At 44.9% G+C, this 144179-nt stretch overlaps 2 protein-coding genes and 1 non-coding gene across 3 annotated transcripts; 2 read left to right on the top strand and 1 right to left on the bottom strand.

Annotated features, from left to right (window-relative positions):
- The first annotated feature begins 24316 nt into the window (after positions 1-24316).
- On the top strand, positions 24317-105729 carry zfhx4 (zinc finger homeobox 4). The gene is made up of 12 exons (XM_041961202.1): positions 24317-24576; positions 45063-47595; positions 48101-48313; positions 48794-49088; positions 50718-51259; positions 66621-66855; positions 86707-86805; positions 93097-93230; positions 94509-94709; positions 95177-95297; positions 95506-100893; positions 101406-105729. The coding sequence occupies exons 2-12, from the start codon at positions 45109-45111 to the stop codon at positions 102950-102952; spliced, it is 11262 nt and encodes a 3753-aa protein (XP_041817136.1). The 5' UTR covers positions 24317-24576; positions 45063-45108; the 3' UTR covers positions 102953-105729.
- A 15565-nt stretch (positions 105730-121294) lies between these two features.
- On the bottom strand, positions 121295-128857 carry pex2 (peroxisomal biogenesis factor 2). The gene is made up of 2 exons (XM_041961642.1): positions 128817-128857; positions 121295-122912 (listed from the first exon to the last, which is right to left on the bottom strand). Exons 1-2 carry the CDS (start codon positions 128818-128820, stop codon positions 121933-121935), a joined length of 984 nt encoding a protein of 327 aa, XP_041817576.1. The 5' UTR covers positions 128821-128857; the 3' UTR covers positions 121295-121932.
- A 759-nt stretch (positions 128858-129616) lies between these two features.
- Positions 129617-129698, top strand: trnal-uag. Its single transcript has one exon. It is a non-coding gene; the product is annotated as a tRNA-Leu (tRNA).
- The last annotated feature ends 14481 nt before the right edge of the window (positions 129699-144179 follow it).

Genomic DNA, 144179 nt, shown 5'->3' with positions numbered 1-144179 from the left:
TATGGCCCTTGTGCATGTGGAGTAGGACTGAGGCAGGCTATTTCTTAAAGTGTCCTCTCTCCCCCCGTCACTCTCTGTCTCCCTGCCCGTCTCTCCCTCGCTTCCTCCCTTTGTCTCCCAAATCACTTTTCTCTCTCCATCTTTCCATCTCTCCATTTGAATGTGTTGATCACCTGGGGAGATGCTGCATTAATGCTGACGCCCAGCGAAAAGCAGAATCTCCTCTTTATTTATCTGCACTAAAATTCCTCCCAATCTTTCCAGCACATTTCACTCAATCACGCAACTCAGGCCATTCCATTAGCCACACAGGGGCGTTTTACCTCATTGAGCACAACACGCCCCGCACTTCTATGAATATAGATTCCCCTAAATTATGTATAATGGGAGTGCTCAGATTTTAGCATTTTTACTAAGAGGGTTTGAGGGAGTATGAGTTGTTTCTGCTGCTTTTTGAGTGCATCTTGAAGTCCACGGCGTGTGCAAGGGACCGGGGACGGTGTATTCGCTTCCTTTGAGTTTGTACATTGTAAATGGCGTAATGCTGATGTGTACGATCACCTCATGTTGTCGCTAGGTCAGAGCAGAGTTCACTTAGTGTGTGTTTGTGTGTGATGGATGAAAGGTTAAACAGAAATTGTCCAAACAATTCCTTTCATAGAGCTAATGGAGGTGCGGCTGCATCTTTTACTGTTGCTTTACATCTCAGTAGCCCAAGCCGGACCCCCCTCGTACGATACAGCAAGGTCTTAGTCCAGGAAGTCTGAATTTGATCTCTTGTTGCGCCGAATATTTTCCGATCCGAGTGTGAGCGGTGTGACTAATTGGATGGTAAGTAATTTTAATTCGCATGTTGGCAGTTGGTGTCCATGTAGCTCAGCAGGAGGGAGGGACACAGCTGAGCAATATCAACAAACAGGCCAGCAATTCTATAATCAGAACAAAATCAACATCCTCATTACTGACTCCAAGCTGCTGCCGACATCAAAAAGGGCCTCGAAACTCTTTCCCCTTGTTTTCAGCCAGTGATTATGTTTAGTGTCAGGCCAGACACATCAACTTTTTTTTTTTGTTGTTGCACGGAGACATGCTCACCAGAATGCTAACAACCTATCAGGGGGATAAAGTTAGAGATATTTTAATCTGTTTCATATTTTGGCTGTTTATTTCTATGTAGCGCTGTAATAATGTGGCAACATCGCGCTGAAGTTGAAATCTTTTTTTTTTTTTTCCGTGAGTAAAACCGTACCAATTAAAATGTGTGGTAATTGTTTCATGGTATGAGATGTGAAAGTGTAAACACATAATGCAGGATTTTTAAACAGCTCTGACATGTTTTGCCTCCATGCTCATGAGCATGGCTGCGCGGTTTATCGCCGCGTTCAAATGTGTGGGGGGTTTTTTTCTGAGCACGCCTGCACTCTTTTCATCAGCTGTTTGTCAGTCGCTTTGTTGCACCTCCTCCGAAGGGAGTGATGGAGGTTTTGGACGCGCGGGCACTTTTGGATGACTAGCTTGAAAAAAAAAAAAAGAAAAGATCCCGTCTTAGCCGTCACTGTGTTAGATGGAGGGAAACAGTAGTTTGGACTAATCAGCATGCGCTTTCCATGTGAGTAACATTAACCCCAGTCACATTCTACAGTTTTAAACAGATCCTTCAGAAACAGCCGGAGCAATAATTACTTTTCCATTGTTTAGCTTTAGACTTTCTGTTACTTGGCAAACTGCGGTTACATAGCTGAGTAACAATAGCAATTATGTAGTGTTCTCTGTGCCCTTTGACCTCTTGCTGTCTGTGTTACCACTGAGCTGCACTGCACTTGGAACCTTGTACCTATGGGCTGTGCTGCAGCAGGGCATCTTTAACAGCTACACCAGCTGCCTTTTAACTCATTTGTTTTTTGGCCCCTTTACACAGTGAAATATAAACAGTGCAGAAGTGTGTAAATGTGTTGCTTGCTGGATTAAAAATGCATATTGGAACTACATTTTTGCTCTGAAACAATCATCTGTAAAAAAAATGCACTAATTATAATCCCATAAATTGTTGATCATATACTTATTTTTCTTTATATGTATTCATTGCATTCAGTATGTTTAAAATGCAAAGCTTTGGAATTATGTGTAGTCCAGCAGCAATATAAAGCATTTATGTATGAGCCATTCTGGTCCAAGTCTTCCCCCACCGCCGCAAATGTAACCATGCAGCCAGATGCATTGATTAGCCCGAGTGCCTATCAGATCTGACCAGCAGAGATGGATCAGAGCCGGACCTCATACTGCTTGGCCGCACTGGCAGCCCTCACTCAGCTGTCCTATCTGATCACAGCCTATACGCTCTATAATATATTCTATAATATCACATGACTGTGCATTTTATTTGCCTGCGGCTAAGCTTGGCAGCAACGAGCCGAAAAGTAAAGGTCAATAGGTTGAAGGTTTCCAGGGCCTTCTGCATGTTTCATGAACATTGCACCCATGACACCTATTGAAATTATGCTGTGGAAATCCGAGCATGTGTTGAAAATCTTTTTGGAAACGATTCCCGGCGATGCAGGAGCGGCGACGGCGTGCGGACGACTGCCAGAGAGGCTGTTGTAGGCTGAACCGGGCCTCTGACGGCAGCTGTCCCCGTTGTTAGAGCGTAATGGACGTGTCACCCGTGAGGAAAGGCTGCTGGCTGCTTGGGTCGCCATGCCCTTCAGCACATGACACACACGTCACCGATGTGACAGGAACATGCAAAAAGCATACAGACACCATGGCAACGGAGTCCGTCTGTGTGTGCGTGCACGTGCGTGTGCGTGTATCGATCCGACTTGTTTTCTAAACTGTATTATTGACCTAAATGTTGCTTCTAACATCTAATCTGCTCTAGTCGAGGTGTAATTTTATGAAGAATTTAGAGACACTTGTTAGTTTCGCTTAAGAAATTGTAGGCTGATGGAAATTTATTGCCGCGATTCAGATGGATTGCTTTCATAAAACCTGATGTTGCATTGAGGGAGCCAAATATAGTAAGTGTTCCAGTAGCTGTATGATGCCTCAGCACACACATATGCACACCCACACCCACACCCACCCACCCACACGCACACACACATAAACATACGACAAACACTTTCACATATACAGACGCACACGCACCAACACTTGTTATCGATCTACAGCTTAGCTCATGCCAGCAGGTAGTCCAACTCACCGGTTATTCTGAGGAATTGCTCTCAGTAGCTCTATCCACACACATGCACGCACACGTACACACAAACACACACACACACACACAAACACTACATGATTGTTTCCAGTGGTTAAATCTACACAATTTGTACACAACCAACTCTTAAGACACCATCACCTCCTCTTCACAGATCAAGGGCTGAGTTTGTCAATACCACACACACACATGCACACACACACACACTCACACACACACACACACACACACACTCGCAGCCGTATAACTGAACCATGTTTAATACCATGAGAGTATAAAGTTGAATACTGTTGCATAGTTAGAACAAAATCCTTTATCCTGTCCTCTCATCCCTCCCCTTCCTCCTCTAAATATTGCTTTTCCTCCTTCTCTGTCATAGTCATGCTTTTTGAATTCTCTTTACAGCCGATAACACAGTTTGGAGTGTCAAGGATAAGGGATTAAAGCATTGTGTGCGAGTACGTATGAATGGCTCGGGCGTGCTGGCGTGCATGCGCGTGTCGTGTTTGTTGTGATCCCAAACGGCCGGGGCCCTGCCTCTTGCCGCCGTGTCCCTTTTTTGAATCTAATTTGAAAACAAGTAAAGAGGAACACAAAGTTCAGTTTGTAAAAGCGACGCTCGGTACAATGGAATGTTTCTCATTAAAGTCAATCAGCCAGTAGACAACAAAAGAACCTTTCATTGAAGAATATGAAGTGAAAATAAAAAACAGGGCACCGCTTTAGCTGGCACCGCTCTCCTTGTAATATGTTATGTGTGCAGCCTCCTCCTCCTCTCCCAAAATCGGCCTCTCTTGTTTGAAACGGATCGAATTAAGATGTTCAAGGATTTTTTTTTTTTTTTTTTTTTGCTCCTTCCCGCTCTTCTGAAAGGTCATAAGTCTAATGTAATTATAGCACATAACTGCGGTAAGGGAAACACATGCCAGGAGATGATATGAACATACAAGCTGTAAACTGCAACTTTCTCTTCGCTAAGCAGAATGTTGCTTTTTTATGACTGAATCAATATCTTTAACTAAGGCTTGTAAAGCAGCCCAGTTAGAGACTTTATTTAGGCTTACCTCTGCCTGACCTCCTCAAACTCCGCCTTGACTTTTCCCTGCATGAGAACAGCAGGAAACCTTGCATAAGAACCAGGACGCATTACGTACTGTACGTATGAAATTGCCCCAATGTGGTGGATTTTCAAATGGACATTTATTAAGTTTATCATGATGTATATGCTGTTTCTTGATGTGATTACGCTCCAGACTGGGCTAAATGGTTTCTCTTTTCCACTTTCACATTTTAAAACTAGTCAAAGTGTGTGTGATGTGTCATTTGAAATATTAAAACCAAGTCAGGCATTTGAGATTTACTAAATGCGAAACGGAAAAATAATATAAAACTGATTAAAATTAATTTTGCACACAAAAGTTTCATCATGAGTAATGTGATGGTTTGTTAGGCAGTTTGATGTTATATGCCTTTTAAAACATTCTTGAGTAAATAGGAAGTTAGAAAAAGGTAAATGCAGAATAAAAATGGAGGGAAGAGGGAAGAAGGGAAAGCGAGAGCCCGCAGTAGGTTGTGGGATAACGTTCTCACCCTACAGAATTAAATTATTTTCAAATATAGCTTATGCATTTCACATGGCCTGAATCAGAGCCAACTCTGCCTCTCTGTGGGAGACTCTTGATGGAATCTCAATGGCCGAGGTTGGATTACCAGAGAGCTAATGTGCAGGCATGTTTGCTACCAGCTGACCCTTATTGACCATCTAAAATATGCTGTGATTTTATATGGTTGAGTTTGGCGATGTTGTTTTGTGAGTTTTTATTTTTTAAAACGTTACAGTCATATAGCCGAACTCTGGGAATTAATTTCTATTGCAGGGATCCTTAAATGTATTTTTCATAACCCAATTAACTAAAAGTTCATTCGTTTCCATGAATATTCATAGTACATAATATATTTTATGGAGGTTGGAGGTTGGCTTGTTGCAAGTTTTCAGTTTGTTTCTCTCATAACTTTAATCTGCGTTTTTATATTTAAAAGTAATTTGTTTTACTCGTTTTTCTGCAGGATTCATCACTTTCTTCTGCAGCACACTCAGACGAGCTAGTGAGGCTTCCACAAACCGGCCTGCAGATACCTTCTGCCCGCTCTGTTGTCATGTGACCCTTGCCCTGCAGGTCATAGCGGCCCGTCTAGAGTCCGAAGCTCTACCCATGCGGAAGAGCTCGACAGTGTCGGCGAGGTTGACAGACCGCCATGTATGTGCTGAAAGTTAACTCCAGCTCTCTGCTCTTCTTTCTCTCTCCCTCAGCTTTCCCTCTGCACCTCTACCCTCGCCCGCCACCCCGTTCAGCTGACAGACGCCGCATCGCGCTCTCTCCAGAAATGTGCCAAATTTGACTTCATTTCGAATCAGGTAACGTCTTTCATCAAAAACACACATAAGCATTTTATACAAACACCCCTTCATTTTTCCACCTCTTGGCTTCGGTGTCAAGTGTCTGAGTAATTTCACGTCTTGAGATCCCGTTCTGGTCTTTTTCTGCCCGGTGAGGTCGGCTGTGATTCCATCTCCCAGCCGAGACAAAAATAAAGGAAAAAAAAAAAAAACAACAAAGCAAAACTTAGAATGATTATAATAATCAGCACATTGACTAACCAACAAAGAAACAGGTGTGTGTGTGCGTCTGTGTGTGTGTGTGTAGGAGGATGGAGGTGGCAGCGTGAGCATGCTCGCTCTGCTATTTGCTCGACTGGTAATCAGCCAAACACGCTACAAGTCTCCTGCTATGATTTGCCCCCCGGTGTGCCTCCAGTCTGAACGCCTGTGAGTAAGTTAGTGTTTCTCTATGCCGACGTGTGCATGTATTTATGTAGCATACGTACAGTATATATGTCTGCTCCTGTCGGTGTGTGTGCATGGGACTTTGTCTGAGTGTACTGTGAGTCCGTATGTGTTTGTGCATCTCAGGATTTATATTTGTTTCCTGTGCCGTCCCCCTGCTGAGGGGTATACCCTGACTGAGGTTTACAGCTTGTGTGCGCGCACATGTGTGTGTGTGTGTATACGCAGTCTTCGGTGTTCGCAGATGTGTGTATTTGCCGGATGGGAATACAACTCCTAGGACATTTAATCTAGGGAGAATTTCACGCTAGTTACTGCTTGTCATCAAACGTTTCTAGCGTAAAATACTGCAGCGATCTTTTATTGGCGGATGTTCGGGACGGATTCTGTGGCGGTTGGTATTGTCTGTGCTGTTATTTTGAAGGTCCATTTCCTGTGTTCTGTTTTGTGGGCTGTAACTTTACGTTTTGTTTTCCTGAGGCTCCCCTCCCCCCCGATGCGTCGAGGAGTGTTTGGGCACACCTGAGTTCACTTCAGGAGATTAGGACGCCTATTTAACCTCTGCGGAGTGACTCCTCGACGCCAGAGTATACTTCCGCGTACCGTGGTATCAGTTGGTCTCAGTCTCCTGTGGTATAGTACGTTTTGATAGCTTGCTGAACTTTTTTGATTAATTGTTTGTCTCTTCTCTTTTTGTTCCAGTGCCTCCCTTGCCCACACAGGCCAGCACTCTCTGGACCTCTCTGAGTTCGTGTTTTGTTTGGACCTCACGCTGCCAGCGATTGTTTCAGTTATTGCCTGTTGTTGCAAAATAAACTGTTGTTAACCTTCTCCGTTTCCGCTCCTGGGTCTCTCTCTGCACCCGCCGTCACAGAATACTCTGGCCAATCATGGACCCAGCGGATTCGGACCCCTTTCGAGCGGCGCTCGCCCATCAAGGACTACGTCTCGGCCAGCACGAGGACATGCTGCGGGGAGTAATGGAGGCAGTACAAGGTCTCAGCGTCCAAGTCCGTGACCTCACCGCTTACCTCAGCCGCACGGACACCCGTGGCTCTCCTTCCTCCCCAAGTCCCACACCAGCGCCACCCCCACCGGCAACCGCTGCAGCCCAATCTACCTCTCTGTCTGTCTCTCAGCGTGAGCCGTATGTGCCGGCCCCCGAACCCTTTTCAGGTGAAGTTGGTAATGCTGGGGGGTTTATCTTGCGCTGTTCACTAGTTTTTGATCAACAACCCCTTAGTTATCCTTCTGATAGAGCTAAGATAGCTTATACAGTTAATTTGTTACGGGGCAGGGCAGCGCAGTGGGCTACAGCGTTATGGGAACAGCACTCCCCCATTCTCTCGTCTTTCGACAGTTTCTCGAGGGAACTTAGTCGTATTTTTGATCATTCACGACAGGGGCAGGAAACTGCTAAACGCCTATTCTCCTTGGCGCAGGGAGCGAGATCAGTGGCAGATTACTCTATTGACTTCCGTATCGCAGCTTCAGAGAGCGGGTGGGGGGAGTTAGAGCTACGAGGTGTTTTCTTACGGAGTCTTTCTAGTGAGTTAAAGGACGAATTAGCTTCCAGAGATGAACCCGATTCCTTAGAGTCATTAATCTCCCTCGCCATACGCATAGATAACCGCTTGAGAGAAAGACAGAGAGAGAAAGCCCAGACTCGCCTCTCTCATGTTCACGAGCCAGCTTCCCTCGCTCCCCCTTCAGCCAGTGGCGGATCCTCCGGCCACTCCGCTGCTCCCTCCACGTCCTCCTCTCACCCTTCGGAGCCCATGCAGTTGGGTCGGACCCGTCTCCACCCCAGCGAGCGGCAGCGACGTTTCAGCCAGCGGCTCTGTATCTACTGTGGCCAGGGAGGTCATTTTCTCGCTAACTGCCCTCAGACGCCAAAAGGGCAGGCTCACCCGTGACGGAGAGCGCACTGGTGAGTCAGACATCCCCTAATCCCAGCTCTCCCTCCCGTATTACCGTGCCCTCCTGTCTGCTTTGGGGTCGTGAGTCGCTTCCCATGAGGGTTCTGATTGACTCAGGGGCAGACGAGAGCTTCATCCACACCGAACTAGCCACCCAGCTTAAGCTCCCCCTTGAATCCCTCCCGGTGCCCAGAAATGTAACCGCCTTAGACGGCCGACGTATAGCTCAGGTCACTCAACGTACGGTCCCGGTCACGCTCATAATCTCTGGGAATCATAGAGAAGACATCCAATTCTTCGTCATTCCTTCCCCTCAGATTCCCCTGGTGTTGGGCCTCCCCTGGTTGCTTAAACATAACCCCCAGATAGACTGGACTACAGCTAGTATCTCCACCTGGAGCCCATTCTGTCATGCCCACTGTCTTCGTTCGGCCAACCCCTTTTCTTCCCGTGTTTCTCCACCACCTCCCACGCCCCCTGTCCTTACCTCCGTGCCTCCCGAGTACCATGACCTAGCCCCTGTGTTCAGTAAAGAGTTAGCCCTGTCCCTGCCTCCTCATCGCCCCTACGATTGCTCCATAGACCTCCTCCCTGGTGCTCCTCTCCCTTCTAGTCGGCTGTATAACCTGTCACGCCCCGAGAGGGAAGCCATGGAGACATACATCCAGGATTCTCTAGCCTCTGGACTCATCCGCCCCTCATCCTCTCCGTTAGGGGCTGGCTTCTTTTTTGTTAAGAAGAAGGACGCCTCCCTTCGCCCCTGCATCGACTTCCGTGGACTTAACGACATCACCGTTAAGAACAGGTACGCTCTCCCTCTCATCGACCCCTCCTTCGAACCACTCTGCTCCGCCACCATCTTCTCCAAGCTTGATCTGCGTAACGCTTATCACCTCGTCCGGATAAAGGAGGGTGATGAGTGGAAGACAGCTTTCAACACACCGTTAGGTCATTTCGAATATTTAGTCATGCCTTTTGGTCTCACCAACGCCCCCGCTGTCTTCCAGGCTCTCATTAACGATGTCCTCAGAGACATGTTAAACCGGTTTGTTTTCGTTTATTTAGATGACATATTGATTTTCTCTCGAGATCTAGAGGAACATAGACAGCATGTAAGACTAGTGCTTCAGAGACTTCTTGAGAATAAATTGTTTGTTAAAGCGGAGAAGTGCGAGTTTCACTCTGACTCAGTGGGTTTCCTCGGCTATATCATCGCCAAGGGTCAGCTAAGACCCGATCCTGCCAAGATCCAAGCTGTCACGGATTGGCCCGTTCCCACCACCCGGAAGGAGTTGCAGAGGTTTCTCGGCTTCGCTAACTTCTACCGCAGATTTATCCGTGACTACAGTAAGGTAGCTCTTCCCCTCACTAGACTTACTTCTGTGAAAATCCCCTTCCAGTGGTCTCCCGATTCCCAACAGGCTTTCGCCCAGCTTAAAGCACTGTTTACCTCTGCCCCGGTGCTCAAACACCCCGATCCCACTCGTCAGTTCGTGGTCGAGGTGGACGCTTCCGACTCCGGTGCTGGTGCCATCCTCTCCCAGAGAGACCCTCAGACTCACAAACTGCATCCCTGTGCTTTCTTTTCCCGCCGCTTATCCCAGGCCGAGCGGAATTACGACGTCGGGAATAGAGAGTTGCTGGCTGTGGTTTGGGCGCTTCAAGAATGGAGGCACTGGCTGGAGGGCGCTACGGTTCCCTTTTTGATCTGGACTGATCATAAAAACCTCGCCTACTTACGCACCGCGAAGAGGCTTAATCCCCGCCAAGCCAGATGGGCTCTGTTTTTGAGCCGGTTCAATTTCACCCTCTCCTATCGCCCCGGCTCCCGTAACACTAAGCCCGACGCCCTGTCCCGTCTCTATGCCCCTCCCCTGGACTCGGAACATCAGGATGTCATCCTCCCGCCGGCTTGCATCGTGGGTATGGCTACATGGGAGATCGAATCCCTCGTGCTCCAGGCGCAGAAGCAACAACCGGACCCTGGTTCCGGTCCCCCCGATCGCAAGTTTGTCCCGGATTCGGTCCGGTCGCAAGTTCTCCAGTGGGCTCACTCCTCTAGACTTACCTGTCACCCTGGTTTCCACCGCACCCTCCAGTTCCTCCGTCAGAGCTTCTGGTGGCCGAGGATGTACCGCGACACCCGTGCATTTATTGCCGCTTGCTCTGTCTGTGCCAGGGGAAAAGCTTCTCATCATCCCCCTGCGGGGTTACTGCACCCCTTGCCCGTCCCAAGCCGCCCATGGTCTCACATCGCCGTGGACTTTGTTACTGGTCTTCCTCCATCTGAAGGTAACACTGTCATCTTAACTATTATTGATCGCTTTTCCAAGTCTGTGCATTATGTTCCTCTGCCTAAACTGCCTTCTGCCCTCGAGACTGCTAGTCTACTCGTGACTCATGTGTTCAAGCTTCACGGAATTCCCCTCGACGTGGTCTCGGACCGGGGTCCACAGTTCGCTTCCCAGGTGTGGCAGGAGTTCTGTAAGGCGGTGGGGGCCACGGCAAGTCTGTCCTCTGGTTACCATCCCCAGAGTAACGGCCAGACAGAGCGAGCTAACCAACATCTGGAGTCCGCTCTTCGCTGCGTGGCTGCTCATCATCCCGTCTCTTGGAGTACACACCTGCCTTGGATAGAATATGCCCACAACTCCCTCTCCTGTTCGGCCACAGGTATGTCACCGTTTCAGTGCTGTTTGGGTTATCAACCTCCCTTGTTTCCCGAGCAGGAGACTGCGGTATCCGTCCCTTCTGTGAAGGAGCACCTCCGGAGGATTAAGGAGGTATGGCAGTCTGCCAGAGCTGCTCTCACCCGCTCCACGGAGAGGAACCGACGGCTGGCCGACGCTCGCCGCGTCTCCGCCCCCGAGTACCGACCGGGTCAGCAGGTGTGGTTGTCGTCACGGGATCTTCCGTTGGATGTCGAGTCACGTAAGCTCTCTCCCCGTTTTGTCGGTCCTTTCGAGGTGTTGAAGATCATTAATCCGTCTGCCGTCAGGCTCAAGCTACCAGACTCTATGAAGGTCCACCCCACCTTCCATGTTTCCCTGTTGAAGCCGGTGCATTCCAGCGAGCTCAGCCCGCCGGCCGCCGCCCCACCTCCCCCCCGCCTCATTGATGGTCATCCCGCCTACACGGTGTCACGGATCTTGGATGTCCGTCCACGCGGCCGTGGTTTCCAGTTCTTGGTGGATTGGGAGGGTTACGGTCCAGAGGAGCGTTCCTGGGTCTCCAGGGGACTCATTCTGGATGACTCTCTCCTTCGGGACTTTTATGCCGCTCACCCGGACAAGCCGGGTAGAACGCCTGGAGGCGTTCGTTGAGGGGGGGGTACTGTGGCGGTTGGTATTGTCTGTGCTGTTATTTTGAAGGTCCATTTCCTGTGTTCTGTTTTGTGGGCTGTAACTTTACGTTTTGTTTTCCTGAGGCTCCCCTCCCCCCCGATGCGTCGAGGAGTGTTTGGGCACACCTGAGTTCACTTCAGGAGATTAGGACGCCTATTTAACCTCTGCGGAGTGACTCCTCGACGCCAGAGTATACTTCCGCGTACCGTGGTATCAGTTGGTCTCAGTCTCCTGTGGTATAGTACGTTTTGATAGCTTGCTGAACTTTTTTGATTAATTGTTTGTCTCTTCTCTTTTTGTTCCAGTGCCTCCCTTGCCCACACAGGCCAGCACTCTCTGGACCTCTCTGAGTTCGTGTTTTGTTTGGACCTCACGCTGCCAGCGATTGTTTCAGTTATTGCCTGTTGTTGCAAAATAAACTGTTGTTAACCTTCTCCGTTTCCGCTCCTGGGTCTCTCTCTGCACCCGCCGTCACAGGATTCACTGTCAGACCCCTGAGTGCCCCGCTGCCCTCCAGATAGACTGAAAGTGTGTGTGTGTGTTTAAGTGTATGTGTGTGTAAGAGAGAGAGAGGAAGAGAGAAAGACCAGGACAATTTTGATGCTTTTCAGTCGAGACAAATAAATCAGTATCTTGAGTGTTTACATGTGTTTGTAAGAGTTTAAAGTGCAAATTCAAACTTCATAACGCAGAGACACAGAGACATGAAAGCCTCTTTTCGGCGGCACACGCACACACACACACACGCACGCACACACAGATCCAATCCCAAGCTTAGGGGAAGACCGATCCAGTATATCTACAGTCGTATGTGTTCACTTAGCAAGCCACAGCTGCTAGCACCATTACTATGATTTCCTGTGTGTGCATGTCTATCTGCCCCCTCAACGCACACACACATCTAAGGGTCCTGTCCAAATGGGTTTTAACAGGACACATATTTTACACCCGCTTGAGTCGCTCTGATGTTCAGGTGCTTCGCTGTAAAATGTGACCCAGGTTGTCTTCTAATGCATATCACAGCCTGAAAAAAAAAAAGCAAAAAGAAAAGACATTTTCCCTCCACCCCTTCTAAAAAACAAAGGAAGGAACTCATAACCTTAACTTTAAACGTCTGAGTAATAGCTTTTTTGTGTCTCTTTATTAAAAGCTTTCAGTATTTAAGCGGGCAGTGAAAAACAAAGCACACATTTGTTTAATAGAATAATCCTTCCTGTGTTTAAGACGACTCCAAAGCTTTCAAATTTGAGCCTTAATGTTTCGACAAGCTGTTCAATCAGTTGTTTTTTGAGGACATCGCAAATGGCAGGCTGCCTCTGAAATACGTTTGCTTGTTTTACCTGACCCACTTTTCCTTCGCTGTGTGTTTATGTGTGTGTGTGTGTGTGTGTGCGCGCGCTGTCCCTCTTTGCTCAGAAGGTTGTAAATGTAATCTTAGACACATGTTACTCCGGCTGATGTTTTTCAGATTGATGTCAGTTGCGATTAGCATATCTCCTGCCAAGACACAGGAGTGCTCTTTAGAGCCTGGCCTCATACACTCACACACACACACACACACATGTGCACAAACCGTTGGGTAAACATAGCTCAGCTGCCATTTTGAATGATTGCACGATGATTATTTGATGCAGTGATTTATTTTGAACGCAGCCTGTAAGTAAACTGAGGCAGGAAAGGATGAGAAATCTGACTGACAAGCTCCAAAACAAAATTCTACCCCAAGACAGTCTCCTGACACCCCTTTCCCAGCAACATATTATTACATCCTGGCCCCCAAAAAACGCATTTTAACACTCCCTGGCCTCCAACTTTAATGTCACCCTGTCTGTTTCTTGAAATTCCGTCTGCGGAGTGCGGCCATGTAAATGCAGCTGTGACCAACACACTCCACGGCGAAACTGTTTCATTTACATTCGTCGTGTGCTCGGGAATGGAGAATTCCTCCTCCAATGTAAGACAGCGGGGGAACTGTGCAAAACGAATTTCTCGCCATCTCTGGAGAGCGAACGATATAGGGATTCAGAACACACCCTTCAGACAATGGAAGGGGGGGGGTCTTATTTTCTTCTCTCTCCCCTCTTTCCCCTGTCTCTCTCCACACCTCCCTGACCCTGCTTCCCCTCAACCTGCCCAGCAGAGTGAGAGAGTACGTGTAGCACCAACAGGGGGTGGGAGGTGGGGAGGGGGTGGAGAGAGACAGAAAGAAAGTCAGATAAAAGTAGTTAAAAGAAGGCGGTTGGAGGGGGGAAGAAACAACAGGAGAGTGACTGACCAAATATACCCAGCGGCAGAGCGAGAGAGGAAGACGGACGCGGGGGGTGGGATGGGGTGGGGGGAGAAGATGAGAATATATATGCGGTGGCCAGTGTTGTGAGACAAGGCAGGTTGCTGTCACTTTAAAAATGACTGTAATAAAAGTGACCGTCGGAAGATGGATCTGGTGATTTTGGCTTGCTAATCAGTCATCTGTGAAGAGGACCACAGCCCAGATTCAGCGGCCGCCTGACACCTCTTGATTGATGCCTGTGCCCGATAAAAAAGGCCCATTAACTGTCCTCCTATTAAACTGGGTGAAATGGCAAAAAATGCTCCTCTCTCCCACTCTGCTCCTCTAATCTCTCTTTCATTTAAACCCTATATCCTTTTATATTTTCTGCCCCCCCCTCCCCCTTTTTTTTCTTTTTTTTTTCTTCTTCTTATCAGCTCTCTCTGTGCTGTTAAGGTGGTCTGTTCTTCTCACAGTTATTATTGAGATAGTGGGAGAGATGCTAATCGGCGAGGCCTGCTCGTGGGTGCACTTGTTCACGTTTGCGCCGGGTGTCACATACTGTACTTGAGCGCGGCCCTCGCGCTCGGATCGATAGATCAATAGGTGGCCAAAACACCAGACTAGTCGCCGCCTTGGCTGGTACCTGCTGCCACGAATCCTTGTTAAGTATGCAAATGAGCCTGCATAATGAGCGGTGTCGAGAAGTGTATGACTCCGATCCTTCTTTTAGCCTCGTGACATGCGTCAGAAAATATAATGACCCGGCAGCTGAATCTCATATCTCCTCATCTCTCCTTCTCTCTCTTAGACACACACACACACACAAACACACACACACACACACACACACACAGATTGCCTGCAATAATAATAACCCCACAGACGACAGCGTCAGCCCCCTCCCTCCCATCCCCTCATCCCCCCCCCCCCACATACAATCAAACAAAGCCTCTCTCTTACCTTGCGCATGACCAATCCTTCCATCTCTCCCTCTTTTTTTTTCCTCCAACATCCTATCTATGCATGCTCTTCCCTTTCTTGAAACCCAACCACACCTAACAGCAACACCTTGCACTCTCCCGGCCATCCCACAGCCTACAGCGCGGCACTCACACCCCCAATAAATACAGCCCTGGTCTGCCGTTTTCCCATCTATCCCTTTTTCTCTGCCCCAGTCTCTTTCCCCTCTCTCTCCCTCTCTCTCTCTCTCTCCCTCTGTCTTTCCCTCTCCCCTCACTCCTGGCTGGTGCTGGTGAAATATCAGGGCAAACGGATTCCAGCTTTTTTCTCTGGCTCAGAGGGGTTGTTCTGTGCGATTTGGCCCTGGGGTGCATTTCAGCGCTTCTGATGTGAGAGAGGGGGCGCGAGAGGGAGAGAGAGAGGGAGAGAGGGCAATGGAGAGAAAGAGAAAGGAAGCATGAGCGAGAGAGAGAAGGCACTGCCAGGGTTTATCCTTTCTTTCGAAGGGGCAGTCAGTGGTTTTAAAACGGCAGGCTTTTGGACCGGCGTTGAACCAGCAACTCGAGGTGTGCATGCCCTCCGTAGCTTACAGAGGCCTTGAGGTGATCTCCATGCATAATCAGGGCAATCCACCTCCATGACAGGTGCGCGGCCATCTTGGAATCTCTCTGAGCCAGTGGACTTGAGCAGAGTGTCCGTGCGCTGGTGCACATAAAGAAAAGATGAACGGCTGCGGCGCAGCTCTGTTATTGTTCGAAATAAATTGAGGAGTGTTTGAGGAAAATGTATATTTTTTCCATTTTACGCTCTATATTTTTGTGTCCGGTATTTTGAATTAAATTTGATTTTTGCACAGACCTGCTACAGGACACCTGTACAAAGATGTGCTTAAAAAAATTACCTGCATTATTCATTTAAGTTTCTGAAATAAAGAATTCATTATTACCTTTGGTTGGAGCACAAAAAATGCATATTCATCAGAACAGCCTGGATGGAATATCTCAGTGTCCTTTAAGTCATATTCAAGTCAATATTTATCCACTTGAACAATGAAGTAAAAATGTGTATTTTCACCTTTCAGGACAGTCAAGTCTTCAAAATACATTTTTTAAAGCACATAATTTTGCAGTCAGCTCTATTTTGGAATTTCCACAGCTGATTGTGTTTTACCTTCTCTTTTGTGTGTCCATGCGTGTGTGTAGTTTGTACAACTTCATGCACAAATTTGTGTGTGTGTGTGTGTGTGTTTATGTTTCCTAATCTCACATCTCACCGTGGGGCGTTCTAAAAGGATTTGTCATTCTCAGCTCAGTTGGGCTGATTGTGAATTAAATGTATTTTTAGGCACCTTTTTTCCGTCCCTTTGTGAACCCAGTTAGAATTGAGGTCAGGACACACAAACAGACATGTATGTACACACACACACACGCACACACACAGAGATGCACACACCATCTCAGAGAAAGACACATAGCTTTCAGAACAAATCACTGTTGAACTACCCTGTGTGGAATGATTCTGACATTTTGTTTGGGAGAAATAGCATTTAATTGAAGGGAGGGGCGATACGGATGGCAGTTATGCAACCAAGGGAAAATGTCTACATTTCAACCCAAATTGAAAACATAACAGAGTTTGTGTTTGTGTGTGCCTTTGTGTGTATATGTGTGTGTTGAGGGGTTGCTTGCACCATTTCACTGTTATCCACTGTTTGCTTGCTTGTTTGATTATGAATTAGTTCAAGTTATGAGGTTTATTCCATAAGAACAATATTGACTTTGCATTATAATACAAAGTAAAGTCTCTCTCTCTCTCTCTCTTGCTCTCTCTGTCTCTCTAAAATCTATTTATCTGTCTATCTTTGCTGCGTTAAATTTGCAGGTATGAAATTTACACGTGTGACGAGAAAGTGCAAAGCTCTCACATTAGCATACATTCACTGTGCTGTTTAATTTTTAATCATTTCATTTTGTACTAATTATTTTTTTACGAAACATAATGAGCAGTTAATGATGGAAATTAGAGGTAAATTCATTTAATTTTTAATTTAATAGGCAAGAACAGAAAAGATAACATTCTTTTACTCATTAACTGAAGTTCTGCAAGCGTCTAAAATAATTATTGGCCTCTGCTGTTTCATTATTTTTTCTTTCCTGCAATAAAAAAAATTGTATTGTGAGACCATGTTGATCTCCGCAGGGAAAATCTTCCATCTTTCGCCCCCAACAGAGTGAGGTCAGAGGTCAGACTCACCCTCAGAACAGGCATATGGAGCTGGAAGTGTTTTGCTCAGTGGCACTTCGGCATTGGCAGTTGCTTGCAGAAATGGCTGCTTGAACCCCCGGTCAGCCGGTTTAATGATGGTCACGGGGAAAGGGGGCTGAAGAGCCCTCATAAGGACTCCTCTAATGCAGTGAAGAAGCCAACAAGCATCTTTCAGGGTCACCGCACACCTCAAAAAAATGACGCCTCTCTCTCCCTCCCTCTCTTTCTTTCTTTATTCTCCCTTTCGCTCCAAGCGTCGCCAATTTGTCTCAGCCGCATCCGCTAATCCGTGCGCATTTACGCATTGGTCATTGCGCCTCCGGTTGACTTGGTTGGCTTGATAGATGATGGCGTCCAGGCAGGAGACTGACCGACCGACTGTACAAGCTCACAGCTGACAACAGTGTTGGGTGGTAGCTCTGCTTTGAAATGTGCTGCAACAAATATGAACGATTAATAGAAAATATGCATCTTTTTTTGTCCAAATGTGAAAATTACTTTTTTGGACAATAAGTCAGACATTTTTTTACTACACTAATGATGATTAATTCATTCAAAATGATGTCATAGTCTCATTTTAAGTGCAAGATTTGTTAGAAATAGGCATCAGAATAAGGTGAAATTATTCAAATATCCTAATCACATGCAAAGGCCTGCTGCAAGGAGTGGCTGCTCCAGTAACATTACTTTTAAACCATGGGTAACATTACTTTTTGAGAAACAAACCCAGCCCTGGCTATGAGACGCCATATCTGTTGCCATAGAACTGACTTCTCTGTACTGACCGGGTTATAGCCGTGTTGGGATGCCCCACTGAGTGTCAGGGGAAGGCGGGGTGCGGGCGGGGAGGGGGGAGGCATGGACCGAGGATGGGGGTGGGAAGGTGGAGGGGTGACCGTCCCCAAGAGAGAGGGAGAGTGGGGGGCTCCTGGGGAGGACCTCTCAGACCACTAAATTGACATGTTCAGGCCCCTGGGTTGTCATGAAGAAAGCACTTTAATAAGACATGTGACAACAGACAGTATAGCGGTCTTACTTTCATGAGGCCATTAAATAGCAGGCCTCCTGTTAGATTTCAAATTACATTTTTATTGCTTTAATTCGACTTACATTATATTATCACTTGTTTTTTTCAGTGTTTACTATTATTATTATTGTAATTATTGCTGTTATTTATTCCACACAATTTACATTTTTTTCATAATATAATAATATAATAGAATACATTATCAGTGCTGCATATTTAATTTGTTTTTCATTTATATCTGCTGTTAATATGCTAATTGTAGGTTAAGTTTCTACTTGAGGGTCATTCAAGTTATTTTCAGTATTTTTGATGCTGTCAATTCATGTCCTTTTCTTTACGGAGCATACAGGTGCCATTTTTCCCATCCGTGGCAGCTTTACAGGTCTATAAGTGTGTGTGGATCTGAGTGATAATCAATAGAATTTGGCGCTGAACGGGCCTGGAGGCGGGTAGATGCATGTTGTGTGCTGGGGCATCACGAAGGAGGCCGTTCTTGGCGGGGGGGGGGCTTTTTATCCCCTCTGTCCATATATGGAGGACACTCACTGGACGCGTGTCTATTAAAGAGGGATCAACAATGAAAAAGATCGGAGGACCAAAGGGCCAAGTGGGAGGAGGGCGGCAGGGCGAGGTGAGGCTGAATGGGAACAGCAGTGGTGTTGGGTGGTGCGAGGGAGATGCACATGGGGAGTGGGGAGGGTGCGCGCGCGCGTGTGTGTGTATGTGTATGTGTGTGTGCGTGAGTGTGAGTGTGCACTTCTCCAGCGTTCATTTCCTCTCTCCAGCGACCGAAATGCGGGCGACGACGTCTGCCAAGTCACCCTTCTCCTCTTTCTCCTGCTGTCTTGCGCCTGCTCTTCCTCTGGCCCTGCTCCTCCTCCTCCTCCTCCTCCTCCTCGCTTGCCACAACACTTGTTCTTTCCTCGGGAGCAGCATCACGGCGGCCCCCGCCCCGCCTGCGTCTGGGTAAAGACTTTACAGTCAGGGGCCATCGATTGCTCTTATCAAATAAACAGAGTGGCACCAGCGGCTGCACGGACCCACCACCCTGCACCTCCACCCCGTCCCCCTTCCCCTGTCTCCTAATCTCAAGCCCCCCCACCAACCCCCCAATTCCACCCCACTTCTTCCCCTGCTCGAGAGCCCTAGCAGCTGTGGTCCCATGTAAATTTTACATGATTGGCACCTCCTTATTTTACCCCCCTCCACCTGCCCTGACCCCCCTTGTTTCTTACCCCCCACCCTTCCTATCATGTTGCTTATTAATGCACAGTTTATGCCATAGCTCATCTGACAGTGCGCACCGGCTATCATGTCCATGCCTTTCCCAGGGAATTTGCATACCTGATTATAGAGCCTGAAGTGCTTGATTGTTGCTCTGGTGGCCTATGTGATGCTGAAATATGATATTCAACGTGGAGACGGAGGGGGGGTTGGTCCGGGGGTGCTGAAACGGTCCCCCTTGACCCTTGAAATGCAACGTAATCCCGCGTGGCCCCGTTTGATTAGGGCATTTTTCTGTCTAATTGTTGTCATCAGGACTCGCACTATCATCGTGCATCTGGAAGCACTTTGGCATCCACGTCTCAAACGTGGGGTTCAGGAATCCTGAAAAGGGCCGCGAAGGCCGCGCAGGAGTCCCCCAGCCCCCCCACTCAACCTCCCACAAAACAAAGGATTGTTTAATTTCGCTGTGATTTCATTAACCTGAAATTATTCCAATTAGAGAGCATGTGTCTGAACAGAGCTTTCACTTGTGTCACCATTAGTGTCACACTTGCAGCAGGTTTACAATGCAGTTCTAAATCAATAACAACCAAAAAAAAAAAAAAAAAAGACAAAAAAGAACAATATTGGGGGTCCCAGGGACAAAATCCAATTAAATGGGGACCCGTGGCATAAGGTGTGTCCATTTGGGGGTCCTTGACATGAAAATGTTGAAGAAGCCCTGATCTAAGTGACTGAGGCAAAGGGCTGCATTGACAGTCTTTGTTTCTTTTTTATCTTCTCTGCTTTTTTCCTCTCCCCCCTCACTCCCTCTCTCTCTCTCCCTCCCTCTCTCTCTCTGTCTCTCTCTCTTTAAAAGGGAGCGGAAGAGTGGGCTGATACCGGTCTCATGTTGCGTATGGATTTTCGTTTATATAATCGATCGAAATGTCCCAATACATTGATTTTGGGTTCAGTGTTTTACAAACAAGCGTTTATGGGTCTCGATTTTATGTTAGGGATGATTCCAGTGTGACACAGATGCGCAAAGAAGTCGCAGTTGTTGATTTCTAAATAAATGATCTAGATACAAACAAATAAATATCTATTGTTTCATGCATTAAAAAAAATATAGAAAAACAGAAAAAGTCGGGATGGGGGAAGGCAAAGAAGAAGGGAAACGGGGTGAAAAAGACACAATATTGTGCTGCCTCTCTCCTTAATCAAATAAAGTGATGTAAAAAAAAACCACACACATACACACACACACACGCACGCACACACAAAAGCATTTCCTTCCCTCTGAATTTCTCCTTGAATTATATGCCATCACTAGTGTGTGTGATTGCGGAATATTAAATTAAAGTGGGATAAGTCCGCACCGAGGCGGGCTGCGTCCAATCCGCAACTCATTTCCCCTGTTGTAGCACCGCATCACTGCGCTCCTCTCTTTTCAATGACAATGTGCCAAATCTGGGCATTTTGAAAACACTTTCCATATGCTATTATCGGATCGCTACTGAGCAAGAGAAAGACAGAAAAGAAGAAAAACGGAATGTTTTATACCAAAGGTACCGAGAGTCTACATTTTTATTTATCTTCTCTTTCTATGGCTTATTATACTTTATGCCTTTTGGGGATTTAAAAGAGGTAAGAGGAGGTAAATTTGAAGTTTTTATAACGATTGCATATTTATGGACCGCTGTTGGATGGCTTTAGGGCTGAGTGTGAAAACGTCGAGATAGTTTATGTTGATCATATATGGCTAAAAACTTCATTTTGTGTCACTGCTTTTCCTGCGTTTTCCTCCTTCATTGCTGAAGGGTCGATTGTTTTTTGCCCACTTCTCTGCTGAGCGTTTTGTCTGCAAACAAGTTGGAGGAACATTTTTTTTTCTTTTCTCAGACGTTAATTTCGCTGAAATCACAGAAATAATTCTGTCTTTTTTCATGCGTTTGCGATGAATTTATTTTTGCAGCTCTGCGCCTTGATTTAACACAGATGACAACTTGCTAGTGAGGATTTCTGTGTGTCACATTTTTGTTTGATTGTGGTCAAAATGCGGTTTGAATTATTGCACATATTTTTGAACGACAGATTTTAAGTGCATTTGAATTTTGGCTTAATTATTCTGGAGCGAGTGGCGACGTCTTGTGTCGGTGTCATGTGTTGGAAGAAGAGTTGCACTTAACTTCTTATTGTCTGTTTTATGGGCCTTTATTGAGCTTGTTTGTGCGTGTGTTTGCTGCACGAGAGTTGGCCAGTGGGTCACTGTGGCAGGCTGCGGGTCAGAGCTGTGGGCTTTGGCGTGTTTTTTTTTTTTTTTTTCGTGCGTCCTGACGAGGCAGAGGGGTCAGCCAGGCAACCCCATGAGGGCGCCGACGCACAGGACAAACAAGGTGCGAGCCTGCGTGCACATCCAGAAAACACTGACCAGGCGACCGCGTGGAGAAAACATCACCACAGAGTTAGCAAAAAATATTTCCAAAAGAATTCTAACAGATAACATCAATCCGGTTTTCAGCTTGACTTCAGAGAATATATTGATGGAGCAGAAACGCTCCCATCCCATGGCATCTCCCAGTGTGTCAAGCCTTTATGTTAATATCAACGGACGATTCAAAGTTATTGATCTACTGGAGATCACTATGAGTGTTCAATACTACTTGTCACACGTCATGCGGGAGCATTCGGAAATAAAACAAACACGGCGCCTTTAATGTTTGATAAATGCACTATAATTAAAGGAGTTTAATTTCAGTCATCCTGGTCTATGTTTCTGGTGGTGCCACGCAGACATTTCTTAGTAATTTATTTACTTTAGGACGCAAAAATACTAACAAACTCGCGCGCACACGCACACATACAAACACCCCCCTACACACACACACAGTGAGAGAGAGAGGGAGAGAGAGAGACATGCAGGCGCACACAGACACCAGACCGGAGTTTACAGATAAAAATCTATAATTAATTGAGGATGCTGCTGATATGGAAATGGGCCGAAATATTAGTTAACGCGGTCTATTGTCAAGCGGTCCTCCGGAGAAAGAGCATCGTCTGCGGGGAGAGAGGGAGGGTGGAGACCGGGGGGATTTACAAAACGCAGGAGGTTAAGATAAGCGGTAGCCTGTATCACTTCTCTAAATCCGCTTTGTAGCCTACTTTCGCTTTTTTTCTCATTTAAAACAAATAAAATAACGAGCGCAACTCCGCTGGAAATGTCAGCGGCGCGCACAAATTTGATCACTAGAAAGTGGACAATAAGTACATCCTTTCTCAGAGGAGAAGACGCTCGCGTGAAAAAAGAAAAATCACGGTGGTTTATGTGTACAAAAGTCCTCCGTGTAGGCGCGTGAAGTCGCAAATGAGAAATAGGTCCTCTCCGTGCAGCTTTGGGAAGCTCGACGCGCGGCGCCGGTGGACTTTTTGCGCGTCCGCTGCAGCAGCGGGTGGACTCGGTTCTCCCAGCCGTCTGTGAGCGACGCCTCCCAAGGCTGACAGGCTAGAAAACCCCCCTGGAGGACAGGCAGGCAGCTGCAGCAGTAGCGGCAGCAGCAGGAGCCTTGGACCCGGGTGAAAAGTGACGCCTCTGTTCCTCACCTCGACCCACCCACCCCCTTTGTCAGAGACCTCTCTAAACCCAGAATAAACAGCCTCGGGTCGGGTCGGGCTCGGATCTCTTGGCTTCTTAAGGATCCAGTTGGTATGGGTGCAGTCCAGTCAATGTGGCTGCAAAGTAGACCAAGTAGTTCACTTGCCAGCAGCAGCCTTATCATCACATCCCAAGCCCCGGCTCATGCAGTTCAATTCACCCCCAGCTTCGATTTTTTCCATGAAGGCGAACAAGATCTCTTGATTTTCTCCCCGATTGAGACTGTGTAAAGTCTTCCTCCTGCCCAAAAGCCACTATTAAGAAACCGGGGGGAAAACACACAGTAAACGGTTTGCATTGAGAGGATATAGGGCCAACAGACCGATACACTTAGTAAGGACACTAAATAAAAACGCCAGTGAATGGAGCTTTGAATAGAGAGGGGGATTTTTGTGTGACCCAGTATTGGATTTTGCAGTTTGGCTCTATTGAACCCACACGGGGCCTCAGCGGTCCCGAAAGGGCAGTGATGACTTTCCAACATGTGGTGGATTACTGTGATGCATCGTGGCTTTGATTTTAAAGCCTGAATGTTTATATGTACCATATTTGCAACAGATCAGACACGGTCTCCTCACTCCAAGAAAAAAAACGAGAATATTATTAGAGAATACGATAAAAGAAGGCAAAAACTGTGCATCCATGTGAAGCGCAAATTACTCACATGTGTGTGACTGCGTTTTGTGCTTTTGCACATAAATGATGTTGCCTGCAAAAATGCATTCTTCACTATGTGCAGGCCCGTTTTGATGCGCGGCACAAGACGGCTGTGTGGTTTTAACTCTGCCCCTCAGGTGTTTTTTTCTTTCTGTTTTTATGCACATTATTGATAAAAAAAAAACACAAACCTTCATTCATTTTCTTTAATTGTTCCAAACCTCGTACACACTCACGCAAGTGTTTCTGACATTTCCCGGAATCCGCAAAGGCTGTTAATCCTGCGCATCTTAGAAAAAGTAATTCACCTGTAGTGTCGTGATTTGATTGATTGTGACATAAATCAGCAGCACTGGCAGAACACCGTGATCTTAGATTTGTTCAGTCCGAAATAAAGGAAGAGCGTGTCGGAGCGCTCTGCGCGCTCGGCACAGAAATATTCATCTGCAAAACTTGTTTTTGTAGACAAAGATCACTTCTAAGTGCTTGGAAGTAATTCAGAGTCCAGCCTGTTTGGTGTGCAGGAAGCGGTTGTCCATTGTTCTACATGTGATTTGGCCCTTGGAGAGAAACCATACAAAAGGATTTTTTCTGCGCGCATGGACCTATGCGGCCGCCAGGGCTCCGTGTGCGCGTCATTTGCAATGTGGAGACTGTTGATCAACTCACTAATTACACTTCTCTCCTCTCTCTCCCTCCCTCTCCGTCTCTCTTTTGCTCCCTCCCTCTCTCTCTCTCTCTCCCTCTCTCTCTCTCTCTCTCTCTCTCATTCGCCCTCTCTCTCTCTCTGTCTCTCTACCCATTCCCAGAGTGCATATCGGGAAATAGACACACAAAGACATGCGCACTCAACTTAATCAGCCATTTTTTTAAACAGGGCTAAAACGATAATAATTAGCAGAATAAAGACATATCGGATTTTCATTTCCTTTCCTCCGTTTCCCGACCCCCGTCCACAAGAGAAACTGCGAGGCAGCCCGTCGACACGTCGTTTCGCCGCCACCGGAACCAAAATAAGGGATAGCTCTCTAAACGCTTGACATTTGTGGTTTTACCCCCTTTTCCCAATATAAAGTTGGAGGATTATTGTAATTTTCCCTGTTTTTCCACGTTTTGATTGTCCAATTACGCAAGCCGCTGGATGTGACTGTTTTCTAAACCCAAGAGCAAAGAGAGAAGCGGAGGTGACGGCTTTGGAGGGGGAAGAAAGTAAGTTTTTTTCTTTTCCACCTCTCCCTTTAACTTTTATTGAGTAGTTTGGGGTGTGTGTTAAATTTAGGGGTCGGGTATCGATTATCTATCTCGCTGGTGGATCTTTGACATCGGGGCTGTTTGGATAACAGGTGCTGGGTGTTTTTTAGTCCAGAATAAAGGCGGATATCGTGATGTTAGAGCAACTCCGGCGCTTTGGCTATGATAAAGCGAGCGGCTGACAGGGTCGGAGGCGTTCTTACGCATGTGTCCGCGTTATTACAGTAGGATATCACGTCCAGACTTGCCTTTTTGCAAAGTTTATGCGATTGTTACGGAGATTGTGCGGTGGACAGATTCACTGAACACTCCGCGGCAAAGAGAACGAGGCGAGCCGAGCGTTTCTCCCCCTGTTGTGGCTTTGCAGTGCGGATGTGGTGTTGCCTTTCAGGAGTCCGATCCCTCGGACATGTCCGCTCTCGGCTTGTTTCGAGTCTAAGGGTCCGGCTTGATGTTTTCTCCGATTTCCCAACCCATTATTTCAGTCCCCAGCCGTCAGATATTTCATCTGAAGGGGATCGTTTGGATGCACCGCGGCGCTCAGAGCCAGTTTTTAACACATCGGGTTTCGTGCACCTTCCAGGCATTCGCGGCTGAAGTGACACGATCGGTCTCCCGACACGATCCCCTTTCGTGTGCACAAGTCAATATGTTTGAAATAGTCGAAATAACACTTGCTTGTTGCAGTTCTCCTTACAAAACGTGCGTTTGCTGGTTCACAGTCCACACATCTGTACCTGCTGCGCTTTAAAAGTAGTCTCACTTTACCGAGGCGTGGGTGGCTGCGTCGCCCAGGAGGGAGACCGATCGTTGGGCTACTGATAACACGGCGAGTCCCTCTAGAGCCAGCCAACTCCAGGGTCCCCCTTTTTTCTTTAGCACCGGCATCTGAAAGACCAGAATGTGTCCAAAACTCATACTCTTATTGTTACGTGTATATGAACACATTTTAAAATTCTGCCTTCCATCCATGAGATCCATTTCCACCTCCCGTCCCCATCCGCGTCGGTGGGTTTATAATTTCCTCATATAAATTGCCCCTCTCTTAATTCCCAGGGATGCGGGTTGCAACATCTTCTTTAAGTTGTCGATTGGCGATGTTGTGTATTAATTTGGAGGAGGCAAAGCGCAGAGGTAGGGGCTCGCAGGTATTTTTGCGCCCTGGTAGCTGTTTTTTTCAGGTAGGTAGATAGACTTGGCTCGGATTGGGACGCGACAGTGACAGGGGGGACATCGATCGCACGGGAGGGGAAAAAAAAAAACATCAGGGCCAAGGGGCCAGTCAGTCTCCAACCCGGGTATGTAGCGGTGTAGTGAGTGTGTGTGAGTGTGTGTGCGTGGAGAGGCTGTATGCGCTCCAACGGTGTGCAGGGTAGGCGACCTTTTTGCAGGGCTGTCTCTATTTATACACGGCTTTTCTGGCTTTTTCATATGGATTTCAGATCGTATTTATCCCCGAAAATAGAGGCTTTTAAAGCAGTTTTTCCAAATATGTCATACTTTCAGTTTTGTTTGGATTAGTGAACGCGTACAAGTTTCCAGCCTATTTTTTAAGCAAAATGCGAGATTTTCTGTAGAATCGTACACAGCAAAATAAGGGCCGTTATCTCTGCTTTAAAAACAAGAATTTAATGATTAATTATTATTGTTGTTGTTATTATTATTATTATCCTCATTATTATTATTGTCATTATTATCACAATATGTGAAGATGTAGGCTGATATTTAAATGTGAAAAAAACTAAATTTGGATAAAAAAGATTTCAGTTTTCTAGCAATTAAATGTTAACTTAAATCAGATCAATTTTATAGACTGATAAACTGTTAGCACTGGTGCTTTTTGGACGGGATGGAGCTTCTCTCCTGTCAGACCATTTAATTGCAAGAGCAGAAAATCCAACATTTCATAATGCAAATACAGCCTAGGCCCAGTGATAACAAAAAATAAATAAAATAAAAAAACGTGAAATTACGAGAGGAGATGCTCCTGTCTAATTGCAGTGAATTTCATCAGTTAATGATGGTATTGTCTCACCCTATAATAACAGAATCTGTGCATTATTTTTCTTGTCTTGCAAATGAGAGAATTTTGGAGATTTATGTTTGCAGGAGCCCCGGCCACTTGTTTTTGTTTTTCGGTGGCTCAGTGCTATCAAAGGCTGTGTGTGTATATCTCTGCGTGTTAGTTAAGCAGCTTGCAATGTTCATTTTTACCCGTGGCAGAAGAGGGGAGGGATAAAAAAAAAAAACATATAGTGTGAGAGATGGGCAGACAGCCCTGGGAGGACAATAGCTGTTGGCTTGGAAATGCTTCTTGATTATTAAAATCTAATGCATTTTCAGCATTGCAGCCTTCATTAAGGGTGCGGATGGGGGGGTGGGGGGTGAGAGGGATGAGAGGGTACTGGGAGGAGGAGAGGATGGGAGAGGGAGAGAGAGACAGGGGCTGAGTCTGTCCTATAACTCCTGGGCCCAAGACACATGCAGCTAGAAGATTGGCTCGGGCCTCTCCTAGGGGTCGACAATGTGTCATTTCCACCCGGCTAGATTGCCCTCTGCCTATCTGATATTAATGTGCAAATCAATATTTCAGGGATTAAATTTCCCTTCTTCATTTTTTATGGTTTCTACCTCAATAAGTCTCCCGTCTAATAGAGGAGGCTGGATGATTTAGAAGCCTTTGCTGCAGAAAGAGAGAGAGGGAGAGAGAGAAAGAAATAGAGAGGAGCTTTGCAACAAGGCTATCGCTGCATTTTAATGTTCTTCGTCGTGGATCCCCCATAGGCCCTCAGTAAGGACGGCTATATCGCTGCTTTACAGTGTAAAGACAGCCAATTTGGCTAAAAAGGCAGAAAGGGAAAATATGAGTCCGGTTGAATACTTAAGACGCTGTGGTAATCCGAGTAGCAGGTATTAGCGAAGGGGAGCCCCCCCCCGCCCCTCGTCTCAAAGACACACACATACACACACTCACACAGAGCTACATCCAAACCTGCATTACCAGCCGTCATGCTTGAGTGAACAGTATAGCTTACTACACGCCGGACTGCTATAACAATATATTTTTTTCCTCTTCTCTTTCTCCTCCACTTTTCAACCCCCCCCCCACCCCCCCACCCCTTTTTTTTTTTTTGCATATGAGCACATCGACATCCATCGGAGAGATTTACGCTCCTGCGTAATAACATCTGGCGTATGTGTGTGATAGAAATGAATCACTCTGACACAATGACCTGTGTATGATTATTGGGGAAGGGAGGAGCGTATTACCATAGTCATAATGCTGCATCTCATTGAGAGTCAACTAAATGAGCTTGGACCCTTTGACTCCCCATAGACATTCATTAAGGGACAGTGCACACAGAGGCGTCTGTCTGCCAATAGGTGTGTGTCTGTGCATGTGTGTTTATTTAATCCTCCTTCCTGTACCATCTGGTGCGTGTGTACGTGCGTGTCCAGCAGCAGCAGCCCAGTGTGAATTTCCCCCCCACTCAGCCCCCCAATCCCCCCCCCACCACCACCACCACCACCATTCAGCCTTAGCAGCAGAGCAGAGTAGACTGTTTTAACATACCCTTGATAGGGAGAGTGTCAGCGAGTGAAAACACGAAAAGAGAGGGAGAAAGAGACAGAGGAAGAGGCACAAAAGAGCTCTAATTGTAGCACGACCGCTTGGCTTCCTCCCTGATTCACGGCCATTACGATGTGAAAAGCACAACCGCCTGTCCTCCATTATCAAAACGGCAGGCCTACACACACTCTCACATCCATACACGCATACTCACTGGGGGGAATCATGTAGATTTTTTTTGTCTCTTATCTACGGCTCGAATAACTGCTATCATTCTGGTCGCCAGCTTTGAGGAGATTCAATATTGAACATATCCAGCGTTCTCCTCACGCGAGTGATGGGTGGTTGAATTTACAAAGACCAAAAAAAAAAAAAAATTCTTCGTTTTAAGGTTGCCAGGCTGGAACAGTGCAATCCCAGCCAGAGACATATCCACAAAAGCAGCATTTTGCACCAGTCGTATTTGACTCTGATGGGTCAAGTTGTCTTTTTCAGATTCTCTCTTACACACTTCTTCCTTAGGTTTTTCATAGATAGTGTTTTATGCAACATGTATTATGCAACTGTTCAAAGCATGTAGTTTTTGATGCAAAGAGCTATCTAACAGCTGAATGTTTTAGACAGATCAAGGTGTGATATTCTCTTAGGTTATGCAGTGTGTGTGTGTGAGAGAGAGAGAGAGACACAGGGGTGATGGTCTGCAGTAGTAGTGTCAGGGTCTCTTGGCTAAGCGAGGCCTGTAGGGGGAGAAGCTAAGAAGTCCGCAGCAGCTCAGCATTATGTCTCAGAGAGGGGGGCTTCCTTTGTCAGCCCTGGGGCACCACCGCTAACACACACTTTCTCTCTATCACACACACTGAGCGAGAGGCGGAGGAGGGTTAAAGACTTGGAACGAGATCAAGCCCCTCCGTAGCTCCCGGGGAGGGTGCTTGTGAATATGCGAGTTTTAGTGTAATTAGCACTTAATTATATTAACATATGCAAATTGTCAGGCGGAGAGCTTGTACCGCCGGTGGGTATCGGCTGAGATACAAGTGACTCCATTGTACCACCACGGCAGAAAAGAGAATAATGGGTGTGTGTAAGGCAACCAGCCAGCAGCCAGCCAGCCAGCCAGCCAGCCCCCCGTGCTAGCACATAACCAGCTAGCTCATTTAAGTCTCTGGCCGGCCGCTTTGCCAAATTTCATTAGTCGCCATGACGACCCGGCTAATTGTGCTGACTAATGTCGTCTGATCTGTCGTCAGTTGGGATGGGTGTACATCCTTCTCCCCCCAAAACATGAGAGGGGTAGAGTGAGAGGCCCGACTGTCCAGATTAAACCGGCGCACAATGACTCCTATTTACACACGTTCCGCTTGTACCGGCATTTGCATATTCAAAAATACTCTGCCGTCCTTCCTCGTCTGCTCAGTGCGCGCGTTTGCATGTGCGCCCGTGCACCGGCAAGGCTGCGCGCATGTGGCGGCAATGTGTCGGAGGGGACGACAACAGCTCGGCTGTGTGTCGTGTGCGTGTGTCGGACGGCGTGCGTCACATGTGTAACACACTGCCGTCTGTGAGGCGAGACTGGGACTGCGAGACCGGTATATGGCCGTGTGTAGCGACATAGCTGAATTTGTTTTTGATTATTGTACAAGACCGAGACTCTGGCAAAGAAAAGCTCGGGCCTAAATAACAGGGACGAGGAGTTCTGCCTTTGAAACTTTCAGCCCTTCTTTTCATTCCGTCCAAATATCTAATTACAACACATCTTTATAGCTACCCCCAACCAAGCAGCAGGACTTTCTTTTTTAAGGGGGAGGGTGGACAAACATTTAATTTTCTGTGCTTCCCGCTAGCCAAAGGTGGATAGAGATTGGGCCTAGTTGGTGCTAGTAGTACTTGCATGCTAATCCTGTTTTTTGACAGGAACGTAAACTGATATAATTGCTTTTCAGAGGCAGGAACGGCGGTTTATACAAGTGTGAAAGCACGGGAAAGGGGATTAGCATTATTTTGCATAATGCTGGGCAGGCGCTGAATGGGGCATTGAACGCTTGACTGGGTGACAGAGATGAAAGAGAGATGAAATGCTCTACCCCTCTTCTCTCTCTCTCTCTCCCTCCCTCTCGTCCCTCTCTCCCCCTCCAGTCCCTCTGTCTCTGGCCGCTGTTGCCGGTAGAGGACTGTGTTTGCTGGAGAGGACCCCGGAAACACCAGGCTGGTGTTTTTGGCTGTTTGTTCGGATGCCAGCAGATGGAAGCTGTCATGTGAGGCAATATGTATGATAATAGAGTAACTGTGGAGACTGGTAACTCCAGGCACCCTAAGCCTCCATGTATATACTAAACTGCATCCCTAAAGCACTGGAGTGTGCAATTATGTACTGGATGGATGTGGCTCAGGTAGCATTTACATGGAAGGAAGGGAGCGGCTTTCATGGATCAAATCAAGCTACACTGTTCTTACATTTTCCTTTATTGAGATGTTTGCTAAGGATTTGGTCGGATATCGTCTGGGTAGAGGGAACTGTGGAATTGCAAGGCAGGTGTGTTTTATATGAATGCCTGCGTGAGTGTGTGTGTGTGTGAGCCCTGCTGCCGGCAGTAGGAGGGGGGCACAAGGGTGGTGACGCAGCTTAAAATTGCCACCGTGACTTCCATATGACCCGACTCGACTTTGTGAGTAATTTATGATCAACCGTCATCATTGCTACTGCATCTGGCGTATGGAAATGATCCAGGGTCGAGGGAGGGGCGTGAGGTTGGGCAGCGAGGAACACGAACGCCACAAAGGCCGGTGTGGCCTGTTTTTGTTGTCTCTCATTGGACAGGATCCTCTTTCTTTGACCTTTTGCACGCCTTCCCTCGCCTTTCATATGCTAATGCCGGCCAGACCCGAGGAGGAAACGTGCTGGAGCTGAGCGGAGGAGGACAAAGACTCCCTCTCTCTCTTTCTCTGCCTCCTTTCCACGCTGTATCTCCTCTTTTCTTGCCTCTTCCCCTCTCAACAACTTGACAGACTTTGGCATGAAAGGAAGTGAGTGCTTAGCGGATGGGAAAGGTGGGGATGGTGTTCTCGCTGTGACCTGCACCACCTGTGAGGATCAAGTGCGCTGCAGCGATCCTTGGTTATGTGTATGTGGAGTGTTATTTTGAGTGGCCCTTGTAGTGTGTATTGCACATCGGTAATCGTTTGAGCCGTGCTACCGGTGGTGTTGTAACTCAGGCCGAGTTGGTTGAGGAGTGATTTGTTGCTGTTCCAGTGAAGCTCGTCGAGTTGTCATACAGGGTCCGTATTTCTCCCTGTCTCTCTCAGCTCTGCCAACTCTATCTCCTTACAACCAGAAAAGTACTGTCTCTGGCGGGGTAAAAGGATACTAATATAGTTACTACAACCCTCCCCTAACATAATACTCCAGCGCACCACTGTTGAGCATGACGTGGTTTCGGGGCTCTTTTGGCTCTGTTATGGGAAGGGGGCATGTTATCTGTAGGAAATGTAATTTTTGTCCTCATTGAAATCGTTCATTATTGAGCGCGGTTATCTAAATGTTTTTGTTGCTGTTGGTCCTGCGCCAGTCAGGATTGCGTTACCCCCTCTCTCTCTCTCTCTCTCTCATTTCTCTATGTCTATCTCTCTCTCTCTCTCTCCCTCTCATCTCGCCAGGCCTTCATCAGTCTCTTAAGGGAAAATAGAAAGAGGGGGATTTTTCTCTTCCCTCTGTGCTCCGTCCCGTTCTCAGGCTCTCCTGCCTATTTTGCATCAGCCATCTCGTACAGGATATTAGCCATGGAAAAACATGGGTCTGGGTATTTCATTTAGAATAATATGTTTATTCTTTTCATTTCAAAGTGGAAGTGGGGGGATTTCGCAGGGTGGGGAAAGAACAATCGGGGCCGTGTGTTCGAGGGCTCTTTCTGTCTGATCTGAGGTCCTGTGGGCCCCGGGGGTGGCTAAGATTCTCGGGTTTAGGTGAAATAAAATGGGCTGCTCACTCTTTGCCTCATATTGTCTCACTGATTTGCTTTCTCCGCCGATCTCTGTTGTGTGTCTCTGTCTCATGTTCTCTGTTGCTTTCTGTCTCGTCTTTCATTTGCATCTGCGGATGTTCTTTTTTTCTGTGGCATGGCAGTCAGGTAGGGAGGGGAGAGCGGCGATTGGGCAATTCCAATGCAAAGAGAAACTCCCCCTGTACTTAAACTTTTACTTTACTGCTGCACACATGTAACTGTACTCATTTTATTCCTGCACATCGGTAGACTTGAAGCTGCAGTTACCTGCCCTGCCAGACTGTGACATTGCTCGTCCTCTATACTCCTTGATGCAGTCACTATGAAGGACACTTGCTCAGCCCTTCAGGTCCATGTGAGTGCCTCAAAGTCCTCATCTTATATTTTCAACAAAGCATTCAGCAGGCGTTTGTTTTAGAAAGGTTTGTCCCTCTTCTACTTACCAACAAAATAATGCACAGTACAAAAGGTCATATGCCGCATTTCATCGATTGCTCTAAGAAGTATTTTCATAGCAGCAAAAGCTGGCACGGTAAAATCAAAACCAGAAAGAAAAAATATGCACGACCACCTCATCCAAAGAGAAGTTAAAAAGACAAGCTCTGAGTTAAGAGGGGAAAAAAAAGTTGATGAGTGACTAAGTTTCTCCAGGTTCGAGAAAAGATACACCACAATAGCACAAGACGTCTCGTGACAAATGATGCATTCTCTTCCTCGTTGGCCAAATACAAAGGCGGGGATTGAAAAGGCAGAGAGCCCAGTCACAGGACATAAGCTCATTAATAGACCTGAAGGAAAAATGTGGAAATGAGGGTGACGCTGCGTATGCGTGAAAATTAAACCAACAAGAAAAAAAAAAATCTTTCTGAGCTCGGATTTGTTTCAGGATGTCTGTATCGAATCACCCTCGAATTCTCTTCGGCTCGTGCGTGTTATTTATTTGTATGTCTGTCAGCATCGTGCCTGTATGCATGCATATCTCACATGCGACATTACTGGCATTCGGTATTCCTGAAGGCAATAACATGTGGATATCAAGGCCATTGGCAGAGCTCGTCAGGGAATAAGTGGCTAATCAATTATGCATGACTTGTGGTCTTAAACAAACAGTGTAATGAGAGATGAGATGAATTTACCAAAGAATTAAGCCAGAGTTGCATGGAGACCTCCTCAATTATTATTTTTCTTATTATGATTATTAAAACTCACAATTCTTTGACTCAGTTAACAGCATGAGAACTTATATGGAATTTCAAACGTTTTTAAAAATACCCACCCACCTGGTCGCGCTAAATATGAATATTTCTTTGGACCGTTTTGTAACTACAGGGACATATGAACAGCATTAAAAAAAAAAACAGAGTCCTTTCCTTTTCCAATGTAGGTCTCAGGCTGATCTAATACAGGCCAGCAAGCATGTGTCTCCACAGCTCCCCTGAGGAGACTCCAGCCAACACTATCCCTCTCAAACCCTGCCTCTTTTTTTCTGGCCTGGCACCAGCTCTGGAATAATCTTTAATTATTTGCTTTTAAAAGGAAAAAAAACACAAGACTCCTTTTTTCTGTGACAGTAAAGAAGAAGAGCAGAGCAGGCGTAGGAATGCTCTTGTATATGAAATTGTAGGTATTAACAGGGCCGGTTTTGTCAGCGGTTTCACTGATGTATCAGCTCTCTGCCCCTAGACTAAATAAAGAGGGGAGTTTTGCCGTGTTTCATCCCAGCTTAGATGAGCAGATATAGGAGGGCTTTGGAGGAACTGTTAAAAAAGCAAAGTATGGCCGAAGAATGGACCTCTTCCTTAACACAATACCTAAACAAGTGTCGAGACGTGCTGATGGATGGTCCGGTGTTCTGTTTGGCTTGTCAGACACTTATACCTTTTTTTAATAATGTAAAAGTGACAGCAGAGATTTTCCTAAAAAGACCAGAGCACAGAGCGATTGCTTACCCTTTTTCAGGATATATGTTGCGTATTTTAAAAAATAAGATGCGTCCTACATCTGTTTGAGCGCGGCTTTGCTTTGCCTGTACGCATGATCTGCGGGTGCATGTGTGCGTTTGAGAGGGAGAGGAGAAGAAAAAAGGAGAGAGATATTGCTGACTCTGGTCTTCAGCTGCCTTGTCATTGACCTCCACGGTCCCCCGGTTGTCACATTAAGGGCAATGCAACACACATGCACACGCATCCGGAGGAGAAAAGAGTAAAAAAGCACATAAGACATAGACCATTTCATTTTGATCATTTAACAGCAGGTACACAGTGTTTTTTTTTTTTTTTCTTATCTTACATGTTAGATTTTAATATGTAACTGTGTCACTTATATCTAATGGCGGTTATTTCCTGCAGCGAACGGTACGGTAATGGGTCCATTTCATCTCGGTTCCCTCTCAGCGGGCTGGCCCTGGATTTGCGTGACACGGTGTTTATTTGATAAAGGAATATTGTGGTGCTAATCTAAAACCACGCTAATTACATCTGACAGTTGTTTGTTTGTAGTGAAATCCAATTAAAATGTACACTTTTCAACTCCATTGCTCATCCCCCCGTTCTCTTTCTTCCCTCCCACGGTAACCAGAAAAAGAGCCTATGATGGCATAAATAACAACTGTGCTTTCCTTGTGGTTTTTGTGAGAAGAGGGCAAACTCACAACAGCTGTCAGAAAAAGGGGGTTTGTTTAAAAAGCAAATGGCCTTGGTCTAAAGTTCATTTGGAGACTTCTCTAATTAAATAGAGAGCCAAAAGCTTAAGTTAATTAGTAATTCCCTGGGTCCAGAAATTAGACCTGTCACGAGCATTCGAGCTCTTGGAAAGCCAAAAGGTATGTGTGCACTTGTGTTTTTGTGTGTTTTTCCAGCCCTCATGCCTGCTCCCATCCCCGTACACAAGCGCGCGTGAAAGCGCGTTCGTCTGCGCTCTCTCTTCCGCGAGGCCAGCGCATTTTTCTCGGCGAAGAGCTCGAGACATTAATGGTATTTTTGTGGCGTGTCAGAGGAGTGCTCGGGAGATGTTTAAGTGAGGGGCACATAGCTCGTGGCGTCAGTCAGGATACCTGCCCTATGATTATGTTTATGAAGATAATAACAGGGCTAGGGTCCCGCCGAGTACCGTCTTTACAGAACAGCGGGGGGGTTGAACTTTAAACTTTATTGTTACCCCTTGAGAAGAACTGGAAGATTTGCTCGCCATGTCCAAGAAATGTCTGCACAATTAGCAAGGTGTCTCTCTGGCCTTACTGTTGACTGTAAAAGCAGATGTTCTCTCCTTCCCCTCTCTTCTCTTCTGACCTCCTCTCTTGCATTTGACAGTGTAATTGGCCAGATAAGCACAGGTTAAGCAAACACAAATCAGCTGACTTAAACACAATGGAGAGACAAGATGTTCCTACCTATTCAGACCATAAAAAAGCAGCAAGTCAGCCGGCAACCACACAGCTGTGGTACAATGAATTGACTAATATGTACCATCCTATTGCCAGCTGTACAGCCGGCATGTTTTTTGGTCACTTGATGCTGATGGACATCTTTCTCCAAATAGGGAAACATTTGTGAAAAATGTTTCCCCTTTCCTAAAAAGGAATAAACTTTCGGCAACAAGTAGCCGGAGTTGCTACATTAGTTTTAATAATAGGTCCCAGAATATCAGCAGGACTTACTGCTGCAGCAGCGCTGGAAAAGTACTTCGTGTTTTTAATTTCAGACCGCTGTGCCTGCGATGAGGCAAGCATTTTAAGAATGCATCGTGCTATTTTTGCGTCGTTAAAAAAGAAAAAAATGTTACACGTACAAGTTGTCTCACACTTATCAGAGCTTAAAATACGCGGAGAATCTGAGGCTCACGGTAGTTGATACAGTATAACCAGCCGTTTATATTTGCCAGGTGGATGTGAAATGCCTGCGTCAGAGACTGCTCTCTGTGTCTGTCTGTGAGTGTGTGCTATCCTTGACTGACGTGGACAGTGTTTGCTTAACCTCTTCTGCGCTGCACTACCACGGCCTTGTCAATTTAAGTGTGTGTGTGTGTGTGTGTGTGTGTGTGAGAGAGAGAGAGAGAGAGAGTCCAGCAATGGTAGCTTTCATTTTTCATGTTCCCAGCAGTATTTTTTCTAAACAAACCTGCTGAGAAGCAGAGTGAGAGAAAGAGAGAGGGGTCTGAATCAACACAAATGAGTGATATTTGTTATTCTTTTCCTGGGGTGGCATATAACTGTGTGCATCTACACACCCCAATAGAAAATACACATTTAAGAGACCGCTGCATTTTTGTTTTTTTTTTCAGGCTTTGTATTTAGCAGGATTATTAATTTCACTTGGCAAATAATCCCACCCTGCCACCCCCTTCAACTCCCTATGTTATTGCAAAAAGGAGGTGTGTGTGTGTGTGTGTGCGTGCGTGTGTGTATGGTCTCATGCTTTCGCCTCATCCAAAGGATAAGGCTGTGATTTATGTAACATCTAAGCCCCTTCATATTGTGTATGTTGTACCTTACAAGAGCATGATGAGCAGGCTAGATTAATATTTATTTAGCCCAGGCAAATCAAGGATTAAGCAGTCATCATTTTAGCACTAATCCATGTCTCTGGTGAGATGCAGAGACAAAGAGAGGCAGATTACTAAACACATAACGCCGCAAAACCACAATTAGTTGGTGACTTGCTTTCTGTGTAGAAAAAGACATGGACAGCAGATGTGGACACACACGCACACACACACACACTAAGTTTTTCTTTTGCTAAACCGTCCCTTGCTGACTTACCTATTGTTGTCACTGTTTGCCTGCCTCTCCCTGTCTTTCAGCTGCTCATTCTCACCCTCCTTCTGTCTTCAAAGCAACCCCTCATTGAAATTAGCAGTGGTTTGTCTGATTCACTCATCTGACGTAAATGCGTCTCATGATCTTTCCACTGTCCGAACACACACACACACACACACACACACACACACACACACACACAGACTGACACACATGCAAGAGCGATGAATACTTCTTTCTTAGCCCCAACCACGTGGGAGAGGGACAGTTTGCTTATACTGTGCGAGTCTTTGGGTGTGTGTGTGTGTGTGTGTGTGTGTTACGAGTGTACTTGGGAGTCTGTAAATAAAATTACATTCTTTACTAATTGAGTTAAACTGCTTTGCTGGAGATGTGGCAAAAAAAGATGAAAGCTCCCTGTGTATGTTTTGCATTTGTATGTTGTGTGTGTGCGTGAATTTGAGTGTGTAGGGTGGTAATCTGGTTAGCTCTTAGCACTCTCAGGTAGTAGCCAACAGGGATATTGTGTGTGTGTGTGTGTGTGTGTGTATCACTGTTTGTTAGTTCTGTCCTCAAGCGTCAGGGTATGCAAAGTGTCAGACTTAGCCTTGCAAAACAGATAATCAAGCATGTGTGTGTGTGTGTGTGAGCGCATTTGTGTGTGTGTGTGTGTCTAGTCTGTAGGAGGGCGCCCCGCACATAGAGGGCAACAACCAGGAACAGCAAAAGGGCCAAAAAGCAGCATTGGAGAGCTGTTGCGAGGGGTGATTTTGAGGGCGGGGGTGGGTGGGTGTTTTGGGGGGGGTGCAAACCAGATGTGAGGGTGATTGAGAGAAAATGAAAAGAAGAGAGATAAATAAAAAGAATGAACAGACAAGTCGTGCTGCGATAGAGAAAGACAGGGAGAAGCACAGAGTGAGAGAATGCCATCCTCAGTTCCCCTTTGCCCTCCTTCCTCTCTCTCACCCGGCTACTGAATGTTAATGGCTTTTCTGCCTCACCCCCCCCCCACACGCACACACATATACCCACACACACCAACACCCTCACTCACCAAACCCCCCCCCTCCGCTCTCCAATCCCTCCCCATGGACACTGGTGCATTGTTTGTGGCAGTGCTTCTATTCTTTCAAACTTAATTACCTTCTTGCCTTTTGTGGCGTCGGGGGCTGGAAGTTTTGCTCTGTGGCAGTGGAGGTCGTCACACATTCTTTGGCGGTGCATTCCCTTAATCTGGGGGGGTGAAGGGGGGAGGCGGGGGTAAAGGGAGCGAGGGGCTGAGTCCTGAGTGGAGCTCCTACCAGCATGCGCTTCTGAGGTGGTTGTAGTATCCCCCTGCGCACGTGTACGCACGCGTGCACGGTCATAATAGTCAGGGCATAGGCTGCCCTTTGTTTGTGTGGTTCATTTCCAATCAACCCTAATTAACTAGAGAGTGTTTCCAGATTGCCGGCAAAAGAAAAATCCCCCATTTTTTTTTCACTCCCCTCGGTCTTTGCTGTTTTCGAGGTTCGAGGAAGGGGAGTAAAAAAAAAATGGAAGCATTAGCTATGTAGATTGGCTTTGCCTTTGATGCTGGAAAAATCTTTAGCAAGGGCAGTAAGTGGTGACTGCGACCCAGCAGTGTCTGACTGTTTATTTTCATGTTTCAGTTCGAGTTTAGTTTGAAATATTGCCTCTTCAAAGGCCTGAGACTTGTGCATATATTTAGACTGGACTGTGTAAGTCCATTGGTAAAAATGTTGAATCCTGTCAAAGTTGTCTTTAATCCATTAAACTTTGCCTCTGTGAGACTGTAAAAGCAGCACTGACAGTGACCTAAGATACACATCCAAAGTATCCTAATGAAAAGCTACTTCACAGAAATACATTTAGCTGCCGTCTAAACTCAACAGGATATCCCAGCGTCCGAGAGCTGGCCGCCTCTCAGCAGTGACTGGAGGACATGATAGATGTTTTCACCTCTTCCTGATTGAAGTTGGGATAGGGGCTGGTGTAATCTGATCCTAAATCAGATTTTAGGACCCATCTGTGGCTTGAGTGAACTGATTCTTTTGTTGCTCCGAGACAGGAAAAAAAAAAAAAAAAAGACAAACATGGCCCCTGGGTTCCCTGTTTGTTCTCGACTGGTCAACAAGTTAGTTTTTGCATACATGAGTGTGTTTGTTTCCCGTGACGCTCACATCTCTCTTATTATTTCCAATGTTAACCAGGTATTTTTTCCTCTTAACAATGAAATATCAGGTAAGGACCTGAGGGCAGTTGGGTGTATGTTACCTGAGTAACCAATGAGACCAATTTACTTGTCATCAACCTGAGGGATAGAACCTGCATACCTACTCTAGCAAAAGAAAAAAAAAAAAAAAGGCCACTTCCGTCCTCTACATTTATCCTCATTATCCTGGCTCCCCTCCTCTTCTAAACCTGTCAACCATTCCGTTGACTTCTTCTTCAATCTGAGATCATTGCTCGCGTAGGCGTTATTCTGATTTTGATTTGCTGAAAGGCATTTTTGCGGAGTAGGTCATTTGTCGAACAAGATTCCTGTGCTAAATGGAGTGGCGCTTGCTTTAGGTGTCTGGGCCGCGCCTTTCCGTAATGATAAGGTGTCTTTTGGTAATGAAGGCCTTTGCTCGCGAGGGAGACACAGGGAAGAGGACAGGCGGACAGAAAAGGGCGTGGGGGGCATAGGGGAGATCTGCTGCATCCAGTGTCTAATATTACACCTCCAGGCAACAAACAAGGGCTGCATGAAAACCCTTTGTGAGGTTAAGAAGTAAAGAAGACAAAAAAAAACACTCGGTCACGCAGAAATCCCTCCCCCCTCTCATCCTTTCGCAATTTTCTCCCTCCGTCCTTTCTTTTAAGACTTTAAACAGAGAGCATTAGTCCCTTCTGTGATTGTGTGCATGTGTGCATATGCGCCTGTGCACGCATGCATCAGTGCTCTTTGATGGCAGCCGGAGCTCCTCTCGCGTTGTGAGGAAGGAGATAATTCCCCTCCTCCTCCATCCACTTCGTTTTTCATCCCTCCGTTTCTGCATGGCAACAAATAAACAGGTCTAATTAGACCAGAGTAGGCCTATTCATGGCACTGACAGTGGGAGATGGATGCAGGGGCTTTCACGGAGCCCTTCGCCTTTGTCTTTGGCTAATGCTTGGTGACATTTTGATAGAAGATTTGGTGTTAGACTGAGGGGCCACATGCCGAGAGAGGGATGACCTTCGAGGAGACCTCAAGGAATGGACACATAGCTGCAGTCTCACGCTGTCTTCTGACTTTGTTGTTTGACTTTGCTAGGTCGCCTTAAAGATCTGGACTTAATCTCAGCAGTTATTAGCTGTGCTCACATATGTACCCAAACTGTTTGACCAGCAGAGGGAAAATAACCATTTCAGAACTCAGATGACCACATTCTAAAGCCCGGATCGGCCTAATTCCAGTGTTTACAGAACTTCTAAATATTCACAGCGCTATTAACAGCACTGTCCGCCCTTGCATTATAATATCAGACGGTTAGCGATGAAGAATTTGAACACAACAGGTCCCAGTGTAAACAAAGACGACGGCGTGGCGACACTGCAATTACAGGTTTGGCAGGCCGCATCTGTGGCTGATGCGTGATAGTCTGACAGGAGGACAAAGGCAGGAGGAGACTCTGAGATCACCTGGAGCTCAGTGCTTCAGGCCTGCACTGCGGACATGTTGTTGTAGCGCGTCATGTGTTACCAGCACATTTATTACAACTGCTTATAAGTGGCAAAATGCAGTTTTGCTCATGTGGCAGCTCTCATGCGGCACTATTTGAAGAACAGTCTCTGATGATGATCGCGTCCACTCTCTGACTTCTGTAAGTTCCAAGTTCTGTCCAAGCCGGAAGCGCTTTAAGAATAACCCGAGTTTGAGAGAAAGGAGAAAAGTTGGGAAAAATGGAAAAAAAGTGGAGAAATCCCCCTCTTTAGACTGCCTCTCTGTCTCTCAGGGAGCAACTGAAAAGCAGACGGAGGGATAGAGGGGAGTGAGAGAGAGAGAGAGGAGGGGGGAGAAAAACAATAGGCCAAGGAGTCTCTTAGCCCCCTTCTCCCATCAGAACTAGCGGTGTCCAAACCAGGCATTCCTGGGCTATTATTTGCCTCTCACTGGATCTGATCTGCCACTTTAATTACCTTAGTGTATATGTGTGTGTTTCTGTGTGTATGTGTCAGTGTGCATGCGTGTGAAAGCAAGGGGACATGCTTAATTAAAAAACAGAGGTTGGAGCAGCTCAGGCCATCGCTTTTGTTCTTCTGTTAAAAGAGGGGAACTGTTTCTGCAGTGTGGAAAAACCTGGGCTTCATTGTCAGTCTCTCTCTCTCTCTCTCTCTCTCTCTCTCTATGTGTCTGTCTATCTATCGCTCTCTCTCAAATGAAAGTAGTCTGCTTGGTTAGCAGAGCGAAGGAAGCCGGTGGGGGAGAGAGCGAGGACGGTTTCTGAGCTCGCAGTAACATGATCTGCTTTAAAAGAAGCAGCAGTGGGCACGACCGCTGTGAAAGGTGCAAAGAATGGAGCAAAACAAAAAGACGCCAGGCAGATAACTTTTCCATCTGTTTATTCTCGAGACAAAATGTCAGATAATCGGCTTTCGTAGAGCTTCCGTGTTTTATATATTCTTTCATATTGATCTTTGCGTGAGCCCGGCGTCCAAAAAGTTGCTTTGAGCTCAGAAAGGTAGAACAGGAAAATATGCTCATTTGATAGCCGGAGCAGACATCTCATTACTGCTCTGCCCAACTACGTTGAATTAACACATGCTGAATGGATCAGGATGACTTCAAACACCTACACCAGGCTGCATTGCACCACATTGCTCTTTCATAAGAGAGGATGGACTAAGTTAAGAGCTAAGACTTATTTTACTTCAGATCTGGCATCCGGTCTTCAGAAGGCAGAAGACAGCTCTACTTTTGAGTCGGCACATAAGGGTCAATTATATACAGACACTTATATTCAGTGCACTCGCAGACACACTGTTCTCATACAATGCATTGTATGTATATATATTTATCCCACCATGCTAGGAGTAAACAAGCAATTTGTGCTTATGGCCGCTGTACTTGTATTTTGTGTTTATCTGGCTCTTTCCCACTATGGTGTGCGTATTTTCCACTCGTAGGTCTGAAAAGAAATACAAAAAAAGGTGCATCAATATCAAACATCAAGTGTTAGTCACATGGTGTTACTTTGTTTGTCAGTGCTCTGCTGGTGGCGCAGTTAATGGGTTCAACAAGAACCAGAGATAACAAAATAATGGACAGTTAAGTTATTGTTGGCAGGCAGCACACGTGTAAACAGCTGCTAACCTGTTAGCATAAGGGGTGATATGTCAGTGCCAAGTGCTTAACACATTGGCTTATCCATAAGACATAATTCCATACTTAAAGTGTTAGGAGATGCATAATTCATAAACCGCAGTGTTTTATGTCCGAGCTACAATTCAAAGGGGTTGCTCCCCAATGAAATAAGCAATGAAATGACACCACTGACAAGTAGTAAATCCTGTCGTATGTGTCGCATTAGCTCTCAAACCCACTGCTTCTGAGCAGCTTTACCCTCAATCACATTTAACAAAAGCCTTGGTAAGAGGGACCCTGGTGGAAAAATGAAATATGTATATGTTTGATGGCAGGAACAAGCCCAGTGTGTTGTTTTGGCACTAGGTGAGTGCAACTGATGATTTGTGTTAAAAAAAAAAAAAAGAAAAGAAAAAAAAAAAAGGTGAAGGAACAGTAATTTAAGTGCATGTGGGAAAGCCTTCATTTTATCAAAATTTTTTGCCCTCAGCTCAGCTATATCTGAAATTAAGATCCGAGCATGTGGTGGAACAGGCTTAGAGTTTGTGCGTTAATGCCATGCGTTCTTGTGGCGTGACAAATATTTAGCCCGTTTCAACTCCCTGCTTGTTTAGCGTGCAGAGCTAATTGCTGCTAATGTATTTGCAATTACAAGTGTGGGTTAACATGCAGACAGGTGTGTTTGAGTTGTTCGTGTGTCGCGGTGTGCGCATGAAGAAAACCAAGGTTGTAATCTTCAGGATCTTTACCTTGGGCTAAAAATCACTTACAACGTACAATGTGCATACCTACACATATGCTTAGGAGGCGATTTTGTCAAGTACATGTCACACAGCTACCTCTCGCCTTTTTGCCACATCCATGCTGAACAGATAAGCACTAAAATTCATTTTCTGCTCCTTGTGAATTTTTCTTTAATCTCCCAAATAGAGAGGCAGAAACTGAGTGAAACACACACAGAGAGAAAACATAATTTCTCTTTTAATCTATCACTAGTCCCCATGGAATCATCTCCGGGATATGTCAGATTAGACCTGATTATAGCGCGTGCACACACATGCACCCACAAACATACTCACACACATGTTTGATTTCATTCCTCACGCTTTTACTGTCCCTCCCACTGGCTTTGTTTAGCCCTGGATTGTTGCGGATTAATCCTCTAATTGCTTTGTAGCTTTGTTGTGAGAGAGAGGGAGTGTAGAAAAAGAGAGGGAGAATTAAGCAGCAGGTGGATTGGGTTAAAGGTTAACATGGCTCTTTAAAGCTTTCTTTTAATGCCAGCTCATTTACACGCAAGCATCTGAAAGGCGCTGGTAGTGTATCAAGTGCAAAAACACTGGCATGCACATCTAGCTCTCATTTCTTGCATTTAGCTGAGCAAGAAAGTAGTTTCTTTTAAGTAGCAATGAAGCTTCAGTTCTCAAGCTTTTAGTCTTTTTTTTTCTCCCCTTATGGCTTTTACTCAGTTGTTTTTTTTCTTGTTCTCCTCAGGTGATGGGAAATTATGCCTATGATTACAGAATGAAATGAGTGTGGGATGCTGTGTGTGTTTGTGGACTTAGGAGGCTTTTTGCATTGTGTGCATGAGCTTGTGTGTGCCTTTGCATTTGTACCTTGTTGTGAAAAGCCTAGAGATTGAAGTAGCGAGGGGTTGAGAGATGGGCAGCCGCCCAGGATTGATAGCATCTCACTGGTATTCCAAACATCATTCCTCATGGAAGCTTGTTCTCTCTCTCCCTTTCTCCCTGTCTTTTCTACATTGCTCCTGCATGAAAAGACATTTGAAATACTGTGAATGTAAAAAAAAACAGCCTTGAATATCCTGATTTATTCCTGCATCTGCACCCTCATCTAGAAAATGTGCCCACAGACGGTGTTCTACCTTTCCACATGTTCAAGTGCAGTCACACACAGCTGCATGACAATATACAGTTTCTTACTCTCCTTGTCCACACACAGTCTAAGTCATTCCTTCAGGGCACTAATAGGTTAATAGGTGCTGCCTAATTAGCAACTCCTGACTGGTAACAACATGCCAAGACTGATTTGGCCAATGATTGAAGACTCTTCTAACTCTACTCCACTTTTCCTGTTAAAGGAAGATAACATTTTTTTCTGCATACAAGTTATTTTGCACTTTTGAGAGTATGCAAAGCAAGCTGGTACTCGCCTGACGTCATTTAACGCAGCATTAGCACACACAGGACACAACAGAGGTAGAACTGTTTCCAGCTTCCAGTGTTGCACAGCGGTATGTCGATCAAAGACTCTGTTTACTAGACAATTGGGTTATTCCTATAAACTTCCCTACTGCCAGCTGCTTCATTCATTTATACCTAATTTCCTCTGTTTCCAAACTCTGGTCCCTGGGACTGATAAGTGACAAAACCTTTGTTCATGGAAGGTTTTTTTTTCTGTGGTTGTGCCAAGCAATCTCAGTCTGCCAGTTATAAGACAAACATGCAAGTGGGAGTGGTTAATTTCAGATTTCTCTGCAAAAATTACTAGCTACCTAGCACTCTTCATATTTCTGGTAGGTAGTTGGCTAAACAGAGGTAGATAACTGTCGTGTTTTTTGTCACTAATTAGCGCATGCAATATTAAAATTACGTCTGTCATACAGCAATCAGTCTCATCAAAATAAGGGTTACAGCAACACTGTTAGTACTAGAGTTGAATGTGGGGTGAGCATAACTTGGAAATATTATTATTTAGAATAAAGTGGTTTAGAATTAGACAGCATTGTCTTTTTTTTAATTTATGTTTTGTTTTTTTTTTGCCCCAACTCAGGTCCCTGTTAGGCTGGATGAGATGAGATCCCTATGTAGTGGTCGTCATGGCAACTTGTGACTCTCCCCCTATGGTGTCATCACGGCAGCAGGAACATGGTGGCCAGAGGCTGGACACTGCTGCTGAGGACAACTCCGTCATTGCCATGGAGACCAGTGTCGCCAACGCCAACAACAACCAATCGTCACCTGCTGCCATTGGAGAGCCGGAGAATGGCCTTGGAGAGCCCACTGTGAGCCCACTGAGGTCCACTGCTACCCCCACCACTGTCAGTGCAACCACCGACCCTGTAACTGAACAGAGTCGGAGAGAAAGCTTTACTACCGGTAACAAAGGGAGCGTTACCGGGACTTTACCAGGAGTAGGAGGAGGAGCAGCTTTGGGTTCGGACTGTTCTGCCCCTGCCACATCTCCCGTGGCACCGGCAAAGGAGATCCCCTGCAACGAATGTTCTAGTTCCTTCTCCAGTTTACAAAAATACATGGAGCACCACTGCCCCAACGCCCGCCTGCCTACCGCTGGAGGTCACGAGGAGGGTGAGGACATTGAAGGGATGGTAGGGGAGGAGAGTGAAGATGAAGGAGAGCATGAGGTGGGTGCTGCAGAAGTGGGGGAAATGAACAGCGAGATGGAGATGGAAGACGATAGTGATGTGGAGAACCTGTGCAGCGAGATCATCTACCAGCCCGATGGCTCTGCCTTCATCTTGGAGGACTCCAAAGAGCAGCGTGGCAACCAGGGGGGGCTCTCTGGGTCTCTCCAATTCAGGGGCCTGCTGTCCCCCCAGACCTTCCCCAATGCCCAGGTCAGCAGTGGCCAGAGTGGCCTGAGCCCAAGGGGGGAGCGGTTGGAGCAGCCCGCTGCACCCATGTCCTTCTACCCCCAGATCATCAACACCTTCCACATCGCCTCATCACTGGGGAGTAAATCCCTAGCGACCGACCACCCCTCCTTCCCAAATACCTCAGCTGGAGGGCTGTCGGGCGCTGGTCCCGTGTTGCACAGTTTCCGTGTCTATGACCTCCGCCACAAGAATGACAAAGACTATCTGACGGCGGATGGTGCAGCCAAAAACTCCTGTGTGTCCAAAGATGTCCCCAACAATGTGGACTTGTCCAAGTTTGAGGGCTGTGTGGCCGATGGGCGGCGGAAGCCTGTGCTGATGTGTTTCCTGTGCAAGCTGTCTTTTGGCTACAGCCGTTCCTTCGTGACACATGCTGTCCATGACCACCGTATGACCCTGAATGATCCGGAGCAGAAGCTGCTGAGCAACAAGCACATCTCCGCCATCATCCAGGGCATCGGCAAGGACAAAGAACCTCTTATAAGCTTTCTGGAACCAAAAAAATCCCCCAACTCTGGGCTACCCCACTTTCCCACACCTGCCAACTTCCTAGGGCCAGACACGGGGCTCCGCGGTTTGTGGAATGCTTTCCACAGTAGTGGGGAGAATGCCGATTCCCTTCAGGCAGGTTTTGCCTTCCTGAAGGGCAGTGCCAGCAGCTCCTCCAATGACCAAACCCCCAGAACCCAAACCATGCCAAAGGCTGAGACCAACCCAAACCTCGGGGGAGGGGCTGGTGCCCACAGAACCCCCAGCGGGAGTTCGGCTGCTGCTGCCACTGGTGGCAACCTGGAAGGTCGGAACTCTGATAGTGACTGCAAGGGCCACGTTAGGGACACATGCACTTTGCAACCCAATGGGCCAGACCTGAGCCAGTACCCGCCCATCAAGCGGGAGCCCGGTGCAGTGGGAGGAGAAAGTCCAGAGCAGGATGAGGACGCTTACTCCAATGGTGGTGGAGTAGAAATGGAGGCAGATGAGGAGGAGGAACAGGCCATGACCATGGCGATGACAGGCCAGCGGGCCGACAGCACCAGTAGCAAAGATTTCCCTCTCTTAAACCAAAGTATTTCCCCCCTTTCCAACAGTGTGCTAAAGTTTAACAGTGACAGCAAAGGCCCTGCATCCACCTCCTCTTCCTCCCTGCCTGTGTGTGAGAAGCTGGAAATGGAGAAGAGCCGCCTGTCCACTGCCCTGGCAGCTGCCAGAGAGCGAGAGAGCAGCAACGACTCAACCAGTGAAGCCCTGGCAGGTCGGGATGGGTCGTCACCATCCTCCCACCCCCTTGACATGATGATGGTGCGCAGAGATGATGAGAGCCCTGGACCACTGCATCAACACACAGGAAATCCCAGTACACCTGGAACTCCAGGGACACCTGGTACCCCTGGTCCAGGTGAAGGGTCCCCAGGTAGTGGTGTGGAGTGCCCCAAGTGTGACACGGTTTTGGGATCATCACGGTCGCTGGGAGGGCATATGACGATGATGCACTCCCGTAACTCCTGCAAGACGCTGAAGTGTCCCAAGTGTAACTGGCACTACAAGTACCAGCAGACGCTGGACGCCCACATGAAGGAGAAACATCCAGAGTCTGGTGGATCATGTGTGTACTGCCGCACAGGACAGCCTCATCCTCGTTTAGCCAGAGGCGAAAGCTATACCTGTGGATACAAGCCTTTCCGTTGTGAGGTCTGTCCATCTAATTTTTCATCTCAATGGATTGCTTTTTTTTCTGGCTTTTTTACTTTTAAGATAATTGAGATAATTCCCTTGTTTTTATTACATTTATCGGGTTGGGATTCATAAAACAATATTTATCCTTCAATTAACCAAAACTAATATCTGGATTTGGTGGACAATTACGAATAGAAATGTATGCTATACTATATGTTGTCAATATAGACAAAGTAATTTGCTTTTGAGGCCAGTTTCGAGACACAGACAGAGCAGAACATCTTTACTCAATTGAAAATTTAATGTCAGAAGGGAGGAGAGAGAGAGAGTTAAATGTGTTTGTCTTCTTCTTTTCAACAACACTTTTCACAACTATAAAGGTTTAGGTAATTTTCTCAAATGACTGACTAAAAAAATCTAAATTTAACTTTAAATCAATTGTCAGATGTCAGCTGGTTATTATAATAAATGTATATAATGTAGTACATCATGCATCACTATATTCATTCTTCCCTTTTAGGTATGCAACTACTCAACCACCACCAAAGGCAACCTTAGCATCCACATGCAGTCAGACAAGCATCTGAACAACGTACAAACACTCCAGAACGGTGGCAGTGAGGCACAGTACAACCACAACCATGCCAACCCTGTGCCTAGTGCCAGCCTTGGTGGAGGCTGCGGTGCACCCTCGCCATCCAAGCCCAAACAGAAGCCTACTTGGCGCTGTGAGGTAATGAAACAAACAGAGCATCGTTGTAGCGCTGTGGTAGCAACATACCAATTTGCTTGTTTCAATGTCTACACAATGAGCCAGTTATTTCTCCCTGCGTCACTAAGTCTATTATTTTTCTTGGCCGCATCATCTGACCTCTGGTCATCATAAAACAGAATTTTTCATACATTCTTGCATTATCTCCAACTATTGTAGAAACCATAAGAAATTCATTATCATGACTAAAATGCTTGCATTTAATTTTATTCTGTGGATAAGGTAATCAGATTTTGTCTTTGCTTCTGTTGCTGCCAGTGCTCATTTTAAACATCATACAAATGTCAATGATAATTTGACCATATGTTTTTCACAAATTAGATTATGAAAATGAATTTTGATTTAATTTGAAGTGCAAAACAGAGCATGGATGATAAACAAATTAACAGTGACTAGCGGATGCCCTAAATTATTCAATTTATCACACCTTGCTTCCAACAGGTGTGTGACTATGAGACCAACGTGGCGCGGAACTTGCGAATCCATATGACCAGCGAGAAACACATGCACAACATGATGCTGCTGCAGCAGAACATGAAGCAGATCCAACACAGCCTCCATCTGGGCCTGGCCCCGGCTGAGGCAGAGCTTTACCAGTACTACCTAGCTCAAAACATGGGTCTGGCAGGTGTGAAACTGGAGAACCCAGCCGGCAGCAGCGGCCCAGACGCCCAGATGATGATTAACCCGTTCCAGCTCGATCCTGCAACCGCGGCTGCGCTTGGATCTGGTCTAGGTGAGTGATACTATTGAAATGAAACACAGGGAAACACCTGTCTGAGTTTTTAGTCGATTAAAATGAAAAAGGCATTTCTGCTGAGCAAAACCTTTGAATATTTTTGCCTTTGATTTTCGTTTGCTCATCTCTCATTTGGTCAGTTTTATCTGTTTTGACTCGCATGTCTGATGCCATCTGGGTATTGTTTTTATCTCTGCCTTTCCTTTGTTGCTCTTCATTTTCTCCCTGCCCTCTCACCTTCTCTTTCTCTGCTCCCATCCTTTTTACCTTGCCCCCCTTGCCTCACCCTCTTCTCTTTCCCTTTCCCTCTTATCTCTGCTCTCATATTGTCCCTCTGTCATTGTCTCCTTTCTTTGACCCCTCTCACTGATTAAAAAATGATTATGAGACGCCACATGAGAATTATTCTTAATCTTTCATTTGTAATTTTCTTAAGTCAGCTTAATCCCCCCCCCCCATACACACACCACCCCACCTTCGCTCACCCCAGAGAGAACACATACACACATGTGCACGCGTATACACATAGACACACTCTCACACAGCAGGAAGCGGATTCCCGTAGGAGTGAGAGAGATTTAACAATGACCCTGCAGTGTTACACACCCACTCCCTCCTCTAGTGTGGAGGTCACAGCCCAGCCAGCAGATGTACTCTCAGTGAATTACACTGATAACACACAGCTCCCCATAGTGAGCGCAGATGTACATAGGTTTAGATGGTGTGAGCGGGATATTTATATATTCAAATAGTCGCACATATGCACACAAATGCAAGCATGGATGGAGGATGAATATGCATGCTTGCATGCACATACACAGTGGTAGATTTACACATTCTAAATCGCTGCTCACTTTTTGCATCCTCATTCAGGTAATAATGTGCTCTTTTCTAATACCAGCACACACATACACACATTTATCATCCACTAATTGGAGAAATTCTGCTTAAACTGTAAAAAAACAAAAAAAAACATGATGAGCTTTGGTAACACGCATGGAGAGACAATGAAGGGATCAAACCAAAGAGTTAATTTCATTGGTGTGAATGGCAGATCTCCTTTTTGTCTTAGGGTGGGCGGGCAGAAGAAAGAGAAAACAAGGGTAATGCATTGATCAGCTTTTGAAATCTGTGTGTGGATGTGAGAAAAGCCTGCAGGCCTAAAACCGTTGTCCCACCATTGCTGAGAGCAGTAATTAAAGCTACCTGATGAGCGAGTTAGCAAGTTGAAAAGGATGATTGTAATTGATCCTGATTCAATCCTATTAGGGTTTTTTATAGACAAGACTTTGTAAGGAGCCCTAGTCCTCTGTTAGGCTTTATTTTATCAAATCCTTTTGTGCGTGAGAGGCCTGCACAGAGGACTCACTTCTCTCTTCACACTTAATTTCATTAAAAGAGCCTTTTCTCTTTCTCTCTATTCTTTATCCCTCCCTATATATGCCACCCTTTCATTTTCATCTTAGCTTTGTCTTTCTGTCTTACCTCTTTGTTTTTATGCACCATTCTTCTTGCTGTGCATACTGCCTGCTGTCTACGCTTCCATGTATGTAATCCTTATGAATGCCCTGACTCTGTCTTTCTTCGTTGCTTTCTAACCTGAGTTCTCACTCATTTTCTCCACAGTGAGTAGTGACCTATCAGCGGAGTTGCGTCTCGCCAGTGGTCAGCTGATGGCAGACGACCTGTCCCTGGTGTCCTCAGGTGGAATGGGTGGTATGTCCTCATCGGACCCCTCCCTCTCCTCCTTGTCGCCACCCATCAACGACCCCTCGCTGCGCCTCTACCAGTGCGCAGTGTGCAACTGCTACTCCACGGACAGCCTGGAGGCTCTCAACGCCCATGTAAACGCCGAGCGCTCTTTGCCCGAAGAGGAGTGGCGCTGCGTGGTGGGCGACGTCTACCAGTGCAAGCTCTGCAACTACAACACGCAGCTCAAGGCCAACTTTCAGCTGCACTGCAAGACAGACAAGCACATGCAGAAGCACCAGCTGGTGGCCCACATCAAGGAGGGAGGCAAGGCCAACCAGTGGAGATTAAAGTGTGTGGCCATTGGCAACCCTGTGCACCTCAAGTGCAACGCCTGTGACTACTACAGCAACAGCGTGGATAAACTGAGGCTACATGCCACCAACCAGAGGCACGAGGCCGTCATCCGCCTCTACAAGGTAAAAACCCTCTTATCCCAAGTTGTGAGTGTCCTGCAGAAACATCAGTGCTCCAATCTCACAAGAATCTCACAAGATACAAATATATTTGGAGATTCGTTATTTTTGCTTGACACTGATTTTATCTTGTACAGCATGCAGCACAATGCAGATATAATCGCATCCTTAGTCGTACACATCCGAGGGGAACACCGCTCGTTTAAAGTTCAGATTCAGAAAAGGCACACATGTTTTTGTTTAGAAAGAATTTGCTCCATCCTCTCAACGGCAGTCTCACATGGATATAAAGTTCCCATGAGAATGGAATGACAGAGATGGAAAAGGCCACCGTTAGAGTGCCCAGGATGATTTCCACTGATATGGGTGCATGTCCCGCTTATGACCAGCTGGCACTAGTGTTGCTGTTAATTATACACGAGTCACGTAGTATCAGCGCGTTTCAGATGTTTCAGAGTTTTGATTATTTTCAGCTGTCTGTTCAGCTTGTTTTTTTCCAGCTGTAAATAATTCTGGAACAACTCAAGAATTTGTTTTCATGATAAGGATTTAGAGCCACATTAACAACTTCGTTTTGAACAATGACACAGTGGAAGTAGACCACATGCTAATCATGTGACTCTTGTGTCATGATTCCTATGCGATGCACCGAAAAAAACAGTTTTTACATAATGTTTGTTTTTCTTTATTATTCTAATAATCGCTTTGAATTTTTTAATGAAAGTACTGTATGTGTAAATGTGTTTTATTCAGTGCATTTCATAATGAATGTTTCCAGAAACGGACACTGTTTAAAGTATCAGTTATGTACTCACCCACGCAGCCCTCCTGCAGACAAACACAGTTGTTCGGGCGTGGGATTATTTGGTCATGACCTGTCATAAGCCTAGCACACAAGTTGCCCATCAGAGCGGTGAACTCACACAGGAGTCACTTACTTAACTAATTAAACTCTTCACACTCACACTCGAGCAATGAACAGTTTCAGCAAAGAAGTTCCAACCCGACCGATATTTGGCATCTTTCTCCTCTCCAATATATTTAAGGTGATTTAGTTTGTCAGACGTCTCCTTCAACTTAATAGGATGCTGTTACATTTCCGAGGCTTTGACCTACAGGACAGGATCAAGTGCATTACATTAATGAGGATTCCTTTACTACTGTACGCAACATTTGGCAGTGGGAGGTGTTTGTGTCTGTGTGTGTGGAAGTTGTAAGAGGATTCAAGAAAAAGGCTGTATTGATGTTTTTTCTACTATACAGCTGCTAGTTTATTTATATACTTAATTAATTATAATGATAACACCTCGTCACAATTGTGCATCTTTGTTTTTTAATGTCATTGGCATACAACAGATTTGGATGAAGGTGTTAATCTGCAGCGTCAGATTTATGAAAGGAGTCCCACCAGACATAAGTCACTCCTTTGAATAATTTTTTTGTGATAGTGCTTCCTGCATTGCACAGTAACCTTTAAGGGATTGCTTTTATTCACAAATCTGTGACCAATTCTTATTTACAGTTCCGAGGCTTGAGTGGATTAAGCACATTGGCATTCTTCGGGTTATTTAAAACAGTTGACTTAGACAGGATGTACATATTGACACAGGATTGGCTTACAGTTTGGCAAGGGCTGAACTTGCCATGGGATGAGTTGGGGATGTTTATCCTTCGGGATTGTTCACTAATTGCATTGAGATTTCTCAGATCTATACATTCTTAACAGAAGTGCTGCTTGCACATTGGCCTATATTAGCTGAAGTCCAAACCTATGGGATCCCCTTGATTAGTCCGCACTAATCAGGATCTCCTTAATGTCAGAGCAAGACTTTATATGTGTGTGTGTGTGTTTGTGTATGCATGTGTTCGTGTATTATAGATTGCTGAGCCACTTTTGATAGCTGTTTAAGTTGATCTAACAGGAGACAATAGCCAGAGAGGTTACCAAGGCTACACTGAACGTTGGCAGCCAATTAATCATGCAAAGAATGCTATTTATATCAGTTATGATTAAATGTACAAACCCAAGAAGCACAAACAGAAAAAAACGGTGCAGAAATAAAACAAAGAGGCTTGTCTGAACATATTCCTAATTTAGCTCCCATTTCACTGTCCAAGAAAGTTACGTAAAGCAAGGGAGTATCCTTATAGACACACACAAACATCAGTTTAGGCAAGGCAAGCGAGGGTCATCCCAGTGCCCCCTCTGTGCACCCATATACCCCTGTACCTCGTCTACCCACACAGGCCCGAACAAATCTGTTCCACAGATGACGCTTTTAATGCCTCTGGCAGAAATCCCACTATTTTACCCTTGGACATGTGGTAGTAAAGCAGAGAGAGGGGGAGAGAAAGCGTAGGGCGGCAGAGCAAAAGCAGAGGGAAAAAAATCATTTCTTTATTTGACCAGAAAAACACCTCTCCTTTTATGTATTGGCAGAGGTGAAAAGCACATGGGGATGGAGGTAGCTTGGCCGGGCGCATAAAAGATCCGAGTGTTGACGACTTTACCATCTGGTTTTTTGGAAACACAGAATATCTTTATGGCATGGGAAACCATTTGAAGATACAAACAAAAAGCATATTCAGGAGATTTTATGGCTGCTTTGTAGCAGCAATGGAGTACTTCTGAGGGGAATTGAGAGTTTGAAAGTGTTTTTTTCCAGACTTTTAAACAGCAATAGGGAAATGACATTAACAGCACATGGACATCAAGTCATCTGGTGTTCAGGGCACAGCAGGTGGCGCAGGAAGTCATCGGCCTTATATGGAAAAAGCGGAGGTCTGCGCCTCGCTGCTTATTGGAGAGGAAATGTAGGGAATCTGATTGGCCCCTGTTCGTTTTTAATGAGAATGCTACACCACATGTTTTTTTCCACACTATCTGCATGATACTGACTTTAGTTGGAAATTAAAAGTGCATCTAGAACCTCCCTTCACTATTATCACAGCTGTTAAGTGCAAATCTTTATCCCCTACGAACACCGTAAATGACAAAATGGAAGGTGTTTGAACGTAGCGTTCGTATGCTAGCAGCCTGTGAGGTAAGCTTGCATTAAAATGTTGCCGTAGCGTGGCATGTCCATAGCTGGCCTGGCTTGTGTTTGGCTTCGCGTTGAATATGATGATGTATGGCTTCGTTATGATTTTTAATAACAAACACTGGCCTTAATACACACGGAGACAGGAGTAAATCTGTCAGTGCCATTCACAAGTGCCGCGGGGCTAAGTAGGGGGTTTAGTTTGTAGCAGGCATGTGTGTTTGTGTGCGCGTGTCCCCACAGAGCTTTGAGGTTAAGATCTGGGCTGTGCTGGCCCCTGGGTCATTAGGAGTTGAGAATGTTCATGGTCAATGTGGCATGGTCAAGGACCACACACACACACACACACACACACACACACACACACACACACACACACTCTCACAGGCTGTGGCACCTGTTTCTCAGATGGCTGTCCGAATAAATCTTAAACTGTCCTCAGCCACCGCCCCCCCGCCCCCGTCTGTCTGTCCAGCTTTCCGTCATAATTCAAGCGGAAATGGACGTCCGGGGTCCACTGCACATTTCCATATCTCTGTTTTTCTTTTCATTTTCATTTTTTCCCCCTGCCTTCAGCTCCCTCACGCTCTCCTTTGAACTCAGAATCGTACGCTCATAAAATGCTCAACTTTTTATGATAGAGATGGAGGGAGAGCGGGAGGGGGGAGGACGTTTAGATGGAGAGCTTTGTTAGTGGGACACACAGAGAAGAAGAACAGGGATAGAAAGTGCCTCACACTCTTTTACCCCCTCTGTCTTACCCACTGTCTTTGTTTTGTCTCTGACTCTCTCTTTCTCTCATTCTCTCTCTCTTTCTATCTCTCCCCTGGGGAGCCGCAGATAGGCCATCTCATTACCCATGATCCTCTTGCCAACACCATGGCCGGGAATTGAGGGGCGGGGGGGAATTAAACGAAGGGAGGGATGGAAGGAAAAGAAGAAGAGGAGGAACGGGGACCGGATTTGTCGATGCATGAGTCTTCCCTTTTCTCATTTTCATCATCTGCTTTGTATTTTTTATCATATTTTTTAGTTTTTGCTTATTTCCATCAACCAAGGGACAATTTTTTTCTTTCTCTGCCCCCTCCCTCACTCTTTATTCTCCTCCATCTCCCTCGGATGGAGATGGCTGTGCTTATGCATCTGTGATATTAAGTCTACCGCTGTGCCTTAGCTATTAGCAAGGGTCAACCCTGCCCACTCTCATTTGAAAATCAAATGGCCCTATATATATGCAGCCCAAATTATTGGACTGTCATTTGGACTTGTGTGATGGGGAAATGGACAGGAGATTGACTCTCATAGATTTGCATAAAAAGCCATTGTACTGGTCTCCGGAATAGAAAAGAGACTGGATCTATTTCAAATGCATGGCACCATTTATGATGCACACACGCGCCCACGCGCACGCACGCACTCGCACACACTCCCATTAAATGCATATGTGCTGACACAGATATGGCATTACGTACATTCGTAGATAGACGCCCACACGCAATTGCAGTCCTGGTTATCAAGTTACCATTTTCCACTTGAGCCCGGGTCCGCTTGTTCCAGACACCGGCTCTTGATCACTGCGTCCTTGTCTCACAATCGCAGACAGATTTAAAGAGTTGCTGTTCTCTTCAAAAAGGAATGTTCGCAGACACTTCACACTAGATGCTACTTGACTGCAAGATATAGATTTTCATGTTCTGTCATGGAGACGGGTGATGCGGCGTGCTGCTGAGAGTTCAGTGCTGTAAACCTGAACAGACGAATTCACTTCAGTGTTTTTTGCCAGGAAGGTTGCCTCTCTGTCTGTCTGTCTGTCTCTCTGTCTTCATTTCTCACTTCTACTAGTTGTTCGTTCACTCTCTCTCTCTCTCTTTCTCTCTCTCTCACTGTCTCTCTCTCTCTCCCTCTCTCTCTCTCTCTCTCTCTCTCTCTCTCTCTGCGAGGCAAAGAGACGCCGGTTAGTAGATTATTCAAATCGTCTCCTCTTTCACCTGCGTGCAGATTACAATGGAAATCTTTCAGAGGTCCGGGGGTGGTGAAGTGGGGGGCGAAGGGTGGCGGCTAATTAAAGCATAAAAGCAGGTGTGTGCATGTGTGTGTGTGTTTGTGTGTACACTGTCGCTTTGTGTATTCGGCAGAAAGGTTTGAATGGATGGACTTCCCCACCCTCCCCCTTCTTCCTAATAATCCTCATAGATATTAATAAGAGTTTCGCCCATTCTCCCTCCTCGCCTTAACCAGATGGTCGGCAAAGCATTTGTGTGTGTGTGTGTGTGTCCAGCTTTGGTCCAGCTCCTGATTGACACTCATATGTAATGTCTAATTACCCTAGCCGGCTCCCCCCTCTCGTCCCCTCTACTTCTGGGCCCGCTGGTGAATTCGTTAAATCCTGCAGACTCTGGTGGTAGATGGCTTTTTTTTTCTTCCTTCAGCAAGGTGTGTTTTTCTGCAGGACAAAGAAACAGAAAGGGCTGTTTTTCTCATATTAACAGCCAGATGTGATCCTCTTCATGATCATCCCCGCTCCACTCTGAGCTGCAGGTCATCTGGGCCGGGCCGGGCCGGGGCCAAGCCATTTGTCCATGTGCAGGGGACTGTGAAGCAGATCGGGGCTGACAGGTATGGGAACGATAGCAGAAGGAGGGAGGGGTTGCGGAGTGTGTAGGGGAGGGGGTCAGTGTCTTCCAGACCACCAGAAGGAAGGGAACATGGCTGGGATGCAGGAACAAAGGAGGTAGCAGGAGTTTGTCTTTTTTTTTCCCCCTTGACTCATCTGAACCCTCCCACCCTTGCTACATCCCCAACACCCACCCAAACATACACTTCCCTCCTCCTCCTCCTTCCATCCTTACCCCCCCTCTCACACACTTGTCTTCCTCCACCTCCCTTTTTTCCATCCTCCCCATCCCTTCTTTTCTCTTGGGTCCTGATCACCCTGCTGGGACAACGATAACAAGAGTGTTTGGGAAAAAAACAAAAAAAAGTCCTAATCAAAGAGGGCGCGTGATCTCAGATGTGATCTCTCGGGGCGCGTTGCCTTCACTTTTTGATACCTTGATTTGATCAGAGCCTCCTCAGACAGATCACATGGCGGCGAGATGAGATAACTATTTTCATGTAAGTTCATCAACGTTTCTTTTGAACATTGCCTGACACTAAAAAGCGGGCCTTATTTGTATGAAAGTTTGCTTAAAAATCTCTTAATACTGTGCGTGTCAATTAGAGACAAGCGCTTGTTTTAGTCATGAAATAGTCTGAAATGTAACATCAGCTTTAGAATGGTATTTAGATAGCACAGTGGCGCTTTTCCCCTCTCATGAAGCTATCAGGATATTGATATGGACAAAGTTGAACTGAAATACTCCTCAACGCCCTTCCAAATCAATAATCAATCGATTGGAGGTAATTGTGCCTCCCTTGGAACGGTCCCAAGTCTCTCTCTCTCTCCCTCTCACACTCTCTCTGTCATTATCAGCATGTGGCCCAGTATTCGGCATTTCAGCATTCCAGCTGTAATTGATTTTAACCATTAGGTGCTCAGTGAATAGATAAGTAGTGGGAGATATTCGATTATACGGTGAAAGAGAGAGACGGGGATGAAAAGAGAGAGAGGGAGGGAAAGAGGGAGGGAGAAGGATTGAGGGATGTTGTCGCAGAGCTGGAGAAAGAGGAGCCGACCTGTCCTGCTGTCTGTCCATCTCTACCACTGGTCTTCCATCCTTGCAGCGGCACAATACCGCTGACCTCCTGTGAGTTCAAGCAGCTTAGTTTCTGCGAGGTAATCCCTAATGCTTTGAAATAGACCTGATAGAAAGCCCACTTACTTGTTCGGGATTAATGTGGTTTGGGTGGGAGGGGTTGGGGGTTGGGAGGGAGTGGGGGTCCTGAGTTTTCAGCACATTTAGTTAAATTAACCCATTGGAATTATCATATTCCTCTCTAATTGCGGACTTACTTGCACAGGGATGCGGAGTGGACTGAGTCTTTAAAAGCATGTTGCACTCTATCAGCAGACAGATGGGAGACTTGCATAAACATCCTGGTATAATATCGGCCGCCATGCATTAATACGCCGCCCTTCTCTATTGTTTATGTTTAGATTTACTATGCTGGTGGCCAGAGCGCTATTATTCCTTTCAGTGGTTGCTCATCCCCTGCAGAGGCCATTTTGAATCTGAGTGCAGCTGAGGGTGGTATTGCTTTCCCACTGTTTTCTGAAGATATAAGTCTGATTTTTTTTTTCTCGCTCTGTCCTTTCTCCTCTTTTCCTCGTTCTGGCAGGAGTGTAGGTTAGGACTATGGGTAGGGGCGGATGGGAGGGGGGGTGGTGGGGGAACAAAGGCAAACATTTGAGTAATCTTCAAAGAGCCCATTGGTATGTTGAGTGGACGCTGGTATGCGGACTGCGGCTGAGGCTTTTTCAGGGGAAAACAATATCCTTCCTTTAGACAGCCGGGGCCTGGGCAAACACTACCAGCCAGGCGACTCTGCCCAGTGCTGCCACCGCTATCAGCTTACCCCCCACCTCCCCTGGCTCACGCAGAAAATGGTAGGGTCCTCTGTGTTGCCGGAACAGCCCAGAGCTCATCATTATGGGTTTATGGGGGTAGACTGAGCGGCCCAGGCTCACTGGGTCTATGTGACGCGTCAGAAATTGTTATCTGTGTGTGCGCCCCGATTCGCGCTGGCTCTTCAAATGTTTGAGTTTTGATACGGAGGGGTGAAGCGGACAAAAAGAGAGAGGCGCAGGCCGAAATCGGCGGCCCTCTGTAAAGAAAGCAGGAAGGGATCAAGTGTGCCATCTTGTAGGTCAACTGCAAGGCATTTGATTTCCTGTGGCAATATGCAAAACGGCGCCGCTGAAGAGGTGCTTTCATTGTGCTCTCCCTCGCAGAGGTACCACTCCAACACACACACGCACACTTATACACAGCTCGTACACACAACAAGCCACATTGTGACATTGCTTCTTAGGGAAAAGGCCTCAGCCTCACCTTTTGTGCTATGAAGTGTCTTTAAATACTGCATGTTGTTGCCGGGAAGCAGATTCTGTAACATTTTGAGCAGCGTTTCAAGTTAGATATAGCTTAAGCAGGTCGTGTGTGCGGTGAGTTATCTGTCAGGAAAAAGCAGCGTGATAGTGTGCTCATTTAATAAATACAGCTCTTAGAAAGAAGCAGACTGTCTGCCATTTTGTGACAGTTTCAAAATGAACTCCCTTTGTCCAGTAATCACTAGCCATTTTCTCACGAGGATCCACCCCGGGGATAATTTCTCCCATTTCTCTGTCATTAAGAGGGCCTGGTATTAGCCTTGTGTTTTGTTCCCTGTACCTTTTGTTTTGTGCTAAGTGAAACCATGCGACAGGGTAGGGGCTAACTGGAAAACAATACTCCCCTTCACAGGCTCAGGAATGTGTAATTAGTGATTTGAACCCGACTACACTCGTCTAGATTCTTCCCTATCATTCTCTCTCTCTCTCTCTCTCTCTCTCAGCGTCTCTTGTTCTTTTGTTCTCTCTGTCATAGATTCTCACTCTCTTCGCCTCTCAATCTATCGGTTAGTTTCTCTCACTGTATGTTTCTGTCATTCCTTTTGTCTAACTCCCTCTAATAGACATTTTTCGGCGAGTCTCCATTACGAACAGACCAAAAGAAAAACAAACTTGGCAAAAATCGCTGCCGCTCTCGGCACCAAAATTATTTTCCCTTCTCTTCCCTTTCAGTTTTAGTTAAATATAACAACATCAGTGTAGTACAAACCTCTTTGATGGTACCAGCCAATACGATGAAGCCCCAGATTTTCAAACCCTTTATTTTTGTTTTTCTCCCCGTCTTTCATAGATCCTGTCAATTAGGCCTTGCCTTGATTTCCCAAAAGCATCTTTGCATGTAGGAAAAAATGGAAAATGATGAACCCTACCCAAATGCATGTTAGTATTTCTGCAATATCCCTCCCCTTGCACAGCACTGGAAAAAGAAAATCCCACAAGCATGTTAGCATTTCGATGATCTTGATCTCAGCATTTTATGATCTCTGTCCCATTACGAGTCTATGGAAAAGATAATCTCGGTTGCAATATGGTTTAGGGAAATGGGGAGGTCTGGTCAGTCTCACCTGGCGGCAATGGAGACAAGCGGGGGCTTTTAGACCCTAATGGGCTAAGGTCAGGATGGCTAATATGGAGTAAGTGGCTGAGCCGTGCTGTCTAAATCTAATGCTAATGTAAATACTGATCCATTTTCATGGGGGGTGGAGGTGGGCTGGCTTTCAAGACACCTAACACACACACACACACATGCGCCGATCAGTAAGAGAGATTTGTCTTGATCTCGCTGTCTCCCATAATTTGTTATTCCCAACTGCAGGACAATATAAAATATGTGACAGTGCTCAGAGACACAAAAAAGGTATTTCCTACATCAACAAAGACCAGAAGAAATGGATCATGCTGTAAATCGGGATGATTGTTTTTATCCTTGTTTCCTTCACTCTGGTATGCATGACGTGTGTGTGTGTGTGTGTGTGTGTGTGTGTGTGTGTGTGTGTGTGTGTGTGTGTGTATCTGGGCCAAAGAGAGAGTAAGAGATGGAGAGTCAGAAGGGATTTTTCCAAGAGAGGGGCCAAAGGTCAGGAAACTGTGAACTTCTGATTGACCTTTGCCCCATATGTCAGACACACTTACGTCACTGCTACAAGTGTGTGTGTGTGTGAGAGAGAGAGAGAGCCTATGTGTCCATGTGTGGGAGTCAGAAAAATGGACGGCAAGACTATTAACTGAACTTTAGAGTAACATTATTTTCCGAGCCCTCATGAAGCCTTATCGCTATTGCTTCCTCATTTTTTTTCTGCTGACAAGTAGCAAAAATGAATAAAGGAAGAGGGAAAAATGAAGTGAAAAGAGAGGGAAGGTACGAGTTGAAGGGAGCGAGAGAAAGAGAGAGAGAGGCAGCACAGAAGTGGAGAAGAATGACACAACGCTAGCGTGCAAGACTCATTGTGATAATTCATTTATTTGGCTTGCCGGCCATAATGCGATGGATGCTTATTATCATTGGGCGACCTGCGCTAAGCTCGCTCACGGGCCCCGCACCTCGTGGACGGGCCCCAGAGCTGTGATCATATGTGCCTGCCAGCAGGCAGAGCTGAGAGAGACAGGGGAGGCAATTTAGCTCTAGGAAATATTTTTCTTCGCGTTTATGAAAGTGAGAGCCTTGGTAGCAAAGACAGGGAGGGAGACCATCAGGAGAGAAAAGAAGGTCGAGTGGGTTGGGAAGGGGGATTTTATTTTTTTCTCTGGGATTGTTTTGTGTCTCCAGCAGCTTTAGATCACACATAGTGGCCTTGTAGCAGAGACCGAGAGAGAGACAAGCAGGAGATGTGCTCTGCGTTTGTATATATGTGTGCATATGCAGTGTGCACTCAGCAGTTTTTGTATGTGGCTTTTATTTGCATATTTGTTTTTGCGTGTGCAGCACTGAATCTGTCTCTCTATACACCACATTTGCTGCTCTCTCTTTATCCATGGAAGCAAGGTGGCACATACCTGGGCCCTCAGCATCTCTTTTTAGCAGCGCAGTCTGCCAGCGAATCCATTGGCAGTGATCTTGCGTTACATCTATGTCTTGGGGGCTGAGCGGCGGTTAGCAGTAACATGTGTTAGGGAGGTGGTAGCACTGATGGAATTCTACACTTGGCAGCCTTCCAGGCAGCGCTGGTATGTGTTTAAAATACTTTCAAGGAACAAAACACGCTTTTGTTATTTGCCGGGCCAAGCGGGGCTGTTTTTGTCTCCGATGGCCCCCGGGGGCCCAGGGGATAGCACCGGAAGCTGGTGACGTTCCAAAAAGAAGGTATACCCGACAACAAGGTCCCTGCTTCCCCTACAAAAAAAAAAAAAAAAAAAAACACTGATGAAAGGAGATGAAGAGGTTTTCATTTTCACTATGTGTGGGATGCCCATTTGCATGCATGCACATACTCTCAGCGGACACGAAAAGGAAAACAGAACGTATGTGCTGATTCTTAACATATAAAACGTGTACACACATGCTCTAAAGCGCACACACACACTGGTTATTAAGACATAGCTGCAGCGGTGGAGGGTTCTTATTTTCAGTATGTGTTCATTAGCTGCCTGGCTCAACACTTAATGACAGGAAATGTCATGTTTGTACTGAATACCCTAATTTTTCATTTGGTTTATGGAGGAAAACACAGCTCGGCTGCTTTCAAAATATTTTTGTCATGTAAGCGGCGCACGCGCCCAATCACAGGCGAAGACGAAAAAGAATGCGTTGAATTATAAACAGACACCAAAACACGCTTGTGAGGTGGCTCCAAAAAAAATGTGGAGTCAAAATTACCGATGCATAAAAAACACACACACACACACACACACACACACACACATACAGTAAGAAGAAAAGAACATGAGGCATTGAAATTGAAACACATGCACACACCTACACACACACACACTTTCACATGTACATGCAAGGAGAGATAAAAGAAGTTGCAAGGAGATGTCTTTTGCCTTGGCTTATTAAGAATTCAGTTAATGAGGCAGCTTTGTCACCACAGATAGAACAAATGAATATGAGATAGCAGCGCTGCTATCCTCCCCTCAAACCCGGGGAGCGAGCGACAGGGAGGTGTGTGCGCTTGTGTGTGTGTGTGTGTGTGTGAGAAAGGTGTTTTGTAAACATCTCATTCTGCATAATGAATGCAGTCCTCTGTCATCCTTACCCACACACACATCCACACACGCAGACACACACAGCGGCGGCAGCAAACCGCTACACAAGGGAGCTTCCCTTACCTGTCAAATTGACTCTCCTCCCCTCTCCTCATACAAGTCCCAGTGTGTGTGTGTGTGTGTGTGTGTGTGTGTGTATCATCGACAGGGCTGACAATGTTGTGTTTTTGACAGGTAAACAGGAAGTCCCGAGTGTCATAATTTGCATTCTGTGTGTGTGGGGGTGTGTATGTGCACCTCCTCCGCCATCCGGAGATGTCTGTGCCATGTTGAGGTCCACCCAGGGAGTGCTGTTTAGCTGATTCTGATTGGCCCACAGGGAGTGTTAGCTTATTTGGTTGTTTGCCAAACACTAATCCCCAACAATTAACCACCAGGCACTCTGGAGAGGTGCCATATTGACAGGGATGGGCCTTTTTGCCATTCTCCACACACAACACACACTCAAACACAGACACTGCTATGACACAAATGTGTACAACACATATATGCACGCACACAAATCAGCTGCGGCATAAATTACATACACATTTCAAGCAGACACACTCGGGCGCAAACCCAGGAGCAGGAACAGTGTGTTTGTGTGTTTGAATATGCATTACACAGCCCACGCCTGGCAGGAGTCAAAGTGCTCCTTTAAAAGTTCATAAATCATGGATGTTCTGGCCTGTGATCACCAGACCGCCTGCATTTCAGGCCTGCAGAGTGCCAGAGAGCGACAGACAGCCCTCTAGTTTAGGTCTTAAACAAACCCTCTGGAATGTGCTGATGGGGAGAGAATTAATATTAGGCCTAAACCTATCTGGCAGCCCAGTTCAACCCCAAGTACTGTATATCATCCAGCTCGTCTCAGCCCAAGCCTCATATCCTAAAAACAAATAGAATAGAAATTAAGACATTGGAGAATGTGAAAAATTTTAGGCCGCTACTGATTTATATGAGAATTTGAATTTCAAACCAGCGCAATTACCTTAATGGCCATGCGATTAGGAACCACTGGAACCTATCATGAGTCCGATGAGACCCCGTCTGTCCCGATAAGGCTCTCAACTGTCGTTCTCTTCTTCCGTGCTGAGAAAACGAATCGAAACGAAACACGCGCTTTGCCACATTTCCAGGCAGCTTTCTTCTGTGCCGGCCGTTTAAGTAATACTGACGGTTGTCGCTGGAGGAAAGAAGACGTTGTTTGATTACTGGATTTTCATTCAATCCTAAGTGGCCCCCATTTCTCACACAATGGTCACAAAATTAAAGTGCATTTGAGCGGAGTCCAGAAAATTGAAATACAAATATCATGCAGCATCCATATAAGGTTTTTACCCTGAAGTAGTAATGACTGGTGGCAGTGGGGGTATTTCTCAGTGTAGGGTGTTTGGTGTGTAGCATATGCATTGACGTGGCAGTCCAGTATGAAGGGCCAGAACTAGATGATTGGGCCACACATCTATTTTCCTGGGGCATCCTGAGGTGTTCCCAAGCCAGATGAGGTCTGAGATCTGAGTTCTGGGTCTATCCCGGAGTCTCCTATCATATGCATGTGCCCAAAAATCACAGAAGGCCATTTGAAAAGTGAACATTTCAATGGAGAGACACGAACTCAAACCTTCCTGCGTGCGCTCATTTGCGTGCATGTGACGTATGCGCGTTTGCTTCCGTGAGCGCGCTGTGTGTGCGGTGTCCACGGTAATGCTCAGCAGCCCAGTTCTCCCGTGAGGGAGGGAGGGGGAGAAAGAAAAGACGCAAAGAAAGAGGGAGAGGGAGAGAGAGAAGGAGCGAGGGAGGCCTCTTTTCACAGAGAAACAAAGATAGCTGTAATTAATGGCCCTGAGCTCTGGACTAGGGGAGCTTTCTTCTGACAACTCTGACTTAATTAAAACTTAAGACTTCTGAAAGGGCCTCTGACTGTGAGGGGACGTCCCACCGTCTCGTGAGAAAAACCTCGTAAGATTTCCTACAATAGAAAGAAAGAGAGAGAGACAGAGAGAAAAGATGTGTTAGCGGCTGTAGCTATGTTGCTAATCCCTGTTTGTCAAAGGAGGAAGAGGGAAAAGGAGGAGGTGGGGGTTAGAACTCACACACCTGCAGCTAACAGTGCACCCCGCCCCCACCCCCTCTCCTCACCCCCCACACCACACACACACACACACACACACACACACATTTTTCTTTCTCCTTCTTGCTCCATATAACATGATGCAACAATGCTCAGGAGAAAATAGTACCCTTCTAACTTTTCACGTGCTTCAGGAATGTAACATCTTCCTATAGGAGCCATGAGAGACCGAGTGGGGTTAACACGCACATATACACACACACACACACACACACACACATACACACGCCATTATGTGTATTAATTCATGCATAGAACCCTGCACCTGTTTCTCACATGGCTGTATGAATAAATCTTAACAAAGCATAAACCAACCTTCATGAGCCACCTCTGTGTCTCTGTCTCTTTGCCTCGCTCTCTTTTTCCTCCCTGCGTCGTTCTCTCCCTCCCCTCCCCTCCCTCCGCAGAGGATCAGATAATAAAAGCTTGGCCTGGTCTTTTGTTTTTGTGCATTGTTCATTAGCCCGGCAGCAACAACAGAGGCACACTTGATATGCTTGGCTTGACTGGGTGTATGGGAGTAGGGCAAGGTGGGATGGGGGCTGTGCGTACGTGTGCGTGCGCGCGTGTGTGTTTGTGCGCGCGCACACATCGAGGTAGGGGGTAGCTTTGCATGGCTGCAATGCCATTAAAGAGGCAACTGGAAATTAAGGGCTTGCAACTGACAGCACACGTTGAATGCGAATCCCCTGCGGCTGCAAACAATGAGTAGAGCCGGACAATGTGCGTGTTAAAGACAAAAATAGTGTTCTGAACTCAACCCCTCATCTGACTTTTTGTGGGTTTTTAATCTTTATGTCACCTAAAACACATCCAGTTAATTTGGAATGTGCAGCGTCTGAACGTGGACACACTTTAGCGAAACTCCATCTGTTACTGCGCCGAGAGTTTTCTCCCTGTGTGAAATTATTAAGGAGAGTTGTCTTTGCTCATAGGATTTAATCTTTGCCCTCTTCGAATGTAGCTCACTTCTACACTAGCAGCACTACGGTGACACTGCAGTGAAATGCTAAATGTGAATTAACGGAGGTCTAATGAGGATTAGTTGTGGCTTTTTTGCTTCATTAGTTTAAATCGCATGCTACAAAAGAGTGAAGAACATATACTGTAGGAAATAAGGGGCCAAGTGACTGAAGTGTTACCCATTTTTGTGCTGGCTTGTTTGAAGCCAGGGAAGTGGGATTTCTGGGCGTTGGAATTTTGGAACCAAACTGGAAATAGAAGGGAAGGCTTTTATAGCCATGAAGCACTAAAGACCAAGAACATGATTTTGCAGACAAGCGTCACTTGTTGCATTAAAATTCAGCCTAACATCTCACAGCGTTGAAACCGCCGCTGCCACGAACGTGCTTAGAGGAAACATGTGGCCGTGAGAACGGCAACTTCTTGGACTGACCATGGGATGCCCTGAAACGTGAGCAACGGCTAACATCTGCGCTCTCTTCTGTTCCACAGCACTTGCAGAAGCAGGACAGCGCGTTCAGCCCGGAGTCGTGTGTCTACTACTGCACGCTGTGCGACTACTCCACCAAGGCCCGCCTCAACCTGGTGCAGCACGCCCGCTCAGCTCGCCACCAGCAGAACGAAGGACTGAGGAAGCTCCAGCTGCACCAGCAAGGCCTGGGAGGGGACGAGGATGGACTGAGCCTCAACGAGCTCTTCCACGTCAAGGAGTGCCCCTCCAGCCAAGGTCTGTGCTCCTCTAACCAGCTTTGTCTGCAGAGCTTGTTGAGTTTTTTTGTTATTTTTAAAGCTATTTTGGGATTTGTGTTCACGTTTCATGCGTCATTTCCTTTTTTTGTTACCTGTCCTTTTTTCCTTTATCCTGACTTTTTTTTCCATTTGCTATTTGCTTAATTTTTTTTGTTGTTGTTGTTTTCAAACTTTTGACTTCAGTTAAATGCTGATTCTAGTTGTGGTGGTCAGTTTTCTCCGTTTGAAGCTAGATCCATCTTTCTTCACTCCTTACACTCCTCCCATCTCTTTTTCTCTGTTCTTGCACCACTCCCTCTTTACTCTGTCAAACCTCTCTCCCTCCCTCCCTCCCTCCTTCCTTTGGCCTTCATATCCAGATCACGTCTCTCGATACAGACCCGTCCATTCCTCCTAATCTCTCCAAAATGAGCATACTGTTCCTATTAGGCTGCCGCGCTTATATCTGCAACACACACACGTACGCACGCACGCACACACACACACACACACACACACACACACACACACACATGCACGTGCACCCGTCCCGTGCACAGGGACATCCCAGGCAGGCAAGCAGTCAGCTTATGAAATTTCACCTTGGGAGTATCTCACAGTGAAAAGGCCTGTACACACATACGTTAGTCATACACACATACGTTACTCACACACTCATACACACACACACACACACACACGCACACGTATGCTACGGCTACACAGTCTCTCCCTGGAGTGAGCTTTCATTTCCTTTCTCATGACCAAAGCAATTTGGCTTTCATTTAAGACTCTCCGTCCTGCCAGCAGCTAATAAGTGTAACAGAACTGTAAAACATTCAGAGAGACAAAAAAAAAAAAAAAGATTAATCGTTTTTCTTTGAGTGGGGGTTGGATGGTTGGTGAGGGGTTGCAGGGTGTAAGGGGAGGGGGCTGTGCTGTAATTTAAACCAGAAGACCAAGAGTCAGGGTCCATTATTTAGTCATCCCTATGTTAATGCTGCTGGGAGAAAATGAGCGCTTAACTTGTTTTTGCTTTGCTTGACCTGAAGGAGCGGGTGGGATGGGGTGGGGTTGGGTGGGGGTAACACGTTTTGAATAGCATTCCAGCGTAGCATTAGTCCATACATCCATCTGTGTGTGTGTGTGTGTGTATTTCCACATGAGTCTGTGCTCCCCGAAGTGTCCTGTTTATACTGTACATGTACTCCCAAAACAGACGGGGGCCGGCGCTTAGAAACATATGTGAATCCCAACACACACACACGCACACACAAACAGGAGAAGAGCTCCCAATCCTGAAATGGAGACCGTTGCCGGTGTACGTTTGGTTTTAATTAGACGTGGATCAAAGTTTCGGTGAGATTTGGGGTGCAGCAGAAAAGCATGCTTAGATAAATCATTACCGTACATTTTAACATGCCCCCCCCCCCTCCCTCCACCCCTCTCTCTCTTTCTCTCCTGCACTCTTTTTGTATCTCTCTCTCTCTCCTTTTTTGTCCTGCTTATTCCATCTCCCGCTCTCTCCCGCTCCTGTCCGTTTTTTCATCCAGAAAACAAGCCCGACTTCGAGCCTTTTTTTCCTCCCCTTTTTACATCTCAAACCAGTGAGCACAACCAGGTTTTAAACCTGTCAAAAGCAATATTCGCCCGCTGCACCTATTTCAAATGTTCCACTCTTAAAACACACCATATTTGTTGCTCGGGCCCTCGTTTTGTACCTTGGCTTTGATGCCGCGCGGTGAATTTCCATGAGGAAGCTAGTGCAAAGCTTAAGCGGACGTTGGCAGCGTCCAAAATGCTAAGCCACTTTTTTGGATGCCCTCCTTTTGCCCACTCTATATAATTTTTAGTGAACAACAGTATTCTTTCACAAGGTACATGGTAAAGGTTTCAAAGGTATTTCCTTGCAAACCATACACATTTGGCAGGTGTACACAGTAGCAGTGTTCCAATCAGAGATCAAACACTGAAAGCTAATGTAAGAGATTGAGGTCGTATTCTTGTTCTGTAGTTCTGCGGTCAAACATGTTTTTTTTTTCTTCATGGTGTATTTTTAGCTGTTTTTTTAGCTGAGCCCTTTGTGCACACGCGGATATTACATGCTACAGTAGGTTATGTTATATGGAAGAAAAGGTATATTACAGCTGCTTTAGGCTCCTATAGTGATAGATGATGTGAATGTTTTCACTGATGGAAAAGACTCTATAGTAGGCAACATTTCCAGCCAGTGTTCAGTTTAAGGACCCTCTGTTTGTGTGTACGTGCATGTGTATGCGTGCTGTTAGTTTTCTGGGGCTACAACTCCTGACTCGAGCACTTTCTGTTCATTAGAGACTGGTATGAAAAAGATTAATTTAAGTGCTGACCGGTATCTTTCTCTTAAAGCCTGGGACCTGGCACCGAGCCAGATAATTATAGGCCCATTTGGGAATAAGAGTTCTAATGCTCTGGACTTTATGTACATGTGAATGGCTTTCATTAAACAATTTTGATGCTGATTTTATGGCCTAATTAAGGTACAGTGCTGCAGAGACGCACCGCAAGGGTATAGGTGTTTTGAACAAAGACAGGAGTGTACAGGCAACACTGCTGCTGGACTGCATTGTGTGCATGTCAATGCATGTGTTTGCTGGTGCATGTTGACTTGAGAACCTTTCACTCTTTGTTATCCTTTTGAGTCTGTAATTCCCCGAACCTGGGCCCAGTCGTCTCATCCTTTACACTCGGTAAACACCACTGTGAAGTGCGAGTGGAGAGTGTGTGTGTGTGTGTGTGTGTGTGCGTGCGTGCTTGGCTACTCTCACTGACTGTACAGCAAAAAACTTTGTACCGTGATCTTTGAGCGGTGTCCTTCAGAGACAAAAAGCCCACTGTGCCCGCATTGCTGAGATAAATCCTCCCTCTCTGTGTACAATTAGAAGTGTGAAAGAAAATTGAGTTTATGAAAAATGCCAGTTTGCATCAGAAGAGCAAGCATAAATGAATTGCCTCTCAACATGGAGGACTTGGAGGCCATTTTGCTTTGAGGGTCGTCCAAAGTTGTTAGAGAAATTAGATTTTTTTTGCCCTTCTCCACTCTATAATGAAGTTACGCCCTGAATAGAGCTGTTTAGTAAAATGCAAGCAGAAAAAGAAAAATATGACAGATTGCGAGTCATGGGTCTTCCATCATCGACTTTATGATTTGAACAATTTGTTTAGCTGGATTTTTGCAGACATTAACAGTCTCTGAAGTTCAGTTGTTCCAGTGATTTTTCTCCCGCTGACTGTTTCTCTGTTGCCGCCTCTGTCTCAACCATTTGACCATTTGTTTAGCCATAAAGAACACTGTGAGGAGGTTTGTGTATGCGTGCACCAGTGTGTTTTTCTATGTGTGTATCCTCACCCATTAGCCCTGTGCTCCATCATGTGTAAAGCTCCTCATAAGCCAGACCAAGCAGAAACACAAGGGCCTTTTCTGCATACTTTACTTTCTGTCATTTTTTTCCCCTTTCGTTCCCTCTGTCCCTCACAAAAAGGAAAGGGAGATGGGATCTTATGGAGGTAATTATTTCTGAGAGCCTGGCCTGTCATCCATCCCTCCACCACCCCACCACCCACACATCTCCATCCCTCTATACCCCCCCCCCACCACCACCACCACCACCCAACATGCATTAAAGAGGGAGGGAGAGGACCCTCTTTGTCTGAGTCCCCCTTTTAAACAAAAGACCTCTTCTGACTTAGAGAGACCAACAACACTTTTATCGTGTGTGTGTGTGTGTGGGTGTATGTATGTGTATATGTGAGCGTGCACATTTGTGTGTGTGTGTGTGTATCCAGAGCCTTTTGTTTTCTCTGAGTGATAAGGCTCCGGGACATTTTCGGTTCGACTCAAATTAGTGTAGCTGTGCTAACCATTTACATAGCAGCTGTAGGCTAAAAACTGAGCCTAATGGACACTTATTATTGCTATACGTACTTGTGTGTGGATGTAGATGTGTGTGTGTGTGTGTGTGTGTGTGTGTGTGTGCGTCCGGCAGGAAGTGATGGAACATGGGCAGAGAGCAAGTGTGCCATCTTGCCTGTTTCCAAGAGCGCCGACGTTCCGTGTTTCCAAATTTACCCAACCCAAACTGTATGTGTCTGAACGAAACGACCATTCAGTGTTCTGTGTGGGAAAGGGCATTGTTGTCTCCCATGGAGCATTTCGATGTGATGACACCGAGGCATCTTTTGAGGTATTAGGTTTTCCCTCCTCCCTCACTTTCGCTCCCTCATCTTGTCCTTTTTTTTTTTTTTTTTTTCCTGCGGGTGGTGGGGGTGGTTTCGCCATTCCAGCGGTTCTCTTCTCTCTCTCTTTTATTTTTTTTATTTTTTCAAGAAGGTCTCTCCTCAGACAGAAGTCTATTTCCAGGGTTTGTCTCAGTAATTTGTGGCCATTACATAAACAGTCACGGATGGCCGGAGGAGTGAGAGAAAGGATGCGACACACACCCAGATCGAGCTAACCGCTGGAGTTAGCGCAGCGGTGGCCATTTTCTTTTTCAAGTCAGAACGCAGTAGGTGAGACCAGCTGACAATCTGGACCTTTTTTGGTACCCTGTGGTGCTTCTCTTGCATATGCCCCCTCTCAGATGTATTTATCCATTAGACATCTGTGTTTGGATTAGATATTTAATCGTTTAAGGCAGCTAATTATATTGCTTATTGATTTGCTTCCAAACAGCTGATTAGCAGCAGTTAATAAATTATTCGTGACCTTTCCTCTCTCATTTACTGTGAAACAGGAAGTTACTTACATAAAAGGTAAAGTCCCCAGATTTCAGACAGGCGGGATCCATTCCTCGCGTAATAAAAACGTGGAATGTTATTTTATGTGCCCAACATGAGTAAAATGCAGTTCCTGGGGAGAACTATTCTGATGAGAGTGATGTGATTTTACCCAAGAGGATTTTCGTGAAGTATGTAGCTTTTTATTGCTGTGCAATTAGTTGGAGACAATGTACTGCGTTTTAAATCATTTGTCAAATCAAAATAAGACATATTCATATATGTATATTATTATATTTTCGGCAAGTAGCAATTTACCCCAAATTTCCCAAAACCATATTCTCTATGGCTGAGGGAGTAAAAGATGTGGTCATTTTTTGAATAATTCCATCCAAGCGAATTATAATTACTTTGCGGTCTGTGTGTGCACATAGGAAAAAAAAAAAAAAAGGGCAGCAGGCTGACTTGTGCCTCAGAAAAAAATGAGCCTCGTTCACCATAAACTATTTTTGAAATGGTGTGTCGGGGCGGTATGGGCTCAGGCCGATTGTTTTTCTTTGAGTTGAGCAGCGCTTTGGTGGAGGGGTATTACCCGGGCTAAATTGTTCCCTCATGTTTTCCGCCAAGGTTCTGTGCCCACCACACTGACAGTTATAATTTGCAGAAATTGCGCTGATTATCTGAATTAGCATACCTGACCAATGCCACATTAGTCTTATTTACAATACAAAGCCGTAGGGCTATGAGGACGCATACTAAATATGACTTAACCCTTTGAAGAGGGGACTGGCGTCACAGGGCCAGGACGTCTTTCACGTCGGTGATATCACAAAGAGCTTAAGGCCCCGCTCCATATGGAACTGAAAGCCTCTGGAAGGTCCTGGAAGAGGAAGTGGTGAATGTAAAGTCTGAGTGCCGTATTGAAATCCAGAGTTATTGCATGTTTTCCCTTCCTCTCCGTCTCTTTTGACCTTTCTCTTTAAATATTTTTTTCACCTCTCAGCTCTTGTCCCCATCTTGTTTCTTTCCTTTTTTTCTGCCTACACCCCCCCCCCCCGTCTTCTTTTCACCCCTGCTCTTCTTTATTTTCTTCTCCCTCACCTCCATTCTTTTCTCTCCCCAATCCCCTCACACACCCTCTGTCCATTGACTCTTAACCACAGATGGACAAAACAATGGGCCATGTCACACAGCATTAAGACAAACAATCCGGTGATGGGAGGAGGGCTGTGTGGAGCCGGAGCCGCGGTAACCAGGCATTACGCTCACTGGGTCCAAGCAGCCGCTAATCTCAGCCCGCGATGATTCAATTCACAGATGGACATTTAAGGCGGCCTATATGCACACACACTCACACAAAGAGGGAAGCAGGGACATTACTTCAGGAGGCAGCATTGTCAGGTAGAATTTCTGCCATTCCTCGCAGCGACAACCAATTCTTTCCTTCTGTCGCTCCCCTCTTCCTCACTCTCCTCTCTGTTTCCTTTACCTCATCCATCAGTGGGAGGTATGGAATTGATAGCAGCTATTGATTACCTATAGCCAAGGCTAATCGTCGCTAACCGGAGGAAGCTTTGCAGCTATAGCAGCTGTCAGTGGCTTGTCGTGTGTGCGTGCGTGCGTGCGTGCGTGCATGTGTGTGTGTCTGTGCGACCCTCCAGCGGTTCAGTAGCAACAGCCCTCCTATGTTTACTTACAGCAGACTAATGGGCTAAAAGCAAGACAGCACATGTAAAAAAAAATAAAGATTCTGAAAGAATCTGCCGCTCTTTCCAGAAAAGAGAATGTCTCGCCTGCCCAAAGAAACACTGAGAGACATGGCAAGTTTCACCTCCCCACCTATGTGAATAAGACCCATCTCCCTCTCTCTCTCCTTTTCTTCATCTCCCTAATAGGAAATTTGAGCACACTGTGTGAGATTAAAGCAGAGAATCAATGCCTTGTGAGCAATAATTTCCAGACAAATCTCTTTCATCTTCAACCCCCCCCCCCACCCGCTTCGTTCTCTCGTTCGTTTTCTCTCCCACCTCCTAATGCTAACAGGGGGTCCCGTGTCATGACATCCCTTTCGCTTTTATCATGTTCTAATAACGCTCTGAAAATAGAGAGAGAAAGAGGGATGTGGCAGAGAGAAAGGAAAAAGGATGCTGGGAAGAAAAAAAAAAGAACAAGAAATGGATAGACTGATAAGAATCCATTGAATGAGCCTGGGTCTTGATTCGTGCTTTGATGTGGATGTCTTTGTGCAAATTAGACAAATATGCCCGCTGCTTTACTCATCTCGAAGCTCTTCACAAGACGCCGTCTCTTTTTGCTGTTTTTTTTCATGAAGGATGGAGGGAACGAAGGGAGAAAAATGACTGACAAGATCATTTAGGGGCAGGAAAATGTACATTTCACAAAATTTGGGTGACTGAACAGAGAGACTGAAAGGTGGTGAGCAGAAGGTGTTGTTATGTAAAGGTGCAGTGTGCAAAAAGTGGCCTGCGAGGCGGGTAAATGAATTGAAAACAAAGAGGAGGTGAGGTATATGCAGAAAAGACACCGCCGTTTCTGCTCGGTTGGGCCCACAAGGCACTTTACCCGCGATGGCACGTGAGGCTAATGGGCAAGGATACGCGCACACACGCAAACACGCACACCTTGGCCAGGCCTTTGTTTCAAAAGCAGGTTAATGGGGAGTGAGGAAGAGGAGCATTGCAATTTTCTGCTCTTTAGGCGCCAGAGAATTCTCTCCAGTGTAAGAGAGACCAGACTCTCAGCGTAATAGGCATTTTACACCCTCATCACCCCTAACACACAAACACACGCACACACACACATTCAAACACGAACACACTCTCACCAGAAACGTGTGGGAGTGTAATAGGCATTCTATGGTGTGTATTGCCGGTCCCCAGAGTGCCAGTAAGTGTTAGACATGCATAGAGTCGGCAATGAGACAATCAGCATGCTGAAATTGAAACCTTGTCTGGAGTCACACAGGAGGGGAGGAAGAGGAGCGGAGGGAGAGGGGAGGAGAGGAGAGAGGAGAGGAGCAAGGAGAAGATTAAATAAAAAGAGCGGAGGAGAGGCGATGGGAGGGCAGATGGCAGAGGATGAGGAAGCGGAGGAAGAGGAGAGGAGAGACGGAGGGAGAGGAAATAGGAACTGATGTTTGTTTAATTGCCTCGTAAGTGATGACACAGATAATTATGTCGAAAAAAGAGATGCTCCTCTTCGGCAGGGCCAACGAGCAGCTGTATCTGTTTTTGTGCGTGTGTGTCGCCCTGCGTCTCCCTACAGCCCCATCAACCGTCGTCCCCTCCAGCCGCATCAAGTATAGGACACCATTAAAGCATTATGGTTTGTGTCATATCAAATCATTCAGCTTAATTAACAGAAGCGCACACACACACACACGCACTCACACTCGTCATATGGAATCATTTTAATTACTCTGTAACATCGCGATTATTAATATCTCCGCTTCACATACCTGGGGATATGAAGACGAGAGTGTGTTCACCTATATTTCCTGCGCTGTGTGTTTGCAGGCGTGTGTGTCCATGTGTGTGTAAGCGATGCTCCCTTGACTTCATATCTAATTGTCTTTTTTAATGACAATATTCCACTGTGTGCCGGCTGTATGTAATGAGTCAGGGTGTGTCAAAGTGCAGGCCTGAGCTGTCTGCTTGAGTTAAGCTCTTCCCGTCTACTGCAGAAGCCTCCAGCGTACGCGCCCGCGCACGCACGCACGCACGCACACACATGTGGCGCACACACTCGAAGAGACACTATCAATGTGGGAGTTCCTGTATCTGACACGAGATTAAGAGGGCCAAGTGGAGGAACGTCGAAGAACTGCCCTGTTGCATTTGCAAGAAGGAAAAAGGACCATCCTGTCACACACATACGCACACACACACACACACACACACACACACAAGCATCCTGTGCTGTAAGTGAGCAGTAGCCTCCCTTGCATTATTCACAGTGGCCGAGTGATCGAAGCCTGGTTCAATAGCACTAAAGCGGCGCACGCTGGAGAGATTTGTCTTACAAAACCTTGACACACACACAGGCGCACATATGCTCTCACACACATTGATTTTTGGTGGTGGGAATCTCCCAGGCTTTGGACGAAAGGCAGGGACGTGAGAGGGGCTTCCCCCGTCAGAGCAAACCCCATGACAAACGCACACATACACACACCTACGCACTCACGCTGAACCTCACACACACACACACACACACACACACAGAGTGCGAAGGCAAATACTGTAAGTACATCTTTAATTCTCTCAAAATGAGATTTGATGATGATGAGGTCCAGCGATAGCATGAATAAGAAAATGAAAGAAAAAAGTGGAGATGGGAGACGGAGGATCTGCCTCTTAGATCTGATGGGGTTTCATTTACAGTAAGATGAGCTGATGGTAAAATAAAAAGCAGGAAAAAAAAGTCTTAGAGATCATATTTCTTTTTTTGCTGACTCTCCTTTTTAGCATCAGGGGGCTTTTTGCAAGCAAGGCAGAAAAAAAAATCACGCACTGCCTGATATGTCATATCTCTCCGCTGCAGTGTGCGCGTGTGTGTATTTTCACACAGGCGTGTTCAATTTGAAGCCTTCGCTTGATTTGAATGGCGATTTTTTTCTCCAACACATCAGTCACTTCATTCCGTTTTCCTATTTTCTTCGGAGCAACTCGGGCAGTGTAGCACACACCAGCCCCCTCTGGCGTTTCTTACGTATTAACATGTATCGACAAGCCAGCGCTCGCATGCCTGTAAACACTGACGCACAAACACACATACACACACCTCTGTCCCCTGAAGACATGTGATCAACCATACCCAATCCCTTGTAATCATCTGGAACTCACACACACACACAAGTATAGTTCCCCTTCAATCCCGGGTAATGGTTTGGGGCAGGGGGCTGAAGCGGTGGGCTTCTTTCCCTTAGCCCCAGTGTCTTAAGCTGCCATTGATTAAATGTTAACTGATATACTCGGCCCTGGCAATCTTGTTAGAGCTGGAGCAGGCAGGCAGCTAGACAGACAGTTTAGGACCCGCGCCCTCCTGATCAATAGCACAGATAAAGATTTCATCCATCAATGAGCTCCCAAAACAAAAGGTATCTGATACCTGATTAGGCCCGTGGGGACAAACACGCACACGGATTTGAGCAGGAACACACGCTCACATATTGCCACATGGGTTGAAGCGCGGGAAGAGGCCAACAGACACACTCGTATCACAAGTAAATGCTGTGGGGTGTAAGAATCTGCGTGTGAGTTTAAGTAAGCATTCACACACATACACCCACGCACTCCTTTCACCCACTTATTTTGTCCAGAATAATACCTCCACCAACACCATCTGAAGTCAATCAGTTCCACACCTAATGGTGTAATTACTGCACACACGCACACACACACACACACACACACACACACACTAACGCACACACACACACACATCCACAGTCAAGTTTGCAGATAAGGCAGCCCTGACTTTTCCCGGATGAAGGTTAATTATGCTGTGTTAGTTCACTTAGGTGTGTGTATTTGTTTGTGCATGCAGGTGTGTGTGTGTGTGCGCGCGCGTGTCTTTTCTCAGAAATGCACGTGTATGTGAGTTTCCTCAAATGCACGTGCATTTAGATCCTCAGAGCATGCCAAAGGCACCGCAAAGCGGCTGAATCAATGTCTGGGCGACCACCACTGTTAAAGTGTATCAATAATGTTCCCCTATCTTCTTTCCCGGCTAACGTCACGGGGCAGTTTGAAAGTCCAAGCCTAGCCGCAATTAAGACTTAATTATAAATCAATATCAGGAGTCATTTGAATATTGATTTTTCCTTTTTCCTCAAATTGTTAACATATTCCCCACCCTGTCTACGCTTTCTTCTTTTTGTTACAACTTTAAGGAGAATCAATACTTCCCTTTGCAGTCATCAGAGAGGAGCTTTGGCGTAATTGGAGCCAAAAACTCAACGGGATGTCTTCATGGGGGTCGAAGCCCAGTGGTGGTCAGGGAGTAAAAAATGTCACAGCCCCTCAAATTCTGATGGCCTTTCGAAGACAGTTAATGATGCTTTGTGGCTCGCAAGGAGTGATCTAATTTTCGGGGATTTTGGGTGACATTTGTTGTCACAATCCCAAAATGCATTTCCATAATTTTCACGGTTGACATTTTCTTTGATATGACACTGCATCTGAGTGTAAGGCTGTATCTCCAAAAGAAATGACATCAGTGCAACCCGGTAACCTGCATTTCATTTGATTCAATTATATCTTTGCTGTTTTTATTTTCCTGCTCAACCGTCTTGAGGGGCTGTGAGATTTTCAAGTGGCGTGTCAGGGGCCGGGAGTCTAATGCATGGAAACATGGAGCTTTCTGTTTTCTGACGGCTAGCAGAGATAAGGTAGAGATATGGCTCTAGCGCTGGCTCAAATCTAAAACAGATCCCGCTTGGGGGTGGGGGGGTGGGGGTGGGGGAGTTAAGAAAGTGAAGGAAAGGAGAAAGGGAGGGGTGGAGGTAGCAAGAAAAGGGAATATTGTCAATCCTCTAAGTGTCTGGCGGTGTCTCTCTTTCTTTCCCTCTTTCTCTCACTCTTTCTCTCCCCCACTCTCTCTCAGTAATCTGATTTATTCGAAGCATATGTGTGCTGCTCTGTCTTTGTCTGCTTCTATTAGGGCCAGTGGGGGCCCATATGACATTGTTTAGCCAGTAATGAAATGGACATTTTTTGCATGTTTTTGAGAAAGTCAGAGGAAAGCCAACACTCCTTATTTGTAACCGTCTGCAAATACCATCTCCGGGGCAGTTGCCCCAGGTCTATGTATTCGTGTGTGTGTGTTGCATGTGAGCATATGTGCCCATGTATTACAGGTTCCATGTGGTCATTTTGGAGATGATTCTGAGCAACCTAATGAATATTTGGGCTTGGAGATATTTTTCTTTCTCTTCCGTGACTCTATTCTTCTTATGTTGAAGAGTCCTGTCATCCTCCCTAACCTCAACACATAATAAGGCCCTGATGATGCACACATTTTTGTTTTTCACACTCCTCTATGGCAAAAGAGATGTCACGTTGACTTATTGTCAGCGCATGAAATTGTTATGTACTAATGGCGGCTATGTGGTGCTCCAGACTCATATGAGGCGCCCATCAATAAGGAATGTAGTCGCAGAAAAGCATTGGAAATGAATAGACTGATTTTGTCACATTTCTTTATGTGTAATTCACAGAACACGCTGTTATCCTGGCCATGAATGCAGCATGCATACAAAGCATGTCATGGCATGAAATCTGATAAATGTGTATTTCTTCAAAATGAGGATAATTTGTATTTCCGCTCTCCCAACCCTCTAAATTTTGCTTTGAAGAAACCAAGTGATGAAAACTGCACACCGATAAACAATGCAACTTTCCATGATCCTATAACTGTATTTTTATCTGTCCTTTCTATCCACTTAAATCTTTTCTTTGATTTCCATCCAGGATTACAGTCTTGTTTTTGGTGGCTCTGAAAGCAGATGGTTTTTATGCTGCTAAAAACGGGACAGTAGCCCAATAGGATAAAGATCTGTTTAAGCATTATCCATTTGGCCACTGCCCGTCACAGGCCTATTTTAAGCGTAGACACATACACACACACACACACACACACACACACACACACACACACACACACACACACTCACAGCCATTCTCTTAAACCATGGCAGCCATTTTATTAGATTCCCTGATTCTCTGCCTCGCATTATTTCCCGGAAAATAAATAAACCTTGAATACATGACAGGGACCAGTCTGGTCAGTTGGAAACTATATCTATCCTGCTGGTATCTTTGTTTACCAGTGTAGTGATGGATGGACAGATAGAGGGATAAATGGAGGCACCTAGGAACAGAAAGGATGGGTATATGGATGGATAGCTGTGTGAAAAGATATAAAAATAGATGGACAGGTGGATAGATAGGTGGATAGATAAACGGATGGATAGATAGACAGATGAATGCGGCAGGGAGGTCTTGTTGGGCTGATAGAGTTGAGCAGGTATGCCGAGAAACAGCTGCTTTCTTCATTAGGTTCATCTATCGATCTCGGACCCTCGCTGAGAGTGTGTGCGTGCGTGCGTGTGTGTGTGTGTGTGTGTGTGTGTGTGTGTGTGTTTTTGAGGGAGAGAGAGAGGAAAGACAGCAGCCTCTGTAGATAAGTGCTGGTAATAGAACAGAATGAATTCTTATCACAGAGATGGGAAGGCCATTAACCCTCAGCTCCTAGTTCTCTCTTTCTGTCTCTGTCTGGTCTCTCTCTCTCTCTTTCTTTCTGTCTCTCCCTCCCTCCGTCCTCCGGTCTGAACCTGACAGGGTCACGTTGGCGAGCGTGTGTGATATTTCCACTATGTGTGCAACTCTCTCAGAGTGTGTGTGTGTGTGTGTGCGTGTGTGTTTTGCGGCTGCTGCTGTGCAGACTGCCCCATCGGCCAGATGTTTATAATCAGGGGCTAGATAAATATTGGACCGTGGAATCATAAAAGACCAGGAAAAACAGAAAATAAAGAAAGAGATGGGGGGGAGATGAAACAGAGGAGAGGAATCTTCTTTTCAAATTATTCCTAAATCCCTCAGTAAGCTTGCCGTGCCGCCTCCTCAATTCACCTACTCAGCCTAAGGTGATTCAAACAGCCGAAATGCAATATGGCTGTTGTGTAAGATGCAGGTGTTTGTGTGTGTGTGTTAGTGTGTGTGTGTGTGTGTGTGTGTGTGTGTATGCACACGTGTGGAGGTGTACAGTAGGTGTGCTAGCCTATTGTATAAGGCCAGGTGTTGCGGCAATTTTTTTTTCCACCACTGAACCTTTTGAAGCCATATTTTTGTCCCGTGAAAACCTTTTGTATTTGCTATTAAAGAATCATTAACATCATCCCCCCTCAGTGCCCACAGCACTGAAAATGAAACCCCTCTTAACACGAAACAACAGTTTCTGTCTGCGCAGCAAGCAAGACATGCAAGCCTTTAATCTTGGCTATGTTTATTCATATGATTTTTTCTCTCTCTCTCTCTCTTTTTTTTTCAAAGAGTAATAGGTGTTTTGTTAGCCGCCTGCAAGACAGCAGAGCGGGCAATTTGAGGGAAAGAAAATACAATGAAGTGTCTCAGGAAGTCGTAATTGACAACAACAAAGCAAATTTGGAGCTGCTGATACAAGCGTTTTTTACACAAAAGTCATTTTTTCAGCTTATTCTGTCAGTTCAACTTATTGACATTCACACCAGGAGCGTATTAAGTGACAATCCTATTGTCTGGCTTTCAGAGTCGACCTGAAACAATAGATATTTTTTGCTGCTGTAATAAGTTCTCATGTGTTTTAAGCAATAAGTGGGTGGGTGTGGGCGGACTGGAGCGTGTGGATGGAAACACGTGTGTTTGCTTGTGCTGGTGTGTGTCTGTTTACATGTTAGCATGTGGGCTGTGGACCTCTGCGCGTGAAATACGTCGAACACTGTGTGGGAGTGAATGTGTGTTATGTGCAGAGGGGGTTCGCGTGTGGGTGTGCATGAGCGTGTGCAGGTGTGTGTGTGTGTGTGTGTGTGTCAGTTATTCCCAGGCCCTGTGCAGGAGCTGTAGCCCCTCTCCACTGGGTTGATGTTTAGTATTTTAGACATGCTACATTAACAACATCTGGTTAAGATCTAAATGCTTGTTAAACGCGCTGAAATTCGGGGGGAAAGGTACAGGGAGAACGAGGGAAGAGAGGGGGGATAAAGAGGGAGAGTAGGGTAAATAAAGATTTGAGGGTGAGAGAACGGGAGGGAGGGAGATCAGTAAGTCTGTAAGGTTATTACCCTGGCAGTATTACCACTGGCCCTTGACTGTGTGTGTGTGTGTGTGTGTGTGTGTGTGTGTGTGTGTGTGTGTGTGTGTGCGTGCGTGTGCGCATGGCTGTGACTGTGTGGGATGGTGTAATGTTTCAAAGCTTTCCCCTTTAAAACCTAGGGGCCAAACTAGAGCCACGCGCGCGGCGCAGGAATGTGACATCACAGGGCCCCTATTGCTCCTACACGCACACACACGCGCACACACACACACGTGCGTCTCACAGGGGACATGACCAGAGTTGTACGAAGAAATCAGCGTCAACATCACGGCTAAGTGGGGGAGACATGGCAGTCATGGGTGTTACGCAAAACATTAAGGCTGCATTACTAGCACAGATGCAGCGGACACAGACCATATCTAGTCTTTATTATTGGTTTTAGACGTATAACACAGCAGCACTGATAATAGTGTAGCATATAGAGGCCTAAAAGCTACACAGTATTAGTTCTTCACTCGAGTTGTTATAGCATTTCTCGTATATTCCTCATGATATTTTCTTTGGCAGCAATTACCGTTCCGCTTGACGCTCCGCTTTCACAGTGTCTTTTGATTTAAGATAAACAATAATGCAAAAAAAAAAAAAAATACTTTTTTTTTACTCCTTTACCCCTTTAATGAGCACCATCCTAGCCCTAAGGAAGCAAATTAGAGGCAGCTCGGCCCCAGCTAATGAATTCAGCCATTTTGGAGCCTCCGTGTCCAGTTTCTCTGCGTGGCAGCGCTCTACGGTTGTGTGCTGTGCGGCTGAGTCCTCCACCGGGCACATAATGACCCGGCATGGCGGTTATGGGCCCTTAGGGGGACATGGGAAGGGGAGCGAGTGGTCTCAGAGCAGGTCATTATACAGCTAGAGGGCACACACGCACACACACACACACACACACACACACACACGCTGCGCTGACACTTTCGATACATCCTCCATTGCCTCCATCTCCCATATGCCTGCCCCTCCATTTTTTCTTTGCAAACATCTCTTTCTATTCATCCTTCTCCCTATCCTGCTGCATGAAACTTGTTTTTTTTTTTATTTGTCTCATGTTGTGTTTAAAGTGGTTCTTTTATCCTAAAATTATATAAACCAAATATGTTGCGTTTGGGGACTTTAGGAGTTATTTATTGGACAAACAAGAGAGTTATTCATCCAGGGATTGAATTGGTCACACTGGCTTCCAATTAATAGTTAAATCTAAAACCAGGCTGATTTGGCTGTATCCCTGATCAGGAGTCACTTAATTATTCTTCCTGTGTAACGGTTAAATATAGGCTGGTGTTGGTTGCAGGGTAATCGGACCCAGGGTCTGTGGTTAGCTCGAGCTCACCGGCCGGCTTTAATGTTCCGACCGACCCACATCAAAGAGAGTCCCACCAGGCTGCCAAAATCACACACCCTCCACAGCCTGACCTACTCCCAGTGTGTGTGTGTGTGTGTGTGTGTGTGTGTGTGTGTGTGTGTGTGTGTGTGTGAGCGTGCACACAGGCAGTGGAAGGTGACTGCGAAAGTTTTGCTCTGTGCGTCCTCTGGTAGCGATTAAGCTGATGGTTAAGAGTCCCTGCCACAGAACCCTCTGTCTCTTTCTCTCTATTTCACACACACACACACACACTTGCACATGACAACTCACATGCAAACACATGCAGTCACTGTCTCACTCACTTGATCAATGGTGCACATCCACACAAACACACTCAAACATGTGCGCACGCACGCAGTCGCACACGCGCTCCCGCACACACTAGTGTGGTGTGTAACTGTCAGGGTCAGGCAGAGGGCAGACGCTGTGCTGATGTATTGAGAGAGCTCGTCTGGGAATGTCCTCAGTGTGGAAACACATTCTCCGTATGCACGCACACGCACACACACACACACACACACACACACACACACACACATACACTCTCCACAGATCTAACCGACTAGAAGGGGAAAGGAGTGAAAAAAAAACACTGATGAGGCCCAGATGATCACCCCCTCCTTTCCTCTCTCTTTTTCTCTTCCTTCACCCACTCTTCACCCTCATTCCTCCCCTCTGTTCATTGTCTCTCATGTCTCTTGTGTCCTATCTTACTACAGGTAGACTGCCCCCTAGAGGTCAGTTAAGATGGTGGTTTAGTATCAAGCACTGGCTCCAGCTCTGATTACTTTCACAAGACCCATATCCTACTTAACTTGTTGTCTTTCTTTAACAAAACGGAAGGATTGAATTTGCTTTAATAGGCTAACATAGAAAATGTGCATTCATCTTTTGCAAACATCATATCAAGCAGTATCAAACAAATTAAGGTTAAACTCAAAGCTGAGTTTATTTTAAGTACATAAGCTAACACTCATTAGACTCAGAGCATGCTGTCAGACATAGTGTGCATGACAATAATCGCTAACTTTGTGTAGTTTACTTACAGGTTTGTTTAAAATCACCTGGAATAACATGAAGTTAAATGTATTTGTAATGTAAATTAAAAGCTACACTATTTTATTATAGTGATACTATATAGTAATAATAACAATAATGTACAATTAACCTGTTATAATCAGTCATATAAAAACAGGTTGCTCAATCAAAGCGAAGGTGTATATAATTTTTTACATTCATATGTTTATATATACTGTGGGGTGCGGTGAAGGAATGAAGACAATGACGAAGGAGATGAAAAAGGGTTTTTATCCTCCTGCTGTTTGAGATTTTTTTTTATTCCTTCTTTTGAGACATTGTCCTGACCTTGCAGTACGTGAGATCTTCAAGAGCTTATTTTTTTATGTCTGTATTTCTGTTTTGACCCTCCTCCCTCCCCTTCTTTTCCCACTCTTCTGTGAAACATGCCGTTCGATTTGTGCCATTTGCTTTTCCTTGGCATCGAACAAAAGTCAAGTATAGAGAAAAGATAAACCAGTGTAGAAGGAATTTCAAACCCACTACACATGCAACATTTACACCAACACACACACGCACCGGCTATCCTTCCTGTTTCCCTCCATACGAAGGTGGGGTGAATTAAAATACAAAGATGGACGCTGCAGCACCAGCAGTGAAAATTGCAATTTCTGCAGCCCAGGCTCTCGTGGCTGACAGGAGATATTTCATCCCCGTTGTCACCAACGTATTAATAAAACATCAGGAGCAGAGTGCAGTCCCAGTCTTCTCTCTCTCTCTTTCACACACAAACACACACACACACACACACACACATACAAGGATGCACACATACACCTTAGAATAGACTGTGCATACACATGTGCAAATTGTGTACAGCGCTCATACGCATGTGCAAATTCAAAAATACAACAGTGTTGAATACGAACACACACAAACACGCACACACTCACACAACCAGAATTTTCCTCCTCAATCACATGCCAGCATCTGCCATGAAAATTTCATGCTGTATATAATGTCCACTTAATGTGTTGGCGCTTAAAGCAACGGCGCCAGCACTTAGTCTATGTGTCTGTCTGTGTCTTTTTGTATGTGTGTGCCTTTGGTTGTGTGTGTGTGTGTGTGTCTGTGTGTGCACCCCGCCGTATGTGAAAGGGTTAATCATATCATGTTTCCAAGGGGGGTTTTGCAGACCCCTTATGCTCGTCATACAATGGCCAAAGTGATTGTATGCAAATGCAAGCTGACCTCAATGCACCCTTTGCCTGATTTCTATGAATATCTCTCTCTGTGAGTGTGTGTGTGTGTGTGTGTGTGTGCGTATTGTAAAATATGGTTATTAAGGCAGTGCAGGATTGATGAGCGCAGCTCTTTTACACACACTCGCACAAACACAGATGCACACAGACACATACACCGGTTTCATTCTCTGGCAGAGTGAGGGGTTTGTGGTGAGAGAGCCCCCCCTTCCCCCCGTTTAGAAGACATGAAATTTTTAACGGCTTTGCTCCGTGTGTGTGTGTGTGAATATGATACTGTGTGTGTGTATGATTTGACGCCTGTGTGCAAGTGTTTCTGTTTGATTTTGCATTTGTGTGTGCTGCACTGAGATGGAGGAGGGTGCTACATGTGTGTATATATATGTGTGTATATATGTTTTTTTTTGTGTGTGTGTGCATGTGTGTGCTGTGTGTTGTGTGTGTGCGTGTGCATGCCTGGTTATCTGGCCTCTCTCAGACTGCTCAAAATTCATTACAAAGTGACATCAGCCCAGCCGGAGACAAATGATGGCTGGATGAAAGGGAGCGCTGGGGCTTGGCTAGGATTAGTGTTAGCTTGCGCTGGCGACACATATACACACATACACACCCGTACACACACACACACACACAAAGTGCACACACGCACATACACACACTTTAATCCACTGGCAGAACACTGCAGATACACAGAATTATCAAACAAGGGGCTGAACTCTCAGAGATGGGCAGGCTAATCTGCTAATAGTACAGAGCTGCATGTGTGTGTTGGTTTGTGTGTCTGTGCATGTGCGTGTGCACACACACACATTTTTTACAGAGGTATACAGAAATACATAGACATCATATCTATATACAATACAGTAGTGAAAATCAACACATCTTCTACATTTAATTTTCACTTTTGTGCTTTGACCTTGGAGAGCAGAATGTGTGTTGCAGGCTATATAATGTTAATACTGTTTTTTCCATTGGTTTTAAAAAAGTGTAATGGATGGCTTTTTTTACATTAAAACCATGTAATGTCTACTTTCATCTCAGCTGTAATATAACATTTGTCTAACCTGACATGATAAAATATATTGAGGAACAGGAAAAAGATTCATTTAAAAGAAAATATATGGACAACTAAACATTATGATGCTTTGTCTTTGAATACATTATTATATAAGCTGCTTTGGTAGACGGGGAACAAAAACGACTTTAATAGTTTCCCTGTAGGACATATTTTGTTGTCACACAACTTCCCTACCCTCAGGCTGTGTATTATGTTTCACCTACAAGAAGTGGCATGGCAGGGCTATTTTCAAGAGGACATATGTTCAAGTCACTGGAAGCATTATTTGCTGGTGAGGTATACTGTACAGTAGGGCAAAGGGGTTTTATGAGGATTAACTGAACATGTACGAGCAGGAATATTTTCAAATTGACTCTAATATGATCTAGCAATATCTGATATCTGATAAACCCCGCGAGGTTTCTCTTTCAGTGCTTGTCCCCCAGACAGCATATACTGTTGTTTTTTTTAGAGAGAGAGAGAGAGAGCATCATGGGTAATGTAGTTGTTTTCTCTGTGCTTTTTCAGAAGAGGCTGCTGAGGACGGTGAGAGACCTCCTCGCACTTCCTCAAGGCCTGGGCACAACCTTACTGACCGAGAGTTGACTGACAGCAGGAGAACTGACCGTAAGTCCGCGCGCACACACACACACACACACACACACACACACACACACACACACACACACACAAAACACATATGAACTGTAAGCTTCCCTTCTTTTCGAAGTTATCGCTCATCTCTCTCCCTGCCTCAGATAAGGTTCTAACATGTGTGTGTAACATGTGAATGCTGCTGACTAGCCTCCATGTGACCTGCTTTAATCGTTTCCATCTGACAGAAAGAGAAAAAGAGAAAGAGAGAGACGGGGGAGAGAGAGAGAGGGAGTGGGAAAGAAGGAGAGAGAAAAAAAGAGAGAAAGGGAGAGGGATAAGTTGAGTGTTGTGGATATTACCAGGCAATGTCCAGGCCCCAGATTATTTTTTAATCAAATCAGTTTGCGTGCTTGTAATTTATAAGCGCCTTGCATTAATCTTTTCTCGTTCTTGTGCCCTCTCCGATGACATATTAATTTTTCATAAGCGCAGGATTAGATGGGGGGCCTGTGTATATGTTTTTCTAATATTGCATCGCATCCCTGCAACCCTTAAATTAGTTTTTTTTCCCCCCTGCACCCTCCCTTCATTTTTCTTTCTCTCTTATTTTATTTTTTTTCCCTGGCTCAATCCATCCCTTAATTGTTGTCCAATCTGTGACCCTATCACCCGGCATTACCTCGGATAGAAAAAGAGCACAAGATAGAAAGAACTGTTTATTCGCTTGTAAGAATGGCAATGCTGTAAGCAGGGAGGGGCAACAATCTGTACAAGACGGCTTGGTGTTTTTGTTATTTTGGGCGAGGTAGGGAGCACATAATGCCCGTGCTGCGAGGCTGTGGTCGGGATAGCCCTGGCTTTGTTAGATTTGATTTACCCAAATAAGAATTCATATGGTCTTTTTATGTATGAGATGGAAATCCATGGCTGGGGATGAATATTGCATGGGGTCTCTCTCTACTCCTATTTTTTTCTCTCTGTCATTGCACAGGGTTCTCTCTCTCTCTCTCGTTCTTTCTCCCTCGACTAATGTCCCACCTTCTCCTTCCTCCCAACCCCCCCAACTCACACACGAACACACCTTCCCAACTCCCAACCTCTATCCATCTCAAGCTCCCTCCCCACCTCCTCTTCCTAGCATGCCATACCTAGCTCCATAATGTGAGGCTCAATGAGGCAGAAGGAGAGCTGAGTGAGGCTGGGGCCTATTAGTTTAGCTAGTCATCTATCTTTCAGCTCTATCTCTCTGACAGGCCTGTCTGACGGACTGGCGGGGAACCACCATCCATGCATTTACCGCCGCATATTACCGCCAGCGTCATTTAACACCACCGCACACATGCAAAAAAAAAAAAAAAAGTGGCCAGGTCCCTCCTACTTTAAAGCGTTCTTACGTATGTGTGTGCTCCCAAGTGTGGTGTATCAGATGTCAGAAATCTGTTTAATAAAGCAGAAATGTGTTCCTTTTTATTTTTTTGTGAATAATTTGGTCTAGGAATTGCCTTGGATGGCCTAGGAAGCCAGATATAATATTGCTAGTGGGGTTTTGGTGTTTTATTTTGCATCTGGATTAAAGGGGGTTTCAGAAAGTCAAATGCCAGAAAATGCAAAAGGGAGCCTGGTGTGTCAGCGTGTTGTTATGCTAGGGTTATCATCAGAGACAGGGCCTTGTTTTTCTCTTTTTCCAGCTTAAAGTAGTAAGATTTAGCATCTCCATCCTCAGCCCCAAATCTCTGGCAAGCTTGAAATGTTCAGATCTGTGCATGTGTGCGTGCACATGTGTGTGTGTGTGTGTGTGCGTCCGTATGGAGATCTCCAGGGAAGGGATTACAGTGTGACCAAGTGAGCAGTGTGTTTGCGCACTTCATCTCCAAGACCAAGATCCTTTAAACAAAGAGGGGCAGATAGATAGAGAGGGGAAGAGGGAGATAGAGGGGGGAGGGGCAAGGAAAGACAGAAAGAGCTTTTTCCCTTGCTTCATTTACATTGTCTTTTATAATCCCATGTCACTTTAGATTAATTATAATCCATGTTACATTTTCCATGCAAATGTCCCCGATGTGGATTACTTCCAGATAGCTTTGTGCTGTGTGTGTAGATGGTGCATGTCGCCACCATGGCTCAGGGGCCCACTTCTTATAAATAACCAACTAAACAAAGGCCCCAGCATGGAAATGAGCCTGTCAGGCATCCTAAGCAAATTACAGATCTCTACCTGCTTCAAATTAGCAAAGAAATTACCCATTGTTCCTACAGCCAAATATTATGTATTAATTTCGTGTACAATTTTGAATTGTGCAGATAAAGATCAGATGTTAAATATTCCATATTAGTTTCCGCACATACAGAATATTTTCAGTCTTTTTCAAAAAATGTATTTGCATGCACCCTGCAAATATGCCCAATGTGTGTTGGGAGCTGTGCTTGTTTTCTGTCTCTCTAAGATGAGATTAAAATATATCAAAGGCATTAGCATGTTTAATTACAAGCCTGCAGCAATTCCTTTGTGCATGTATGTGTGTTTTCTGTGTAATGACAGCTTGTTGAACGTCTCAGACGATTTGTCAAATGTGACAGGGGCCATGCTCATATTTATCTCTCATTAGAACACAAGCTGGAGATGGGAGAGAAAGGAGGGCTAGTCATTAAAAAACACAAACTACAAGACAGCTGCTGTTTAACAGCCTTTCTCCTCCACTCTCCCTCTCCATCTGACTATGCCTCTCTCCATCTCACTCCTTCCCAGTCTCTCTCTCTCTCTCTCCCTCTCTTTGCATCCCTCCGGCTAGATCTGGGCCTGCTGAGTGCTTCAGTGGGAGTTTGGGGTTCAGAGTGTGTTGCTGTAATGTTATCAGGTGACCGGGGGTCAGCCTAATGCGTAACCTCAGAGCAGTAGGCCAGTAAATCATGCTGGCCGGCCCTCCCTAGCCCGTTTTGGCCAGCTCTCCCTCCTAGATTTACTGCTCCGTAACCTTAGCCAGTCTGCCAGGGTTCAGGACAGCTAAATTGAATACTAAATCCAAGCTGCCGCCACCCAGCCTGCTCCCTCTTAATTGACAACCCCCCCACCACCGCACTCCATGCTCTATGTTTGTGGGCTTTTTTTTCATGAAATGAAATGTCACGAATGGAATCTAATTGTTTTGCAGCTTGTAAAAGAAAGAAAAAAAGAGAAAAAGATCGCAAAAGGTACGGTGGGATTGTTTTGAAAGCGCGCTCGAGATGTAGTTGATTTCATATAGAGTCATAGTTGGACAGATATAAGGATTCGATGATATGCTTGTTTGTGTGAAAATCTCATTTGCTTGGCTCAGTTTGCACAAAATGTCTCACCCTTTCCGACACAAAAGGACAGATTCTAAAATAGATCCGCGGGAAAAGCATTAGCTATGATGGTATTGTCGGCCCTCCTGCCTTTTGAGGAACAATTTGGGACAGAAATATCCTGAGGTATTTAGGGCTACGGTCTCCTCTCTCCCCCACCATCATTTTTTTGTCCTTGCCTCTGTTTTTCTACATTTCTCTGTCTCTCCCACCATTGCTCTCTACTTCTCTCCATTTGAGCGCCCACTTGCGTGTATATAAGTGTGCGTATACGCAGCTCCCTAAACACCATTGACAGTTGCAAATAAAGATGGGTGGTGAGTGTGCCGCTCTCTCCCCCCGCAATGCAAAAGGGGTTGAGTGTCATAAATCACCTTTTGATTTATCTAATCAAGCAAGGTCCTGCTGCATGCAGACATTTGTCATTGGCGGTGGCGGTGGTGGTGGTTGGGGGTCAGGTTTATTCTGCCCCTCCGCTTCACTGAGCTGCAGCTGGTGGAGCCCACCTAAGGATGAAGGGATGGAGGGAAGGTGGGAAGGGAGGGGAAAGAACAGGGAGGAGGAGGAAAAAGGACACAGTCATTAAGTGCGGGGTGCAGACTGTGAGACAAAGGAAAATGAGAGGAGAGTCTCCTGCTCCTGTCTTGTTCTCAATCCTGCTCTCTGCCATCATTTCTCTCTAATTATTTTAGACTGCGGAGCTGGTTAAAATCTGCAGGCGGAGGGATATTTTGATTTTCTCCCATGAATTTATAGATAGTGTGGCTTGTGCTAGCCATTGTGCTTATTTGTATTACAGGTGATTATATCCTTGGAGGACACTCTACAATTTTGAATGCAATCTATGCTTCAAAACAACTTTATTATTCAGTGGCAGGGCTCGCCATTTAAAGCTCCTAAGTGGCCATAGAGAGAACCGCTCTCTCAACATTCAAGGTTAACCAACTGTTTTTCTTTGCACGAGTGTCATAAGTGTTGATGAAAGCGCTACGTTGGAGATGAAACTAAACCAGAAGGACAGATCCTCATGTCTCGCACACAAACACACGTACACACCACACAAACATGCATTTACATTCGACATGACAGTAATCAATGGTGATCTGCGGGCTCTTTCCCCCGCCAGATTGCAAATGTTTTTGCAGCCCCTTGTCCGACAATAGCCTCATCTCCATTCGCAGGGATGTAATTTAGTTGCAAATTGACTGGAAGACGGAGGCAAAAATTGAAAGTTGAAATTAGAAATGGTCATAATAAATATGGGAGGCGGGACAGGGGGGCTTCGGAAAGGTCAGGTGATATGACGGGTGCTTCCAGGCTGGACCGGTCTGACCAATGGAGTGTCAGAGGCCTGTCATGAAGCGCATAATACACACACATACATGCACATAGACACGCACACGAGCCCTGCAGGGGCCATCACAGGCAGTGGAAGACGAGATTACCTCGCTATTCTGAGCTGCAGAGCAATTCTCGGATGTTCTTGGAAATTCACATTGTGCCCTTGTGTTTTTTTTTCTCCCCTCTCTCTCTCTCTTTCTTCCTTTCTTCCTCCCTCCCTCTCTCTCTTGTCACTTTCCTTGACAGGCCAATATTTCAGGCTCCAGATATAGGGGATTACAAATAAAATAAGTGGAACGCCTACTTAATGCAACAGAATTAAAATGCATGAACGGGCCGGAGGAATTGATATGCGCCCAATACAAACACGAGCCACAGAATAATATGAAATACAAAATGTTTTTTTTCAACCCCCTCTCCATGTATCAGTGCTTTGATTTCCCTTTTTTTTCCATTTGTGCATCTAGCGTGAAGCGTTGATTCGCAAGAGTGAGGCTCACATATTGCCTTGAGTGACCAGACGAGGGAGGGGAGGCAAGAGGGGGGTTGGGGGGGTGGGTGATGGCTTAGGGAGAGAGGGAGTGAAGGAGGGAGGGAGAGTTGCTGTGTCTTTGTGTTGTGCCGAGTGGGTAAATTGCAGTGGCAGAGTATAGCAGGGCCTGCATGGCCTGTATCTCAGGATGAGGCTAATGAAAGATTTATCAGCGGCTGCAGCATTTACTAAATACAACCAGAGGCTGATCTCTCCACATTGAGCCCTGCTGTTAACGTCACACACGCTTACATGCACACATACAAATAGACACACACAAGCAGTGCAGCTACTGTACCACCAGCCGTGACCAAGCCCCGAAAATTTAGCATCTTGTACAGACAGAGAAGTTGTTGAGGCAGCTAGAGAAACGTATATGAACTAATGAAGTGTATAATATTACCATAACATTTAATGTATGTCGTGCTGTGATAATGAGCCTGCCTGAGTTTTCTCCATTTCACATGTCCTCAGGGCAGAAACACGTCACCGTATATGAATGCGAACAACAGTCCATGCTTGTATCCATGCTTATGTTGTCTGGGTGTCGAATAATTTTTTAAATCGTCACCTATTTCTCTATTAATATATTAATTTGCTAGACTTGTTTGTGTTATTCACTCCACCATCAACAGTCATTTGACGATGTTGTGATCTAACACTGCCACAAAATGTCAGACATCTCAATTTATTCCTCAGTTGTGTCAGGTTTATATACCTGATATGTTCTAGATTGCTATTTCCACTTCACATGCAGTATGTATGTGTGATATATGGGATACTATATATCAATGTGACATGAGGCCCTGTTACTCTCTTTCAACTGTTTAATATGTCAATCTGCCCCAGTGCTCATTTCAAGAAGCTCCATTTGAAAAATAAATCTATTATTAAGCCATTAATCATTTTGTGATTTTGCAGCTTTGTTGAATTTTCAAATTGTAAATGTGAAAGGCTTTTGTTGTAAGATGAGATGTATTCTAAATATGTCTAAGGTTAGATTACACACATGCAGACATACAAGCTGTAAACATAAATAATAACTGATTTGTCAATGAAAAACATCCATTTTTAATGCTTTGCATCCTGCCTCTGTCTCCCCTTCTCTCTCTACCGCCGCCCAGGAGTGAATGCCATATCCAAAGAGGTTGCCGGACCGAATGCTATGGTTAAACATTCCCTCCTGCCAGATCGACAAATTGAAAGTCCACCCAAAAGGCCAAAGTCTGCTGAGGGGAAGACTTCTGCCAGTGAGCAGGTAAAGGTTTGTAGGATATCAAAAGGAAAACTGCCAATTGTGCCACAATGGCAACAATCCTGAAAGTGTTTCTGGTGTAGTTTCTAGCAACTCAAGGAGGATGTGCTGTAGCTGGTCTGCAAAGTGTTTGTGATGCACTGAGGGCAACCAGTGCAGTGCCCTTTAACTGTTTTCACCTTTCCAAAGAAAATGCATCAGTAGGTTATGGAACAGTAGGTTATGTGTTCATCTACTTAGACTGAAAATCTGACAGTTCATATTCAAAAAAAAATGTTACATGTTAGGGGCAGAAAGCTAATAGCTAATGAGGCAGGTTCTCCTTCATAAGCACTAATGAAATCTAACCTTCACTGTCACTGTGGGATGAGTTAATGGTAAGATACTTATGAACTGTAAGAAGCAGAAATGCTAAGCTAAGCATTTAGCAATTGCTGGCGCCAGCTTTCTATCAAAGGGTTAAACGCAGCCCACCATTCCCTCCCTGACAGAGCTTTTTAGCATCAAGCACAGTAGCCCAGTCTTTGTGTTCTTAAGTGGAATACCTGCACTAGCCTTAGGCCCCCACCCCACTTCTTCCTCCCTTTTTGCATCTCTTTAAATTATATGTGTTTTTAAATTAGATTATGAAGTATTAGCTCGTCTGGTTCTGGGCCCTGCAAGGAGGGAGGACTTAGTCATTTCAGAAATGGATTCTATTAAGACAGGTGGTGGGGAGGCAGCTATGTTCAGAGTACTCCCTGTAATGAGGGCAAGGCGTAGCTTGGAGAGTACACACCTTTGTCATCTGTAATACCCTGATTAGAAATTCTGGCCAATCGTGTTTTCTGCTAATAAAATTGCATGAGTTGAGAGACTTAAGTGAATTACATGAAACATGGTTGATCTACATTTTCTGTGTTAAGGTGGGCATGGGGGTTGGGGCGAGGTGAATGTGGTGGGATAAGGAGAGTGGGCAGTGAAGAATGGGAAAGCCCTATAAAAATTAAATGTAATTTTTCAGATATGCAGTTATTTTCAACCCTGACGGTGTGGGTATTGCATGTCTTGATCACACCCTTGTCTGTTTTTAAAAAGCAATGTCTGGCAGAGCAGACTATGCAAACAGATTTGTTGTGCTAGAATTATACCCACAAAAGAGTACATGTTGTGTGAAAAGAAATCCTGCTTTTGGATTAATTTACATTGCACAGAACAACCTTATTCTTAGATATCTTTTCATTATTTGTCTACTCCCAACCAGAAACTTAATATCCCATATTTTCTTCTTCTTTTTTTTAGGTTCAGCAGTGTCCATATTGTAACTACAGCAGCAAAGATGCCAACCGTATGCAGCTCCATGTGATGTCCCAGCATTCCATGCAGCCAGTGATCCGCTGCCCACTGTGCCAGGATGTCCTGAGCAACAAGATTCACCTGCAGCTGCATCTCACCCACCTTCACAGTGTGGCTCCTGACTGCGTGGAAAAGTTGATTCTGACTGTATGTACAAGTAATGATTATGAATAAGTGATGAAAAAGTTTTGACTGATTTGACTGACTGACTTTCTGTCACTTAATGTTTGTGTTTGTGTTTTTAGACACAGAAAACTCTTAATGTTTAAATAGTCATTTTAATAAGCAAACGTGCAGTGAAAAGTGGAAATCATTTCGTCATGACTGTCCAGTCCTTCATCTCGTCTTCTGTGTAGTTCTTACTGCAAGATTCCCGTAAAACATTTTCCATTCATTTATTGTACTCCCTTGAGGTACTGCTGTAACTTTGATTGTTGTTGTCCACTGACATGAGCAAATTCTCTCTTTAAAATGAGATTTGCTTTACAAGCAATAAGCAAGTTGAAAAACTCTGAAGTTGAAACACATTTCCAAATATTGAACATACAATCTACCATTGCGTGTCAATGTTTAAAATTGATATGCTAATCAAGACATTTATTTGGTCTTGATAGGTTGTCGGACCTGACACAGCAACACCAAATAGTGTACTGCATCCCCAAACTGGACAAGACAAAGGTCTGTCTTTAATGGATTCCTCTACCTCTCTCACTGATGGGTCAGGAAAGTCTCAAGGTAAGCAGTATTTGGTACTCAGATTATTGTCTTTCTGTCTTTAATTTGTTGTCCAAGTGATGATAAAGTGACATTTTAATAGATGAATGTATAGCATACATGCATAATTATTTAGTTGTTTGTTATTTAGTTGGTTGTCATTTATCAGAAACAGAAGAATGAAAAGTTAATAATGTATTGGACTTCAAATTGTACTTTCTACTTTTAGGAAACATCTCCAAGGGTGAGATGACCCCTCAAGACAAGAATGAATTGGACCTGCAGGGGGAGGAACTCAAGCCCCCAAAGGAGGCCTCAGAGGCCCCAGGCTGGAAGAGAGCCAGTGGGTCAGGACATGATAGCAAGTCCCCTGATACCCTACAGGACCATCTCAGTGAGCTCCAAAGGCTCCAGCAGCAACAACAGCAGCTCTCAGTATCTGATCGTCATGTCTACAAATATCGTTGCAACCACTGCAGCCTGGCCTTCAAGACAATGCAGAAGCTTCAGATACATTCCCAGTACCATGCCATCAGAGCAGCCACAATGTGCAGCCTTTGCCAGCGCAGCTTCAGGACATTCCTGGCCCTCAGGAAGCATTTGGAGAATGGACACCCTGAACTTAGTGAGGCTGAGGTACAACAACTTATAGGAAATCTGCCTCTGAATGGAGATATCACTGAGAGTGAGGCCAGGGCCTTGGAGGAAGCTCAGGCCTTTGAACATGACTTGGACAAAGATGATGAAATGGACCAGGAAGAGAAGCCCAGTCCTACAGGAAGTGACAGTAGCTCTCTGCTTGATGACATGGGGGCAGAACCAAAACGGACCCTACCATTTAGAAAAGGGCCCAACTTTACGATGGAGAAATTTTTGGACCCTTCTCGGCCTTACAAGTGCACAGTATGTAAGGAGTCCTTTACCCAGAAGAACATCCTACTTGTCCACTATAATTCTGTTTCCCACCTGCATAAGTTGAAGAAAGTTCTTCAAGAGGCGTCAAGCCCAGTTCCACAAGAGACAAGCAACAGCATTGACAACAAACCATTTAAATGCAATATTTGCAATGTTGCCTACAGCCAAAGCTCAACACTTGAAATTCACATGAGGTCAGTACTCCACCAGACCAAAGCCAGAACAGCCAAAACTGAAATAAGCAGCAGCAGCACAGGCTCTAGTGGTCCAGTGCCTGCAAAAAGTCCAGCACCAAGCACACAAGGGAACAACAGCAATTCAGACACTACTAGAAGTGGAACACCCTCCGCTAACAAAGAAAACACAGTGGAACCCAAAGAAGCTAACAGCAGCAACAACACAAAACAAACAACAACTACTGACCATGTTTCAGCACAGGCAAGCAGCCACCAGTCAGCGCAGTCCTCAGCCCAATTGCAGCTGCAGCTTCAACATGAACTTCAGCAACAGGCTGCCTTCTTCCAGCCTCAGTTCCTTAATCCAGCTTTCTTTCCCCATTTTCCAATGACCCCAGAAGCACTGCTTCAATTTCAACAGCCACAGTTTCTCTTCCCCTTCTACATCCCAGGAGCAGAGTTCAACCTTAGCCCAGAACTTGCGCTGCACTCAGCAGCAGCTTTTGGAATGCCTGGCCTTACTGGATCATTCCTAGAGGACCTGAAGCAGCAGATGCAACAGCAGCATCAGCTGCAGCAGGCTCAGGCCCAGCAACAGGCTCAGCAGCAACAGCAGCAAGCCTCTCAGTCACAGTCACAAATTCAGCAACAGAAAAACCAGCAACTGCAGAACCAAAAAAACAAAATGGAGTGCAGCACTGTGTCAATTTCAGAAATTCAGATGTCACGAGAGGCTGAGGACCACCTAGAAAAGCAAGAAAACAAAGCAAAGATGGAAAGTGCAGGTGATGCATTAAGTGATGGAGGAAAAGACAACAAAGACCCAAAAAAGTCAAAGTTCCCAGAGCCATTGATTCCTCCTCCACGTATTGTGTCAGGAGCAAGGGGCAATGCAGCCAAAGCACTGCTAGAGAATTTTGGATTTGAGCTGGTCATCCAGTACAATGAAAACAGACAGAAAAACCAAAAGAAAAACAAAGATGGAATTGAACAAGCAGAAATGAACACTGACAAGCTTGAGTGTGGGATGTGTGGAAAACTTTTTTCTAATATGCTTATTCTCAAAAGCCACCAAGAACATGTACACAGCCACTTTTTCCCCTATGTTGAGCTGGAAAAGTTTGCCCAGCAGTACAGAGAGGCCTATGACAAACTCTATCCAATAAACCCTGCTTCACCTGAGACTCCACCACCACCACCACCACCACCTCCTCCCCCTCCACCACCTCCTGCTCCAGCCCCAGTTACAGCTCCTCAACCTCCATCCACATCAATGGCCAAGCCCCAAACCCCAGTACCTTCACCAGTTCCTGTCTCCCATCAGACCGCACACCAACCCTCTCACCAGGCACCAACAACCCAGCCACCACCCCCTCCTCCACCACCCACTGCCCCTCCTGCACCTCCCCAAGTGCAGCTTCCTGTTCCTTTGGATTTGCCCCTTTTTCCACCTCTAATGATGCAGTCCGTCCAGCACCCAGGCCTGCCCCCACAGCTTGCCCTCCAGCTGCCCACTATGGATTCACTTTCCACAGACCTTACACAGCTCTGCCAGCAACAATTAGGTCTTGATCCAAACTTCCTCCGCCAGTCCCAGTTTAAGCGACCACGCACCCGAATCACAGATGACCAGCTTAAGATCCTCCGTGCCAACTTTGACATCAACAATTCCCCCAATGAAGAGCAAATTCAGGAGATGTCAGAGAAGTCTGGGTTGCCCCAAAAAGTCATAAAGCACTGGTTCCGTAACACTCTCTTCAAAGAGAGGCAGAGGAGTAAAGACTCTCCCTATAATTTTAATATTCCCCCCATTACTACATTGGAAGATATTCGAGTTGAGCCCCAGCTCAGCGCACATGAATACTACAGAACTGACTCATCCATCAATAAGAGGTCTTCTAGGACCAGATTCACTGATTACCAGTTGAGGATACTTCAAGATTTCTTTGACACTAATGCCTATCCAAAGGATGATGAAATTGAGCAGCTCTCTACTGTGCTCAATCTGCCAACCCGGGTCATTGTGGTGTGGTTCCAGAATGCCCGCCAGAAAGCTCGCAAGAGCTATGAAAACCAGGCAGATTCCAAAGACAATGAGAAGAAAGAGCTGACCAATGAGCGATATGTCAGAACCAGCAACATGCAGTACCAGTGTAAAAAGTGCAACATTGTGTTCCCACGTATCTTTGACCTTATCACTCACCAGAAAAAGCTGTGCTATAAGGATGAAGATGAGGAATGTAATGAGGACATGTGTGACGAATACACTGAATATGCTGAGCCTGGTTCTGCAAAAGATTCCCGAGTACTTGCAGAGATGCCCAAGCAGCCCCAAGGGAATGCCACCAGTTCTGGCTCAAGCTCCCCTGTGATGGCCTCTCCTCGTGCAACCATGGGAAAATCTTCCCCAAAGCCAGACATTGCCCCTGAAGCTGAACTTAAACCTGAGACTGCCTCCTCGCCAGTGATCAAGTCTCTACCAGAACCCAGACCATCTAAAGCTTGCACACCTCAGCCACCTCCTCAGAAAGCTCCCCAGCCACAAATGTCACGACCTCATTCCCAGCCACAGGCAGCTGCATTGCCATCAAGTCCACTCTCCCTGGCCCTTTCTTCACTCACTAACAGCCTACCCCACCAGATGCTTCAGTACCAGTGTGACCAGTGTAAGATTGCATTCCCCACTATGGAGCTATGGCAGGAGCACCAGCACATGCATTTCTTGGCTGCCCAAAACCAATTCCTTCACTCTCAATTCCTTGAAAGACCCATTGATATGCCCTATATGATTTTTGACCCCAACAACCCCCTAATGGCTAGCCAGTTATTATCTGGAGGCCTCTCCCAAATCCCCTCTCAGGGTAGCTCTGGCTTGTCCTCTGCTGCAGGATCTGGAGCAATGAAGAGAAAACTGGATGACAAGGATGAAAATGCTAACGATAAAGATGGTGGAAACAGTAGTGAGGAACAACACAGAGATAAACGTTTGAGAACCACCATCACACCCGAACAACTGGAGATTCTCTATGACAAATACCTACTTGACTCTAACCCTACGAGGAAGATGTTGGACCACATTGCGCGAGAGGTTGGCTTGAAAAAGAGAGTTGTGCAAGTTTGGTTCCAAAACACTCGTGCAAGAGAGAGAAAGGGGCAGTTTAGGGCTATAGGGCCCTCCCAGTCCCACAAGAAATGCCCCTTTTGCAGAGCACTGTTCAAGGCTAAATCTGCTCTAGATAGCCACATACGATCTAGACACTGGCATGAGGCTAAGCAGGCAGGCTTTAGCTTGCCACCAAGCCCAATGATGAATCAAGACAATGAAAGAGGTGAAAGCCCAAATAAGTATAATTTCTTTGACTACCCACAGCTGCCTACCAAGACTGAGCCAAATGAGTATGAGCTGCCTGCTGCATCCTCAACTCCAGTCAGACCATCCGAGGCACAAGTAAAAAACTTCTTAAGCCCTTCATCCTTAAAAGCTGAAAACTGTGATGAAACTGAAGGGCCTAATATTAATTCAGCAGAAGCCTCATCTTATGATCTCGGTAAGATGGACTTTGATGAGACATCATCAATTAATACAGCCATTAGCGATGCTACAACTGGAGATGAGGGTAATAACAATGAGGTTGAGAGCTTCACTTCCAATGGAGGGGATAAGCTGAGTGACAACAAGAGTGGCCTGATGTCAAATTCTGATGGTGGCAATGAAAGGGTCCAATTCAGCATGGTGAGCCCTGCCCTCAGCTTCTCTGGAAAAGACTATGACTCTTACTTTAACTCCAGAGATGATGAAATGGATGACAACAATGACAGGAGTGAATCATCAAGCCTAGCTGATCCCAGTTCCCCTAGTCCCTTTGGGACAGCTAACCCCTTCAGCAAGTCCGGGAAAGGCAGCAATTCTGGGGATAGGCCAGGCCACAAACGATTCAGGACTCAGATGAGTAACTTGCAACTTAAAGTTCTCAAAGCCTGTTTTAGTGACTACCGCACTCCAACAATGCAAGAGTGTGAGATGCTGGGCAATGAGATTGGACTCCCCAAGCGTGTTGTCCAGGTGTGGTTCCAGAATGCCCGTGCTAAAGAAAAGAAATTCAAGATTAACATTGGAAAGCCATTCATGATAAGTCAAGGCTCACCAGAGGGGCCCAGGCCAGAGTGTACTTTGTGTGGTGTAAAGTACACTGCCCGGATGTCCGTCCGAGACCACATCTTCTCCAAACAGCACATCACCAAAGTGCAAGAAACCCTGGGGAACCAGGTAGATAGAGAAAAGGACTACCTAGCACCAACCACTGTCCGTCAGCTGATGGCCCAGCAAGAGCTGGACCGCATGAAGAAAGCTGGTGAGGGACTCAGCCTGCCTAGCCAGCAGCAACAAACTTCAGTGGACAACAATAATGCACTTCATGGCCTCAGCCTACCCTCAGGCTACCCAGGGTTATCTGGCCTTCCGCCAGTGCTACTTCCTGGGGTCAATGGGCCATCATCACTTCCTGTTTTCCCACCCAACACACCTGGTGAGTTAGTATGACAAACAGTGAAAAAAAAGTTAAATAGACTAGAAGCTTTATGAACTGAGCTTTATCATGCACTATTTTATTCTACTATACTACTGTTTATTCTGTATCACAGTGGTGTTTGTCAAAAAGTCTTATTTTTTAAAACTATTTTAAAACTACAAATGGTGGGAGTTAGTGCATGCACTATGTTGTCATCAGAGTTGAACTGCTAATTTATAATTCAGAGATTTTTTACAACAAATGTGTCTATATCATGACTTTTGTTTGTGTTGTTTGTTTTTCCCCTTATTGTAGGTTTGGTATATTTATAATATATTGGCAGATTGAAATTATCATAAAGCGCATGTGACAGTTTTGATCCATAACAAAATCTTAACAAACGAGATAATGACTCAGCCAGTGACAAATTAAGCATCTGTATCTTGTCATACAAACTAATTTCCATAGTGATTTGGGGTTGAATATTTAAATATTGAATATTTCCATATTTATATACCACTGTATTTCAGCTTTAGCGTCTCCCGGTGCTGGCATGCTTGGGTTCCCTACACCAGCCACCCCCTCTCCTGCCATGTCTCTCAGCACTACCCCAACCAAGACTCTTCTGCAGACTCCTCCTCCTCCTCCTCCACCTCCTCCTCCTCCTCCTGTTCCCTCCACACCTTTGGCAGCAGTAAATCATACAGAGCAGCAAGGTAAAGAGAGAGAGAGAGACAGCAGCAAGAAGCCAGGAGACAAGCCACCTCAGATGAAGTTGAAGGACAGAGAGAATGAGAGCGGCTCACGCCCTGAGACCCCCAGCATGGCCAAGAAAAGGGAGAAACCAGCTCCAGGGAAACCAGGAAGTGAGACTGCACTTGACGCTGCACAGCTTCAGGCACTTCAGAATGCTCTTGCCGCAGGTGATCCCAGTTCTTTCTTGGGGGGGCAGTTCCTGCCCTACTTTCTACCTGGATTTCCCAACTGCTTCTCTCCCCAGCTTCCTAGAGGGGTCCAAACAGGGGGCTACTTCCCACCACTGTGTGGAATGGAGAGCCTGTTTCCATATGGCCCAGCAGCAGTCCCACAAGCTGCCATGGCCGCTGGTCTCTCCTCGACCGCTCTCCTGCAGCAGTACCAGCAGTCCCTCCAGGATTCACTGCAGAAACAACAACAACAGCAGCAGAAACAACTTGAGCAACAGCAGAAACAGCAGCAGCAGAAACCAACCCCTGTGAAGACACCCCAGAGCGTTCAGAGCACCACCACCAACTCCTTCAAACCAAAAGAAGCTATAGATGCTAAGGATGACACCAACAAAGGCTCTTCAACAGAAAGCACAAAAGAAGAACCGAAAACAGATACCAAAAGTACCATGGATTTTCCAGATGCTTTTATTGTACCGTCCGTCAAGCATGAGTTTATATGCAGGAAGTGCCAGATGATTTTTACTGACGAAGATTCAGTGGTGCGTCATCAGAAGTCCTTCTGTTACTTCGGACATCCTTTTACTGACCCGCAAGAGACAGTGCTTCGAAAGGCAGTGAGCAACTACACTTGTGTTGCCTGCAATGTGGTTGTTAATGGGAATGAAGCACTTGGCCAACACCTTCAGTCGAGCTTGCACAAAGAGAAAACAATCAAACAAGCAATGAGAAATGCCAAAGAGCATACTAGATTATTACCTCACTCTGTCTGCTCCCCTACTCCTAACACCACATCTACCTCGCAGTCTGCAGCTTCTTCTAATAACACCTTTCCTCATCTCTCTCACTTGTCCATGAAGTCCTGGCCAAATGTCCTGTTCCAGGCCACCACAGCCCGGAAAGCTGCTTCCTCCTCCCCGTCTGCCTCTCCTCCTCCCCCCCTGTCCTCACCTTCAACGGTTACCTCAACTTCCTGCAGCACCTCAGGGGTTCCAACCTCACTACCCACCGAGAGTTGTTCAGATGAGTCTGACAATGAGCTAAGCCAGAAGCTGGATGACTTAGATAATGCGTTGGAAGTCAAGGCTAAGTCGGCCTCTGGCCTAGACGCGAGCTTCAGTAGTATCAGAATGGATATGTTCAGTGTGTAGGAGTGACAAAAGGATCCCTTGCTTAAAGAAAAAAATAAGACTTTTTAAACTGCAGTTCCAAAGTTTCTCTTAACCCAAAAAATTACAGTACCAAATGATTGACTCAGGATTGTTTTTCCCATATTGATATGCTGGCAAGATATTGATTGATTTTTGTTATGGACAGAACTGTTGCAGATGCTTGACTGAGCTTATATTGTATACAAAAACATGGAGTAGGAAAAAATCCCACAGGCTCCCTTGGGGGGGCTTGTTTCAAGCCAAAAACTCTCACGATAGCAAATTGCACCTCAGCTGGATTGTTTTCCAAATGCTAGCATGTACTGTATGGGATGACGATCCAGAACCCTCAAAGAGAATCTCTCTTAGTTTAGATAGGTGTAATTCAGTAGCTTTAAATTCTCAGGTCAGAACATAACATTTCTCATTTGTTAAAGCAGCAACAAGCCTGGGTACACTTGGCTTATAACCAAAACATGTCAAGCTTTATCGGACGCATTTCCTTGATGTGTATAGAGTACCAAGAGACAATATTACTGTTACAGTGGACGATGTGCATATCCTTTTAGTTTTGCCCTACAAAGACAGTATGGTTTTGCCACTGAGGGAATTTAGAATGGTGAAGTAAATGTGTATGATGCCCCTGTGTTTGCCAGTTTGTATTACAACAAGCTGTATCTATTTCCCACCCCCTTTTTTCTTGTAGTATATACTAATCTGTGCCAACTCTTACCCTCTCACTTTTACCTCTGCTCACACCCTTTTCTGAAGAGGTAATAACTCTAGTTTTGATAGACTCTCTCGGATTATGTGAATATAACATTTTTCATTTGTGAATTGCTGTACTGTTACGGTACCTGCTTGTGTCTGGACTATAGTGCACTTATTTTGTTTTTATTTGTCTTTTTATTATTTGATTAGGCCATTTGTTAATTTAATAGATTTTTTCTGTTTGTATGTATGTATGTTTGTGTTTTAATTATTATTTGTGTCTATTGCAGCAGCATATTGGTCCATATTTGTTACAGGATTGATGCCTAACAATCTAGAGACCTATTTAACAATTGGTGCATCCATGAAAGCAGTACTGTATACTTGAAACTGTTAAGGTACAAGTTGGTCACAATGTTAAAAAAGGTATGATCATTTGCTATACATTTGCAAATATGCTGCTTTAAAAGGGGGACAACAGCATTTTTGTTGTATATTAAAAACATTTTCATGTACTTGTAGGACTTAAAACAGTGTTACACCTATACGCAGCCATTTAGTGCATAGGTTGACGTCCTCCCATCAATTCTCTGGGCACTTCTGATGATCTACAGTTAAAGTCAACATTTTAATTTTTCCACATTTAGTGATTTCAACATTGCAAAGTATTACCTTACAAAGTTTTGCTGCTACTGTGTAATGTTATTTTGCTTGCCATAAATTCTCTCAACTTTCTACCAGACATAATACTGATCCATTAATTGCTTTGCTTTGCTATTTTTTATTTTATATTATTTTGTTATTTTGCTGTGGAACTAAGAATGTGAAAGCTGTCAAAGGGTGTTCAATTTTTTACGAATCACTTTCTAGTTTGGTAATTGAAACCAATGTGATTCATTCCAAAGTAACAGAAGGCTATTTGTATGAAAGAAAAGGCTTGTGAACAAAGAAAGCTAAGCTGTTGTACATATTCGTAGTTGGCTGTGCATGGTACAAATTTATTAATATGAAGAAATGCAAAAATGTATTGCTTTTGGTATTTCCTATTCTGAGATGAGCAAGTAGCATGTAATGCAACTGTTTGACAGGTTAAATCAAATCATGCTTAGTTATTGTTTCAAACAATGAAATCAAGTAACATTTCCTCTTACGTTTTATTCTTGTAAAGGTGTTTTTTTTTCAAAGTTTTAAAGCAAAATGTCAGTTTTTAATTTTCTGCGTGAGCTTTTTAAATGTCATTATTTGGATTTTTAGTATTTTAACATTTACTTTAATCCTGAAGACACTTTTCGATTGTGTTTCATAAGAGACATCCTGGCCTCCCAAGGTGCAATTCTGCCATTGTACAAACATGAGCGACTGTCCTGATTCCAAAGGCTTTCACAACTCTGGCTCTTTGCCTTTCCCCACTCTGTGGCTCAGCATTATAAGACTGAACTGTCAGCTAGCATCATGTGCTAAGATGTTAGCATCAGACAGGACGCTTTCCACACCAAGGACTGGTAAAAGCTAACAAACCAACAAAAAGGATGGTCCAACAATATAACTGTACATAGATATTGCAACTGCACAGCAGCCAAAAAGAAAAAAAAAGAACTTTTTAAAAAAAATGGATGGATTGTGTCATGTTTATGGGGACAGCCTTCAAAAGGTTGAAATTGGAATTGTTCTTCTGGATGTCAAAGGGATTTTCATGGCGCAATCATATCCTACACAATATGTACTCTTCAACATCTGGGTTACATAGGAAATGCACCCTGAGGTTTTAATAAGAAGAAGCCCCTATGGCTAAAACTTTAAATAAACTAAACCAAAAATGTTATTGATGTTTTATATATAGAGAGTAGTCGCATTAGTTTTTGTTACTGTACTGTTTGAGGTCTCAACTGTACCGTATCACGGTAATAACATGGTTTTGAAACCTTTTTTTTATTTTGTCACAGACCTGTTGTCATAGTTGAAATGACGTTTATTGTAGATGGTATTTGAACAACTTCTGGAAATAGTTCATCAAGTATGTTTGTTGCTCATTGTTGTGATACATTAAAAACTGTATCTGCAAACCAGTTTGGTCTCATCAAATATTTTTTATTTCATCTTCATCCTGTCATGTTCTAATCAGCCAATTATCTTATCACGAAGCTTCATCGGCTTGTCTTACACACATCGGATTCATAGCTTCTTCCATTTAAGTTCTGCACAGACTATAATCTCATGCTGTTATCAAGCATTTTTAATGTAATGCTTGAAGTCTTTATGCCCATAAATGTTCTCTTTATGTCATTATATTACAGTATGATATACATAGTGTTTATATTTTGCCATATTATATTACAGAGTCATGTTGTGGTTTGATTGGCAAATGTTTAAATATTTTGACAGTAATGTAGAATGTATGGGTGTTTTAATCATTACACTGTAACACTGTGACAGCTTTAGTGGTGTCACTGAAATTGCCAGTGCGGCTCTAGATGAGCATTTTAGACTGAAGCGGGTAATTTCCCAAACATTTAGTCGGGTTTTTAATGTAGTTTCCACATTGCACTTTCAATACATAAGGCACCTCTTTTTCCAGAGCTGTCAAGCATACCTATGACACAGTGTTAACAAAATATGTATTGTGTCGGCATCCCACTTATAATTGTCATTCCAGTCACTGACAGGCTAAAATTCAAAATCATATAATGGCTATTTCCCGTCATTATGCTATTTGTGGTAATCTGACTCTAAGCAGATGTGGGGGATTATGTTTGGAAGTGTCTGCTAATCTGGATCTGATCAGGTGCAGCTCCAGACCCCTCCCATTAAAAGGGAAAAGTCCACAATAATATATCACAGCCGCAGATAAACAGACGTACAGCCGCAACAGAGAGCAAAGGACGTGTTACTTTAAATTGGTAAGGCTGATTCTCTCATTACAGGTATGCAAGGCCCGTGCTGCTGTGTTGAACAAAGTGTAGACCACTGCAACTGATGCACAGCACTGCATTTTCAACCTAGATTTTTCATTCTATAGATAGACGGATAGATCTGAGCTGCCGACTGCTTTTAAAATTCTATTAAGGAGCAAAATGCACGCCGGCGTAAGACAGAAGGGTGACATTTTAGATCTGAGGTCAACAGATGCTGTCACATTAAAAATTGCACCTCAGGAACACTCCAGCACAATACATCACACCCTGCCAGCGAGACGTGTCCGCCACCAGTGTCAGGGTCACGGAGAAAGGCGACATTCACAAGTCGTTAAACCCACCTAATGAAATTTCACAAGGGCAGCAAAAATGAAGGGGAAGATGAGGATCTTTTCACTCCGGCAGAATCGGTTGTGGCCTTTATTGTTTCGCGTAACACACTTCAGTGTGCAGTGAAACAGCCGCGACATGTAAAAGCCTCAAAAACAGCTTTTCTCTCCCCCCTTCTGACTTCACCCCTCGCCCTTGACGAATGCGCTGGGCTCACGGGGTGCAACTGTTCTGCTGAATGGCCCTTTCCTGTTGCTCACCCTTAAAGCGCAGGCGGTTGCCGAGGTAGCCCCCCCACCCCCACCCCCCCGCCATATTATGGGATTGAATTGCATTTGACCTTTGCGGAGAACAATGGCTGAAGGCCTTTCATTTTTCTGGCCTTCTCAGCGCCTAGAAGAAGTCCCTCTTCACTCTGTGTTTTCACTGTGGTCTGCCAGTAATTCACAAGCAGGATGACAGGCTGATCTATGATCACCAAATGTGTGTGCGTGTGTGTTTGTGTACACACAATTCAGACTTATTTCTACTGAAATTACTGTTTATAGGTCAAACAAAACATAAAACCTTAAATAAAGAACAATTTTTGATGTGACCCTATTTTGGGGGCCACCCAATTTGCTTCCTAGCTGCACTGTCCTAGAATAAAAAGACCCTCTGAAGAGAAGAGTAGTTCATAGTAGTTCAGACACAGCTTTGCTAAAGAGGCCGCAGCAGTGAGCGGTCTTGCCCTGAATACACGATAAAAGGTTTACTGTAAATCCTAAATGGCGTTTTCTGCAACCCATACATCACTCATGACCATTAGGTTCCACCCTCACTGCACAGTGCACCCTTCCAGCCACAGCTTTCCAGATGATACAGTACAGAGGCTGCAGTTCAGGCAGATCTGCCTTTGAATAGCCTGCAGCCAATGGATTTTCTCTGGATAATACAATGTTTGGGACAGAGAGGCAGGGATTAGTCCAGACGGATACATCCACCACCCCCCACATGCCCAATCTAATTAGACTGGAATCAGTTTAAGATGAAAGCAAGCCCCAGCATCACCGCACTAAATACTGGAATTAGTATTCCCCGCATGGGAATTTAATGACGGAGACTGAAAATCCAATCACATTCACTCCCAGTTTAGCCCCTCATGCATTGGGCCTGGACAATGACGAAACGAAAGAACAACAACAATGATTTGCCTGTCAATAGATATTGACCAACATCACATCTGAGGCCACTTGCGTATTGGCGTTGCTATGTTGTCATCATTTAACGGGGATAAACAGCTCATAATCAGATATTTAGACAGTCTGTTTCTGATGTAAACCTTTGTCTCTGACTCTTGCGAGGGCCACAACAGAAATGAATCAAAGGAAGACGGAGCATGTTTTAGATACATACTGGCCATAGTCTTGTGTTTATTTATGATACGTTAAAGCGGTTCATTATGAAACTGAACTCAACAGCTGCAGCCAGCTCCTCTGTGTTGTGTTTTTGACCCTACAAAAAAAAAAGTTAAACTGATTTGTATAAAAAGAGGGTCTCTGCTTGTCCTTGCCCGTTTGTTCTTCTTACTTCGAAGGCTGCATTTGCGCATAAAATCCCTTCACAGGGATTGCTGAAGTTAGTTATTAATCAGCTCCTTACATCAAAGCCCTGATTGCTCCATTGGAATTGAAACTGTCAAATTATTGCTATCAGGCAGACGGCATCAGATCCTTTTTAGTTTCTATTATCTTACAGACTTTGAGCCCACATTCCCTGATAAAACAGAACACATTTTGCAGCGCACACTTGTAAGAAACATTCTCACAGTCTCTTGACTTTATCTCGCCCTTATTATTATTATTTCTCCACCTAAGTATATGCAGTCAAGGGAACTCTATTTTAAAACCAGTAAAATGCAAGCCATATTTCAGCGTCAGGTCGGTGATTAACGGCACAGACCGGAAATAACTCCGGCACCTGGGTTCCATCCACCACACAATATCTCCTACACCTGCGATTCATCCACCAAAGCATTACACCTGAGAAATCAGGAAGCCGTTGTCCCCCGTGCACAAATACTCAACATGAAATCTTATTATTTATTGCCGGCTGTATTTGGAGGCATGCACCAAAACAGAACCTGTTGTTTTTCTGCTAACAGGTGTAATGAAACTTTCCAACTCACCCAACGACCGATTCTGCAAAACTTTTCGCCCCCAGGAGGAAATTCAGTGTTCTTTTTTAGTAAATGAGGAGATAAATATTGTTTGTGCAGTTGGCAGCGCTGCATCAGTGGGGAAGAGGACACAGCATTAGGCAACAAAAGGTGCAATCCTTGTAGCGATGCATCCTTTAAGATGGGAAATAAACATTAGCAGCATTTTCTCTGGATTTTCCCCGGTGTCAACAACGGCCACACACAAACTAACATATGAAAAAGGCAATCTAATTTTTTTTTCTATATATCTTTCTTTTGGCCTTCATGCTTTTCATGTTTACTGCTGCAATACCTAATTTCTGAGGTACAAAAGGAAAGAAAGAAGGTGAGGAAAATGGAGGGGGCAGGGGTACACCTGCCTTATTATTGCCTTGTGGATGAAGGATACAATCACTGCTGGCATTTCTACAAGACACACAGCCAACTAACACGTATTTTAAAGTGAAAGAGAAGGAGGAGGAGGTGTGAGGGAGAAAGGGAGGCAGGCCCGAGAGAAAAAGAAAAAGAGACGCAGACAGGCAGGCCAACCGGCTGACAGAGACGGAGTGTCAGGGACAGAGAGAGAGAGAGATGGAGGGAAAGAAAGAAAGTAGGCGATATAGACGGCAAAATGAGCAAGTGATAGAAGTGAAGTGAGAGTGAGAGCAGGAGAGAAAGAAAAGGAGGGGCGACCTGAGAGAAATCAAACATGGGCTCCGTGCAACAGAGGTACGTCGGCAAACGAGCATGTTATGGCAGCCCGCTGGGACTTCCCCGGCAGATCGTTTGTGCTGTTTCCCAATCTGTTCTGAGGAGCGGCACAGCCCCACATGGGGACGTGTGAAGGCGTCAAGATGGGATTGCTTAAGACAGATGAAACAAGGTGTTTTTTGATGCCATCTCGAGCGGACAAAAGCCTGATTTCCTGTTTTGCCTGTGACACAAAGGGTGCTGTGTAGTTTGTTGAACAGTTCAAGGCTTTTTGTTGTCAGGGCTGTAAATAACTAAACACACGAGAGGTGAAGTTACAGAGGTTCAGGATCCACATGCCAAAAACTGAAGAATATGTGGCACATTTCCCCCCTTTTTTGCCGTTCATAACACCTTAGCACCTGTAACAAACAAACAATATTACAGTTCTCTCATCAGTTCCTTACACATTTTCCCTCAGTGTGAAAACAACCTGTAAAGTGAATATGCTGGCACACACCCATTTAACTGTGGACAGCCGCAGCTCTCTTTGCATTCACTGGACCCCTGAAACAATACCATAGTAACAGAGATCAAAGTGTCAGGCTTCGTAATATTGCTTTACATTTTAAAGGGCGCTGAGCAGCCAGGCTAAGGTTTTTACAAGGCGTGCTGAGTCGTTGGGGAAATAAGGGAGCAATGGAGGAGGGAATGAAGGAATTTTAGGGGGTGATGGGATATGTCTCACTCTTTGTTCGCGTACACACACACACACACTCCCAAACTGAAATCATACCATGTGCAGCGGAAGAGCAGGCGGTGAGGAAATAGAAGCTAAATATAAAGTGACATGCTGCATTCCCCAGGTCATTCACAGGCCCTGCACCAAATCACAATGCTCCACGGCTCGTCGTTTATCACACACACACACACACACACACACACACAAGCCTCACAGAAAATTATAAAGCAGCCAAGTAAGCATGCCTTGTAATTTAAAGAATCACTGATGAAGGGATGAGGAAATGCACTGACATCAAATTGGCTCGGATGCTGGGCATTCTTACGGTCCTCTCTGCGTATCAACTCAGCATCCTGGCAGGAACATTTGTAACAAAAAGCTTTTTTAATGTTTAAATGAAAATTTTAATGAGGCCCTGTGTTGCTTTTCCTTTCGAGTCTTTAAGAGCCCTCTAAATCATTAAAACTTGCTCTTTCTTTGATTTCAAGGTCATTTGAAGAAATAAGGCAGCCTTAAGTGGCCCTCGGACCAAAAGTGGCCTATATGCCAAAGACGGCAAATGAATGTAGCCTAATGCTTTTTAATTTGCATTCATCTTTAAAAACACAGAAGAGCCATCTCTAAGTTATAATAGGCTGAGATGGCAGTTGGAGGCCCTCTAGTCATTAGTAGCAATGCAGCTCCTCTAAAATGAAGGCCTTTCTCATCTTGTTTTAACTTAAGCCCATTACTACAAAGATACATTAGGCTGCTGTCCGTCGCCTATTTGTCTGCATACAATATATCCGTCTGGCCATGTCTGCGCTCGCGTACACGCGTGGATTCACCTCCTTTTCCTTCCCATGAGCGCGGACACATGCAACACCGCTATTCAGCAGACACATGCATGGAAACAAAAGACGCCAGAGACGGGGACCTTAGGAGGAGACGACATGCATTGTTTGTTTAATCACGTGTTATGAGATGACTCTGTAATTATGTTGTCATCTGCCCGCTTCAACGCGGCAAAACTGGGCCGCCACGGCATGCCTTGCTCCTCGCTCATAATTCCACACTTCAAGCTTTAACGGTCAAAAGCGAGAAAATGCGCTTTTTTTCTCCCAGTCTTTCATCTTTATTCCTTTTTTTTTATTGCAAACACCACTGTGTAGAGACTGAAACTGTGGCTTTTTTTTTTTTTTCGAGCAGTCACATAAAGCCTGTTTGACAGGCACTGTGTGTCAACTCGTAGTGCATATGAGTGCAGGGCAACAGATGAACAGTTTTTACGTATTATACTGAACTGATGAGACAGCAAATAACAGTGTGTCCTATTAAACACAGCAAGACGGGTCTTTCTTATTTTCTCTTATTCCCCCCATCCTTCCCTTTCAATTTTGCTCCATGTTTCCCTCTCTTCTCTGTTCCATTTCCTCTCCATTCTTTTCCTCTTTCTTTATCTTCCTCACTTCTCTCGCTCTGTGTGTGTGTGTGTCTTTCTCTCTTTTCCACTTTTCTCTCCCTCTGCGAGGATAGGTGGTGTGTGTCTGTGAAAAACTGAACATCTCCGGTGAAATTGGTTTTCCGTGGAGAAACTGATGGATCACTCTGTGCTCCTGACAGGAGTAGGCGATTGTTTATGCCATGTGGACAAATACATGTATACACACATGCGTACACACACATGCGCAGGGGTGAGAGGAAAAGGAGATTGTTTATGCTAAAGCAGAATTAATTTTTATGAGCTGCAGATTGCTGTTTATGGGAAAATACACTTTTAAGCTCCAAGAGATGTAATCTAGATTGTAGCATTCCCAACAATGAATTATGGTTTTGGAAGCAACAGCTGCAGCAGCCTTCCTCTCAACCTCCATTTCCTCAGCTCGCACACACAAACACACACACACAGTAGTGTTTCCATCACTTCAGAGGCCATTACGTGGACATGCATTCATTTCCTGGAGACTTACCCTAACCCTAACCATAACCACTAACCCTTAACCTAAATCTAACCTTAGTCAAGTCAAGTCTTCACCCTAAAATTTTATGATTTACATTATGGTGACTTGTGTTTTGTCCCCATAAGGAGGTCAAGTCCCCACACTGGGGCTGCGTAAATAGATTTATGTCCTCGCAATATGAGTAATATACACGCACACAAACACACACGCACTCGAACACACAGATTAGTAGCAAAATGTTGCTGCTTTTAAAAACAAATGACTTCATATGCCGAGCAAATCAGGCCCATCCACACACACACACACACACACACACACACAGACAGATTACAAACATGTCACTGTAAACTAGTGAGTGAAGGGGATGTGCAGCTGATCTGCAACTGTGAATTTTCCTGCTATGACACACTCACACACACACACACACACACAAAACATGCATGAAAGAGCTTGTCTGAAAGTGCCATTTGATTATGTATCATACGGACACGTATAGTAAATAAATCTTGAGCTGTGAATGTGATTGCATTCACCAGTTGTGAATATGCACTGCTTCAAGAATTCATAGTTAGAAGTTGAACACAGGATTGACTTCTTTTCTCGGACAGTGTTATTATCATCTTTTAACACCGGCAACCTCTATTACAAGAAGTGAGAAATTATTCCATTACCAGAAATCTCTCCCCCTCCACCTCCTCTTCCTCCACAAACATACGCCTGTAGTACTACACGCGCTTTCACTGACGGAGGAGTAGCTTGCTTTTGTTATTATCCCGGCGTCTAAGGCAGCATTGGCTAATGTGTGCGCACGAAAGGTCCAAATTTCACACCACAGCTCATCGGATGCGTGCTTGCTTGCTTGGATCATGCACACACACGCACACACACACACAAGTAAGCTATAAGACTTGGTAGAAAATGCCTCTTCACCACTTTGCAGTTCCTTTGCTGCCCTGGTTGTCACACTTCAGCACAGACACACACATCAAAAGCACCAAATTATTGAATTCTTGCAACGTCACGTCTTTAATAATGACAGGTTATACACAGTACATTTTAATTAAAGCAGTTTTGATTTAAAGTTTAATTTTGTTTGCTTCGAGTCAAAATCTTGTGGATCTGAGTCGAAGATAACATTACAGTTTGCAGGTGTGAGCAAGCGCTGAAGCATCGACGAGCAGATGAGTTAGTTTTTGTTTCTGTTTCATACTGGAGCAACCGTTGAATGACGACCAGAAAAATGTAAGTCAGTGTGTCCTGCCGCTCGCAGCCAAATGTGCTTCGCCTGTCCTGTGCAGGAGTCTCATGCAAATCCCTGATTTTACCTGGTGTACCATGACTGACTAGGGGTGGCATAAAAGGCTACAATGACAGAAATTAGTCCTGCTAAACATAGAGCTTCTTGTGCAGTCGACTTGCATTAATCTGCGTTGGAAATAAAGGTTTTTATTCAGAGATTAAATTCACTCCCTGTCTTTCCTCTTTTTTTTTTTCTTTTTTTTTTGTTCCCAGTTTTTATCAGCGCTCATGCAATAACTCAAGCGGGGATGGAGCAAATGTATTCCACCCATATGTATGAATGAATGAATGAATATGATTACCAAGTCTTGGACCTTCTCAAGGACAAAGTGCTGTGTTCTTCGTGTGTGTGCTGTTGACAGCCTTGTGTGTGCGTGTGTGTGTGTGTGTGTGCGTATCTTTGTGTTTGTGAAAGAGCATTTTAAAAGCGGTATTCACCTTTGTCCATGTCTCAGTTTAGCGTGTATGCGTGTAGCTTCGGTTTTTGAATTTTGCGAGCAAATGTTTCTTTTCCTTGTCTGTCTCTTTGTGTGTGTGTGTGTGTGTGTGTGTGTGTGCAGGTGTCTTCATGTGCAATTAAAGGTTCATATAGTGTGTGCGTGTGCGGAGGCTGTCCTCTAGGAGTCCATGTTGCTTGTTGTGGTGTAATGACAGTCTGCTTCCTCCCACTGTGCGCGCACACACTCACCCACACACACATCTTTCCCTGGTCTCCTCCCTCACCTCCTCAGTGACTGTCACATTCAAATGCAGCCGTTTGCAGGTGACGTACCCAGGAAATGCTGTCCTGTAATTGTGTCGCTCTGTCTTCCTGTGGTGAGGTAGCCGGTGGCTTGCCGCCTGCCCGCCTGCGACACACCAGAATTACCAGCTGAGGGGAGAGAGGGGTGAAGGGAGGAGAGGAGGGGTACCATTAAAATGCAAAATCACCACTGCGGTGCAGTGCAGCGCCTCGCTCCCTCACTCTTTCTCCGAGGCAGCCATCTTATGATGGAACGAGTATGTGTTTGATGGTGTGTGAATGTGTGTCCGTTGAGTGTGTGTGTGTGTGCGTGCATGCATCCTATATGTCTGTGTGTTTGATAGAGTGTAGAGTCGAGCTGCGGCGAGGAATGGTGAGATGGTGTGGGGTTGGCAGGCAGGTTTGTGTGCGTGTGATCGTGTGATTGTGTGTGTGTGTGTGTGTGAGGCAGGGGTGATAAATCAGAGCTAGGTAAAGGCTTTTTAATGCAGCGGACCCCTCTCCCAGCCTCCATCTTCTGTCAGGGCTCAGTAAAAGATGAGAGCCCCCTGGGGAACAGCACTAGCCCGCAGCATAGCAGGACCACGCCGCAGGTCACACACACACACACACACACACACAGGCCTGACGCATATACAGACTAGGCCTTGTGAATGAGTGAATACATGAATAACTGAATCTATTGAATGCATGAATATATAAATAAAACTTTCCACAGGAGCTACGTTTATTGATGAAGCCCCCCCCCCTACACACACACACACAAATAAATGTGTTTTTCAAATGATTTCCAAATGAATTCCTAAATGATTTATGGCCGGTGATATTGCATTTATATCAGAGAAAATATTTTTGTAGAAAACAGAATGGATATTTAGTTCATTTCTGCCTGTGCTCCTCAGGTCAAACAGAGTCTTTGTCGATGATGTGCCTTGAGTCTTGAAGCGGCCCCAAGTTTCAGGGGGCCGGATATGAAAAATATGTGGAATTTGCCAACATCTGACAATACTTAGTCGGCAATATATCTCCTGTCTGATAGAAAAATGTGTTCTGAATTGCAGATACGCTCTCTTTTCTGGCATACCTTTTTAATTTGACTTTGAGGGAAAACACGCCGGGCTCGCAGATAGACAAGCAGAGATATGACTGCTGAATGTTGTGTAGGCCTTTGTGGATGGGGCAGGGAGGACTCCAGCAGCTTGGCGCAGAAGACAAGCACAAACACTTGAGAACATAATACTTGACAACGAACCCAGAGTGTCAGTTAGGGGCCCTACAGAGAAAAGTCTGGCATGTTTGTGAAGAGGATGAAAACAGAGACTATGGAAATGCCAGAGAGCTGAGTCTAAGTTAGAATTTCACAAAATCCGGGGCCTCAGTTTGGGTCCTTTTTTCTAAATCTGTCCAGTTATTAAACAATCTAGCATTACTTCCCGGAGGAGGGCACTGCACTTTTGCCAAACCACGAACTGATGATAATAAATATTGGTTTTATTTCAAGGATTTAGTTCAAATTATATAAAGAGAGGAAAAAAAGACACCAGCATAACGTCAGGCGCTAACAGGCACAAGCTATATTTTGTATATTATGCCACACTATACTTGACCCTGCTCTAACGGGGTCAGCTAAAGTATGCATATATATTAATTTGGTGGGTGCTACAGGAATGTAAATGAATAATTTAGTTGACATGGTCCCACTTGGAACAGTCCTCTAACCCTGGCTTAATGCTCTACATATTAAGCTACAGCACTATTAGACTCTTCAGCAGGGAGGACTTAGTCTGTTCAGTGGAGGTTCAGACCTCATGTAGTACAACAGAACGACATCATAATCAAAGTTTTTTCTTCAGGTTGCAGCTCTGCGTTCACTCAAGGGTGTATCAGCCCCGACAACGCATAGCTCCACTCACAACCGTGTGTTTGTGTGTTCAGAGGCTGCAGTTCGGTTCGCGCTGTACTGCAGATGAGAGGGTTCATGCGCATGTTTGTGCGTGTGTGTTTATTGTTCCTCCTCGTGCATGTGTGCATCTGTTGGACCGAGTAGGTTAATGCTGGTTGACACATGCGGTTCGCTGATCTCCTGGAGGAGTCGAGACTCGCAGCAAAACCTTCACACACAGGTATCCATGGCAACCACAAAAATTATATTTCTTCCTTCCCCGGCAAGGCGGAGATTCCAAGATGCTGAAATGCACAAATACATTGTCATTACCCAGCAGCCTCATGCTTAACAGGGTTAGGCTTTTTCTGCCTGCTGTTCTCATTGTTCGGTGTGTTGCCTACACATGTAATTTATAAATTCCTCTTGTTACCTTTCCCCGACAGAAACTCCATATTATCTTTACATGCACCTTCTTTCTAGGCCCACGTGATGCTGCTTGCTTTATTGAAAATTCTCTCCATCCCCATCTGTTGTACATTCTTACATATTTTTGTGCTAAACATATCTCTGAGAATCTAAATATTAGATTTTGTCAATGAATTGAAGTAATATTAGTGAGATTGGCAGGACATTATCAAATATTCATGTCACTTAACATGTGCTCCTGCTTGTACTTGGTTGCTTGTGTGGAATGAGGGCCTCGCAGTTGCACTGATTGACAGCTGGTGGGGAATAAAGCTCTGTTCCACTCTCTTCCTCTCTTGTTGCTGACAACTTCTGGCTGATTGCGCAATGATCAGAGGCATTTCCCCCCCAATAACAGTACATATTTATGGAAACGAGTCTATAGCCTGAGTATCAGTTCACCACATTGTCGGGACAAAAAGAGCTAAACAATAAGAGACAGAAACACAAAGATTTTCTGCTGTGTGACTTTGCATATAATCTGCACATCAGAAAGCTGAAGACAAACCAAATGTGAACGTTCCGATATTCATCTTACACAACTTAAAATCGTCTATAAGAACAATATTCTTTAAAATTTCATTTCTCAGCATGTGCACCACACATCAAATATGTTTCTTTAACAGTCTTCTTTAAAAAGTGCACATGACCATGTCGCACCAATAGGTGTATTAGCACCGGAGCCGAGCGCATGCCTCCTTTTTCATCTCTTTGAGGGGAAATAGGAGTAAGCACATTGTGTCCTGCACCACATTCCTGAACAAGCAGAGGTTCAATCACATTTGCAGAAGTTATCAAAACTTTCAAAGAGCTCAGCTGGCGCCTTAAGCCACAGGAAATTCACTGGGACATCTGGAGGGATGTGTGCAGATTATTGCTCATTTAGTCTGTTCTAGACATCAGTAGGAAGACGACTGAGATGGCTAAACACACGCACAGACTGCAGGATGCACACACACACACAAACAGGCTTGGCTTTGGCAGATCTTACCCCAGGCGCGCCGCAACACACCTGTGAATAATCCCCCATGATGCCCTCTGGTCGTTTGTCCAATCCCCTCGCTACTCCTGTCCTAGCTCATCCAATCAGAGGACAGGTCAGGTAAAGTTTGCTTCCATCTCCTTTAGCTCTGTGTTAGAATAAAAGGATGTGAAATATAAAATAAGGTGAAAACTGCTGGTGTCTGGTTGGTGTTTTTATTCAATGCGCTCAAATGCCTCAGTCGTCCAGTAATTTTACCATGTCTTTTTTAGTGTGAGCGGCGAGGAAAACTGCGGTCCATGGTGCATCACGACGTCCACATCAGACAGATTTATAATGCGTGCAATAAAAGATCTGTTTGTAGAACATTCAGAAAATGGATCAACTATATTATATTATATTCAACACATTTTTAGTGGTAGCGGACAAATAAATAGATAGATATGCAGGATAACAAGTCTCCAGTCACATCCGTGACTGTATGCATGCTGTCAGGGATATCTTTGTTTCTGATGTGGAGTAGGAGGATACAGCCTACATTTAAACTTTTTTAAGTTATACAGCAACATAACCTTTATCGACGTGCATCATAAGATACAGGCCTTTTTAGTGTATTCTCTTGATCTTTGTGTTTGCTCTCGCAAGCTGCACGTATTGAGGTGAACATATAGATCCCATATAGATCTCAAATTATCCTGGGTCTCGAGAACAGAAAAGGAAAGGCCAAATTCTATAAATTCTCAAACCAGCGCGGCTCCATCTTTCGCAAGGTGCGAAATGCAACCAGACAAAACCTCAACATCACGATGAAAGCTCAGGAAATTACTTCCTTATTTTAGCTGTGATTGATTGTCCCCCTGACCTGTTAGACTGAAGAGGTGGTTAAGAAGAGGAGGCAGACTAAGATAATTGGGCCCGGTGGTATCCAAAGCCCGGCAGGTGTTGAAAGAACTCTCATAACACAGGTACCTGCAGCGGCTGCAGCCCTGAACTCGAGCACACCTAGGATTTCACTACCTTGGAGGAATTTTGGTGTTTTATGTTTGGCATGTCTTTTATTGAATAGATGAAATATGAGAGATACTTGTAACTCCTATTGACATATTGGACATGCCACAAGAAAAAAAAGACATATATATACAGGTGTCAAAAATCCTCTGAGGTGTCGGCAAATAAATGGAGCATTTTTTTTGTTTCATCTTTTCTTGGCACGAAAATAATGTCATTCGCTCTTTGAAAGTGATGTCAGTTATTGGAAATACCTCCCCATTACAAGAGGGATGTAATTCCCTTACCTGTTGAAAAGTAGGTAAAAGCCTTCACCATGAGCGAATGGATCCGAGGTGGAATTTTGTTGAAGTGAGAAAGCACAGGTGTTTTTACTCCTTAATTTCATTAGTGATGCATTGGGCTTCCTGAGTCCTTCTAGCTATTTCAAATGAAGAGGTAAAAGCCAGGCATAAGCTTAAATGATAACATTCTTTCTCAGAGAAAAATATGCATGTACGAATCAGAGCTATTGTACTATCCTTATTATTATCTGCAAGCCAAGGGCTCTGTTCCAATTAAAGAATACCACAGATGGACCATTCAACAAGCATGCACACAAACGAACCTACAATAGGTACAGTAAAGTACCCGGTATTACAGAGCCCAGAGAAGAGCTTTTTACTTTAAAAACTATTTAATCAGGAAAATCAACGCCTAACATCAAAGAAATGGAGATGAGGGACAGGCGGATAAAGAGGCTCATCAAAGAAGGAGATCTAGTTAGGGATTCAACGCCCTAATTCCCTTTCTCTTAAAACCTTCGTCAGAGGGGGCACAGGGCCAATTTGCTCCCTAAATGGCTGCGTGTGAATGTGCAGATTGCTTTGCATAGCCGCTGGGAATCTGGGCTTCTTCCTCTTTTTCTTCTCCACGCGGAGCCTGTGAATTAGAAAAGATCCAAAGACAGATAGGCTTAACGGAGCCCTAGCTACCTTCCTTAAGTCCAGAGCCCTGTTCCAACTTCCAACTAATTCAATCCACGGCCTAACTCAATTAATAGACTTTAATGCACTGTTTCTTCTTTATCTTTCTCCTTCCTGAGGATTGGGGACTTCAGTTAGAGTTGTAGAGTAATATCTGCAAAAAGGTTTGGATTGTAAGTCGGTCTGAATGTTAAGACAATGACAAGTCCCTGCGGCATTATGGTTGATCATATATGCATCCCTAATCTCAAACATCTCCTTAATCTCGCTTTCCGAGACTTGCTGTACATTAATGTAATGTAGTGCATAAAATATTGACAAATGCACTTCCCTGTCTCAGGCTTTATTCTATATGCATTGCTATAGGTTTCATTAGTCAAAATGTCCTTGATGTGAGAGGGGACCCCTGAGTATGTCTAAACCAATCAGCATCTAGAATTGTAACCCCCACCTCAAGGTGTACATTTTCTTTTAATCCAACGAGGGGCTATTTCAATACTTTTATATGCGCTTTAAACCATACAATTCATTAATCTTGGCCTTGCATTAACACCAAGGACACATACTCTGGCACATATACTCTACAGTCCTTTGGAAGTTCTAGGAGAAATAAAGATCACGTCGGTCAGTAATATAAATAATTTAACATCAGCCAGCACACCGACCCAGAATTCTTCAGGGCATTCATGCACCTCACGAGGACAAATATTTCATGCTTTATCCTCTCTGCTCAACAGAAACATTAACCTCATCTGAGTGCGAGTGTGTGCACGTCTGTCCGAGCCGGCAGATCTAAGACCAGCTCTCCGCAATAGGCTTTCTATCACGCCTGCAGTTCCGATTGATCGTCTCGGCAATCAGCAATTAAGCCCTAGTGATCAGAGTGGGAGAGGGGAGGAAGGGGGAGGGAAGGAGAGGTGGGAGGTAGCCCCCCCCACCCCCCGACTCCTCTCTTGTCAGCCCAGGAAAGGCTTCACTCAGCTGGGGTGCGTTTGGCCCGGGGCTGGGCTCACTGGTGGAGGTTAACTCCAGCATAAATAAGCATCTTTGGACTCATTACAGGGATTAGAGAGTAATTCGCCTGCGAGGAAGGAGACGACTGCCAGGGTTTTGGTACAGTTTACTACAGTCTTATAGGGGCGAGGGCCCTAGAGATTACAGAGGGAGAGAGATGGAAAGGCAGCAAAAGAGAGAAAGGCCAAGGGAAAAGAGAGGCTGGCTGTCAAGTGTGTGTGTGTGTGTGTGAGAGTCAATCCAAGCCCCCGGCTGCCCCCTTGATCTTGAGCATGTTGGGGTGCTGTGAAAACGGATAATGGGAGTTAGAACGACCGGGCCTGTCTAGAGAGAAGTGTGCTGATTGTTATAACTTTCCCTCATCTCTCTCTCCTCCACTTAACTAAATAAACACCCAAGAGGTAGCACTCTATCAATTTTAATGATGTTGAAATACAATTTAGGCACAAAATACACAACAAATGCTAATTTGGCCATGATGAGAGGCATCAGAAATTCCTCCCATTATTTATTCAGCTGACTTTCTGCATTTTTCATCAGAACAAATATTCCCATTTCAACAAACACACACACACACACACACACGCACTAACACACAGCCAATTTGGAGCATAAATCAACACGTTCACTCATCAAATATATGCTCTGTGTGGTTCTCTGTAGTCTGTCCAGTGCACCAAAGACAAATAGTTCTGTCCAAAGTCCAGCCGGAGAAACGAAAGGGGCAGACGATTGTCAATATATGCACACATACATTAAACACAGAGGGTCGATGTGTGTTCAGAAAAGACAGACATCATAAAGACTGAAGTCCTGTCATAAACTCAGACACGACTACTGTGTAAATCTTCCAAAAGGGAGGAATGCGCACAGAGGAGGCACTGTTGAACCCCTTTCTTCATACTTCCTGTTTTGTCTTTACAAAATATCTTTATGTGAAAATGGTTAATTATTTATAAAGTTTTAATCAAAATAAGTTAAACTTTAAGATACATTTTCATAATCATACAACTGGGGTCAGTTATGAGTCTGTTTGCTGCATGTGTGTATTCCATTTGTTCAGCTATAAAGATATGAACCACCATGCTACTTTCAATGAGTCTCACTCTCACATCATCACCTGCCAATCATCTCCACCTGCATCTTGACCAGCTCAGGCTGTCCTGCCTCTGCGCCACACTTGGGGCAGGTGAGGTAAGCGTCTGCAATGCTGTGGCTTTTGATGCAGTAGTAGCAGAAAACATGTTGGCAGCCCACCGTGTGAGGCATGGTCGGCCACTCTCCGCACAGTCCGCACTCTCTGAACACCTCTTGCCCTTGCGGTGCTCCCTCCCCATCGGCGCTTCCTGCCCCAAAAACAATCGAAGACACTGCTGCCTTCACTTTCCTCGTATTGATCAGCGGTAACAGGAAGATGAGGAACTCGGCGAAGCCGTGCCAGAGCAGCTCGCGGTTCAAGTACTGGTAGGATATGTCCCGGGCCACGTTGGGCTTGCTGAAAACCGCGTGAGCTCCCATGATCCTTTCGGCCAGGACAGGATGGCGACCTTTCCTTAAGAACACGAGGAAGTTGACGAGGCTTGCGACCTGGGCGATACTAGAAACAAGGCTCAGGCAACTGCGGAGGCCCTGCTGGAGCAAACTACCGTCTCTTTCAGATGAGGGCCCACCTGCATTCAAACCCAAGCACAGCAGCAGAGTGTGGGAACGTTCCTGAAGCCAGCGCGGACCTGCAGCGAGCAGGGCCAGACCCAACTTCTGCCTGCGGGACAGAGGTCTGTAACGGGGAGACGAGGAAAGGGTGTTGTGGTAGCGCAGGCTCAGTAAAGACTGGCCCACAGTGGCACTGCTAGAATACAGAGTGAACCTCCACAGGAGCAGCTGGAGCAGAGCCCTCAGTTCAGGCTCCAGCGGGGTGAGCAGACCCGGGCGGCAGTTCTGGAAGCACTGGGAGAACTGGTTCCATAGCAGCTGCTCGAGGGCCGAGTCTAGCTCGAGGGCATCCAGCTGGCTGATGCGCAATACCGGGGTCTGCGGGTCAGCTTCTGGACCTGAACTTCCTGATGTCCTTTTTTCATTGTCCTCGCTTTCCAAACCTGTTGGAATAACATAAAAAACAAGGACATATGCGGTAATCATGCTTTTCAGGATTTTCACAAGTGGACTATTTTTACAGCCTGGGTTTTATTTTTGTTTTGTCAGGACATCCTTCCTTGATGTCATGATATGGCTTTCTGCTGAAGTGTTCAAGGGCACCCTTATAAGTGATCAGAATGGTTTTAAACAAATGGAACAGGAGAGTAAAAAGCTATCCCCAATGATGGCCAAACTACAAAAACTAAGAAGAAAGTCGTAAAAAAAACACCCTGAACCTTCCCAAAAAGTGCCACAGATCAAGTACTTGAATGTCTCATGACTTTACATTATTAAATAACTTACTGACGTCCACGTAACGGCATACTTTATTTATCAAAGTCATGAACCAAGTATATAAAGAGGCACAACTATTAAAGGACAGCTAGGCTGTTTGGAGGAATGAAGCCTCAGAGGTGAGGCCCATCCTGTTTGGAGGGTTGTTTTTTCTTTATACATAGGAGCGGAAATCACTTTTCACATGTAAAACCCGTCCTTAATGCAACCTTTGAGCTGCGCAATGCAGAGGAGCAGGGGGTCTTAGACTACTCTCTCCAGTGTATAAACACACACAATCCAACACACACACACACACACACACACATACACATACACAGAGGAGGCGAAGCCCAGGGGCTCTTGGTGCCTGCGCCCTCTGGAGATAGGGGTGTGTGTACAAATCACATCACTAGGGATTAGGCTAACGGCACAGTCTCTGGTACACCGTAAACATCTGCCAAATGTGGAACAATTTTCCTCCCCCTAGAGTCGACTCCATATGGGATCTCACAATTGTGACGTCTGGGCTATTTTGCGCCGCACACGTTTCCAAACTGCTCACAGTTCCCCCGGTTTTATCTGCCCTTTCCTCAAATGAAACGCTTAAGAAGTGGGAGACTAACTAACGCAGGGAGAGACAGAGCAAGAGGCCCACAGAGAGAGAGAGACAGAGAGGCCTTTTTTTGACAGTGGCTTTTGTGTCTCGCTGAACAGGATTTGTCACGAGGCTTTAAAAGAGATTTCAGCCGGGTAAATATGGCAGTTTTGACAGAAAGAGAGAGAGAGATGATGGTCACTTTAGACGTTTCTCGAGGAGGTAAAAAAAAAAAAAAAAAAACATTCTTATGTGCGGTGGCAATGCTCGGGTTTACTGTGGCGCACAGGACCATCTGTGTATTCAGGATGTTTCAATAGAGCCGGGATACACCGTCCAACTAAGTTAGAATTAGCAAATGAATGAAAAAAGAGTGAATTCACGCTGAAGTAAGCAGGTGTGACAAATTCATTGAGCTGCATTTGAAATGCTGCCATGTTTAGTGACTAGAACCTCGCCTGTGATGGAAGTAGAGTTTGGATTAAAAAAAAAAATAGAGGTAGTCTGAATGTGTATGGTAACCAATAAACAGGCTCCATTTGTTTAGCTTAATCTGAAAGTTTTTCCTTGATGGGAGAAAGTGCAGATTATGTCCCTGTGTGTGTTTGTGTGTGTGTGTGTGTGTGTGTGTGTGACTATGCATGTATGTCAAGGGTAGATCTATGCAGCACTCTAATACACCGCTAAATTAATCTATCAGCTCACAGTTACACACACAGAAACACACACACACACAGCCAGGTGGTGGATATCCCCGTCACAGCAGCAGCCCTCTCGGGAGAGTAAACCCGGCCGGTCCAATATTCTTTTCAAAGCCTTTTATCGAGCAGTTTACAAGTTATGAATGAATATGTTTTATTTGGGGAAACACGGTATTGACAGCCACCTATCAATAGTAATGTGACTATTGTCAAGGGTCTGTCAATATTAATGTAATTATGATGTAGAGGGATCAGAGGGATGCCGGAGTCGGGGGCCAAGTAACATCTCCTGCCCACTGCCATATCAATAGCTGGGATTGCTATTGACAGCTTCCCTTCAGACTTGCAGCACTTGCCAAATATATAACAAGCAGACACTTCAGTCAATGCCGGGCTGCCTATAAAAATTAAGCATTTGAATTTACAGGGTTTTTTACCGTGGACAGCTGGAAATCCATGTTCCTTATGTAATAGTCAAAAGTCACAGTCAATGCCAGTATTTACAGAGTGCTGGCGTGGGGTGCGTTAGAGGACAGACACTGCAGCATACAGCGATACACACAGACGGACTCTTTCGCTCTGATGTATTCACGCACACACACCTGATGAGATATATTGACTTGATGATTCTCTCGCGGGTCAGCCAACCGACCGACCTGGAGACAAAATGCCCTCTCTTGGAGAGTCGGTGGCGGACAACCGACAGAGTCAGAGGGCAGGTTAGAGGAGTTCGATGAAAAGCAACAGGGAATCGCCTGAAAAGTCTGGGGTCTTGCCTTTCAATTGGGGCTGTATGAAATGCTTTAAAAACATCTCCCTGAGAATATTAAAGGGTATTTTGATTCGGGTCAGATGAGTCTTTTTCTCCCCTTGTACCCTGAGCTTGTGCATCTTGTTCAGACACTGACTCAAGGCTGACGGCCATAGCTTACAGATAACAACAGCAACAATATCCAATCTAACAGGGAACACGCTGCAACATAGCTTCAAGGCAAAGGGGCCACGACCAGTGTGAGGAAGGCGGCAGCAGTTGTGTACAGAGCATCAGACTGAAGCCTCGCAGCTGCACTGGATCCTCTGAAAACTAGACAACGGGCTGTAATGACAGCTACCCAACAGAAAGACGATAGACAAAGAGACAGACACGTCAGACAGCACGTCATGAAACCCCCAGCTGGGAGCTCTGAACTACTGTCTACTGATACAGTGAAGGGAGGAAAAAAACTGGGGGCAAAGATAGCTAAGGAGAAAACCGAGGGAGGGGAAAAACAGATAAGCACAAACCTCTCCGTAGGAGCTGACCTTGAGACTGGCGGTCACAATAAAGGAGGAGGGAACATTCCTGAAGCATATACGGCTCAGCCATACTGAGGTGCGGGCATCTAGGGAATAGCCTATAGACAGAGGAAGGCTGCACTTTCTTCTTGACCTTGGCATTGGCGTCTAGGGAGGGGGATGAGAGGTGTTTAGGGCAGGGGACTAGAGGCTGAGGGATGCTGGGAAGGTGGAATATCTCTGGGGGATTGCGTTTTGCTTTTTCTGCAGCGGACAAGTGCTCCGAAGCGGCACACAGGGCTATCATTCCATGCCAGTTGGAAAGTGTGTGTCCAAAAGTCTCGATTTAGCTCCTGGCGCAGCGTAGTGCTCAAATTCCTAAGCACTTAGCTATGGTTGTTAGCATAATATATTTGCTGAAATAATGCATAAACGTTCACTTGGCTTTCTATGATGCTTGTAGCGAGAAATAGGCTACGCATTGGCAAAGCATGCCGGATTACAACTTTACATTTTCTTCTCTCGCTCATGTAAATTAATTTGTGTAAAAGCTCGGGTGAATAAAACCTATTTCTCTGAGCACTCCCGTCTCGTTTCTTTCCCTCCCTCTCTCTCTCTCTCTCCCGCTCCCTCACTTTATTGCCCTTCTTTCGCCAGGAACGAGTGCGGCCCTATTAGCCGTGGCCTGCTAATGTCCTCACTATGAAAACGGATGAGAATGTCAGATTTAGAACTTTTAAGAGAGTGATGTCATACAGCAGACCACAGGCATTACGGGGACGCTAAGATTACCCAGGCGGTAACCAGACTAATTGTTATGAGTCTGTTTCATGAAAAATGAATGTGTGCAAATGCACAGAGGGGTCTTCAGGCTGTGTGTGTGTGTGTGTGTGCGTCACACACTAATGCTTTATCAAGGCTCTCCTCTTTCTCTAATCACCCAAGACTCCTCCGCACCATAGGGCGAGGGCCAAGTTAATGCCTGAACACAAAAAAAAAAAAAAAAAAATACACATCAGTTAGAGCAGCACATCTGACACACACACAAAATGTGCTCTGCTTAATCTGGTTTGCTCAGAAGGTAAATTATTTAAGAGAATTAATTGATTTCATGAGTACGAAGGTTCAGTATGCTAAGGCTGTATGAGTAATAAGTACAGGGGCTTGCAAAAAACAACTTAAAAAGTAATGAAACATTTAGAGGGCAGAGAGGCACAATGAACGAGGAAGAAAAAGCGGAACAGCTAATAAAAGGGAAAACTAAAGTTGTGTCTTTCTTTTGAGTCAATGAGAGATCACTGGGGCCTCACCTCATGCAAATAGAAAAAGTTATACTGAGGAATATTTGATCAGCACATTTCTTAGCTTCTCTTTATGCATGAAAAACACTGGCATAATAAAATATAAAACACTTTGTCTGTTTTTTTTTAAAGTCTGTGCAACGGTTAAAATGTCTGTGGGAGTGGAAAATTCTAAACTGAGGGGAAGCTGTTTCTGTGTCCAGTAAAATCTACGAGAGTGTGAAGGCCACTGTAAGAAGACTAAAAGTTTGCTCAGTCAAACCCGCTGTACAGATGGTGCTGTTCAAAATGTATCTTCGATGTGAATTGGTGAATGATTTGGGAAATTGGATTGGTGCTGCAAACTGTAACCCCTAATGACATGTTGACATGTTACATTCTCATCTCAGTTTCAAGTTTAATGTCTTGATTTAGATTTTTGACGCCCTGAAAAGCCTTCTAGCAATGTACAAATTACAGCTAGTGCTCTGCAAACATGAAAAAAAAAAATGTAACTGAATCTGAGGTACAGGCTTTTAATTGTGCACATGGATGTTTAGAGAATATCCTCATCACCTAACTGTAATAAAAGCTAGTTGTCATTTCTATGACTCTATATGAATCCTATAATTATGGATTTTAGTGTAGCACTGAAATGACCAAAAATAAACTGATATTAAATAATGAATTGATTGTAGTAATTTAATCACTAATATGCTTAATATTTGCTGATTATAGCTTCTAGAAATGAAATAGTGGAAGTACTGTTAAATGATATATATAGCTAATCCATCTAGGGTGGAATTTTTTTTCCAAATAAGTGCACAGATAACCCCACTGCCTTTATCACTTGCCTTCATCCGGAAACTGTATAAAATGACCTTATGACCCCAGAGTGAGCTCATAGCCCAATTTAACTTCAATGACTCCCTTAAAAACACACTCATTATACCAAGTGTTTAGCTCCAGAGGCACGCGCCTACACTTCAATGTCATGCAATCAGCCGCTCCACATTCACCTCATAATGACATTGTCTCTTAATTTTTTAGCCCATGCCCATCAGTCTTTAACAACAACAAAACCCAAATCTGCTCCATTTTGATAATAAGGCAAGAGCATTATGTGATAATCACAGTGGGGATTAGGTTTTGGCAGAGTGTGCAAGAGCAGTGCAGTCAAAGCCACTGGAAAAGAGAGATATAACCAAGAGAAAGATAAGAGTAGAGGAGCGATGATTGGGATGAGAGAAATGAAGTGAGTAGTCTCTTGAAAATCAATAAGATCAACTTTGCCTTGAATCTCAATGTGGAAGGTTTTGATCTCTGGCACTGATTATTTAGGGGAATAATGGAATTATGTGCGGAGCAGTATAACATACTCTTGAAGGAACACACTGTCACAAGGTTACCATCCACAGTTGCGGTTGGTAAACATAGCTGGAGATGACTGCTTATGAATACGAATTCACAGCAGCTGGCCATGTGAACCGTTTGCACTATTCACACCGGTAGACATCAGCAATCGATTTGATTTTTGATGCAAACATGCAGAAAAAAGGCAGCAAACGCTGCTTTAGAGACACAACACCGACACTTAACAGCAACAAGAAGGCGATAACATTGGTTTTAAAACAAGCCGACGTGCCCGATTTTAGCTCCGTGTGGAAATATGCGTGTATACAAGAAAATACTGCAGACTTGAATGTTCGCTAAACATCAGAACGAAGATATATTTACCCATTTCGTTTCAGGGGAAAGGTGAACACGACGTATCCTCCCTGATACGACGAAAACAAACGGTATTTCCGGGTTGTAACGTTGTACCCCGCCCCTTAAAGAAAACTCACCAATGGTGTGCAGAATCGTCACCATTACGGAGCCAATGATCAGAATGAGCCAATCAGAGCATACAGCGCCAAAGCAGCGGCAAACTGTACAGGAAACGTTGATGTCAATGGAAAATAATTTATTCACAGTCCACCGTTGTAGTAACGGTGCATAGTGACCAAGTTGTTGGTCCGGCCGCGGTAATTCACACAAAGTAACACAGATAACGTCTTACAAGCTCTCAAAACGCACAACTGCCTTTTGTCAGGTTTCTCTACAGTTGTCTAATCATGTAAACTATAAAGCTGTGCAAGAATTAACCAGAATGACACGACGGGATTATGTGTATTAGCTTGTTATCTTTTTAAAGCCTGCGGTTTGTTTCGTAATCAGCGCAGCTGCTTTACTTGAGCACTGCTGAAAACTTGCACAACTATGAGCCAAAAGACAGCAACAGAGTCAGGAGAAAGGTCGAAGCTGTCGGGTCACGGAAGTGATACTTTGAACCTCACCTCTCTCTCTGGGGAAATGGAGCTGAAAGTTGCCATCCAGAGCTCCGGGACTGAGACAAACAACATCAAGCAGCTTCTAAACGAGTTCAAAGGACTTCACGAGCTGAGGCTGCGATGCCTAGAACTGGACACAGGTGTACACCGAGAGGAACTGCTGCAGGTGAGTCAATGTTAAGAGGTATCGTATGCATACGTATCGGTAGCGTGGCCGAGCGGTCTAAGGCGCTGGATTTAGGCTCCAGTCTCTCTGGAGGCGTGGGTTCGAATCCCACCGCTGCCATTATGACCATTACCGAGTCATTTAACAGTTCACATGTGATATACATTCTGCTGAAAATTCATGAGACGTCGTTCAATGGGCCGTTTTGTAAATCTTCCATCCCGTAACACTTCTCAGCAACTCTATTCACACCAAAAAAAAAAAAAAAAAAAAAAAAGATTATAATCCGATGTTTCCTGCAAATTGACTTTTGGTGTGTTTGTTTCCTGTGAGGTAAGGATACAGTGATGTTAAATATCTGATCAGACGTCAAATACTGAATCCTTACTGATACTGTGACTAAATCAACGCTCATTTTAGTGGGGATGTTCTGCAGCTTCCATAAGTAACCATTTATGGTTACAGACAAAAATGGGTCCAGACAAAAGCATAAATTAAGTTTTTACAAAGAGCATTATTGAGGACCCCATTCAGACCTAAAGTCTCTACAAGATTTGTAGTTTTCTGTCAGCATCTATTGTCATTAGGTTATCATCCATCCGATACAAATCAAAGAGCATCCTGTCCACCGTGACTCGGCCATCAGAAGATGACCTCTGTCTTGTCAGACAAATGACAGGAGGAAGCGCAGGGTTGCTTTCATAAAGCCGCAGCACTTGTAACAGGTGGCAAATTGCATTAGGTTTCCATCTGAGCGGCAGAGATCAGGAACACAGATCCACACTCATATTTAAAAAAGAGAGGTTTCTAATCATCAAGATTGTCATGTGACATCATTTAGCTGCAGAATGTAGCCTGTGTGAGCTGGGCTGTGCATCAAAGCAAGTGTAACAAGGTTTCAGAGATGGGTTTCGGTCAGCCGGCCCCAGTCGCGGCCCTCTTTAACAAGGTTATGTGTTTAGAACCCAAGAGCTCCCAAGTCCTAAAGGTTGATGTGGACGGTTAATCATAAAGCTTGTCCATTGAAAACACAATGCCCATTCATCCATGAACCCATTGTAGGTTTATGATGTTCTCTTATATGTTAAACACTAGGACAAACTCCCAATTAAAGAATTCATATAAAGTATACATAAAGTATTTTTTCTTATGCTTGTGCAGTGATCTTGAATGGCTGTTGCAGGAAAACAGTAAACAAAGATTGTTTGAGTTTTATATAATGGATGCATTTTCAGCTCCACTGCTTAAAATCCAATGTCAACCTTAGAATGTTATCTTAGATACTGTCACATCTACCATCTTTGTAAAGTTACTCTCCCTGAAGCTATACATCAGTGTTATATTATGCGTCAGGGGACGTTATAAACCGCTTGTTGACTTTTTTGGCTGTAGGGGACAGACGTTCATGAACACAGATGTACAGGTGCTCCTCTAAGGCAAAATAATTCTGAAATTCAGTGGCACCCCCTTTTATCAGAGCTGCGATCATTGTATAAGCACGCTATCTGGCTACCTGTATTTTAAAGAACAAGTGCACAGGCAAGTTTTTAGATGAAAGACTGACCTGAAAGGCTGTACAGAAGAACTGTGAGGATTTGATGTATTAAGTCAGTTGTGGAGCATGTTCGGGTGACCTATTTTTTGTAAACAATAACATGCAAACTTAGAAATGCATTTCTTCCAGACACAAAGCAGCTACAGGGAATAACGTGTGTCTTAGCCTGCCCTAACCCCTGACCAACTACGTACCCTTGCCTGCTCATAAAGTATTCCTTTCTAATAATACAGTTCAGAGGTCATCCACTGTGAATCCTAGGTGGGCAGCTGTATGAGAGCCAAGAGTATCTGACCTCCCTGTCTGGCAGGGCGAGTCATAGAGGTTTCAGAAAGTAAAACAATGTTTTAAATTTCAAAACCGATTCAATACCCCTCGTGAACGTGATGCTTCCTGATGAAAGTAGGGCAGGAAATTCATTCCTGCTATAAAGTCCTACTAGCAGCAAGCCTGTGCGTAAACTGGATGTGATATTAAACTAAAGCAGTGCGAGTGAAGATATACCACAGGAGGCGAACACTCTGCCGTAAATCTGATGTAAAAGCATCTTCAGGTTTGACGATGCCATTTCAGGCTATTACATATCTCAACTTCCCTCAAAAGCAAGGTGTTGCTGCTCTCGTTTCCGGGCGTTAAAAATGCATGGGCTGCTTGTTGCGGCGTAACCAGAGCCCGTGGCCATCAGCCGTAAATGTCACCATCGCCACAACAGCTGGCTGTTTTCAGATGTGTGTTTTTGTCACAAAGTGAAAGAATCACAGCCTCCCGTGCATCTCCCTGCGAGGCCATATTCTTAATCTCAGAGGGAGTACCCGAAAGACGCAAAGGTGGAAAAAATAAAATGAAAACATACATTTTCAGATTCTGTTACCCAGTCTGTCTGGGGAGCTCTCATGTCTCCCTTGTGAGCTCATCATTGGGGGCGTACAGTTCCTGTTTTTGTGCTCATTCAGTGGTGTCAAAGTGATAGCTGACAATACTTTGACGTTTGATGATTCCTGTGGAACTTACGCATCTCGCTCCTCTAATCTGTCAATTTCAAAAAACGCTGATTTGCCAAGAGAGATGACTTACCGTCTATGCACCTCTGTCTCTTTGGTTCATATGGCAACTAATTTGCAATAGCGATTTATGTTCGTTGGCAACCTTTGGCCCCAGTGGAGGAGGTAGTGTGATGTTATAGCACAGTGAGAAGTTGCAGAGAGGAAATTGGGGATGGATGGATTGGTTTAGTGCTTGCTTTCAGCACCAAAGACTGGCTTTTGTGTCCCTTCCCATGCTGTAAGCCAGCGTGTTGTAAACATTTTTTTTTTGTTTCATGTTTGCCAACGATCTTCCCCTTACTTCAACCATGTGTTTTATTTGCCTAAACATAATCATAAATATACATATCACAGTCCACATGAGTGGAAATTGTAGGGGAAAACAAATGAACACGTGCCAGGGAAAATTTTGCAGATGCTTATGAATATTGTGTTCATATGTTCGTAAAAATGCAATTATGTTTCCCCCAGAGCATACGAAGCTAGTACAAAATAGTTGTATATCAGTGTAATTCTTAGGCAAAGCTGCTGGATTTTCTCTCTAAGTGACCCAAGTTGTGCATAATTTTTGATGCACGAATTATGTGTTTACTGCTCTCATGTTTGAAACAGGAATTTTAGTTTGTCATTGATTTGACTGAAATAAAACAATTTGTATTGTAGAAAAAGAAACTGTTTGGTTCTACTGTCGGCCTGTTAAAACAGAGAAAATAAACCACTGTTTGATCCTGCTGTGCTGTTATTCTTGCAGAGGAAAGTGAATTTCCTGCGGTCTTATGTGAATGACCTCGCAGACCAGAACCAGGTGCTGGCTCAGACCATTGAGGATCTGCAGAAGGAGGCTGACGACAAGGTTTCCAATTGTGGAACGCGGCTATGCACCTCTGATCATAGTTTGGAAGTAAGGTTTTACAAACGTCTCTAAAGCATTTTGGCTTAATGAAGTAATTGGCCCGGATGGAGAATCATTGTTTTCCTTCATATTCCTGTATTTTAAACAAATTTGCTGTCATCTTTATGGTATTTGTCTCCTTAATAAATATTTGCTTCTTCAGGAAAACCATCTGCAGGAAATACAGTGTCTATGACAGAGGGTTTCAGTACATAAAGAGCTTTCGTATTTCCCAGTGTACCCACACTACAACCTACAACCTGAAGATAGCAATGACTTCCCCCCGTGTGTGTACACATGTGTGGAATACCTAATCAATCCACCAAGTTTCACAGCTTCCTGGTTAAACCGGGGACATTTATTTGGTATTCTGCATCAAGTGGAGCAGCATTTGTCAATGGAATGAAGTGTCTGTCCATGAGCAACATCTATACACAAATACAAAGTATAAATAAACAGGACAGTGGTAAGAATGTATTCAAAAGAGAGAAAACAAGAGGGAGAGAGCGAAAGAGAGAACAACAGCTCATGGCTTTCTTTTCTACTCTGTGGTACCATTGTCTCCAAGATCCTTTGTTTGTGTACAGTACTCGAGGCCAAGGCCTCTTCGACTTTACAGAATCCAATCAGTGGAGATCACACTGAATAGGGTTCACAGTTAAATCCATGAAAATCCCACATTGTTTAGACAGAATAATATCACTATATAGACGAATGGCAATATAGAAAAGCAATTAGGATGAGCATGGAGCCGTTTTAAGCATAATAGCAAAAATTCTTTGTTGAGACCTGGTGTTAGAGATACAGCGAACTCTTCAGGATAAGCTGCATGTTGGCTGAAAAAGGCGTGAAGCAGAGAAAGGTCCTCTGTGGCTATATTTTAAGGTTTTTGGCCCAACTATTTTCTGCAGGAAATCACAGTAGCAGACTGGAGGTGGAAGGCTGCATGCTAACGTGCTCTACCCAAATGTTTTTTCTTTCATTTAAAAAAAAAAAAGTTTTTTTTTCAAGATTGCATCAACGCAAGACAGGACTATAAAGACATCGTCACCACTTGATGTAGTGACCTTAAGGCTTTGTTCCATTTCAGTTATGGCCAAGCCTCCATCAATATTCGCTCTTCTGAGTGGATTTTGCACAGAGAAAAGTAATTATGGCCTATTATACATCAAAGTACTTATCTGCTATTATGGAGAAGGTCAGAGGGCTAGCTTTGTGTGCTCTCTACACTGGTCACAAAGGTCACTGTAATACAATGCTTTGCATTTCTCAACATTCAAAGCTGTCCATTTTAACTTTCATCAATTTAAAACTTCATTTTCTTCAATGGCACTGCTTTAGCAACAAAAAATACTGCACATGTCTATGCAGTTTCTCTTCCACAGGGCTTTCTCAGATGCCTGTGCTGAATAGGTTATCCAATATATATGTTTCTTGCATATGATAGCATAATGCGTGCCCACTGAATAGTGAGAATGGCCGGACTTTAGTTAGTTTTCAGATCTGTTATTATGAGTAATGGAATTTTAGGCACTTTACCAATTTATATGGCTCTGTTTTGCAAATGAAAAAAATACAGCTAGAGGGAATAGGTGAGGTGTAAAGCTGATTAAATGACATTCTATTAGTCGCCAAGAGTCCTTCAGTTCATCCAGTTGCACAGTTTTGTTATCGTTTGTGACAAGAACAGCTTCTTTTGGCAGCCAAGAGACACAGCGCGAGGGGAACATAATAGTTCGTTACCGTGCTATCGACCCATCTTCTGAGCTTTTGAATCTCCATTTTCACTCGTCTTAAACGACGCTCTCAATGTCTGTTTATTTTACTTTGTATGTTTTCAGGGTCCAGATTGGTAAACAAATACAAACAAATGGACCGCCTCACTCAACAGTCTATTAGGATAGTCAGGGGACAACAGTGTGTTTCTGCTCTGATGTCCATAATGTGAAATCCAATCAAATGAAGAGCATTTAGAGCTACTTATGGACCGTTCCACCATGTAAACGACGCAATGAGCTCTGTAATAGGAGCTTGGCTAACGTCTGATTGAATCGTAGTGTATGGTCTTGTTGATGCACAATAGGGTTGAACTGTAATGGACACTAAACAGAGTTTGTTTTGTGGTCATAATATCATGAAATCCAAGGCTTGTATTCTCTGTTCTAGACTGCTGCAATTAGCCTGTTGTCAATCTATCATCCACTGGCAGACGGATGTAGCATGGAGGATGTAGATGTATTGTTGGTTGTCACAGTGGCAGCTGAACTCTAAAATAGCATTGTTGGTCCCAGTTACAACACAGCCTCTTTTCTACTCTTATTTTACTTGTATTTTAATTTATTTTTGAACCCTATAGTGTCATTTTCTCTGTGTTTTCTCTTTGCCTATATTTCTATATCGCTCTTGAATTCAATAAAATCACAAAGAAATGGAACGACATTGTTTCACTTACAGACTCCGTATTAGCGGCAGGATGTGGACGTCCAGTCCTTGTGCTGCTCTTGCCAGTATCAGTTTCTACGGTTAACTGGCTTTCCAGCGAGTAGTGAAAAAGAAACGGAAAATGCTGAACCCTCTTTGTGTCACTCGGTTACAATAAAAAGCATTAATACGAGTGCCAAGGAGTTTTTTGGGAAACTTCTGGGAAGCTTTCTCATAGTCGTTTCCTTCAATCTTCTGGGTTATGCTCTCGTTGGACGGTCATTTTGGCAGCTTAAGGATTAATAATCACATAATGCAATAAAATTGGAACTTTACTGATCTCTGTAGAAATGCTTTTTTCCACTCGTGCTGTTCCAGGCGGGTCAAAGGCAGAAGGGCAGCTACAGAACAACTGCTGGTGCTGGCAGGGATTCAGTATCTTGCTTGAGGACACTTTTGTTGGCCCACTTTGGGTTCCAGCGACAGTTGGAGGATGAATAAAGCACACGCCTCCAATTTGAGACATATAATTAGGAAAACCTAAATAACCTGGGTCAAACTTAATAAGTCAGCTCATGTCAATATATTTTTGCCGCACTAACAGTGAGCTGCAGATGGTACGAAGAAAGATCAGAGGTCAGACCTGAACTAGTGGACACACGCACGACGCTGATGTTAGTCTTATTCCCTCTGTTCCGCTGTCTCTTGGGTCTTGGCGCCTCTGTGTTAATCATCAGTTGATATGTCTTTATATGCATTTGCACTTTTGCACATTTTGTGTTTTTTGGTGCGTGCGTGCATTGTACGCACACGTCCGCATCCGCCCGTGTGTGTCGTTGGTCTGCCGGGTAGATTTTTTAATTCCCAGAGTTTAGCCCCTGGCCTGCAGGGCAGCATGGGAGACTGTGAGGGCCTGAGGGGGATCAGTGTAGATCAGAACAGATCAGCAGGGATCATTTGGGATCACAGGCCCTCTCTTTGATCCACTCATCCTGCCATCTCACCATTCCCACACAATTCTCAAATTATTACCATACCAGACGTAGTCAAAACGCTCACGCTAGTAAACACATCGTTAGGGATGTGTGCTATTCTGTTGTGCTGCGGCTTAAATTGGAAGTATCCCATTTGCTACGCTTGTTAGCGTTCCTTGTTTTTAAAAAGAGGGTTAACAACAAAGACCTAATTTCTTTTGTCTTATTTCCATCTGAAGGAGAAAAACAAATAGGTTATAACAAGTGTCGACTACAAATTTGCGAACTGAGTGCCGGGAATATCTCCAGCTGTGATGAGAGCCTCCACTTTTTTTGTGTGTGTGATTCACAAAGTGACTATTTATGACATTCCCCATAAACGACAGAACAGGGGCTATTAAAATCTGAAGGCTCAAGAACCAAATGAGAAAATTGGTCTCATGACTTAATCCACGCTAATGAGAACATAATTTTTCCTGTCATGTGGAGCACCCTCCATAGCAGCACTCTTAAGGCCCATTTTGCTCCCCTGACTGTAGTCCAACCAAACAGTACATAAAAGAGCGCTCTAAGTCATGGCGCAGCTGTTGGATGAAACCGTCTTGATCTCCAAAAGAGGAACTTTTGTGGAATTAACAAAACAGGCAGCTTTTCAGAGTGACCTCGACGTTTTGAATTCATGCACTTGGTTAGTTCCTCAACCACACGTTCTGTGCAGATGCATTAAGATAAGCCTTAATCTGTTTCCACATCACAAATACATGCATACCCGCAGCAACTCAGCGAGGTCCTTTCTTTCAGCATTCAGCACTATTATTGCTGCTTTATTTGCTAGAACTGATGAAGAGCAGAATAAGCCTGGTTAGCCTGTATACCATTCATGCCTTGGCAGCGGTTGCTCCAAACTTGGCTAACCCTGTGAAGTAGTGACTGCTCTGCTCAAGTCAATGAGAGAAGGTGGAAACTCAATTCAGGTCCGCATTAAAAACAGTCTGTGAACTGCGTGACCTTTATCACCCCCTCCTCCACTTTGTCTCACACGCACACACACGCACACACATACATTTGCTTGTGTAGCAGCCGCTTGGAGGCAGAGCGGGAGTGAGAGTGAGAAAGAGAGAGCACGAGAGGTCACAGGGTTGCGATGGTTGACTATGCTAATGTTGTTGTTAATGACTTTGCTGTGAGTGATAATTGATCGTCTTCATTACCATATTAACTTCACTGCCCCCTACCCCCCCCAGCCCTCACTCCCTTTCTATGCAGTAATGGATGCCCCCGTTTGATCCCTCAAATAATGAACTAATTAGCTTAATTAAAATCAATAGAGGTGCCAATACTGGGATAGACATTTCAGGGATGTCGTCTGCAGGGAAAGGAATTTTTCAGAAGGAGAGGGTGAGAGAGGATAGATGGGAAGAGGTAAGCAGTGCATAAACAGCAGGATGGGTGGAAAATGGCGATGACCACGAGGAAGAAAAGGAAGACGGAGAGGACAGAAAGAAGACGAGGTTATTTGAGAGGAGAACAAGATGAGCAAAAATAGGGTGAGGCGGGAAGGGACAAACAGACAGAGAGGAGGTCAGCGGGATGATGGGAGTCGCACGTTTAAAGATCCAAGATGTAAAATCTAAGAGGCAAAATGTAAAAATGAGTGGACAAGGGCGAAGACAAGGAAGCACGGGAGAATGAGACAGAAAATATCAGAGGAAAGGAGGGAGCCAAAGAGAGGGGACACTAAACGAGAAAGAGCGGGAGAGAAAGAGAGAGAGAGAGAGAGAGGGTGAAAGAGGTTCCTAATGCTGATTTATGAGTGCTTGACGGTCGTTAGCTGGAATAAATGGCTTGTAGGAGTGGCTGCAGCATTACTCCCTGTACAGGATACTAAGTGCATTGTAAGGTCAGCCATAAGGCCAAACTTACATATGTAGTGCTCTGCCCTTGTAAACCTTTGTTAATATATCAGCCACAGGATGGAACTGTAACTAGTCCATCTGATGCAGCGCGATGACTGTGGCTCTCGAACCTGTATGCTAATTCTTTTCATTTACCTTTTATTTGTCTGAGACAAAGTTTTGCCAAGTTTTGAAAATTAAAAGCCCACGTGTAGAAATATTTTGCATAATCTATAAGCCAGGCAGACATCTGCCATGATGTCTCCTCAATGAATTTAAGTGCGGTTTTTGTTACATTCTGCCTGTCACCCTGCACTGGATTGGTGCGTCAGGAAATTTTAGATTTTAAAGCTGCTGCCAGTAGAATTTGAAACATAATGACTTTTTGACCACTTGAGTCCCTTCACAATCAAGACTCGCAACAATGTTGTAAATACGCCGCCTGCTCTGCATACTACGCGGACAGGTCAAATGTATTTTCAGGAGCTGCCATAAGAAGCTGCCAGAGTGCAGGATAAAACATGAAATAAGCTTGTGTGGTTCATCAAGTGTATTTTGATACCATACAGTGTCTTTATGGCTCAGAGAAAGCCCTGAATGTGAGGCAGCAGATGTGTGTGTTTTTGCTATCGTCATAGTTGCATCACTTTACGCTCGCATCAAGCTCACTCTGGACAAAATTAAAGCCCACATTTTTAGCACACTCTCCCTCTAAACATGTAAGCTTTCACATAGCAGAACAAGACGCCGACGTGCTCCGTCCAGTCACCATCACTGTGAGTCGCATTATCCGTTTTTTTTTTCTCTTCACTCCTCGCTTTCTGTTGTGATCTGGTGACTCACGCACACGCGTGCCCGCTTTTGTTTTTTCTCCCCTGTTGCTTTCAGTTGACCTAGCTCCAGACAAAAGGAATGGGGGGGGAGTGGAAAAATGGAATGATTGCGTAAATGGAGGGCTATTTTCAGATGGAGAAGAAGCAAGAAAAGCGAAAGTGAGGTGGGGAAGGAAAAAAACAGGGGAGAGAGGAGGCGTGGGCGAGGGGGCAAGTGGATGAGACAGGAGGAGACAAGAGAAAGCGAGGAGGCTGGAAACAAAAGAGTAGAAGCAGAGGGGAAAGGGAAGAGAACAGTGACAGCGGAGGAGAGGAGGCAAACCGATTCTGTGAATGTTGCTTCAAGTTTTCCTCCTTTCTTCCTCTTATAGTAGAAGTACTGCAACCATTTCTACTCTCAATATCACCAGTCCGACTTTGACTACAAGTACCTCTACTGCTACAGCTGATGCTGCAGTGCATCTGCCGCCACTGCTGTCTCTCCTCCAGTGTCTAACAGTGAACAGACCCACAGTGACAGCTTTTGTTTGACTATTTTCCACATGCTTGTCTCCTCTACCGGAGACTGAGATGTAATCACTTTGGAAGTATCAGTGCTGCTTGTTATAGACGGAGCACCTCCTATAAGAATGAGTTGCATATGCCTTTTCTGTCTGTCTGTAAACGCAGCGAGAAAACCAAGTCATGTGATGCAACATCCGTGTAATGCGCTCGCTGTTTCTCTCGCTCTTGTACTCGTTTCTCTCTCTGTCACGCACTCCGCCGATTTTGACCATTACTTTAATAGTATATTTCCACACCACTCTTTAATGGTGTGGTTGTATCACACACACACACACACACACATGAAAGCCCTCCCTCTAACAAATGAGTTTACCGTGGTCATAACCTTCACAGGGCTCATTATCATAGATTGCAGGCCTTTTCATAAAGCTGAGATCGCTGGTGACGGATTGCTAACGGGATGGACACACACACACACACACACATACACACACACACACACACACACACTGTGAGATCTGTAATGAGACCTTATTCCGGACACCCAACCCAGCTGCCTGTAAATTACACCCGCCACTCTGCCATACATACTTAATCAGCTAATGTTGTTTTATTCCTTATTATTAATTTGCTCCTGTTTCTGATTTATCTAAAGCGCTCTGCATCACACCAATATTTTGTCTCCTTTACAGTTCAGAGGGGCAGAGAGAGAGAGAGAGAGAGAGAGAGAGAGAGGGAGTAGGCTCTGTGCTTATTCATGTACTTAGGGGATTGCATCTGTAATGAATGGATTGGCTGTTTAGGCATACATAACGTAGCCTACTACTCACCTTAATAATGAAAGCAGGTCGTAACTCCTGCTAACCCAAGGGTATTTTAGGCATGCACACACGCACACACACATACATACATACTGACACTCCCAAACACACAGCCTACCTATATTAGCCATTGACCTCTACGAATGCCAGGTCTTCTCATTGTCACATTGCAGCTGCATTGGATTATGAATGTTTTGTGATTGGGGGAGAAAAGCATTTGTGTCTTTATGTGTGTTACCTTGGAGATACACAACTAAACCCACTTTATTTTAATTATTGAAACGTGCTGTACAGTATGGAAAAAAAAATCATCTTCAGGCTAGAATCAGCGGGTTGAATAGATTTTAGTTTTTTTCTGTGCTCTAACACACACAGTTGTACGATTCTTGAGTTTGTTTTTTGGGTAAAGATTGGCCAGTGGAGTCAAGAACGAGGTAGAGGGACGTGATTTAAAAGCAGCTTGTTTGCTTGGCAGACATAAAGGTAGCCAGTCTGCCTGCATCATGCATCAAATATTAACTTAACATATAAGGGATTGAAGGTTTACATCCACACCAGCTCTTCTTTTGAATGCGTTTGTGTACATTTAGGTTATTGTTTCCAGCCCCATGTCTTGCATTCACACACTCGCAGACGTACTCATACTTAACACTAGCATATGCATAATTAAAACACACACACAAACCTGTACCTAAAGTACACACACACACACACACACAAACACACACGGGGCTATGTGTTGACCTGTGAGTCATTGCTGTCAGCATTGATTTCCTTTTCCCAGAGTGACCCCTGTCACCACAGCGATAGAGTGGCCGATATTTCACCAGCACTGCCGGTTCTCTCTCGTTCTCCCAAGCCCCCTGCCTCTCTTTCTGTAAGTCGGACCCTTTATGTCTCTCTGTCCTTGCATCTTTCTCTTTTCAACTCTTTGTCCCATCCTCTTGTACTTCATGTCTGCTTGTTCAGTCCCTCTTTTTTATAGTCCCGTGCAATTGGCCACCATAGCCCTCTCCTGAGCTAGGTTCACATGCATTTTTCTTTATGTTGTCTTTTTGCATAGGCACAGTTTGAACTGACCTCACCATAAGTGTGCTCACCGATATTTCCCACCCATCCTCCATGTGGCAGAGGACGGAGACAGGCAAGCAGTGGAACAGCAGGGGTTATCTGAGTCCAGGGAGTTGTACTGTACCTGACAGTGAACATGAGGCTGTGTGTGTGTGCACTCTTCTTAGCGCATTAAATGCATTATTTTTAAATCCCTAAAGAGGAAAGCCACATTTTTAAGTCATTAGGGTAATCGTATTTCAAACTTCATCTTCCATTCTTCCCTCTATATTTGATTTTGTCAGCTTTCTTATTAGATTTTGTGCAGTTGGCTCTGTTTTCAAAATGAGCAAAGCAGAAAGCAGACATTTTTGTGTCTTTTGTCAGTTGTTTATACACCTGCACACAGTTTTTTTTTTCATTTCTTGTTCTTTTTTTCCCCCATCGCACCATCATGTCATGTCGCCATGGTCATCAAGATGCAAATTCCAAGCAATCAGTCAGGGACTCATTTAACACCTCTGTTCCTGTGGACTGTCAAACTTCATCACAGTTTGCAGCACTTGAGAAAATCACTTTCTACGAAATGATTTGCCTTTATTGAGCACGGTCTAATTAATAAATAGAAGTCAAGGTTGTATTAGGGTGAAAATGCAACTCCCTTTGAAAATGTCACAGTCAGTTATGTCTCAGAAAAGTCACTACAGTATTGTTTTTTTCCCTTTAAAGACCATTGTGTAACACAGATTAAACTACTTGGTATTATCTCCTCATGTCAATAACAAACTAGCAATCATTAGTCATTAATAATAATCATTAATCAATGACCTGGATGTCATCTTGTGTCTCTCCCAGGTGACCAGTGATCTGAAGACCTTGTCGCTGGATGAGCTTGTTGGACCGGCGGCTCACGTCCAACACAGGTGTGCACATATAGCCAGACTGACTAGCTGACTTCTAATGATTCTGAATTACTTCCCTCCTCGTCAACAAGGCCATTTTTTCCCAGGAAAAGTTTACCCTTGACTCAGATAACTAATAACTTCTTTATAATAACTTCATGAATCGACCACATGCACTCACACACATACACAGGTCCCCCAGCGTAGGGAAAGGTAACAGAGTTGGCCTCGGGGACTCTGTCTCTCCTTAGGGAGGTTGAGCTCCTGAGGGAGTCACTGAAACACCACTGTCCCCATGGCAATATGCAAATCCCTATATGATATTTCCCATCATGCAGTGCTCTAAGCCCCCTAAAGACTTGTTCTGTTTCTACTTTAGGCCTTTCTAGAAAGACACGTTTTTATTTTAAGTTTCACACATTTTGACAAAACTAATGAAAGAAGCATTTCCTGAATCTAAATCTTCCAGATTTTCGCATTGCTAGCAAGGCACCTGAACACACCACACCAGGGAGGGGTTTGATGGGAAAATGACTCCCAATAATCTGCATCGCTTGCTTGAGCCAAAGTTACTGGGGACAGCTTTCAGTATGCTTAACTTTGGCTGTAAACGGCAATGAGAAGGGCCCAGCATTGAGGATCAGGCCCACTTTGTTTTTGACAGTGAAAACTACTGAAAACACTGAAATCAAATTGACCTCATGACCTGATGCACTTTAATGCTACATCTTCACATCGACTTTCCCCTGCAGTCTTGCACTGACAGCATATGGAGTAATAGATTTCTGTCAAATCCTAGAGGTTGATACTGTAATGTTTAGCACGATTACATTAAATAAATGAACTGATTTTCAAACAGGGATGATATTACAGCCACGATTAGTTTTTTCAGGAGCTGTCAGAGAGACCACATCCAAATCTGGTTTCAAGTCAGTAGTCAGTAGTTTGACAGCCTGCAGTGCAGCCAATTAAAGCACCCAGCCAAGCAGGAATCCGTGGTCGGCACAATGTGGCACAACTGAGTTTGTGGCTGTACAGGGTTTCTCTGCCATCCCAGTGAAAGGCACTGAAGGGCGTGATGAATCCTCAGTCAGCGCACTCGCTGTCAGAGACGCGGGGATTTGCATCACACCTTGAGCGTTTTAAATGGCTGCACATATAATAATAATAAAAAAAATGAAATAAATGAAATGAGTAAATCAGGTCTCATGAAATGAAATGACAGGCAGGTTGAAACAGCGGGTGAGTGTGTGTGCTTCTTGCCACCAGCGTCAACATTAAACACATCAGATTGAAGCCACCCTCCAGGGTAGCATCACTCAGCCAGGTGTGTGTGTGTGTGTGTGTGCGTCACGTATGTGTGTGTGTAAATGTGTGCGTGTTCGTGGTGAAACCTAAGTCTTTTATCTGCTTTTCCATTTCCTCTGGTTTTTTGTTTATCTACAGATTTATTTATATATTTCTGCTGAAATGGTGTACAGAACACACACACTCACTCACACACACACACACACACACATTGATCTATCGATGTATTGATGTGTGAGTGGGTGTCAGTTTTTTATTTTCCATCTCCCTCCATTTTTTTAATTATTTTCCCCGAGTATAATCTCCTGCAGAGTTTTTACACTTGAGTTAACTTGAGTGCTGTTTTCCTTTGCCAAAAGCAGTCAAATGCTGAAAGTTAGTTAGGTAAAAAAGAAGCTTTGAC

Source organism: Chelmon rostratus, chromosome 20 (genome assembly GCF_017976325.1).
Source record: "Chelmon rostratus isolate fCheRos1 chromosome 20, fCheRos1.pri, whole genome shotgun sequence".
NCBI classification, from domain to species: Eukaryota; Metazoa; Chordata; class Actinopteri; order Chaetodontiformes; family Chaetodontidae; genus Chelmon; species Chelmon rostratus.
Note: the sequence above shows the minus strand (reverse complement) of the source record. Positions and strands in the feature narration are given on the sequence as shown.

Coding starts and splice junctions, on each gene's coding strand:
- zfhx4 (XM_041961202.1), top strand. CDS start 45,109: ATGGCAACTTGTGACTCTCCCCCTATGGTGTCATCACGGCAGCAGGAA. Junction 47,596..48,100: donor ACAAGCCTTTCCGTTGTGAG/GTCTGTCCATCT, acceptor CTTCCCTTTTAG/GTATGCAACTACTCAACCAC. Junction 66,856..86,706: donor GGAGTGCCCCTCCAGCCAAG/GTCTGTGCTCCT, acceptor GTGCTTTTTCAG/AAGAGGCTGCTGAGGACGGT.